The following is a 144,179-nucleotide window of genomic DNA, read 5'->3' as shown; positions in this document are numbered from 1 at the left end:
TAGCCACTGGCGTCACATCCGAAGGCAGGATGAGCGGGATGCTCTTTAACAGCAAGTCTTAGCTCGACCATATGGTGGGAGCCAGATCATGAGGCCTCCTATCTTCGAGGTCAAACGCGCATTAAGCTTTTAACAGGCCACCGTGACTTGTCAAGGGTTCACTGTGAACACCTCGATTTGGGGTAAAACACTGCCAAGAATCGGATGTTGTGGGCAACAAGGTGTCGATGAAAGGAGTCGTCAGCTCCATCGATGTGTAAACGAGCTACGGTGCAGTAAATCGCACGCCAATTCATTGCTGGACAACTACTGGTGAGGAGTCACATCGTACAGAATCCCTTCCTCACACTACTGGATACAAAAGGTACCAACACAAATGCGTACCTTGGCTTATCACTTATATCTCACAGCACTGAGTTTAGCACGGGCACAGGGAAACCACCACTCAACGCTAAAAACATGATAAAAAGTCGCCTAGAATGGTCAGTTGCCCTACACTTAGGTACACACTCTTGTCAGGGTATGTAAAAAACCACATGACATGATGAATCACACTTGTCATCAGGGCATCATTTAGGTAGGTGGTAGAGGTCATGTCGTACGTGCAAGTGGAACTGCCTTGAACTGGTTATGGTTGAGTTACAGAAAACAATTTAGCATTTATTGTCATTATGGCAGTTTCTATAAGCAATGTCCCACCTACGTCATTTCACGGATTTCAGCATTTCTGCAGCGCCCATCAGTGCTTTCAATACATAGAAACTTGATTTTTTTCAAACTTTTCTTCTTTCACTCTTTTCTTAGTTAAGAATACTTCCTATCTCTTTCTATGGTTGTTCTTCATATCCTCATCTTTACTGCCATTAGCTTTTCCTGTTCTATGCGTTGAAAACGGTGAAGGGGGAGCGCTGGTGTAGTGTGTGTGTATTAGAGAACATGTTCAATGCTGACGTAAGCGTCAGACACGTTCGTAAATGTTTTTCTTGGTAACAATGTATTTCCTCTTTTGTTGCAATTGTTAGACGCATAACATCGAGTTAGAGGAAGGCGTTCACAAATAAAAACTTCGCGAAGAAACAGACAGACAGTGAGAAAAGTCTGGGTCAACAGATAGAAGGACATACTCAGGCGCAGAAGCTGAGGTAGACGAGTTTCAGATAGTGCGTAAGTTGCATGGGCACTTCTAATAATGTGTAAATATCCTACTTTTGGACCCTCAGTTTTACAATACCCCTAGGCTCAATCTTCCTAATATCTTCATTCTGCCTAATTGCGACCATCTACAGTCACAGCGCATTTTGTAACGCTTAACCTTCGAGCAGGCTCGCCAAATTTCCATTAGTCGAGCATACGTGGGGGTATATTATACCCCACAACATAATTTACATAACACGATCTCAGACTTTGGAAAAATAGTGTTTATTTTGAGAATACTTACAGAGCATTTTAACTGTATATTTTTGTGAACATTTTGATTATTTGAACTTTTTGTAGGATAAACTTAAAATGTTTCAGCAAATCTTAATACAAAGTGTTTCACCTGAGGTTTACTTTATTTTTTTCCGTGTAGTGCGCTACATGTCTGCTACATGGTAAGGCTCATGAACACACAGAACTGATCCACACTGTCAACACCCCATCTTGTCATGTTATAGTCTGTTATTATTTCAGGCTGCTTGTTTTATCGTCGCCGGCCGCGGTGGCCGAGCGTTTCTAGACCTGTAAGTCCGCAACCGCGCTGCTGCTACGGTAGCAGGTTCGAATGCTGCCTCGGGCGTGGATGTGTGTGATGTCCTTAGGTTAGTTAGGTTTAAGTAGTTCTAAGTCTACGGGACTGATGACCTCATATGTTTAGTCTCATAGTACTCAGAGCCATTTGAACCATTTTTTTGTTTGTTTTATCGTCAAATATTTTTAGTCCACGCACAACCTTGGAGCTGGCCACAATGAAGCAAAGAGGCACGTGTTTCCTCAGTTTAATTTTTATCTGCTGGACACCATTGAGGACGTGGTAGGTTCTGAATGATTTCCATGCTTCAGTAACGTGACTGACGATGTTGCTCTAAGGTTTAAGGATGGACACCACAACGTCTGATGGCACCTCAAATGGGAATTCTGAAACCCTCAACGTTTAGAGACCAAAATCACTGTGATCAACCACAGCAGTCCCTACATACCTTCAGAGTATTGAAACTTGAGATCATTATCGTGGCGCCGCACAACGTCAGCTCTTCATTCACCATTTTTATCTACACGATAATACTGAGGATTGAAAAATGAATTCCGAGAACATCATGTGTCGGGAGACGCCTTTCGTTCCATATAAACCTTCCACTTCATATGCATTTGGTCGTTCATGATCCAAAAGAAAAGTGAAGAATATGACATTAATGAGAGGATCCAGCAGCGCTGCCATACACAGGGCTATTGACAAGATCTAGATCCAGGGTGCTATTGTTGACTCCAGTGAGAACTTTCGAAATGGAGGGTCGCTGTCTTTCAAAGACAATGAGCAATAGCGCGAATTGTGCTGCAAATAATATCGTATAGCGAATAACGTTGCTGGGTGGTGTCCTGCAGGTCGCCAGTTCAAACCAGTCATCTTTCAGTAGTGGTGAGGCGAGTACGCCTTGTTTGGGTCTTGCATGTTGTGCTATTTGCGAGCTAGCGTGCGGTTCTATACTTCCATGTAGCAGCTTCTCTTAGGGTCCAACTTCATGGCATTTTCCTACGCCCCTCCCGTTACAGCTTTTGCAGTCATCTGGCAGGTCTTCTGCTTCCTTGGACAAGAAGCTCCCATCGTCGATCTGTACCGCAGGACTGCAGTAGGGTTTCATACGGAGGATACAGATGATGCCTTTGTGCTTTTGTCTTCCTGATGAAGGGCTATAATCCTCGATTTCATATGTGATGTCCGACAAGCGACAAAGGATATGATATGGCACAAAGTAGCGCTTTTGTAACTTGTCTGATAGTACCACTTTCTGCACAGGCCTAAAAATTCATATCAAGTCCCCATGAATATCTCACAGGGCAGTGCTTTGCGTTATAGCCCTTTCGTTCCTTTTCCTGTGTATGCAGAGTCCATATGTGAGCCAGATGCTTCTTTGATACCGACGATATGGCGTTACAAATATTCTACATGCAAATCGTCTGGTTGAAGCAGGAACAGTGTATCCTCTGAAGTTTAAGTTTCAGTCTCTTGAGTGTAGAGCTGTTGTGTTTTGCTTTGCTTAGTTGTATGTGAATGTCACGACTGGAAGTATTGTATCCCAATGTGCTTGTTCAACATCGAGTGGATATTTGCTATGTCTTACTGAAACGTTCTGTGCGTTCAGTTGTCTATGGGTGGTAGACAGTTGTCATCCTGCGGGTCATGTTGTTACATAACGTTACTTCTGATACTAGACTAGACTGAGGATCCTTTCTACACTCACACGTCATCACATAAGGTCCTCTGTGCCTTATAATGGTTTTATCTACAATGATCTTAGTAATTTCTGGAGCTTTGGCAGTTGACACTACCCTAGTGACAACGGTGATGAGGTATTCGGTGCAGACAGAAATCCATCGATTCCAGGTTATTGACTTTAGGAACCTCCCCAGGAGGTCGATTCGAATTTGCTGCAATGGCACTGCTGCAAGTGAAATTGGTACCCCAAATGCAATTGTGGCAAGGGCGTCCATCACTGGCTTTCCTTACAGTGAGTCACATAGTGTCTAAGTGATTGATACAGACCTGACCAGTGATGTCTGTGTCTGATTCTGTCTAGAGTTTTATCGAACACCAGACAACCAGATTCTCGAGCATCATGGCTATACTTCAGCACAGCTGGCCATAGATGAGATGGGATGATGTGTAACCATTTCTGCAACATTGGATCATAGTTCCCCCTACATAATGTTCAGTTTATTAATTGGAATCTTTCTTTGGTTGGTGCCTGCTGAAGAAGCCTCCTATCATGGGGTAGCGCTCGTCCTAAAGGTGAAGAGGGCCGTGGACCATCAAAAATTTTGTGATATGTTAATTTCAGTTTTATATTAAATGGTTTAAGTTTGACATGATTGTGGCGTAGTGCAACTGACAGAAACCCGATGTAATTAGGCCCAGTTCTCTGTGCTGCAGACACACATTAGTCACATCATTCCGAAGTGATGAACCAGTTTTTCTTTCCCCATTCCACTTATCGAAAGCCGAGAGCCAGTGGCAAGTACCCCTTAGCCCTGTACTCCTTCTGCATTCCCTGCCCTCAACCGTACCTCACCCTAAACGTGCTGTGGGGCCACTGACAGACGGCCCTTACTATTCCCCACACCCCCAGCTCCTAAAACTGCAGTTGCAGTGATGTGACCAAGCTGTATCCTTTCCTCTGCCTTGGCCCTCGCCCTAGTGCAGACTACGACCAGTTCGAATGGACCCAGTGGATGGCCCACCTCACCCATACCCCTCTTACCCCGCAGCCCTGTGAACCCCCCGGTCCCTGCCACGTTCCCGCTCTCCTCCCCTTGCCCACCTGCCCACAAGTCTTTACAGTGTTTGGGGTCAGCCACCTCGGATCCACAGCCCCTAACTCTACTTGCCGTCACATGCCTTACTGCATTCCTTTCCCCTGCTACTGCCATTCATCAACGGAGAACGCAAAAAACAGTGAATGGGGCCATCTTTTAGTAGTGTCGTTTATTAAGGTGATGTGTGGTTCAAACTCGAGTGTTCGTATAGTGATTTTAAAATGAATAAAGTAGAAACTTTGCTTAAAACGTCCTTTCATTTATTATGTATGGAAGAGAAGCTTGAAATCAAGCAGTTGGAGAGAACTTTCTGCCAAAGGTTCTTTAAAACGTCTTGATTAACAATGAGTTAAGAGAAACAAATATTATTTGGATTCTATTGTGTGTTATTTGATGGTGAAGGATTATGGATAACAGGCGGCTGTAAGGATCTAAAGTGTGTAAGTGAACCAATTAAGAAACATAAAGAAAGTAGACTACATTTACAAAATGCATGTGAATACAAAATGTTTTTCACAGTTAATATTGCTGCCCAGACTGAGTTGTCATATAAAATGTCAGTTCAGAAACGTAATGAATTAGTTACGAACAATAGACACATATAAAAAAGAATAATAGAGTGCTTAATGTTTTGTGGAACTCACGAGTTAGCTCTAAGGTTTCACAATGAAGAATGAGAGTCAACAAACCGTTGGAGTGTCTTAGATTTGTTTTATCTTGAGGAAATCTTGACAGCGTGTTAGATGACCACTTAAGCTGTTCAAGTAGCTCTGTATGTAAATATATGTCACACATGGTGCAGAATGAACTTTCAGACTGTATATACCAAGTTTACACTGAAGAAATGATTAAAGGCGTTAATATTGGCACTTTCGTGTCTGTGCAGGCAGATGAAACAACAGATATTACGTGCAGAAGACAGTTTGTTATTATAGAGTAGATCGGGGGAAGATGCCATACTTAAGGTTCGGAGGATCAAAAGGCGAGTTAAAATTGAAGATTTAGGATCAACACTGAAATATTGTTCACTGATGAGATTTTTCTGTGTAAAGGTCAGTTGGTGTTTGGAAACCATTAGTAATTAATGCGTATTTAATTTTTTTTTAATGAACAGTGTCGTGCAGGCATCTCACCCCAGGCATCAGGGTGAGATGACAATTATATTGCAAGGAGATTTCAGCACTAATTTTGTGCATTTATGATACAACATAGCTACATAAGTAATTCAGAAAGCTAATTTATTGCGTTTGTAAGGAATATAATACAAAGCAAATATATAAATACAGTTAAGAATCAGCAAATGACAAGAAAGCATCCAAATGAAATCAGTATTTATTTCACAGTTATTGCACATGTTCTCTTCCTCTGTACAGGTTTCATGCAACCATCTATTGCAAATGACACACTGAATCCAATCCACCTTAGGTCCATTTTTATCACAGTAATTCTTGGCACACTCAGCACAATAATCACTGTCATTTGCAGAGTTACTTGGTTTGCTAAACTTAGACCGACCTGGAATTGATTTTTTGCTTGTAATTCGCTGTGACCTAGCTCTTGCTGCTTCTTTTCGACTCCCTCCTGTGAGAACTTCAGCTGTTTTCTTTCTGCCCTTGGATGGTAATGCATACTAGATAGGCATACGAGGAATTTCTTCAAACGATGTACTGGAATCGGCCTATTATCAACCTGTGTTTCAAGTCTTCTATTGCCTTTCTGTGGGGGAACAACCTGAGCACATCCTCTACAGTCAGTGTTATATGCTTCAATTTTGTCTGCCCACACTAGTAGCAACCAGATCAGAAATTTAAAATGCCTCCTCTGGAATTCTTTCCGGGTTGCATGGGTACAAGCCACAAGCTTCAAATCCAGATTGAACATTGGATGGAACTGAAGCTTTCTTCCAGGCTTCGCTGAGGAAGACTGGGAACTGGACTTTATGTCCAGGATGACACAATGTCCAGTTTCGCATTGTCCTGTAAAAAGCTTGTTTCAGTGATTTGAAAACACACCTGTCAAGAGGCTGAAGGTAGTGTGTTGATTGCGGAGGTAAATAAATCATGATCACATCATTTTCTGTTGCAAGATTAAGCATATCTGGATCAGTAGAATGTGAGATACGCCCATCGAGAAGCAGAACTACTTTCCCTTGTTGTTTTATGGGAATAAAGTGGTCTTTCATCCAACTCATGAACATATCAGAGTTGACATACCTTGATCTCTCATTCATTAATACAATCGAATCATTCGGAAGTCCATCCTCCCATTGAGACTTCTTTCTTTTACCATTTAAAATGTGCGCTGGAGGAATGAAGTTGCCTTCAGCATTGCAGCAAGTGATTACCGTTATGGATTCCCCTTTTTTGGGGGGACTTACTTGATACAGAGGAGAGAATCTTTTTCTGTTATCACTTTGTCTGGCCTAGGATTCATCTGAAATCCAGTTTCGTGCATGTTGTACAGGCTCCCAGGCTTATCCAGTAAATAATTTGCTGTTAAGACATCCAGAACTAAAGAAAAATATGCTGCAATAGCTTCTCTATTCATTCCCACAGGCCTATCAATAGAGAGACCTTGTAGCTTCTTCATACCTAGCTGTGGGTTTCGTTCCAGAAAGGGCTGTAGCCACTCCCAACCTGCCATTTAATTTTCTGTAGAAAATCTATGGGGAATTCCATTTCTTTCCGCAAACTGGAATACCAGCCTACGAAGAGTTTCTCCAGTTGGTGGAAATCCACACATTTTCAACTGTCTTATGTAAGTGAGCAATTGTTTCTCATTCTCTTCACCAAGGCTACCTATAAATAATAACAATAATTAAAATGTGATAGTTATTCATCACTGAGAATAGTTTGAGGAATTAAAAAAGCGAAGTCAATCATTAATTTTTAGGTGAATTAATATTTCAGTTAGAAATTATTCTCATTTTGCTCCATAATCAAATAAAACATTATAATTAATAGAATACTGATTACTTTTTGGGCCAGTGCCATGCTTCCTTTCATCTTTCTTCACCAGATGTAGTTTCAGAGTTCTATATGGGATCCCACATTCTTGGGAAGCTCTGAAACAATTCATTCCTCCAGTTCTTACACGTTCCATAGCTATTTGTAGCGATTCTTCAGACCACTGACCCCTGTTTGATGTTCTAACATACGTTCGAGGCATTTCCTACGAAAAGAAAGTCGGTGTACCTGAGGGATACGAGTCGCCATCTTCCCCTGAGAAAACAGTGGCGTCTCTTCCGAGGATCGGGCAGAGATGCCACTTACCGTGTCTGGCACAACATGGCCGTTGTGAGGCAACGGCGGATGGAAACTTGAACTACAAAGTATCTTCTACGCTCAACAGCATTTGGCTCTACTACATTATTCAGACGCTCGTCCGCTCTTGAAAATAGTTGCGCACTATTAAGAAGGCGTCAGTTTTCGCTCTTACCTTGTATTTGTTGCTTCCAAAGCGAAGAAACAACGATACATGGAGCTGCTTTCCCCCCATACTGCAGCTAGCGATTGCCGTGCAGGTTGGTGTCGCGATCTGTTGAGAGCCGGCGGAAATGACAGCTTAAGGCATCTCACCCCGATACGCATCTCCCCCCGATCTACTCTACTGCATTATATTAAGGGGAAGAAACCCGTTGAAAGCTATTTTCCTTTAAAAATGTCACTGATAGGATAGCATGTGGGTTTAGTGAGGTCCTAAAAAGAAGTTTGGAACCAAAACATGTTTAAAAAAAAATTCATTGCTCAGGCATACGATGGCGTCCCAGTAATGAGCGGCAGTCATAATGGTGTACAGACAGATGCAGAGTACTTTTCCATATGGCAAATGTGTCCACTGTTATGCACACCAAATGAATTTGGTTATTCAGAATGACTGTAGTAAAAACATAAAGTCTGTTGTGTTGCTCTTCGCAAATATTTTTATATTTATAACGTCTTTCTCTTCATCGTTTAAGAGAATTAATTGATTATGGGCACTCTGCAACAAGAGAATTTTTTCACTAAATTCAACTAGATGGAACTTCCAATCTCACATGGTAACTAATGTTCAAGACAACAAATTACACGTATTGAAATGTTTGATAAGACTGAGGAAGAAGATTCTTCGGATGATATTACAATAAGAAAAGCACTTGCTTTAAGAAATTCATGTCCCAATCCAGACGTTTTGTTCCTTCTAAATTTTTTCTACGACATTATGAAACAAATTGCTACTTTGTTAAAACAGTTCATATGCAGAGTGCAGATTCTGTTACTGTATATAATGCATTATGTCATTTGCAGTCAGCTGTTTCTGAAATAAGAAACAACATTGGAACGTATCAAGTTTTTGAAGATGAATGTTTCGCTCTTTCAACAAAACGTTCCATATATAACACTGAACCTAATGACAGCAGATGCCAAAGAAGTGTGTGACATTGTGAGCAATCAACTGAAAGGAAGATTTCAAAACTGTCATGTACTCAGCAGTTTCGAAATTATTGATCCAAAAAAGTTTGCTTCTTTCAAAGAACATTTCCCAACCACTTTAGTCAATAAATCTTATTAAATTACGTTCCCTTCATTTTCCATGATAAACTGAAAAATGAACCTGTTGTGTTGGCAGAAGAGCCAACACAGTGTTACTAGTGGAGGCCGAAATGCACGCGTTTTAGCTCACGCAGGGTGGCGTGTGGAGGGAAGAACTATACTGAACGTGAGGTCTGGAACATGACAAGGAATTAGAATTCAGAAAGCGGACGTAAATTAGTTTGATACTTAACTTTAATCCATTAATGATGAACGTCGCTCTTGACGGTACATGATTCACAATATCAATATCAATAGTAACAGAATATGGCGCCTTGCTAGGTCGTAGCAAATGACGTAGCTGAAGGCTATGCTAAACTGTCATCTCGGCAAATGAGTGCGTCTGTAGACAGTGAACCATCACTAGCAAACGTCGGCTGTACAACTGGGGCGAGTGCTAGGGAGTCTCTCTAGACTAGACCTGCCGTGTGGCGGCGCTCGGTCTGCAATCACTGACAGTGGCGACACGCGGGTCCGACGTATACTAACGGAACGCGGCCGATTTAAAGGCTACCACCTAGCAAGTGTGGTGTCTGGCGGTGACACCACAGAACCGTCAGTTATTTATCGCAAGACACAATTAAAAGGATTACATCGGTTAGTGAGCTGTTCACATTTCTTGTGAGACATTCCTATGAAGAATCGTTCACTGAAATGCACAAACCATTGTAAATTGCGCTAACAACACCTGTTTCAACAGCAGAAGCAGCAGGTCGCAATTTCAGCTCTTTAAAATGAATAAAATCTTCCTCGGGAACAGTTTGGGTCAGTAAAGGCGGAACTCACTGGCTGTTTGTTCCATTCATAAGGAGGAAATCAGTGAAATTTGAAACTTCAGCAAGAGAGTAAGTCACATGTAACCAGGCAGAAGAATAGTAGAGCACATCTACTGTATAAGTAACCTGCCAAGAAGAGACCTCATTACTTAACGTTCTAGTTGGGTAAAATACTCGTGAAACCACATCTATCCAACATTTCTCCCAGCATTTTTGCCTCTGACCATAAGGAAAATCCAGAACGATCCCTATATTGGCTCTCTGGTGCATTCCCGGTGGGGAAGAAGTTACATACTTCTTCCCAGAGTTAGACCATTTTTCTTTTTATTCCACAATCAGACTACAGAAACACAACTAGAGTAAGTATGAACATCAGCAGAAGGAGAACTTGCGAACTTCGGTTTGAACACAAACAGCTCCAAACCCCCAGTGATGAAACTGTTTCACCACTGCATCGTAAACCAAGACCAGACCGACTAAAAATTACACACACACACACACACACACACACACACACACACACACACACACACACACACAAACAAATGGTAAGTTTACATCTGTATATATTTTATATTTTATTATTAGCTGCAGTATTTCGTGGATTATCTTTATAACCACATATTTACCATATTTTCGAATATGTTTAAGCAGTATGGCGTAAATGAAGGTTATATATAATGAACACTTCAGAACAAATCCATTATACAGTTTACTAACATTTTATCTGGCCCCCACCAACGAAAATGAGTAAGAGCCGCCACTGGCTTCTATGGTTTTCAGCAGTGATGGATGTTCCCTTTATACACCAGTAACGTCATTTCATGGAGCGATGACTAAGATCTTGTACTCGCTGCTGTATTCGGCAAAAGGATCCTTCAAAGTCAGTCAATGTCCTCCTATTGACATCATTTTTGCATGCCACTGTGACATTGCACTCCTAAAGCGACAGTGCCTATCTTGACAGTCGACATGATGGATACTTCAGGTTAGTCAGCCAACAAAGAAAATCGTGGGACGTGACAATAGTGAACGATTCGCTAAATAAATATGGCGTGAATTTGTTGATGGCCCAAATAACTGCGAGGCACACTTTCTCAGTTGCAGACTAGTTTATCTTGGATTTTAAGAGTACTCTTGAAGCATACACTATAACCTTTTCAGCATCTTTCTGAATTTGTACTAGAGCTGCACTTGTTACATAACCACCACCATCATCATGAAGTTCTGTTCCAGCATTCTTGTCGTACAATGCTAGAAATGAATGAGATTTAAGCGCCTCCGTAAGGACAACGAAAGTATTTCTTGCGCAGTGTCCCAGGAAAATTTGGTATCTCCTTGTAGTAGTTCTTGCAACGGAAGTGCTTTGATACAGAAGTCTATTATGAATCGCCAGAAATACGAGTACATTCTGAGAAATCTTCTCAAGTCACGAATCACCTGAAGAGTCGGAAAACCTGTGAGAGCTCTTATTTTCCTCTGGATTGAGACGGACGCCATCGCCATTATTAGGTGGCCCAAAACTTTTTTATTTCTTGGGTGACGAAGAAACACTTTTTCGGTTTCACTCAGAGCTGTAGTCTGAAAATATTTCTACATGTTTGTCAGTTTGGCTTAGATGATTTTTTTAATGTTTTCGAAAAAATGAAAGTGTCATGCAGATACCAAAGACATGTTGTCCATTTAAATTTTTGAAGCAGGTTATCCACTGTACATTCAAACGTGGCTAGAGCGTAACTTGGTCCGTCTTTCCTCCAATCCGTACTTGGAAGCACCCGAAAATTCGCCGCAGAGTGACTAACACCCACCAACGTGTTCCTCAGGCCAGATCCTACTACTGGTTCGATAGTAGCTTTCACCGCCCAGTCGTCTGTAATAGCAGCCGAGTACGATTCTTTATCGATGACACTAAGCTGGCCTTCCTATACTGGTCGTATCTTTAGGGACGAGTTGTGGGCGCTTATGACAATTAGTAATCCGAAGTTCTCCTTAACCACCTACAGTGGCCATCGTTGTCGCATGAATATGGATTTCTTTCGTGTGCCGGAGTAGCTCTCTACAATCGGCAAAAGTTTCACTTTTTAACAGAGAATCTCGACTGACGTGTGCAACCCGTCTCGCTAATGATGCTGGGGTAACAGCGTCTCCTTTCTCAAACAACCATACAGAGCATTCTTTAATATGTGTGTCTGTAGGAACAGCATCTTCAGTGTGTAGCAATGATTTTGCACAGTTTGTGACTGCTTATGACTCCTGGTAGAAGAAATTCCATCCGAGGATAACATTATGACTGCCATTTGCTAACATGTCCTTTTTGAAGGGCTGTAGTCTGTCATTGATAATAATTCTTGCAATACAGGTCCCAGTCGTCTGCACACATATTCCATTTGTGACCTTTAGCATATCACTTTCGTATCACAGAACACATTCTTCTTGAGCTGGCGATCATAAACATTCGACATTAGGGAAAAAAAAGTCCCTGAGTCGACTAGCAATCAGACAGGCTAGGCACCGGTGAGACTGCCTGACATTTTTGTAACTATCGTCCATGGAGGATGGCGGCCTCGCTTGTGTAGATGATTGTCTTTTTTAGTTTTGCTGAAGTCGGAGGTTAGGCGAGAGCTTTTTACCTCTGTAGAGCGAAAGACTCTAGTGTGTTGGCGATCAACCTTGTCCAGGGTACAGGTCGGCTACAATCTTCTGCAGTTGACTGGTGTGAATAGTACGAAGTGTTGTGATGGATGACAACTTCAGGCGAAATAGTCGTCAAACATATGTGTTATTTCTCTCCAGTAGCGTATGACACGCTCAGGTGGTCCACAGTGAAAACATACCGGTGTGATATCCCCTGTCTTCCAAATGTCTATTCTCCGCCGGCAGGTGTGGCCGTGTGGTTCTAGGCGCTTCAGTCTGGAACCGCTACGGTCGCAGGTTCGAATCCTGCCTCGGCCATGGATGTGTGTGGTGTCCTTAGGTTAGTTAGGTTTAAGTAGTTCTAAGTTCTAGGGGACTGATGACCACAGATGTTAAGTCCCATAGTACTCAGAGCCATTTGAACAATTTGTCTATTCTCCTATTGGCTGTTATATTGAGCGAGGGGGGTGGTTGTACCTGCGTTCGTCGGATGCCTATCGTCGTTTCACGGCTCTGGCATCAGTGCGAGTTGGCTGAGTTCATTCTTCATGACTTGCTCGACTGGTAACAGAGATTGGTGCAAAGGACTAAAACATTGTTCTTCATCCTTCCTTGTTACGTCCTGACGTATGTGTTCAACATTCATGGTTGCTATCTCTTGTATACACGGTCTGACATTTCTGGCGGCTATGAAATTTTGCATCTCTCGTCTTCCAACCTTTCCGTTCCATTTACTTGACTTACTGGAACTTCTTGAAGAATTCCTCTGTTGTTTTGATATATTTTACTGGAAGAGCTTGGTACATGTTTTCTGCGACTCCTTTCATCGTGTGTGAGACTTTTTTCAACTTCTCTCACATTAAGATTCACAAAGTAGCGTAGGACCAAACATTACGTATGTATGACTGTGTAGTTTAAAATGTATGTGTGTGTGAGTTCCTAAGGAGTGTAGTTTCGTGACGATGTTGGGCCATGTTCTTCTGCTAAACGGATTTTCTGATGATTGTCATCAAATTCTTTCTTCAGTTTTGTCTGGGATTTGTCCCAGCTATTGGTATTCTCTTCATTGTTGTTGAACCACTGATGGGCTGTGCCATACAAGTAAAAGTATGCTTTTGCCATGAACATGATGTCAACCCACCTGTTGTATTTGGCGACTCGGTCGAATACTCTTGGCCATTTCATCGGGTACTGGCCATTTCCCGGAAAACATTGATGGATGTTTGATGAGCAGCCAATTGACTGATGTTTTGAAATTCACTGGTCTCCAGAATATACGAACTGTGGGAATGATGCACTGTTTGTATTCTGCTTCTTTCCTTCGTAGGCGGAGGTCTTTATGTCGCATAAATGGAGCCACGTATCCAGCGTCTCCACCAGACAATGTCACGCCGTAACCACAACCAAGTCAAAATCCTAAAGCAGGGTCCTCAGTGAAGTACAACACCCGAAAGCGCGTGTATTACTGACACAAACGCACAGAATGAATAGAACTTAACTCCTGGTCGGAGGGTATTGCCATTTATACGAATATTGAATATATCAACATACACATGCATAAGAAATTTCTAGAACCTTTTAGAGACGATAAATACAAAATTAGAGGTGGCCGGATTTGAACCGCCGACCCCTTAAACGCAAATTAGCATAGCTAATCGCTACAGTCCACTGGATGCTATACAGATCGTGGCAAAAACTCGGCACAATTTTTTAAGACTCTCTATCCTTGTGTTAATCTTCTTTCAAATTTCTTCGTTGCATATACTACTTCAATAATTTTTTTCTATTCTGTACAGGGTCTCCCTCTTTTTCTCTACTTTGGAAGTTTCTAACATAGTATTTTTTCGGCCATACTTCGCCCTCAAATCTCATCTCATACACATACCATTTTAACACTATGTTTCGAACTCTTCAGTGATGTACACGGGAGTTTTCTTTCGCTTTCTGATTGCTTTAGTTGGGATCCTCTTTCACTCTGAAACACTGCATATTCTTCCCTAAGAGTCGTTGTCTAGTCTTCTTCTGTCTTGTTTTGTCATTTCCTACGAGACCACACCATATAAACAAACACTTTGTATTATTGATTCTTGTAGCTTTTTGCCGGCCGTTGTGGCCGAACGGTTCTAGGCCCTTCAGTCTGGAACCGCACGACCGTTACGATCGCAGGTTTGAATCCTGCCTCGGGCATGGATGTGTGATGTCCTTAGGTTAGTTAGGTTTACGTTGTTCTAAGTTTTAGGGGACTGATGATCTCAGATGTTAAGTCCCATAGTGCTGAGACCCATTTGAACCAGTTTTGTAGGTTTTTTTATGTATTCAATACGTTTTTATTAGGTCGCTTTCTTGTTTGTCCGTTAGGTACAAATTTTGCAAATGATATGTAAGTAACTTCTCGATAAGCTGGAGACCAGAAACTTGCAACTTAGCTCAGCAGTGGATGACAATGCTACATTAACTCGCTTTCTTGTCCGGTGCGTGCCGGAGCGTGCTTTGTGTACCACCGCTGTTTCCTCCTTTTCCTGTTCCAGTCGTGAATATTTTGCTGTAAGAGCGATTCCTAGCAAGCCTCTGTGTGAGCTCGATTCTCTCTTTTACCTTCACGGTGTTTTCGTAAGATATACGTGGGAGGAAGTGGTTGATTCACGTTAAGAGAAACTGAAATAAAACTGGAATTAGCACATGTCTCTGTCGTAACCTCATCAGATCGTCTGAAATCGATTGAAAAATTTCAGACATATAAGTCTTAAAAGCAGATATAATTGTTTCAATATTTTTTTTAATATAACACGTTTTTAAACGCACTGTAAAGTATAAGATAATTCCTCCTAGCCCCACAAAGATTCCTAACCCCATACAGATACTCCTGACAATTTGCGATTGTGAAATTTTAGGAGCTATCACAGTACTGACAAAATCTGAAACGAAAACCCTGGAGAATATGCAGTAGATAGTGGTAAGGAGTGTAGAGAGTAGCTATCGTTGAGAAAAGTGAAATGCAATCCCCATTTTTTCGTTTCAAGTTTTACAAGTATTGTCACATCTATTAAAAATTCACCAGCAAAAATTTTCAGGAATATCAGTATGGTGTTAGGAATCTGTATGGGGCTAGGAGAAAATATTTGAAACTTTTTAGTCAGTTTTATAAACGGATTACGCTAAAAAGTTCTTTTTCCGAAATAATTTCTTAATTAGGACTATATCTGACCAAAGGTTGGAATTCGGCTTACAGGTTGCTTACTTAACATGTGTTACTTTCTGCATCATCTCTTGTTTACTGCAACCCTCGACAGAGACTATAAGTCCTAGATATTTATACTATAAGTCTAAGATATTCTACTTAGTAGAATATAGCCAAATTTAAACAGTGCAACTACAAACTGTTGTGGAATACGGTTTAAAAATTCACAGTAATTACGTTTTTATCTCTGCGTGGTTCCAGCTTACGTTGATATAAAAATTTCAGTCACATACATACAAACCTGTCACACTCTCCTTTTAACGAACTCATTAAGTTATAACGAAATAAAGAACGTTGTAACTATTTCTTCCTCGTAGACTAGGAAGAAAAACAGCTTTCGACAGACAAGCACGATTTTTAAACGACTGAGTTTCAGATTCAAATAACAAGCCGTATTTACTCTCTTCCGAACATTGTGAAACAGACCTTAGATGCAGACAGTGTCGAATTTGGGACACATTCACTGCAAGACACGAAACATGAAATGCTTCCAGTATCCAATAATGCATTTCCTTCCATTCAAAGGAAATCTAAATTCGTGTGTGGTTTTCATTTGCATCAGATCCTTGCTTCCGGTTTCTAAAACTCGATAAAAGCAAGAAAGTCGCTGGTGGCAGCTAGTACGATCTTTGGCGCATCAAGTGTAACTGTATCTTATTGTTTGTGTAATTACTCGAGTGAGGTAGGCGGAACTTACAGCAGGAGAGATTTAACTTCAATAGATTTACTTTATTGCGTCTCATTATGGCTGGAAACAATGACGATTCTGTATGAAACCTGTTCAATTTATTAATATACCGTAAACGTTTTAGTTTTTCCAGTTGATAACTACTTCTTTTCTTTGTAGGTTGACCGCTTCGTAAGAGAATACATCAGTATGCTGGAGAAATGCTTTAAGAAATGCATTCACAGTACTAATGTATCGGAACTGACTCACATGGAGGTAAGGATTAGTGATTTACCGATAATAAACGGGCTTCTTAGACAACAAAACTAACTTCCGCACTCTTTTCGATGAGCACAATGAATTATACTGTTTAAAGCGACATAATGCCATACGCTATCTCAGGAAGATTACTACAGCACTGTTTTTAATGTTCACAACTTTTGTTAACCAACTTCGTTACTCCATCGCTTCAATAATCTGCAATGCGCAACCTAACATATATGCAGCGTAGCTTATTCCGACGTCTTAGACGCCTCGGTTTCATCAAGATAATATTCTGACTAGCGAATATTCCTTGCAGTAAAGGGAAGAGTTGCGAAATTTGCATTAGTTGTATATCTCATAATTATGACTGCAAGTAAGCTGTTTCGTTTAAATGGCTAAAGGAAAAATATCATACATAATCTTCGAAGTGTGCGGAACTGCGAATTGGGAAAAGAGAAAAAAACTAATCTACAAAATATGTGTACCGATAGTACGACTCACAAATATCGATCTCGTTTAAAATGGAACTGCAAACATGTCAGACTTGAATCTGCATTCGTATGCCACCATACAAAGTAGCTGAGATAATTAATGATGATAGCTTTCAATTATTTTTTGTATGGTATTTCCTTTACTAAGTTTAGAGGACAGGCGTATTCAGTGATGCAGTGATGGTTGCGGTTCTGTAGTACATTGTATCGTGAATCGACAGTTACCTTCCTCTTCCTCCTTTCAGAAACGTTTGACATAACAAATACCTGTAATCACAGCTGAATGCCTTAGAAATTTGGGTGTTAACTGTAATTATCACACTGATTACATATTAATGAAATATAACATCAGTGTGTGTACAGGAGTATTGATATAAATAAATTGCTGCATGAAAAATGACATCCAGGAAATGGGCAATCAAATGCTTAGTTTCTCCTCTGAATCATCATTCACCTATGGGTTTCTGAATCATCATTCACCTATGGGTTGATTTCTTGGATCACTGAAGCTTGTACTTGCAATGGTAAATACATGTAATACCCTTTATGCAACTCATATACTGGCAATGTTTTTAATGAGAAAATCGACTGCTGTTGCAGCAAATATTTTATTAATCCTCAGGTAAATGATCATTTGTTTGTAAACGATCATTTGTTTGTAAATGAGTGATGAAATTGTGTCCAATACATAAGACATTACACAACACAATGAAGTAAATACAGTGCCCAAGCCTTTGTAACAGCTGGTCATATCCTTTTTCATTTTCATGTAAAAGGGAAATACACAAAATAAGTAAGTGGGTCTATATATGAATGCCTGAAGTCTCTGTAGTGATATAAAGTGAAGAAAAACATTTTAAACAATAATAGTTTATTACCACTGAGTACATTACAAATGGAGTACAGATAAACAAAGTTGAGGAAGGAAATTAGCTATACATTCGTTAGAGGAACCATCCTAGCACTACCATCAAGTGATCTGAGCAAGCAATGGCTACATCAATTAAGATATAAAATAGTGATTTGGAGGCCCTCAAACCCTGAAATGGAATTCTATTTTCCTAATAAATACACCACTTCAGTCCCTCTTGTGGTAAGACTATTTTTTCACCCATGTGCAAAAGAAGATATTGAAATGTATCTTTTTGTTTGTGATTTGTGCCACAGCTGCTGATCAAGAATGAAGTGGAGAAAAAATTGATCTATCTTCAGGAATATTTTGTTCTAGAACTTACCCATTACACTCTTGCAGTAGCCTAATAGTTGCAATAGACAATGGCAGGTGTCACTGGGTAACGTCAAAATGTAGAGTATTAGTTTAATGGCCATGAATCTTAGCCCTTACTGAGGCAGGATGGTTTGAGTGCCTCAGTGATACAGACAGCCATACCATGGGTGCAACCACAGTGAAGAGGCATCTGAGTGGAGACTAGACAAATATATGGCTGCTGAAGAGGGCAGCAGTCTTTTCAGTAGTTGCAAGGGCAACAGACTGGATGACTGACTGATCTTTCGTTGTAATGGTAGCCAACATGGCCTTGCTGTGCCGGTACTGTGAACAACTAAATGAAAGAGGAAACTGTAGTTGTCATTTTCCTCTAGCACATTCAGCTTTTATATACAGTTAAATGATGATGACATCCTATTGGGTAAAATATTCCAGAGGTAAAACAGTCCCCCATTAGTGTCTCCATGTGAGAACTACTCAAGAGGGTATCACCAGGAAAAACAAAATTGGTCACCTATGGATCAAAGTGCAGAATGATCCCTTAATAAAGTAGGTAGGCAAGATAATTTTAAAATCGAAATACACTACTGCTCATTAATTTCAATATACACAATAAATGGAATCTAGTTCTCTGCAGATAAGATTTAACACTATGGGTGCAGTTGAGGAAGCAAAGGAATAGTACAACAGTTGTACACATGTCTTGATTTTTGTTTGTGACCATCGAGATACAACAGTATTTAACAAACAATGTTGTGTACATAAATTTTATGTACCTCTCGGATATGTTTGTTTACCTATTTGCTGACAGATGCTGCATTTGGTGCACCTATGTTGTTCCCTGTACTGATGTGATGTCTGCAGTGAATGGCAAGCATTGCTACGGTACATAACATGTGGTTCCTGCATGTCAGTTCGTTCGTGACAGTGAAGTGTGCACATCGCTAGTATGGCTCCACTAGTGGAGATGTCCATAGAAAAATGTGCTGCAATTCTAGCACTTAGCCAAGTAGTTTAATCTATTCGTCAAGTTGCGAAACAGTGTACTGTGTCTATAGGGGGAGTGCAATACACCCTTCACTTCCAGGAGACAACAGGTAGCAATAATGGCATACCACGACCAGGATAACCTCGTAACCCAGCAGTGTGTTCTACCTACAGTTAAACAGGGTGGAGGTTCTATTATGGTTTGAGGATGTTTTGAAGGAGATAGAGTTAGCGACACTGTGAAAATAGAAGGATGTATGGATCAGAAGCAGTATCACTGCATACTTCAGTATCATGCAATACAAAGTGGATTGTTCTTAACAGGGAAAGGGTTCACCTTACAACAGGATAATGACCCAAACTGGCATACTGTACTAACTACAATGCATCAAAAGAAGAACAGAAAGTACTGAATGATATGGTATGGCCATCCCAATGCCCCAATTGTAATCCCATTGAAATGGTCTGGGATGAAGTGGGCAGACATATTGGGGAAGTTAATATATCTAGCAAAGAACATCTCTGGAATATTGTTAAGGATGCGTGAAATCATATAGATTCATGATACCTACAAAAACTGATTGACCGCATGCCTCGAGTTTTTGAGGCAGTCATTAAATCCATAGGAGGATACTCTGATGAAAGAATAGGACTTACAGTAAGGTGAGGATAGGTCTATAAATATGAAATCATACAGGGGTATTGCAGGAGTAGGACTAATCATCAATAAGAAAATGCAGATGCACGTAAGCTACTATGAACAGCTTTGTGAATGCATTGTCATAACCAAGTCAGACACAAAGCCATAGCCTGCCACAGCAGTACAATTTTATATGCGAACAAAATATAAAGAGATGATGATGTGTGATGAGATAAAAGGTGTTATTCAGGTAGTTAGGGGTAATGAAAATTTAATTGTGATGGGCACTGGGCCAGCCACTGTGGTTGAACGGTTCTAGGTGCTTCAGTCTGGAACCGTGTTGCTGCTACAGTCACAGGTTTGAATCCTGCCTCAGGCATGGATGTGTATGATGTCCTTAGGTTAGTTAGGTTTATGTAGTTCTCATTTGATGGGCACTGGTATTTGATAGCAGGAAATGGAGGAGGAGAAAAACCAAGAAGTGTACTTCAACCAGGGGAAAGGTAGAATTTTGCACAGAGAATAATTTAATCACTGCCAACACTTTGTTTAAGAATCGTGGAAGGATGTTATATAAATGTAACAGACATCAGGACACTGAAAGGTTTCAGTGTCATTATACAGGGTGTTTCCATAAGAGTGTGCAAAAATGTAATAGAACATGGAGAATGCTCCACTGAACAATTTTAGGTTAGAAACCTGGGTTCGGAGAAGCCAACTTAAGGAGATAAGGAAGTAAACTTGTCTATCGCTTTGTCTAGCATTATATTTACAACTAACCTGCATACAAATTTACATGTACTGTAATCTTTATCTACATGTACATTCTTTATTTCTTGCAAGGAAACAAGGATGATAAGCCTGATGAATAGAAAGTCATGATGCAGGATTTATTTACTTCACTTGTTCATAAGGTGGCTCTGTTGTATCGTATTTACGTTGTCCCACGACAGGATGTGCTATGAATCAATGACAGACCCATTCATTACTCAGTGCTATCCAGAGATGTACAGTACAATTTGATAGAGCAGTACTGCTACAGTTTTGCAGAACTCACTGACATGCACATTGTGTATGGGGAAGTACGTTGCAATGCTCTCACTGCTGAAAAGCTGTACAGGGAATGATTTACTAATATGCATCATCTGTCATGAGGAGCGTTTATTTCTCGTGATCAATGAATGTGGGAGACTAGTTAATTCAAGAGAAGAAACGAGGGACCTGGCAACACGAGGAACACACACACAAAATATTTGAAGAAGAGTTGCTGGAACATGTTGCAGCAGACCCCACTACAATTACTCATTGTATTGCACATGAAATTAACACTGCACATACTAGTATGTGGCGAGTACTCCACGAACCACAATTACACCAGTATCACCCACAACAAATCCTGCAATGCTTGTGACTGACTTTGCACCAAGGGTTGCATCGTGTCAGTGATTGATCCAGCAATGGATTGATCGACCAGATTTCCTCCGAATCATGTGTTTACTGATGAGGCCTCATCTGGTTGTGATGGTATTTTGAACAGCAGGAATAGTCATGTGTGGGATGAGGAAACCCTCATGCTGTAGTAGAATCACACGATAAAGTATATTTTGCTGTGCATATCTGTGCCGGCATTGCAGGCGACAATCTCATTGGGCCATATCTTCTATCTGACCATCTGAATGGGCATCTGTACTTGAGGTTCATGCAAAGAGTTCTATCTGAGTTATTGAAGAACATACCCTTGTCTGTTTGTGAGAGGATATGAATACAACATGACAGTGTACCTCTTCACTTCAGTGTGGATGTCCGCAACAATCTCAGTGCTGTATTTTCTGGTCACTGGACTGGAAGGGGAGTTCATATCCCATGACCTGCAAGGTCACGTGACCTGAATCCTCTTGATTATTTCCTAAAGGGATACCTAAAGACACTAGTGTTTGAGACCCTAGTGGATACGGAGCTGGAATTAACTGCCAGAGTTGTAGCTGCCTGTGATGTGGTTCGAAACACACCAGGGATATTTGTCAGGGTATATCAGAATCTTGTTTGCTGATGTCATGCTTGCATTGAGGTTGATGGCTGTCAGTTTCAGCATACTTTGTAAGATGCAGTTCAAATGGTACATTCACTGTGTCAGTGATGGTATTTGCACTTAACTGTAACTAATGTAAATAAATAGGACACAATAATGTGATTTTATTCCTAATATTTCCTTAAGCTGGCTTCTCCAACCCCAAGTTCCCTACCTCAAATTGTTCAATGGAACATCATTCATGTCCTGTTAAATTTTTGCACTCCTTACAGAAATACACTACATAATGATAAGGCATAGCTTTCTAAGTGAAATTTTAAGATGTTTGACATTTGTAGGGGCACATGTAGTCTCTAACCAAAATTGACTGGTTAGCTTCTTAAAACTTAAGAAATTGCAAAAAGGTAGGACATTACGAAGATGCCTCATGGATGAGTTGAAAGAAACAGAGTATAGAGATTTTCAGATTGTACATTAGGTGACATTTGACAGAAACAGCTGAAGGGAATTTAGTAGAAGATGAATGTGCAGCTTTGAGGGGTGGAATATTGAATGCAGCAGAGGATCAGATAGATAAAAAGACAAGACCTCACAGAAATCTTTGGTTAACACAGGAGATACATATATAAACATAGTGACTGAAGCTGACAAAATGGGGTACAGACACCTAAAAAATGAGACTGACAGATAGCGCAAAATGACAAAGCACGAATGGCTAGAGGACAAATACAAGTCTGTATAAGCATGTATAAATAGGGGAAAAACAGACACCAGCTATTGGAAGATTAAAGATACCTTTGTAGAAAAGAAAAGTAACTGTATGATTATCAAAAGTTCAGATTGCAAGCAAGTACTAAGCAAAAATGAAGAATTTTACAGAGCACTGAAATATCCAAGTCTCCTAGATTAGACAAAATTTCCTGAGAAGTACTGGGACCTTGAGGAAGCCAGCCATAGCCATAATAAAACTTCCACCTGGTATCCTAAATATACGAGATAAGTGAAATACCCTCATACTTCTAGAAGGATGTATTAATTCCACTTCCAAAGAAAGCAGGTCCCATCACATATTAATATTACTGTACTATCAGTTTAATAAGTCATAGTGCCCAAATACTGACTTGAATTATTTACAGAAAAATGGATAAACTGGTAGAAGCTGACCTTAGAGAGATCAGTTTGGGATCCAGAGATACGTTGGAACACTACACTCTCTGAAATTCTGATGGTACCATGCATAAAATACAAAGAGTGAAGGTTATATACGGCTTGTACAGAAACGAAACTGCAGTTATAAGAGTTGAAGAACATGAAAGAGAAGCCATAGTTCAGAAAGGAATCAGACAGAGTTGTAACATACCCCTTACATTATTCAGTGAGTACATTGAGTAAACCAGAAAGGAAACCAAAGAAAAATTTAGAGAAGGAATTAAAGCTCAGGAAGAAGGAATAAAAAACTTGAATATAACTGCATAGACTTCTGCAACCAGTCAGTTGACATAAGAGTTTACTGAGTATTGTACTGCATCATAATGTAAAAAAACTACAGTGGGGAGACCCAGAAGGCCACTGCAACCATTGCAGAACCAGTGTTCTCTCTACTATAATTTTTTACATTATGATGAGTTACAATATTCAGAAAACAGTTATGTCAAAAACCTTGAGGTTTTTTGAGGTCATTGTAGTTCTATCAGAGAAAACAGTGGACTTGGAGAAACAGTTGAAATGAATGGATAGTGTTTTGAGAAGATGTTACAAAATAAGCATCAGAAAAAGTAAAACAAGGGAATGTAGTTGGATTAAATCAGGGCTAAGGAAATTAGATTAGGAGATGAGGCACTAAAAGTAGTAGATGGGTTTTGCTACTTGGGCAGTAAAGTAACTGATTATGAGGAAAAATAGACAGCAAATAAAATGGAGCAAAGGAAAAAATTCTGAAAAAGAGGAATTTGTTAACAATGAATTTTATCTTATGGTTTAGGAAACTTTTCCTTAAGGTATTTACCGGAAGTGTAGACTTGTATGGAAGTGAAATGTGGGTTATAAGCTGTTCACATGAGAACAGAGACCTCTGAAATGTGGTGCTGCAGAAGAAAGCTGAAGATTAGATTTGTAGAACATGTTTCTATCGGGGAGATACTGAATCGGACCTTGAAGAGAAGATTTTTATGGCATAAATTAACTAAAAGATGGGGTTGGTTGATAGGGCACAGCCTGGGGCATCAAGGAATAGCCAGTTTAGTAGTAGAGGGACGTTTTGGAGGTAAAAAAGTATAGAGGGAGACCAATGCCTGAATACAGTAAGCAGGTTCAAATAGATGTTGGTTGCAGTAGTTACACAGATATGAAGAAGCTATCTCAAGATAACCTAGCCTGAAGAGCTGCATCAAACCAGTCTTCAGTCTGAAGATCACAACATCCAAATTTTTACTCATGAAATAGAAATCTCCTGTCTTTTCGCTCCAAACTTTTCTTTGCATATTTTCTTAACTTTTCCTGGTTTCAGCACAACCTTCCACTCCAATGAAGAAACTGCTTTCAAACATCTGAAATCTTCAAAACTGACTGTTGTTACTTTACCTAAGCAATTTGTTTCAATTGGTAATTGTTCAGTAGTTGATAAGACCTTAATTTGTTGGTAGGTCTGCTATATCAAGTGGTCTGAGGTTGGGCTCATCACCTAGAACAAGAATGATACAGAAATGAAACTGAAATTTGGGAAGGAAGAAGTTAATCAGATATTGGCTGTGGATAGTGTTTTTAGTGCCACCTGAGAAGGCTAGATGTAGGATGTAGATTAACTATTCACAAGGTATCATCTGTGCTCGTATGTCTAAAGTAAAATGTGGAGTAGATGAAAACAATTGACACATGATTCAGTGTAAATCATGTTGTAAAAACTTTTGATGGTGCTGAGCAACAGTGATACAGTAGTTTTTGAAAGAATACACTGCTATTAGATTACATATTATATTTTTCTGCTGTAAAATCTAGATTCCCACTTTAATGCCAATATTGAGTACAACATTCTGAGACCATGTACATCATTTTGCTGTGTAGTGTGCATGATGTCAGATACACACTTCAGTGTTAAAAAAAATGTGTTGAACTGTTCATTTGACATCCTACACAGCAAGATAATGTTAATGGTCTAAGAACTTGGTCCTCAATAATGGCATAAAACCCAAAATCTAGATTGTAGAGAAGAAAAAAACGCTGTAATATACAGATGGCAGTGTATTCATTCAAAAATAATTTGTGTTGATGTTCATCTGCAAAAGATGGCCTATCTTATATTGCTCACTTTGAGAGATGGTGGCAGTAGGGAAAAAATTTTTTTTTCATTCAGATGAGAGCCGTTGTTAATTTTTCTGACTTAACAATAATATTGATGATGATACTAATAGCAATGATAGCATTAATTAAAATATTCTACATGAATATTTCACAATTTCATTTTAATGTTTAGTACTCCCCTGTACTTCAATCAATAATTATTTGCTCTGTTAAAGCTGGACAGGTGAACCATTAAAGCTTCCTCTGTATTCATTCCTCTCCCATTGGCCCCTTTGAATACTTTAACTACTGTCTAATGACCCATCTCTTTGAATTTTGTTTGACATATTATCTATATTTCATAATATCTTTATTATTTTTCTTTGAATTTAGTTGTTCCTCTTTCTCTCACTATTTATTTTTACATGAAAAAGTTGTCATTTATTATTCATGTTGATTCTTCATGATGAGTTTGCTATTTCTTGCCACATTCCTGTTCATATTTGTTCTGTATTTCGCAGAAAATTCAGTCCAGGTTATAAATGATTTGCCATTAAATTCCTATGTTCCACCAGAAAGCCTTACTGGCTGTGAAGTGACATACAGCTGTGCTTCAATTTTTTTTTATCAAATTATAAATTGTTGTATTCCTTATTAGCACAATCATATATTCTGCATGCAAACAAAGTATAACTTTTTCAAAACAGCATAATTCACTTATATTGTGATACATGTTTGAAATGTGCTTCAAAGGTGCCAACAAAATTCTTCTGTGGGTTACAAAAGCATGGTACCCTGTGACATCACCCTAGTGTTCAACAACACATCAAATAGCAAAGTGTTGACCTATGTGGAAAAAAAAAGAAAGAAACCACAACTCATAAGTTATTGCAATGTGTAGCGTAGGTTAACATTGTTACTTTGACATTAAATGTCACCATAATTGTGGCCAATACCATTGTGGATGTCTCAAATGATGGGATAAGTGCAATACTCCCTCTTAACTAACTAACTAAGTGTTGAACTAACTAATTTACCCACATTTCAGCACTTCTTTTGATGTCCGTGTGGTGAAGGTCAGAACCATGACCCTAAACACTGAAATCACACAGTTTCACTATGTGTAGTCAAGGGAAACATTTCAGACACACCACAGCTCAGAATCTGTACAAAAATTCCTTGGTAGGTGTCATAAAGGGTGTGAAACCACCCCTGTCCCTAGGCTGTTAATACTATACATTTAGCAGTCAAAACTTACAATTCACAGTGTGATGAGGAACAGGACAACATTCTTGACTATGTTCAACACTACTAACACTCCCCTAGATAATTCAGTCCTACCCTAAGGACATCATCTGGCATCAAGCTTGTTCGACACCCCTTGGTGCAGTCGCCTGCCCTCAGGTGCTAGAGCAGCCATGAGACACCATTGTCCGGAAAGGGTTTCAAAGTCTCTGACAGGTACATTTTTAATGTGCTTAACAATGATGTGTGGGTGGCACCAAGCGTGTTGTCAAACTGGGGTGTCCTAAAGGGACCCTTTCACATTTTATTGATGCACATGTCAATGTTGCATCGCTCCACGATCACACCACAGGAGGGCATGAAACAGGAAGGCTGAAAACACATAAACACACTTTACTGCTTTGGATCACATTCAAATTTTGTTGAATGGTTTTGAACAGTTTCTGGTAGCTCCACCCTGTACAGCAGAGTGAATATTGTTGTCACACAACACACCAAAAGTGTCAGATTATGACTAGTCATGTTGCAGCCCCACAATGTCCTTAGAATTGGGTTGAATCTTTTGGGGGTGAGGAGAGACTCAGCAGTGTTGAACATTGTCAAGAACATTTTCCTGTTGCTCATTGCACTGTGAACTGCCATTTTTGACTGTGAAATACATTGGAATCAATGCCTCAAGGACACGGAAAGTTTCATTGACACTGTTTATACCTTCTCCTGATGGCTTTTCATGTCAGTTTTCAATGATGGTGTGTCTAATATGTTTCCCTCAGCCACCCATATTAAAACCAAGTGATTTGAACACTGAGTGTCATGTCTGCCATCACAGAAGTGTCAAAAGGAGTTAAACGTAAGTAAGAGGAGGTGTGATGAACCTCCCATTGTATATTCACAATGGTGTTGACACAGTTGTGGGGAAATTTGGTGCTAAGTGACATAAATAAACCACCTTTTTTCTCATGTGAACTTCTGAACTGTGGCCTTTTTTCTCATGTGTCGTAACTTAGCTGTCTGAAGTATCGCTGAAGCTGAGGGTGACATCACAGGGTGCCATGCTTTTGGACCATTACAGAGGAGGCTTGTAGCACATTTCAGCCAAATTTCAAATTTTGGGAGAATTTTGGGAGACAGTTATGTGGTTTCAAAAACTTTTTTGTGCAGAGAGAGAGAGAGAGAGAGAGAGAGAGAGAGAGTGTGTGTGTGTGTGTGTGTGTGTGTGTGTGTGTGTGTGTGTGTGTTGTATATATATATATACAAGTGTGATGATATTTACAAATATCATCACACTTATTCCAATGAGACTTTTGTGTAGTTTGCAATTATTGTTTAGAGTGGTAAAAGGAAGGTGTCGGAGGTTAAAAAGTCTGTGGGTTGTAGGGGTTATGGACAAGGAGAAAGTTTTGACAGTATAGACTGTAAAGAGATCATCATGATGAGTCCATCTGGAGAAAAATGTAAAGAAGATAAATTAGGATTCTGAGATTTTAAATTGCTTTATAGATCTATTTTTCTCCAGTCCAGTACTGAACATCAGATGCTGCCTGAAATTTCCATTAGCTAAGTGTGTGGTGGTGGTGAAGTGATCTAATGAACTGTTGAAATAATTACCTCTGTGCTGTGCAACCTCTACAGCTCCCAGATTGATCACATTTAACCTGGATTTTCATTTGTATGTTCTGATTAATATAAATGGACAGAGTATTTGTAATAAGACTAAAACGTAACTTGGCTGCTTTTTCAGATGACTCTACAATTCATCTCGTCTTCAATGGTTTAATCTCTCATTTATATGTTTCTTTCCATGCTCCTCTTGTTGCTTTTCTATTATCTTCATTTATTACTTTGTCCAAGACAGAATGAGGGTAGAGGTAGTGGGAGGGTGTGTGTTGCAGATGTCTTGACCCAAAGTGATTATCATGTATGTAACTTATATACCAGGTCTGTTGGAATTCAGTATAGTTGATTTGTGCTTATACCTATTCTGTTGGTAGCAGGAGTATTTTATGCAGCATAATTGTTACTTTTAATAATGAAAGTGATAAAATAAGTTCTATGGAGAAATTCCTAATTACTGAAATGGTGCTGTGTGGGGTCAGGCATGTGTATCTGTGACTGACTGAAAGTTGTCTTAGAGTGCACTGAGTATCAGGGTTATGTTTGCACATGGCCCAGGAGAGTTCTCCATGAATCAGATCACCAGCTACTGACTTTTAATGAAAAACATGGCTAGTTCATCAAGTACTGTACATAGACCTTTGTTTATCATTCAAAATATCAAAAGTCCAGTCACCATGAGAAATGAAGATGGACATTTTGTATGAAAGGTGTAATAAGTATGATGCAGACAGATGGTTTTTCAGTGCATGAGAGATTACATCATGGTAGGAGAGCTTCTAGGTGTAGCTCCAGGTGTATTTCATCAGAAAAAAAGATGCTGAAATTTTGATTTTATATTCATTTTATTTTACTTCACCTGTACTTCAGTTATTTTTTCTCTCCTCTGTTTGTTCCTTTCCATGTTCATCCTTGGTATTCTTCTATTCTCTTCATTTCTATTTAATTCACTACCAGCTATTTCAGTAAAGTATACCAACAATAAATTATGATTAGTACATAATTAGACCTACTGATAGAGGATTTACTTATGAATTGCTATATGTGTGAATATTGCGAGAAAACAGCTGCTCTGGAAAAAAAAGACACTGCACCTCCTCTAACAGATTCATAGCACCGAGAACATAAGTTGGCTCTGAGGCATACGTATATGTTCATTTATGATGTATCGAGATCACCAAATCAAAAACCAAACATTTCCATAACAACAAAGTCATCTGAGTCTCAGGGGTACCTTTTGCAGCAGTCCTCAGCAATGTCAGTATGCGATGGAACATCCTCTTGCTTGGATAAAGGCTTGAATCGGTAATGGCATACCATAAATGAGATAATCAAGCCAGCCTTGGTTCAAATTGTCCTACTTTTCAATGGCAATTCCTAAGTCTCACAGATATGTGGCCATTGTTGACATCCAAAAACACTTCATTTCAATCAGTCCTACACATGGTTGATTGGGTTCTTGTCTCGGGAACAAGTAGGCTACTCGATTTTGATGATCGAAGGATTATGAAGAAATGTATTCATGAGAATGGTATGATGAGCTCACACGTTATCATTCATGTAGATGAAACTGCTACCAAAATGTTGGTGATATGGTCCTACTTCTGGTTATAGGATCTCGTCCCTGTACTTTAGAGCAGTGAGGTTGGCCTCGACAACCATGAGAGATGTACAGTGGCCCCATGCAATGCCACTTGAGAACATCACTCCACAAACATCTTATTTCAGATGTAGGACACTGTGTTCAAGGTGTTCAGTACTAAGGGGTTGTTTCCAAACACATTTAAAATTATCATGGTACAAACAAATCGGTTATTTCTCCTTAAACAACATCAGACACAAGTACTGGGGCATCCAGATTGCATGATTTCTTGTCACTCTGCAAGTGAGTACATGGTTTTGTGGTGTGCAACATGTTGCTCATCATCGTCATTGGGAATGGATATTCAAATCGTGCAATTGTCTCCTAACAGTATCACGCATAGATAACATCCTGTAGCCTCTTCAAATGCTGAATTCACTTCTGGAGCACTCCACCTGCAGCTCCTTTGACTCAAAAGTTGTAGATATTGATCATTCTGTACATCTGTCAAATGTGGATGGCTTATGTGGTGTAAGACCTTAAGGCAGCCTGTCAATTGGTACCAATTCCAGGTTTGTGCCACTTCACTTTGACTCCGGTGGAACTGTCAAGTAACTTCCCTTGTTGAAAAGTCTATGGACCTGAGATTCTATGGACCTGATTGTAGGTCATGACTGTTCTTTGTGCCATGATGGATATTCATAATACTGTTCTACAGTTGTCTTTAATGTATCCCTACTAGCGCTTTACTTTAACTGAAAAGGAGCAATCAATTTGAATGTGTCATTCTGCTTATGGGTAGTGCTCATAATAACTGTGTGTATGTTTCTAAACAACAACAGAAATGCCTTTTCGGTCAGTACAGGAACAATCACAGTAGCAACAAACCTGCAAAATTTTATTGAGATAATGGAAAACTGTTGTTGGTGTATATGTTCAGTTATATCAGACAGTCATGATTTGTGTCTTTGATATGTACACGAATCCTGTTATACAATGACTGGTTTATAAGACCAAATGAATGTTATTTTGACAATGATGTGTTATTTAGACAGTTCAGACATTTTGTGACATTTGAATGTACACCTGAGAATGGCGATAAAACCAAAATCAGATGCTGCTACTTCCCGTGGTCTGGCCTTGGTGGTATAGACAGTGTTCCTTTGTGTGTGAATTGTCTTTGTGTGAATTTGTGTGTGTATGTTGCCTAAGTCAGAAGGACTTGTGGCTGTATGCTTATTGTTTAGCAGTCTTTTTGTTGTTCCTGTCTGTGACTCAACATCTCCACAATGTGGTGAATAGCAATCTATCCTTTTCATATTATTGTCATTATTCCATCGTGGATTTTCCATTGCTTTATTATGATTAACTGGTAGATGTGTGGCCAATCACTGGCAAAGCTGATATATAAGGAAGCATACTGTCACTATAGGCATAGGAATTGATTTACTTACCCAATAAAAGATATGATCACCAGCTTTTGCACCAAGAACATTAATTTACATGAAATGGTAAACTTCATTCATTGTTCACGAGCTACTCTGATGAAAGCATATATATGTGTGATGTAGTTTAGTCTTCACTGATGAATCACATTTTGCACTTTATATGCTACATCTCATGGAAGAATAAAATGTTGATGTGTCATTTTCTAGATCCAATGAAGAACACTCAGCTCAATTAATTGGAAACATATCCATCACATTCATTTATCTACAGTGGTTCTATTCCATGGGGTGCGTGGGGGTACGGTCTCAAATTAGGATAAGGCACATATCCCCATTGCTAGAAGTATTGAAAGGTAGAAGAACACCACCAGGCTTTCAAAACAACATATCACATCCCCAAATCTCCTGTCACAACTTACTTCAGCACCTGCGAAACCACACGACAAGTGGGCTTACTGTGTAATTGAACATATATCAGTCCACCTCAGTATATGTAACTAATTACAGGCCAGAATACTTGTTCAGTACATTTATAAAAGTAGTTGAGATATTGTTTCATAGGAGCGTGTAAAGCTTAATTACAAAATTGTCATTAATATCAACACTATGAAATGAAATGATCATATAGTAATGTTGGTCGGGAGGCGCCAACCGGGGAAGCTTGGCTGCCAAGTGCAAATCTTATTTCAGTCAATGCCACATTGGGCGACTTGTGTGCCAATGATGAGGATGAAACGATGATGAGGACAACACAACACCCAGGCCACGAGTGGAGAAAATCTCCAACCCGGCAGGGAATCAAACCTGGGCCCGCTGCATGGGAGGCAAGCATGGTAACACTTAGCTAAACAAGCAAACATCAACACACTAACATGGTTTCATAAGACAAAATAACCAAAACCACACCAATAAATGAACATATCAACAAATCAAAGCTCATATCTGATCATGCAATATTGTCAGTTGTTGATATAAATCTAGCTAAAAAAGTTAACAAGTTCTTTCAACACTAAATGGATGATTCATTGAGAAGAATCCCATTTTAAATAAACAGAAATGAATTCACATCAGTTAGTTTCACCCTATCTGTAAAACAACTACTATTAAAAATTTGGCTTTTATTTGAAAAATTTTATTGCGTGATTTCTTAAGTTCTAAAATAAAATAGGTTAAAGTTACATCCTCTGCACTACACTGACTAAAACAACTGCAACACCTGTACATGCTCTTTAAGAGCTGCTCTTTATATGGACTTGTTACCAACTTAAGTCTATCAGTATTCTCATCATTGGTAACAGTATGTTATTGTAACATGGACTGCAGTATTAATGACATACATTTATGGTGACCTATTTAAAAATGCATATATAAGGATAATTTTTGTGCAGCCTGCACTTAATGATAGTTGCATCATTTAGAAATGATACATGATACTGGGTATATCAGTCAGATGCCCTCTGCACACACATACCAATGTAAGACGTATTTTAAAATTTTACAGTATGCAATATATGAATGCATTGTTTCATGGTGATATATACTGGTAAAATTCTCTCAAACTTGCAGATGCATCAAGTGGTGTAAAATCCATGAACTTTCAACTGAGTACTCCTTGGCCATTGTTAAGTGGTGACTGTTATATTGTTGCTGCTGCAGATCCTCATATAGCTGCCCTGCCTTCTGAATGGAAGCCATCTCAGATGCTGAAAACTTGCTGAAGGAACTTAGCCGCTTACAGAAAGTATTCAAGGGAAATGGTTACAACCACCACATTTCGCAAGCCATCTTTCCAAAGACACATAAGCAAAAAGCCACATAGGAGGACATGAAGAACCTTGTGTTTTTGCCATTCTGCTGCTCAGTAACTGGAAATCAATTCAATCTTCAGAGCTTCAGTAAAAGTTTGGCAACTCAGGAGGCCCATGAAAAATGATGTAGGCCTCTGGATGCCAACAGTACATAAAATATTACATGAGTGTGGATGTCAGACACACTGTGTGTACTATTGAAGAACACTGTGGTACCCTGAGAAATCAGCGGTAGGAGAGCACATTCTAAAAACATGGCACTGTATTGCATTTTATGAGACACATTTTATTACACAGGCTAATAGCATTATAAAAAAAGTGATCAAGATATAAACTTTTGAAAACATCCTCGATAAGGATGACAGACTGCATTTAAGCATAGCAAGGGCTCAGCCATAAGAAGGTTGTAGATTGCACCAGACATCACAAAAGGCACCATGCCTTTATAAAGACACCAGCAACAATCAAAACTGATAATGACTGACTGCTGTAAGCTCATGGATTTTAAACCACTTGATGTGTCTGGAAGCTTGAGAGAATTAGTCTAGAATTTAAGTGTATTTGTGTTCTGTGTGAGATTGTCTGCTGATAATGTTCATTCTGTGTTTGGAAACAAGGTTTTGACTAATGTAATACTGCTGGTTATATATGTTTTCCAGATCAATTGTGTTAAAAAATGCATTGCAAACCAACTGAAAGAATCAGAGAAATCAACAAGCAAGAAATCATGGGGGCCTAAGAAGAACTCTACATGTTGTGTGTCTTAGAAAGTGTGGCGTTAAATAAATAACTTTCTACATTTTATTCTACTTCAAAAGGAAGAAAAATGCAGCCTGAGAAGATATAATGATCTATATGTGAATATATTTTCTCATTAGTTAGTAAAATAAAATGGTTTATGAACTAATAATGCACTTGTAAATGTAATACTTACAATAAATATTAATGTTGTACATCTTACTTTCATCCCAAAATCTATAACAGCAGTTATCCATTGTTAGTAATTCTGATAAATTAAAAATGAAGCTAAACGTGATGATATGCATTTTGAGATAGCACCACAAATTTATCTGAATATACTTTTTCCATTTCTAAAGTACTTTTGTTGCTCTGGCTTAGTGAAGAATGATACTTTTTCTTTTGCAGTTCAGCTACCCACCTATCACATATGTTTCTCCATACAGTTGGAGGAGATTATCTGCAAAGTATTTGCAAATTATTGTTTTGTGTGCTGCCTAATCACTTAGAAAAATCTATTCTGCATCCAGCAAAGCATCAGCTATATTATTTCCTGCAGTTGGAGACAATTTCATCTTTTTTACAGGGCAGTTGCTTCCAGCCACTGCTTTGATTGGTGTCTCATTTCAGACAGTATTGAGAGTGAACAAAGGTAACTTAAAGCAAATGTCTCATAACTGAGAAGTCCATTAGAAATGAAGAAACAAAGAAACAAATTCAACATAACAAGGGTAGGAATTCAAATTTTGTGTGTTTTTGTCAAAGGAACCTTCCTGATGTTAGCAGTAATGGAATAAGAAGAATCATGGGTTACCGAAATCTGAGTGCTAAATGTGGGGTTTAACTTCAGTTCTCCTTATAACGAATCCACTGCCTTAGCCACAGCAACACCTCTCTCAGCATCATATTATGGCCAACACACATTACATCTTAAAGTAAGGATTTAGTATAAACAATCTGTGTGGAGGTATTGGAAATTGTTCAATTTTTTTTCATTTACTTTTGGGCGGCATACACTGCATTTACACCTACATCTATATCCATACTCTGCAAACCACTGTAAAGTCCATTGTAGAGCATTTATCCCACTGGACCAGTTATTAGGGCTTTTTACTGTTCAATTCACATATGGAGAAGGAAGAATGGCTATTTAAATGCAGATGGTATCAGTCAACACATACATATTGGTGGATGTAATGCTTTGGAAGGCCATAAAATGGAATAATCACATAGGCTTACTTGTGGGTCAAGAAGCTAGCAGACGCCGATTTATTGGAAGACTACTAGGGAAATGCAATCAGTCTATATACTGCTCACAGATCACTCATGTGACCCAACTTAGAATATTGCTCAACTCTGTCAGACTCATACTTATGTGGACTAATAGGTGATACTGAACGTATAAAGATAAGGCCAGCACGAATGGCCACAGATTTGTTTTGTTAGCAAACGAGTGTTACAAAGATGTGGGAAGTACTGAACTGGTAGTCTCTTGATGAGGTATGTGAACTATCCCAAGAAAACCTACTTACAAAGATACTGCACACATCTTGCATAAGGCTACCTTGTAGTTAATTTGTAATGTTAAACATACCATACTCATTCTTCTGGTGTACCTATTTCTAGCTTATTTGCCTGAATCAATGGTTTTCATGTCCAGTAGATGAACTGCTAAGTGCTTAAACAATTTTACATGATTAAGTCAATATATCAAAGTTAGTATTTATTCCAACAGAATACTTTAATGATGTTCATCTTGGAAACAAGAAGGTCCACTGAAGTAGAAAGACTTTCACATCTTTCTAAAATACGGTACTATTAAATATCTAATAACAACCTAATATATACAAATAATAAACATTATGTTTACACATTACGTAATTAAAGTATTTTAATTAGCCAATATGTGCATAGTATTCAAATGGCTTTCATACTTTGCTCTATTTTAATTACCAAGTTTTTGTGTTCACACTTTTCTCCCCAGTTTTCATAAAAACCTACCAATAAATTTCCAGAAACCCAAATTTCAGCACCTGTTTGAATTATTTCTGTAATTAGTATGTATTCATAAGAGACATATACAATTTTGAGTGCTGGTAGGGAGAGATTGAGTCTCTAGGATGGTAACATTGAATTTTGGAAAGATTTTAATTATTGTTGTTGTTGGGATCTTCAGTCCAGAGACTGGTTTGATGCAGCTCTCCATGCAACTCTATCCTGTGCAAGCTTCTTGATCTCTCAGTACCAACTGCAACCTACATCCTTCTGAATCTGTTTAGTGTATTCATCTCTTGGTCTACTACTACAATTTTTACCCTCCCTGATTCCCTCCAATAGTATATTGGTAATCCCTTGGTGCCTCGGAACGTGTCCTATGAACCTGACCCTTCTTTTAGTCAGGTTGTGCCACAATTTCTTCTTCTCTCCAATTCTATTCAGCACCTCCTCATTATTTACAGGATCTGCCCATCTAATCTTCAGCATTCTTCTGTAGCACTACATTTTGAAAGCTTCTATTCTCTTTTTGCCTAAACTATTTATCATCCATGTTTCACTTCCATACATGGCTACACTCCATACAAATACTTTCAGAAAAGACTTCCTGACACTTAAATCTATACTCGATGTTAACAAATTCCTTTTCTTGAGAAATGTTTTCCTTGCCATAGCCAGTCTACATTTTATATTCTCTCTACTTCGACCATCATCAGTTATTTTGCTCCCTAAATAGCAAAACTCCTTTACTACTTTAAGTGTCTCATTTCCTAATCTAATTCCCTCAGCATCACCTGACTTCATTCAACCACATTCCATTATCCTCGTTTTGCTTTTATTGATATTCATCTTATATCCTCCTTTGAGGACACTGTCCATTCCATTCAACTGCTCTTCCAGGTCCTTTGCTGTCTCTGACAGACTTACAATGTCATTGGCAAACCTCAGCATTTTTATTTCTTATCCATGGATTGTAATTCCTACTCCAAATTTTTCTTTTGTTTCCTTTACTGCTTGCTCAATATACAGATTGAATAACATTGGGGATAGACTACAACCCTGTCTCACTCCCTTCCCAAACACTGCTTCCATTTCATGCCCCTCTACTCTTATAACTGCCATCTGGTTTCTATAAAAATTATAAATAGCCTTTTGCTCCCAGTATTTTACCCCTGCAACCTTCAGAATTTTATAGAGAGTATTTCAGTCAACATTGTCAAAAGCTTTCTTCAAGTCTACAAATGCTAGAAATCTAGGTTTGCCTTTCTTAATCTATCCTGTAAGGTAAGTCGTAGGGTCAGTACTGCCTCACGTGTTCGTACATTTCTATGGAATCCAATATGATCTTCCTGAAGTTCGGCTTCTACCAATTTTCCCAGTCATCTGGAAAGAATTCGTGTTAGTATTTTCTAGCCGTGACTTATTAAACTGATAGTTGGGTAATTTTCACACCTGTCAACATCTGCATTCTTTGGGATTGGAATTATTATATTCTTCTTGAAGTCTGAGGGTATTTCGCCTGTCTCATACATCTAGCTCACCAGATGGTAGAGTTTTGTCATGGCTGGCTCTCCCAAGGCTATCAGTAGCTCTAATGGAATGTTGTCTATTCCTGGGGCCTTTTTTTGACTTAGGTCTTTCAGCACTCTGTCAAATTCTTCACATAGTATCATATCTCCCATCTCATCTTCAACTACGTCCTCTTCCATTTCCATAATGTTGCCCTCAAGTATGTCACCTTTGTATGGATCCTTTATGTACTGCTTCCATCCTTCCGCTTTCCTTTGTTTGCTCAGGATTGGTTTTCCATCTGAGCTTTTGATATTTGTACAGGTGATTCTCTGTTCTCCAAAGGTCTTTTTAATTTTCCTGTATGGACTATCTTTCTAAGCCCTAGTGATAGGCATTACTATAACATAACATTTTTGAAAATTACAAAATTTAAGAAAGACATAGCAACTTGGATGCTTCTAACACCAATTTCAGAAAATTTTAGCTTAGAAATGACAAAGTTAGAGATATGCGAATTAGTCTAGTTACTGATATGCCAATTAGTCATGTAAGATATGGATTGAAGAACATCAAGGTACACAAAATGCAGTTATAATTAAAATTTATTTGTTAATTGAAATTTGTTGCACACTTATTAATATTAGCTAATGATGAATACTTATTTTACTACAAGAAAAGTAATTACTAAAGTAGCTTGCCCAAATGATTCAGTGAGACATCATGCACTTCTGACAAAAAAAAAAAAAAAAAAAAAAAAATTACCGCTAACATACAGTGTTGTTAGGACTTCAGGACTATTACAAAAATGTGTCAATATGGTCATGAGAGTATGTGTATTAATTAAATTACCAAATTATCCAATGTTATACAGTGATCAATCAAATTTCACATTCACAAAGACATAAATGAAAAACTCTGGTGTCTGATAAAGACACACATAATGTAAAATTCTGTGCTTTCATCATGTTTTGCTCCCAGTTATACTACAGTGAAATGATACTAAGCAGTCAGTTCTTTTATTCTATCATTTATTCCCTATTGTTTGGTTTTTAAATGATAAATAAAGTTGAAATTTGTGTCATCAACCTGGTGGATTACATAATATAATTATGATACATAACAAGATGAGTTTCTTGCAAATAATATACAGGTGGCTACCAGCACACATAGCAAGACCCATGTAGTTACTTGTATCAGAGGGGGCACCTGTTTTAGGTTAGGATCAGGATTTCAAAGTAGTAAAAATAACAGAACAGCCCTACAAAATGTTTGACCTTTTCTAGAACTGGTCCTCAGAGGGCCCTCTGTGAGGTTTAATATCTTTCCTGTATGTAAGAGGTGAGAGACTTAATATATATGTAACATAGCACACGGAATGAAGAAATGTTGACCATAATTTTACAGGCATATCAAGAGAATGCTGGACATCTGACAAATTAAACAGATGTTGAAGTACATAGAGGGTATTAAGAACATTAAGTAGACAATCAAAATCAGAAAAGATCTGAAGGATGCTGGTATAAGAGACTCAGGTATACAAGACCAAGAATCATTCAGTCACAAAGTACTGGAGATGAAATGTGAGTAATGAGATGAGGGGAGTAAGGACTGGAACAGCCTGGTTGGAAGAAAGGAAGAAAATATATAGTGAGAAGATGAAAGAAGTGTGGTACCTGAGAAAATCTCACACTTCATGTGGTCCTCTAGCAGTTTATAGTAATCAGAAAGGTACGCAATACCTCTCACCTGATGCCAGACGAAGACTTACAAAGACTACAGCATGTTCTTACTCCTGCTTGCATAATTCTAAATGGGCAGCATTGTAGGAAACATTTTGCAACTGTGTGACTACTGACTTATTTACAGTATAAAATTATGCTGCTAAATTCACTTAATAATCCTTGTCATCTCACTGAAAAACTATGAATACTTCAAATGTTATGTGTGATGTTAAGGTAACAATTTTAGTTTTTTTCAATAATTTCCTATATCCAAGCTAGAGACTGTTATTAACTTTAGCATTATAAACGATATGCCTTAGTCACCATTTTAGCAATGACAAAGTTCTCTGGGCATATGTCTTATCGTTGTACTGGTACTACTCCCATCACTGCATGAAAAGGTTGTGTCTTCTGTCAGTTCAAAACTCATTGAAGGACTTTTTCTTCTTTTATGTGTGAACCACTATGGACTACAGTTATTTCAACTGTTTTTCCTTTTTTTTTTTTTTTGCACATTTATTTCATCACTTTTTAGTGTTTCTCTGTTCTTTCCTCCATTCAAGTAGCTCCAGTGTTCTAGGGTCCTTCATGCAAACGTTTGGATTCCAGTGATTTCATTCTAAGTAGTGGCCATTCCTAACTATCTTGTGAAGTAATGTGGAGTTCGCCCATATCCCTTCCAACACCTTTGCACCATACGTTGTACATCTTTAATTTAGTAAAGTAAATGAACAGTCTTTTTGTCTGTCTGTTGGTATTCATCCTTCAGATCTGGCCATATAAAGTTATTCTTCTTTTTATATTTTCAATATGTATACAAAATTCACTGTTATGTCATGTTTTCCATTTTATTTTTTTCCTTAATTGGTCCCAAAATATTTTTTTAGTATTTCTTTTTGTGTGATTTCCAAGGCTTCCATCATTGCTTTTTTGTTCAGAGTTACTGTAAATTACTGCTGAAAGTAAAACTACTACTGACAAAATTTTTACAAGACTATGCAATCTTAACTGTAACACTAACCCTGTAAATATGTGTTATAGTGGTCATGAAGCTCAGCTCCAGTCTATCAGACTAAACACCAACTGTATAACTGAACAAAGAGAGTTCAGTGATGACAACATTGGAGGAAACTGAAATAGATAGCATATTTGACAGTTTCTGGTCACTGATAAGTTCAATGCATATTTTACTAATATAGCAAATCATTTTCTCCAAAATCAGTATGAAGACAGACGCGCTTGCCTACCAAATTATTTAAATGCTAGTCTGAAGTCTATGTTCCTTCAAGCATTCACAGAGACAGGGATAAGGCAAATAATAAGGTACTCAAAAACAAACATTGATGTGGGCTTGACAGCGTGCCAGATTATGTATTTAAAAAGTCCTCTGATTATGTAATAAAACCACTAATGCATTTAGCAAACACATCCTTATCAAATGGAACCTTTTCCAACAGCTGACATGAGTCCTATATTCAAAACTGGTGCACTGAAAATGTAAATAACTATTGGCCAGCTTCACAGCTCAGTCTTTTCTCCAAAATATTTCAAAGCCTTTTCCACAGCAGGCTTCAAAGCTACATATAGTCATCTTCTTAACACCCTGACAACAAATAAAATATTATCCAAATCACAATTCGGATTTCTAAAGGGTTCTGATATTGAAAAGCCTTTCTACACATACAGTAAGAATGTGCTTAATTCATTAGACTATAAATTACAGGCTGTTGGTACATTTTGTGATGGGTCAAAGGCATTTGACTATGTAAATCACAATATTCTTTTAAGTAAATGAGAATATTACAGTGTAACAGGATTTACTGCAAAATAGTTCAAATCCTATATCTCTGACTGAAAACAAAGGGTATCTATGGGACAGAGAGGTGTATTAAGCTATCAGGCAACATCCAACTGGAAAGCAATAACATGTGATGTCCTCCAAAGTTCCATCTCAGGGCCATTACTTTTTCTTCTGCATATCAGTGACCTCTCATCAGTAACATTACCAGTTGCCAAGTTTGTTTCAATTACAGATGACACAAACATTGTAATAAATAGTAAATCAAGTATAGCCTTAGAAACGTTTACTAATTAAATTTTAAATGACATTAATAAATAGTTCCTAGCCAATTATTTGTCACTAAAACTTGAAAAAACATACTACATGCAGTTCAGTGTGAACTTGTACATGTGAAGAGTGCAAATTGTTCACTGTTGAACAACTCCTACTACTCCATCTATTAATTTCTTAACCAACTGATTGATGCCTGTATGTTATTAATATTATCACATAATATAAATTGCTTACAATCTGACTTCTGAACAAATTTTGTGCAGCAATGTGATCATTATAAATAAGTACTGTAAAATGCATTTTTTTAATTTGATGGTGTGTGGCTACAACAGCAATTTAATATTTGCTTAGACGTTTTATACCTACTTAATGTAAATAGGATTAAGGCAATTTGATTTGGGATCTGTGGAAGGTACATTAGCATATCTGATCATATTTTGTAAATACTTATCATGTATTCTTGTTTAGTGTCATGTTCCACATCCCAGAAACTTCCTCACTATGGATCAATTGGAAAGAAAAGCACATCTAATATAATCGAATCTCTACTTTACAGAACTCCTTTATTCATCACCGATAATATGAGCACACTCTGAGAAATCTTCTCAAATCACGAATCTGTTGAGAAGTCTGAAAATCTGTGACTGCTCTTATTTTATTAGGGTTGGGACGGTCTCCATTGTTATTCACCATGTGCCCCAAGGTTTTCTATTTCTTGGGCGACAAACATATTCTTTCTAAGCCAGGCATAGACCTGTAGTCTTTACACATTTTAACAGATGGTCAATCAGCTTAGGGGCTTTCTTTTATCTTTTTTTAAATGTCATCCAGATAGTAAAGATATGTTGCCCATTTAATGTGTTGAAGAAGGTTTTCCATCCCTCATTAATAGATGACTGGTGTGTTGAATAGTCCAAATGGCATGACTTTGAACTCCCATAGACCATAATGAGATATAAAGGCAATCTTTCCCTTGTCAACATCATCAACTGTGATTTGCCTCTAGAGAGACTGGCTGTCCATAACAGAGAAATACTTCACTCTTATCAAGCAGTCTATAGTGTTATTAATATTTGACAGTGGGTAGACCCATTCCTTCATGATTTTTCTCCAGTTGGCAGTAGCTGACACCAAAACGCCATGTGCCGTACTTCTTCACAAAAACTTCAGAGGAGTACCGTGGACTCTCTGAATGCTCAGTGTTGTCATCCTGCTGCATCTTCTCCACCTCATCCCTAATCACTCATCGTTCAGCCGGTGACACCCTCTATGAGTGCTGGCTAATTAGTGTATGATCCCCACTGTTGTTACGGTGATTTACCTTTTGCCATTTGGTCTCCGTACATGGAAACACCTGAAGTCTGCTGCAGAACAGGTAACACCTGCCAATGTTATTCCTTGGTCTGGCCAGATCCTATTTGCAGTTCGATAGTAGTTTCCACCTCTCGGTGCCTTGTAATAGTAGTGGGGAGTAGTGGGACAAGGTCAGCATGAGCACATTTTTTTAGTGTGGGTTGCTACATCAGGGGCAGGTATGCGATCAGGGACAAATCTATTGTTCTCCTTTGACTGACACGTCATTAACCTATTGTTCCCCTTTGATTGACAGGTCTTTAACCTATTGTTCTACTAAAAGGATCCTTCCTTTTGATTGATAGGTCCTTAACCTATCGTTCCCCCCCCTCCTCTCACTCCTCCCCCCCACACACCTCAGGAATCCAACAACCCACCCCCTCCCCCTCGCTGCTACAGATACACTTTCAGGTCTACATTATTCAAATAGCTCCATGTCACTCTTATCAATCTGAATGACTACTTAATTAAATTGATCAATTACTTAACCCCTCCTCCTCCGGTAACCCCTTGATCTCCTCCTCCCGTCTCTCCCTCCCCTTCCCTACCTGGTTGTGGATTGACCTCTGAAGGTGATTGATGACCTCTACATTTAAACTCAATGGTCACAGTGATGGGATAACTGAAGACTCTGTGTTCCATTTCAACTGATGCCTCTTATTGCAGTCATGTACGTTTTGGTGCTAGCCATACCCAGAAGGTGGTGCCCCTCCACCAAGACGCTTTGTCCATCTCAAACAAGCGATGTCAGTGAATCATTACGTGGTAGCCAACAGCATATCAGTGGACAGATAGGATGGAAAAGACACTATTGGTGTACTGTAATAATAAACATCACAGTTGATAGTGTAAACAATTTTAGCAATTTTACAGTAATTTCAACACTGACCAATGATATGACAGCATGCTTCCCAATTTCAGTATCATTGCTAAACTGCCCGTCCTCTACTTTGTGAGCACCATTGCGAATGTAGATAGATGACTGTGCAGTATGTCCATTCATTGTTAATTCTCCGAACATATACATCATGAAAGTATACCAGACAGTGATCTACACATTTCTAACACCTCGAGCGTAATGTGTAATTTACAATCTGTCTCTATACGGATGGGAGTCATAGGTCATTCTAGCAGTCGTAGCATAATGTTAGAGACTGAAAATCCCCTTGCATAATCTTTGACCAACCTGCCCTGCAGCACAGTTACCGACTTAATGTGCCGGTGACCAGAAGTAGACCACTACATTCCATGTCTCGTGAGATTGCCGAGTCCACATTCATCCAAGTGCACAAGATTTCTCCGGATGTGCCCATGTCGATGAGGTTAACACACCTTATAAGTTTATAGTAGTAGATTTGAAAGTTTTCTAATGAAATAGGAGATGGTTAAGAAGAACAAGAAATGGGTGGCTTTTATGAATGATGGAACTCCAGACAGATGGAGTTCAAAGTATTTTACATAAATCAACTACACTATCAATTCTAAAGTATTGTTCTAATGTCTGGGTCCAGTACTGGGAGTGTATTGGTAAGAGAGAACATAAACACATGCACTCCTAAGGCAACACAGTTCTGCACTTATAACAGGCTATAATGTTAAATCACTTCAGTTTCTGACCTATTGGCCATGTGGAATACAGTGCTGTTAATATTACAATGTAAGAAATATATATTTCCAGTGCATGACATACATCCTTCTTGCATTTTTCTCTACAATAAACTATGGTTACAAACTGTAAAATATAAAAACTACTTCCTTAAAGTATCGGCTCTGTGTAATACATGCACAATATAGGTTTCCAGAGATGTATAGCTTCCACTGTTCATATCCAATCACGGTTCAGAAATTATACTGTGCCTGCAACAGTCCTATAGAAAATGATCATTAGTAATGGAGCGTACCTCTTATAAGGTAATAGATAAACACATAGCAGTGGTGTCCAACATGTGAAATTACATGTCATGCCGCCACTAACTCTGTAAACAGCACATCTGTCAAGCAGACATATACACAGGGATTGCAGTGTCTCACAAACACCTGTTGCTAACTTAGAATCATCTTAGTTATGAAACTGAAGTCTCGGTTTTATACTGAAGATGCGACAGGAGTACATCGCATAAATCTTCATTCATTTAGAGGAATGTGTTGAAACAGGATGGTCACATTTCATCACACATGAGATGGAATTCCTCTGATGACTGAGAGGTCTCCCATTAACAATCACAAGTAGACAGTGCCCTAAGTAACATACAGAACATGTGGTTGTATATGAGTCGAATTCAGGCTATGTTATGCAACTGATGCATCCTGATGGAACAGTGGAGAAAATGGTCAAATAACCTGCAGCAACATCTCCCTCTTCAGAATGCATCATGAGTCTGCCATTAAATCGTCCCTCTTTACAGCTCCATCTCAATCTATCCTTCTCTATTAACCTTTAACGCAGATGCATGTAAGATTAGAGGCAGATGCTTCTCTATTTTCCTGGAAAGTGTCAAATACAGTAATATAGTCAACTTGCATGTTACTTCAATAGACACACAGTAGAATGATGGCCCAAAGGGGGAAAAAAATGACTGTTTCCCTGGTTCCCTTCGCTTCCATGTCAACGTTTTCTCTGATTTCTTCTACTGTCACTCACTTGTTCCCATGTACAAATTGTTCTGCGCCAACCAGAAGACATGCAAGTACTTCCTCATTTTCTCTGCATTTCGGTGTATATTCCCTCAATTTATACGTATTTTCCGTCATCTTTCGCAATTCTATCGATTTTATGTCACTTATACCCATGCAATCTGCACAACACCTCTCGTTCTGTGTTCTAAAATTGCTTGTAAATGTAGTACAGCTGCCAACACCTAGCGCAAATGCACTATTTTTCTGATCAGGAGGCATAGTATAGCACTGTTCTCGATTGCATGCAGTCGCCTCCACCCACATATTCCACATTTGCAGTGCGTTTGCTCTGTTTTCTGTATGTCTGTGTATGTGCTTGTGTCGCAGATGTAATCTGTTACATCACCGAAATCGGTATTCGCGAGTGGAAATATCAATTTCTTCTATTTTTTTCCAATTTTCACGTAAATATCTTCGCAGACGGGATAAGTTCCTAGTTAGTGGTTTACAGTACGCTGCACCTCGCTTAAGTTTCGGGTTTCTAGAGAAATAATTTCCTGTCTATATCTTCGGAATTATGCTGTGCAAGTGATACTGCTGTGCAACCAATGTTTCTGTATGCTTGATATCGAGAAGTATTGCGTAAATAGTATAATATTCTCGCAAACCATGTGAAAATACATGTGTTCTTGTAAGTCCAGTTTCTGGAGATGGGTGTAGAAAGCAAGCGAGCAGGCAGGCAAGTTGGGGCCAGAAACAGCGACGCTTTTGGGCTTAGAGGAACCGAACCAGCCTTTGTACAACAGTCTTTGCGGTATATGTACGAGAGTCTGGTGATCACTGCTCAGTGTCCTATCATGAGGGAGGTATAGATTCATCACATCGATAGTTGTTAAGGGGAATGAAAGATTTTTTTTACGTGTAAAATTATGTGAGCTATAGATACTGAGATTCGTTCCAGAACCACGGCCGTCAAGAGGAGACATTTCCAGTACATTGCTCAGTGTCAGACTGCAACAGCAATCCTAATATTTAATTGTAGTTACACTGATAAATATGTGCTTGGTTCCCAATACTTTTGTGCGTCTGGCGATGGCAGTAGAAAGCACAGTAGCAAGCTAGCAGGTGGGGGCCGGAAAAAGCATCTCAGCGGACGCCTTTGTTCTGAACTTTGAACACCAGTTCAGAGAGTCTGAGAATGCTTCCGACTTATGACAATTTGGCTCATGGCTCCCCATGGATGGGTAAATAGTGAACTAAACCCAGTTTGTTCAATATGATGTGTGTTTGCACTGGGAGTATTGACAGCATTCAAACTCCTACCACTCAGATCCTACTGCGGTGGGGGCTCGTCCACAACTGGCTAGCCTCTCTGTGACTGATACGCACTTCCGCCGCTGTGGTCATGGGCAACGTTTATGTCCTCTGTCGGCGCTGCACTGTGTCACGGTGAGTATGTGGGATGTTCAAAATGGCTCTGAGCACTATGGGACTTAACATCTGTGGTCATCAGTCCCCTAGTACTTAGAACTACTTAAACCTAACTAACCTAAGGACATCACACACATCCATGCCCGAGGCAGGATTCGAACCTGCGACCGTAGCAGTCGCGCGGTTCCGGACTGAGCGCCTTAACCGCGAGACCACCGCGGCCGGCAGTGGGATGTATTTGATGATCTGTAGACCACTTTTTCGGGATTTAACTGTCTGTGCAATATAGCGATCTGTACAAAATAGCTTTGCCACTGAAAGTCTTGCCGGCCGCGGTGGCCGTGCGGTTCTGGCGCTGCAGTCCGGAACCGCGGGACTGCTACGGTCGCAGGTTCGAATCCTGCCTCGGGCATAGGTGTGTGTGATGTCCTTAGGTTAGTTAGGTTTAAGTAGTTCTAAGTTCTCGGGGACTTATGACCTAAGATGTTGGGTCCCATAGTGGTCAGAGCCATTTGAACCATTTGAACTGAAAGTCTTGTCTGCAGAAAACAATGGTGGATGGTGCTCCCACACCAGCAGCAGCAACAGTTTGATGGTTAAATTCAGTGATGGACAGGTTGTCCCATTAGGATCATCAGGAAGAATGCATTTGGTGTTATTCAGGACTATTTTCGTATACAAGTCTTGTTAGGATAAAAATTTCCATGCAAACCAGCTGAGACATCACGAAAGCTCCTACAATAACAACAAAAGAGACCATTAACTATTTCTGCGACACTTCACAAAATCCGAGAAGGGGCAGATAAGTAATGGACTGGCTGCCCTGTTAGGATCGCTAGGAAGAGTGCATCCTGTGTTCTTCTGGGAAGAATTGCAAAAGATTTCAATAGCGGGTCCAGAGGGAGACTTGGCTGTTATTTACATAGACATGAGACATCAGTATAACATCCAGAACCTTTTAGTGCGTGGGTGAGTCGCTATGCTGACATCTCTCGCTTGGTAATTAGGCCTGCACTGGTCTGGCAGGTAAGTGTGGTGGCTGGGTAAACACGCGTATGCAGCCAGAGGCACCTCGCATATGAGATGGCTGTCCCATTAGGATCGCTAGGGAGAATGCACCCTGTATTATTCTGGGAAGAATTGCAAGAGATTTATATAGTGCATTCAGAGAGAGACTTCTCTGTTATTTACATAGACATGTGACGCCAGTATAACATGGAGAACCTTTTAGCTGCGTCTGCGAGGGTGAGCCGCTATGCAAACATCTCTCATGGCGCTGGACTCTAAGTGTTATCATACCAGCAACAGTGCCTAAGTGAATGTATGTTTGAACAGGTATTTCTCAGGTGTTATGTATGAAAGAGATGCTGCCGCCTCTTCCTTGCGGGATTCGAAGTGACACCTGCACATGATTCGGCAACTGACGGCCACGTCGTCACTCCAAGGGGGGCCGCTGGTGCATCCCGACTCCTGGCAGCGTGTGCAGTGGCATTCCGTGCACTCCTGTGGACAGGGGATGGCGGGCGGTGCGTACTTCACGATTAAAAGACTTTTAACTGTGAATTACATGTGAGTGTGTTTCATGATGGTATTCCTTGAAAACTGGAGTAAAAAGAAGGGCGATCGATTTAATTACTTTTTACAAGACCTGCATCTTTCCAAACATCAGAGAATGATGAGTAAGAGAAATCCAACCTCTGCAAACTGATTTTTTTATAAATAAACAATATATCCTTGAATTTCCCTTTGTGAGATCCTTCCTCTCCACCACAGTCACCAATTTCCAGGTTGGGGAGGGGAGGGAGAGAGGGGTGGGATGACGGGTTTACCAGAGGGGAGGGGTTAATTAATTGATCAATTTAATTAAATAGTCATTCAAATTCATATGAGTGAGAGGGGGCTATTCGAGTAACTCAGACCTGAAAGTGTAGCTGTAGCAGGGAGGGCGAGGGGGTGGGTTGTAGGTTTTCCGAGGGGTGGGGGTGGGGGATTGGGAGAGGGCGGGGAAACAATAGGTTAAAGACCTGTCAATCAAAGGAGAACAATAGGTTTGTCCCTGAGTGCATACCTGCCCCTGATGTAGGCAACCCGCACCAAAAAAACGTGCTTGTGCCGCACTTACCCACTACTGTAGGGTACGATTCTTCATCAATGACAATAAGCTGCACTTCCTATACGCATTGTCTGTTCCTATGCACATACCTTCAGTGCTAAGTTGTGGGTAGTCTCGACACTTAGTGACCCAAAGTTCTCCATAACCACCTACAATGGTTATCATTGTTGCTTTTGTGTGCCTAAGTAGCTTTTTGCAATAGACAAAAGTTTCGCCGATCAACACTGCATCTCAGTTGACATCTGGAATTTGTCTCATTGATAATGGTGGGGTATCAATGTCTTCTATAGTTAACTAATTTCCAGAGCATTGTTTGATATGTATGTTTTTTGGAATAGCTTCTTCAGTCTGTAGCTCTGATTTTCCAGTTTGTGACTGGTTATGATGCCTCCTAGAAAAAGTCCCATCCAAGAATAATATTATGACTACATTCCAGTAAAATTATCTATTCAAAGAGCTATAGGCTATCATTGACAGTTATTCTTGCAATACAAGTTCGAGTTGTCTGTACATATTTCCCATTTTTGACATTCAGCACATCGCGTTGTATCACAAAACATAGTATTCTTGAGCTGCCAATGGTAAGCATTCGACATTATGGGAAAAAAATGTCCCAGAGTCGACTTGAGTTTCGACAGGCTTGTCATCGATGAGATGGCTAGATGAGTGACTTTTACCTCTGTAGAGAAAATGGCTCTGATGTGTTGGGGAGCAACCTCCTCCAGGATACAGGTCGACCCTATAATCATCTGCAGTTGACTAGCATGAACGGTAGGGTTGTGATGGATGAAATCTTCCAGGAAAGCAGTCGTCAAACATTTGTGTACTTTTCCTGCAATAGTGTATGATGGCACAGGGCAATCCACAGTGAAGACATACTGGTATGTTGTCCTCCATCCACCAAATATCTGTTCTTGTGATGGATGTTATACTAGATGGAGGAGATTGTTTTACCTGTGTTTGTCAGTTGCTGTGCTGTCGTTTGACGGCTCCGGCATAAATCCGAGTCAGCTGAGTCCATTTGTCATGGTGTGCTCGACCAGTGGCGAAGAGTGACGCTAAGGATTGGTACACCTGTTCTTCAGTGTTCTGTATTACGTTCTGATGTACGCGGTCGGCAGTCTTGGCTGCTATCCTTTGTGTACACAGTGCAATATTTCTGGTTGCCATAAAATTTTGCGTCTCTCTCCTTGTAACTTGATGTATGAGAGAGGAGAGGTCACGGTGCTGGCACCACTTGATGAATTCCTCTTTTGTTGTGACATGTTTCACGAAAAGAAGCTGCTACATGCGACTGCTTTCATCATGTGTGACATTTGGTCTACTCCTCTCAGTATTAGGATTCACAAAGCAGGATGTACCAAAACATTCTGTATGTATGGATTGCCAAGACATTGGGCCCTGTTCTTGAAATTTTCTTCTGCTAAGCGGACTTGCTGCTGATTGTCACAAATTTTCTTCTTCAGTTTTGCCTGGAATGTGTCCCAGCTACTGACTTTCTCTGTGTTGTTGTTGAACCACTGTTGGGCTGTACTGTCCAAGTAGAAGTATGCGTTTGCCAAACATATGATGTCATTCTACCTGTTTTATTTGCCGACACGAACGTATACTTTTTGCCATTGCATTGAGTTGTGAGTAGTGTCTGTCTCCAGAATACATGGATTGCAGGAATGATGTACTGCTTGTATTCGGGTTCCTGCCTCTGTTGACTACGGTCTTTACATTGCGTGATTGGAGACACAGTAATGTTGATGTACTATAATATCCAGTGTCTCCACCAAATAATGTTACTCCATAACCACTATCAAGTACAAATCCGAAGGGAACGTATTCAACAAGTTACGACACCCTAAAGTGTGCGTTTTACTGACACCAATGCACAGACAGAATAGTTCTGAATTCCTGGACGGAACATGGTTCTCTTTATACAAACGTTGAATATTCCAGTATATACAGACATAAGCAATTTTGAGAATCTTCCAGAGATGATAAATACTAATTAACAAATCTGGTAGTCGGGTTTCAACTTGTGGCCAATGCACGCATATAGGCCTAAGCATGGTTAATCTCTATAGTCCATTGAATGCAGCAGAATTCATTGCAAAATTTTATGTAACTCCTGTTAAGCATTTCGATCCTTGTATAAATCTTCTTCATTGCATATCCTCTTCCAATAAATTTTTTTTCTCTGCTCTGCTCGGTATCTCCCTCCTTTTCATGTTTTGGGCCATCGTTCATCCTCCAGTCTCATCACATACACAAGCCATTTAAACGCCGTATTTCCAACTCTTCGCTGATGTACATGGGAGTTTTCATTCTCTTCGTGATTTCTTTAGCTGGGATCTTCTTTCACTTTGAAACTCTACTACTTCTTCTCTAAAAATCGATTTCCAGGGCTTCAAGTCTTCTTCTGTCTTGTTTTGTCATTTCCTACAATTCCGCTCCATAATGCTTTGTATTATTTATTCATATAAGTTTTTTTATGTTTTTAACACGTTTTTATTAGATCACTTTCTTGTCTGTTTGTCCGTTAGGTACAAATTTTGCAAATGATTTGAAACTAAATTCCAGATGAGCTGGAGGCTTGAAAATTTCAACATAGCTCAGAATTGTATGACAGTGCAATATTAATTCGCTTTGTTGTCTGCTGTGTGGTGGGGTGGACTTCGTGTACCACTGCTCTTTCCCGCTTTTCTTGTTCCAATCGGTAATGTTTCGTGGTAAAAGCAATTGCCGGTTAGCCGCCGTGTGAGCTCAATTGGGTCTTTCCATTTCATGGTGATATACGTAGGAGGAAGCAGTATATTGGCTGACTAATGTGAAGAGAAATTGAAATAAACCTGAAATGTACCACATGTACCTGTTGTAATCTGATCAGATTGTTTGAAATCGAATGAAAAATTTCACACATACAAGACTTAAAGCGGAAAATAATTGTTTAAATAGAAAACATTTTAGTGTGACACGTTTTTAAAACGACCTATAAAGTAGAAGACAATTTCTCCTAGCCCCATAGAGGTTCCTAACCCCATAAGATAATCCTGAATATTTGTGCTTGTAAATTTGAAGAGCTATCACGATATTTGTGAAATTTAAAAAGAAAAACGTGGAATTCACATAGAACGTAATGATAAGTAGTGCAAAGGCAGCTCTCGTCGAAGACAGTCAAATGCGTCTCACGATTTTCGGTAAAATTTTACAATTACTGTCACAACTACAAAAAAGTCAGAAGTAAAAATTTTCAAGAATATCTGTATGGTGTTAAGAAACTGCATGGTGCTAGGAGAAAATATTTTAACTTTTTTGTCAGTTTTAAAAAACGTGTTACATTAAAAAGAATTTATCTGTAACTAATTCCTTAATTAGGACTATACCTGATCGAAGATTGGAATTCGGCTTACAGGTTGCTTGCTTAGATTGTTTACTGCAACCCTGATCTGAGACTGAATATGGCCAAATTTAAACAATGGAACAAAAACTGTTGCAGAATACGGTTTACAAATTGACAGTAATTAAATTTTTATCTTACGATGTCTCCAGTTTTCCTTTCTATGCTAATTTCATTAGTGTGTGTGCAAATCTGTCAAACTCTCCTTTTCAAGAAATCACTAAGTTATAACGAAATGAAGTATGTAGTAGCTCTTTCTTTTCGTGTATAGTAGGAAGACAATCGGCTTTCCACAGATAAGCAAAATTTTTAAACGATTTCGCTTCAAATTCAAATAACACCACATTTTTTCTGTCTTTCGAATATTGTGGGACACCTGAGACTCCGACAATGTCGAATCTGGCACACATTTACTTCCATTGAAAAGAGATGTAGACCTAAACTTCATGTGTCCTTGTGATTTGCATCAAGTCCCTTCTTCCTGGCACTCGAAAAATGTAAACAGCATGTGGCACCTAGTACAGTCTTTGGCGCAACAAGTGTAACTGTCTCTTATTGTTTGAGTAATTACTTGGGTGAGGTTGGTGCAACTCACAGTAGCGGAAATGTAACTCCAATTCATTTCTTCATTGCATCTTATTACGGCTGGAAACAATGATGATTCTGTATGAAACCTGTGCAATTTATTAGTATATCGTAACCGTTTTAGTTTTTCCAGTTCATAACTACTTTGTTTCTTTGTAGGTTAAATTCTTCACAAAAGAGTAAATCAGTATGCTGGAGAAATGCTTCAGGGAATACATTCACAGTGCGAATATAACTGACTCACATAGAGGTAAGGATTAATGACCTGTCTATAATAAACAGACTTCTTTCCCAACAAAAATAACTAAAGCGCCCTTCTTGATGGGTACGAAGAATGATCATGTTTAAAATACCATACAGTACCCCAGAAAAATTACTGCAGCACTGTTCTTAATGTTCTCAGCTTTTGTTAACCGACCTCATTACCCCATCACTTCAATAATGTGCAATGCGAAACTAAATATATAATTATATGCATCATATTCTCAAATTCTAGACGCCTTGGTTTCATGAAGAATGTATCAGGGGCAGCGAATTTCCCTTCCGATAAAAGGAAGAGTGTGGAAATTTGCATTTTGTCAGCAGTTATATTGCACTTCTGTCTTTCAAACATCACTGGTTTAACAAATACTTGTAGTCGTAACTGAATGTTTTAGGGATTCAGTGTTACTGTAGTAATTAAATATAACGTCGCTGACTGTAAAGGAGTGCTGACTTTAATTAATTACTGACTGCAAAATGACAGCTGGAAAATATCCTATCAAATATTTATGTAATTTCTGCTGTGAATCATCCTTCACCTATGGTTTGGTTTCTTGGATAACTGAAGCTTGCACTTGCAATGATAAATACATGTAATAACCCTTATACAACTGATGTACTGATAATGTTTTTCACGACATCATCGACTGACATCGCAGCAAATATGTTATTAATTCTCAGGTAAATGAGCATTTGTTTGCAAATGATTAGTGATTAAATTATGTCCGATACAGAATACATTATATAACATACTGAAGTAAATAAAAGCCCAAAGCTTTTGTAATTGCTGATCATACTCTTTCTCATTTTCATGCATAAGCCAAATGCACAAAATATTTAAGTGGGCCTATATGTGAATGCCTGAAGTCTCTGAAATAATCACAAATGAAGAAAAACATTTTAAGCGGTAGTGTTTTATTTTGTCTGAGTACATTACAGACTGAATACAGTTTCAGATAACACAAAGCTGGGGAAGAAAATTCACTATTATGTTTTTTAGGGGAATCATCCTAAAAATATCAAGTAATTTGAGCACACAGCGACCGCATCAGTCATAATCTGAGATAGTGATTTGGAGTTCCTCAGACCCTGAAATGGAATTGCATTTTCCTAATAATTATGCCACCTCAGTTCCTCTTGTGATATGACCATTTCTTTATGTGTGTGCAAAACACGATATTGAGAAATATTTTATGTTTGTGATGTGTGCAACAACAGTCGATCAGGACTGCTGTGGAGACACAAGTGATGTATTTTCAGAAACATTTTACACTGACCCATTAGAACTTTGCAGTAGCCTAATAGTTGAGAATAGAAAAATCTTCATTATGACAAATGTCACCAGGTGAAGTTAAAATGTGATGTATTAATTTACTGGCCATGAGTCTTAGACATTACTGAGATGAGATGATTTGAGTGCCTCAGTGATACAGACGGCCTTACCATGGGTGCAACCACAGTGAAGAGTCATACAAGTGGAGGCTAGACAAACATGAGGTTCCTGAAGTGGGACAGCAGCCTTTTCAGCAGCTGCAGGGGAACAGTCGGATTAACTGATCGGTCAGGGCTTGTACTGTTAGCCAACATGGCCTTGCTGTGCTGGTACTGTGAACAGCTAAAAGAAAGGGGAAAGTGAAACTATAGCTGTTATTTTTCCTGAGGGCATGTGGCTCTTCTGTATGGTTAAGTGATGATGGCATCCTCTTGGGTAAAATATTCCAGAGAGAAAACTTCCCCCATTTGTATCCCCAGGTGAGGACTACTCAGGAGGATATCACAGTGGAAAAAAAAAGACTGGGATTCTCCAGATCGGATTGCAGAATGATCACTTAATGAAGTAGGGAGGCTAGAGCATTTAAAAAGGGAATAGATAGTTTGAACTTTGTTATAGTGAGGATTCGTGAAGTGCACTGGTAGGAAGAATAGGATTTCTGGTAAGGTGTGTACAGGGTTATAAATAGAAAATCAAACAGGAGTAATGCAGGAGTAGGACTAATAATCAAAAAGAAAATAAGAGTGTGGTAAACTACTATGAACAGCTTAGTGAATGCATTACCATAGCCAAGGCAGACGCAAGACCAGTGCCTACCACAGAAGTGCAATTTTATATGCCAACTATTACTACAGATGATGAAGAGACTGACAAAATGTAGGATGAGATGAAAGAAGTTTTTGAGATTCTTAAAGGAAATAAAAAATTAATTTTGATTAAAAGCTGGAATTCTACATAGGAAAAAGAAGAAAAGGGAAAATGGTAAAATAATATGATTTGGGGGAAAGGCAAAATTTATTACATAGAATAATTTAATCATCACTAACATTTGGTTTAAGAGTCATGAAACAACGTTGTATACATGTATGATACCTCGGGACACTGAAAAGTTTCAGATTGATTATATAATTATAAGATAGAGATGAAATATTAAACTGTTAGACATTTGTAGGGGCAGATGTGGACTGTAACCAAAATTAATTGGTTAATTTTTTTTTAAACTTAAGAAAATGCAAAAAGGAAGGACATTATGGAGATGGGTCATGGTTATGTTGAGAGAAACAGAGATTGTAGACAGTTTTAGAGGGTACATAAGGCAACATTTGACCAAAACAGTGGCAAGGAATATGGTAGAGGATGAATGTAAGGCTTTGAGAGATGAAATATTGTCTGCAGCTGAGGATCTAAAACATAAAAAGGCAAGAACTCACAGGAATCTCTGGTTAGCACAGGAGATTCTCCATTTAACTCATGAAAGAAGAAAATATAAAAATGCATAGACTGAAGCTGGCAAAATGTAATTCAGATGTCTAAAAATGAGATTGACAGAAAATGCGAAATGGCAAAGTAGGAATGACTAGAGGACAAATGCAGGACTGTATAAGCATGTGTAAATAGGAGAGAAAATAGATACCACTTATAGTATGATTAAGAGATCTTCCTGGAAAAGAGACATAACTCTATGATAATTAAAATTGAGACTGCAGCAGAGTACTAAGTAAAGAAGGAAACTTAGGAAGGAATACACTGAGGCATTCAACAAGGGAAATGAACTTGAAAACAGTATTATAGAAAGGGAAGATGGATTAGATAAGATGAGAGATATGGTACAGCAAGAAGAATTTGACAGAACTCTGAAATATCTAAGTTGAAACAAGGCTCCTAGAGTATATGACATTTCTTGAGAATTATTGAGATCTCTGGGAAAGTCAGAAATGACAAAACTATTCCATGTGGTGTGTAAGCTATATGAGACAGATGAAATACCCACATACTTCTAGAAGATATTAATTTCAATTCCACAGATATCAGGTACTAGCACATTTGAATGTTACTGATCTATAAGTTTAATAACTAATAGTCATAAATAACTGACGTGAAATATTTACAGAAGGATGGATAAACTGGTAGATGGTAACCATAGGGAAGATCAGTCTGGAATCCAGTGTTACCTTGGACATATGAGCCAGTACCAAACCTATCACTTATTTTAGGAAATAGTTTAAAGAAAGCAAACCTATGTTTATTTCTTCTGTAGACCTGATAGAATTTTTGATGGTGTTGACTGGACTACAATCTTTGAAATTCTGGAGGATACATGTATAAAATACAAGAACTGAATGTTATACACAATTTTTGCAGAAATCAAACAACAGCTATAAAAGTTGAAGAACATGAAAGAAAACTAGTAGTTCAGAAAGGAGTGAACAAAGCTGTAGACTATTCTTGATGTTTTTCAAGTACCCTATTCCTGATGTTTTTCAGTCTGTACATTGAGCAAGCAGGAAAGGAAACCAGACAAAAATTTGAAAAAGGTGTTAAAGTTTGGGGAGAAAAACTAAAAACATTGATCCAATTGTACATGTTTCCACAGTCAGTGTGTTGACATTAAAGCTTTCCAACAATCGTACCTCATCAGACTGTAAAAAATTATACTGTGTAGACCCAGAAGAAGACCACTGTAACCATGGCTGAAATGTTGTTTTCTCCATCATAGTTTTTTTACATTATGATGTGGTACTCAGAAAACAGTTATGTCAAAAACCTTGAGATTTTCTGAGGACATTGTAATTCTCTCAGAGACAGCAATGTAATTGAAAGAACAGGTGAACAGAACGGACCGTCAAAAGTAAAACAAGTGTTGTGGGATGTAGACGAATTAAATCAGTGAGTGCTAAGGAAATTAGATTAGGAAATGAGATGCTAAAAGTAGTAGATGATATCTGCTACTTGAGCAGCAATGTAACTGATGATGGTTGAAAGTAGAGAGGATATAAAATCGAGCAAGGATAGAATTTCTCAAAAAGAGGAATTTGTTAACTCTGAATGCACTGAAGTGCCAAAGAAACTGCTACACCTGCCTAATATCGTGTAGAGCCCATGTGAGCAAGCAGAAGTGCTGCAACACAACATGGCATGGACTCGACTAATGTCTGAAGTAGTGCTGGAGGGAATTGACACCTGTCCATAAATCTGTAAGAGTATGAGGGGGTGGAGGTCTCTTCTGAACAGCACATTGCTAGGCATCCCAGATAGGCTCAATACCGTTGATGTCTGGGGAGTCCGTAGGCCAGCAGGCTTGTTTAAATTCAGAAGAGTGTTCCTGGAGCCACTCTGTAGCAGTTATGGACGTGCGTAATTTAAGTTTCAAAGTGAGTAACTCATGGCCATTATTCTACTCTGACATATATATCTATCTCACCATGGAATCTGATGCTTCTAGTGCATTTTCTCTTTAGTAGATAGTCTGTATTGCAGTGTGTATTTGTTGAAGATACAAAGTTTTAAATGATATGATCCACAGTATCATATTGACCTAATTTCATTCATACATGAAAATAGACCACATGTGATGCTTCATAAAATTTACCTTCATCAGCCATTCGGCACCCACTGCTTGATCAAAGGATCCTCGAGTCCTCTCCATACATTAGAGTTTTAAGGATGTGTGTGCCACCCATGCAGGTTTGAGCATCTTTCAAAAATCTTACTTGAACTACTGTTATGGTCTGATACATCACAATTATATAACATAAAAGTACATTATGGAATGAGATCTGGATAGAATATTGACTAACGTGAGAACCCATATGTATTGGATGAGAGTGACATATTATAAGTTTATCCACAGTTCACTTTATTATTGTTATTATTATTATTATTATTATTATTATTATTTTGATCACCAGTCTTCTGACTGCACTAACTTCTTCGTATCAGAGTAGTGCGTACATCCAGGATCCTGTCATGTTAAATCATCTCATTTTGTAAGGGCCTCTATTTATTTCCCCTAGTAGTTCTCGTTGGGCATTTCCTCTATCCCTATCAATTTGCCACACTGCTTTATGAGTGTAATTCTATTCTACAACAGTAAGAATCACAAAATTGACAACTACAATCCTGATCACCATATCCCACAAGTTAAATTGATGCCAAATTCCCCTGTGCCATGACCTTGGAAGCAAGTGTATAATGGTCATTAACACCATCTGCTCATAATGTAGAACTGGGATAAAAAGAAGCTATTCAACTTAGCTTCTCCTTGTGGTATGGCTACATTTGATCATAATGCTACCATTGAAGTAAGGATTACTATTATTATGCAGCTAATTTTTTTTTCAATGTTTTGGCGATGCAGCCAGATATTCAGCTAAGGAACAGAGATAATGTAACATGACCTATTAAATATGAGAAAAATTTGTGATTTGTACTGTAAAAATGGGTAGTCTTAACACCATGTCTTCAATGTTATTGTGTACTGTATAAATCAACCTAGTTAATACATAGGTATTGTGAAACTGAATGTACTGCTTCCTTCAAAGTTGATGATATGCTTAGAGTGGACATAAATACAAAGAGTTACTATGCAGTCTTCAAAGACGCTATACAACAACAACAAAATTATGTAATGTCCCAATGTGGATGGAATACCACATCACAGATGCATTTCAAGGCACTGTGATCCATTTACCATCCCCGAAGGCATGGTGGCTGCCAACACACTCAACTTTCTAACAGCCCTGGAATTATGTCAATATGTGGCAAGACTCTTGTAACACAGCATTGCATCAATTGGATGGCATGCTCTCACCACCAAGCAGCAAAATCAGTCAGCATGGAGACACTATAAATATGCAGATTTGGTGACCTACCAGCAGTGAAGAGACCAGCAACAGATCTCAGTGGACTTGCGTATTGGGTCTGTATCATGCCAGACAGCCTTGGCTTGCCATGCTCATTGGGGTGCAAAGTTCAATGCCGCCAGACTGTGAAGGTGGTGGGGCTATGCCAAGTTGCCACTGATTCCACTAACTTCAGGCAAGCCAACCTGCAAGGATGCAGCATAGGCAGACTACATTCACAGCACACTGTCTGTACCCAGTCTCTCAGCAGCTTATGTGGTCATGGACTCCCTCACACCAGTTACAAAGAAAGCATGGGTCAACACCACGCGGAAGCACCAGACAAATACATGATTCTGTGTCTGCTCCAGCTTAATGCAACCAGAAAGAGTTTTACTGTAGTCCATCTGTCTTGCTGTGGTGGCCCCCACCTTTGATAGACTCCTAACTACCCTGCTATTTACAATTTGTACAGAAACCAGATGGCAGTTATAAGAGTCGAGGGGTATGAAAGGGAAGCAGTGGTTGGGAAGGGAGTGAGACAGGGTTGTAGCCTATCCCCAATGTTATTCAATCTGTATATTGAGCAAGCAATAAAGGAAACAAAAGAAAAGTATTGAGTAGGAATTAAAATCCATGGAGAAGAAATAATAACTTTGAGGTTCGCCGATGACATTGTAATTCTGTCAGAGACAGCAAAGGACTTGGAAGAGCAGCTGAACGGAATGGATAGTGTCTCGAAAGGAGGGTATAAGATGAACATCAACAAAAGCAAAACGAGGGTAATGGAATGTACTCTAATTAAGTCGGGTGATGCTGAGGGAATTAGATTAGGAAATGAGACACTTAAAGTAGTAAAGGAGTTTTGCTATTTGGGGAGCAAAATAACTGATGATGGTTGAAGTAGAGAGGATATAAAATGTAGACTGGCAATGGCAAGGAAAGCGTTTCTGATGAAGAAAAATTTGTTAACATCGAGTGTAGATTTAAGTGTCAGGAAGTCGTTTCTGAAAGTATTTGTATGGAGTGTAGCCATGTATGGAAGTGAAACGTGGACGATAAATAGTTTAGACAAGAAGAGAATAGAAGCTTTCGAAATGTGGTGCTACAGAAGAATGCTGAAGATTAGATGGGTGGATCACATAACTAATGAGGAGGTATTGAATAGAATTGGGGAGAAGAGGAGCTTGTGGCACAACTTGACTAGGAGAAGGGATCGGTTGGTAGGACATGTTCTGAGACATCGAGGGATCACCAATTTAGTATTGGAGGGCAGCGTGGAGGGTAAAAATTGTAGAGGGAGACCAAGAGATGAATACACTAAGCAGATTCAGAAGGATGTAGGCTGCAGTAGGTACTGGGAGATGAATAAGGTTGCACAGGATAGAGTAGCATTGAGAGCTGCATCAAACCAGTCTCAGGACTGAAGACGAAAACAACAACCCTGCCTGCTGATTAAACTGAAACGTACATGTGGGAGAGCAGCTATGCTATCCTGCCCAACCAAAGCAACGCTCCCCCACCTATCAACAGAAGACCATGAGAAGAATCTATTGCAATTATTACAAATTAGTAATGGAATCTAATAATAGAAGAAAAGACATTTGATAAGTTTAAAATATATGTAACTAATTAGAGGTCAGTATTCTAGTTCAGTGCATTTTGAAAAGCAGTTAAGATATTGTTTCATAACATAATGTAAAGATTTATTACAAAATTTTAGTTAATATCAAAACATTAGCATGGTTTCATAAGAGTAAGTAACAAAATGATAGCAATAAAGAAATATCTCAACAAAACATAAAAATCTTTAGACAAAAAGGAAAGTACCATTGATATATATTTTTTTAGGTTTCTGAAGATAATTTGGTGTTATAGTTCACATAATATATGTTAGAAAGGTGTGTATAAAAAAGGAATAGCAAACCTATAAATGGAGACATATATTCCAAACAGACTGCAAAAAGTTGAAAGAAAATGCAAAAAAAAAAAAAAAAAAAAAAAAATGCTAACATTCATCATTACGTTGTACACTTTACTAGGATGATGCAAGTTCAGTACAGAATTCCATTAAAGGCAGTGCTGGATGCCATGTTGTTTTCTTTATTAAACTCACGACATACGCAAATCCCATACCCAACCATACCATATTGTTTCTTGTTGATAGAAGTATTTTGTTAACAGCACTGCCAAAACTGGCCGTAGTCAAAAAATTTAACAACTTTTTTCAATACTAAATGTATTGTTCAATGATAAGAACCTCATTTCAAATGTGGAAAAAGCAGTTCACATCAATTAGTTTTGTGTTATTTCTAAACCATTTACTATTAAAAATTGATCTTTGATTTAACTGATTTTATGGTGTGATTTCTTTTTTTATAAAATAAAATACTTTGCAGTTACATGCTCTGCATTATTCTGAGTAAAACAGCAGCAACACCTGTACATGCTCTTTAGGAGCCAACAGCAAAGTTTATATGGACTTGTATCAGCTTAAGCCTATCAGTATCCTCACTATTGTTAGCTGCATATTATTATATCATGTACTGTAATATTAATTCTCTTGGTTTATGGTGACCTATTTAAAAATGTAAATATAAGGAAAAATTTATTTTTATAATCTATGCTTAATGATAGTTGTGTTATTTAGAAATGATATATGGTATTGGGTATATCTGTCAGATGTCCTTTGCACACATGCCAATGTAAAATATATTTTAAAATTTTACACTATGTAATATAAAAATGCATATTTTCGTGGAGATATGTACTAATAAAATTATCATGAGCTGCAGCTGTTTTAAGTCATTTAAAATCCACGAGCTTTCATCTGAATACTCCTTGGTCATTGTCAAGTGGTGACTATCTTATTGTGGCTGTTGCCATCCTTATGTAGCAATACTGCCTTCAGAGTAGAAGCCATCTCAGATGCTGAAAATATGCTGAAGAAACTGAGCCATTCACAGAAAGTATTCAAAGTAAATGGCTACAAGAGCTGCCAGATCTCACAAGCCATCTTTCCAAAGACACATAGGCAGAAGGCTTTAAAGGCAGACACAAAGAACCTTACATTTTTGCCATTCTGTGGCCCAGTAATTGGAAAGATAAGCCAGCTCCTAAACATGCATAAATAAATTGCATATTCAGTACTACAGCAAAGATTAGACAACTCATCAGGCCTGTGAAAGATGATGTAGGTCTCAAAACACCAGGAGTATATAAAATGCTAAGTGGGTGAGGACAGATGGTGCATACTATTGAACAGCACTGTGGTACCCTGAGAAATCAATGGTAGAAAGGCATGTTCTAAAAACAGGATGCTGTATTGTATTCAGTGAGACATCTGTTATTACACAGACTAATAGCATCTTGATAGCATTATAAAATAAGCGTTTGAGATAAAAATTAATGACAGCACTCTCAGTAAAGGTGGTGCCCTGCTGTTAAGCACAGCTACGGCCCAACCATTAGGAGGTTGAAGTGGACACTTCAAGTGCACAACAAGAATATTACTATATATGGTGCCAGAGCCAGCATCTGTGACATTGCAAAAGGCAGTGTGCCATTATAAAGACAGCAGCGGCAAACAAAACTGACAATGGCTGAAAGCTGTAAGCTCATGGAATTTAAACCACTTGATGAGGATGGAGGCTTGAGAGAATTTTATAATTATAGTACAGAGTTTACTGTTTATTTGTGTTCTATATGAGACTGTCTGGTGATCATGTTTGTGTTGTGTTAAGAAACAAGGTTTTGACTAATGTGATACCACTTGTTATATGTTTTCCAGATCAAGCATGTTTAAAACTGCATTGCAAATCAACTGCAAGAATCAGAGAACTCAGAAATCAACAAAACATGGGAGTCTGAGAAGAAATCTACATGTTGTGTGTTGTAATCACAAAGTGTAGCTATAAATTAATAACTTTCTAGACTTCATACTACTTCATTCTGTCACATTTCTACATGGAAGTTTGAGAAGACTGTATGCTATATATTTTTCCAAAAGAGTCACATGCTATTACTGTGGTAAGACTTGTTTTTTGTGTTCTGCATCTGCACTGCAGATCTGAGGAACTTCGTGCTCAGGACATTATTTATTTAGCCATGCATGGACATTTTAAAATGTATGGATGTTGTCAGTTTGTGTACATTCATATATTTATACAGTTTGCTGTTACATGTAGTTAAACATTGTGGCATATAAGTTATTTACAATCCTTAGCAAAATGTTACATATAGTTAAATATTGTGAAACAAGAGTTATTTACAATCATTTTATACTAAGGAATTAACTTATAGTGTAAAACCAGTGTTCCTGCAAAAACGATTTAAGATTTTTCCTAAAGCAGTACATGTCATCTGCTTCTTTTATTTTCTGTGGCAGTTTATAATATAGTGTTACACCTTCATACAGGAAGCTATTTTGAGTCTTATGTTTATACTTCCTGTCTAGGTGAAGACAGTGACTTGTTCTTGTACTATAGCATTTCTGCTATAATTTTCTATGGTTCAAATGGCTCTGAGCACTATGGGACTTAACTTCTGAGGTCATCAGTCCCCTAGAACTTAGAACTACTTAAACCTAACTAACCTAAGGACATCACACACATCCACGCCTGAGGCAGGATTCGAACCTGTGACCGTAGCGGTCGCGCGGTTCCAGACTGTAGCGGCTAGAACCACTCGTCCACCCAGCCAGCATAATTTTCTATGTTTTTCTTGATGTACACTATGGTTTGGAATATAAATTCACTAGGAACAGTTAGAATTTCTAACATTTTGAAAAGTTCTCTGCAGTGTGTCCACTTACTGCTTTTTGTTATAATTCTTACTGCTCTCCTTTGCATTTTAAATACTGTTTGTAAACTCTGAGCACTGTTTCCCCAGAAAATAATACCATAATTGATTACTGAATGAACATAACTAAAGTATACAGTTCTCAAACATTCATTACTGCATTCGGCTACAAGGACTCAAGTGCATAACATGTTGTGGATATGTTTTTCGCGAGTTTCATAGCATGTTCATTCCACTTCATGTGGCTGTCAATGTGCAACCCTAAGAATTTTGTTGTAGGTACATCATCTATGGAGATGTTATCTAGTTTTAAATTTAAGGGACTCTGTTTTCTGTTCATTCTAAAGCATATTGTATTTGTTTGCTTTATGTTGTGAGTTACTTTGTTTTCCTGAGACCATTTGTGAACATCCCTCAGCACTTCAGTTGAATTTTCCAGCATTTGTGCTGGTGTCTTACTGGTGATTATTACGTTGATGTCATCAGCAAACAATATCTTCTCTCCATGGCTGATATGTTGTGGGAAATCATTTATATACATCAGGATCAATACTGGGGCCAGTACACTTCCTTGAGGAACGCCAATATTGATATATTGTGGATCAGATATATGTTTCTCAATGTACTTTGATTCACTGGTGACATGTGTGGTCTCTACTGACTGTACTCTGTTTTCTAGGTATGAACAAAACCATTTGAGAACCACTCCAATTACTCCTAGTGCCTCTAACTTATGCAACAGCTTCTGGTGGTCAACTGTATCAGATGTCTAGGAAAAGGCAAGTTACATAGCTGTTCTCATCTAGTGCTTCTAAATCTGTTTTTGTAAATTGTGCTATTGCAGATTCTGTATCTCTACCAGGCCTGCAACCATGGTGGTCATTGCAGAGGAGGTTTAATTTACTTAGATAGCTCATAAGCCTGTTTGTCTTCATTGTTTCTATCATTTTGGAAAAGCATGACAGTAGGGTCTGTAGTTCTCAGCATTTTCTATGTCACCTTTCTTGTGAACTGGTAAAATTTTGGTGTGCTTCAGATAGTCAGGGAAGCAACCAGCTTTGGAGGATTCATTTATGATTTCTGTTAGTGGAGCTTTGATACAATTTCTGCATTTTTTTCTGCACACATATTGGGATTTCATCTAAACCTGCCGACTTTTAGTTCTTTAATTGCCTTACAACATTGCATACTTCCTCCTCAGTAGTTGGAGGCAATACCATTGACTTTGCTACATGCTTCTGTATTGGTTGATTAGCACTTTTTGGAAAATTTTTCTGTAACTTCGTTGCAATTTTGCTATAGTAGGTATTCACATAATAATGAAAGTCTGAGAAGATCTAATGATCTACATGTAAATATATTTTCTCATTAGTTAGTGAAATAAAATGGCCTTTCCTTAATAATACACTTGTAAATGTAATATTCATCAATAAATATCATTAAGATTGTAGGGCTTACTTTCATCACAGAATATATGGCACCACTTATTCTTTTAAGGTACTTCTTATAAACAGTTATTCAAAATGGAGCTAAATGTGATGATATGCATTTTGAGACAGCACAATAAATTTATTTGCATGTACTTTTTTCATTTCTGAAGCATTTTTTTTCCTCTGGTTTCTTGAAAAATGATAGCTTTTCTTTTGCAGTTCAACCTTCTTACCACAAATGTTTTTACATACAGTTTGTTGAGAAGACTTGCAACTTTGATTGTTGTCTTAGCTCAGAAATTGTGGAGAATGAATGAAGGGAAATTAAAACAAATGTCTTATCAGTGGAAAGTTGATGAGAAATAAAGCAACAGATTCAATCAAACAAGGGTAAGGACTGAAATTAGGAGTGTATTTCTCAAAAAAATTCTTCTAACATTTGCAGTAATTGATTAAGAAGAATCATGGGTTGCATGAATTTGAATGCTAAATGTGGAGTTTAACTTCAGTTCTCCTTACAATGAATGCACTGCCTTAGCCACAGTAACACCGCTCAGTATCATATCCTGATCAACACAAATTACATCTAAAGTAAGAATTTGGTCCACAAGAACCATGTGAAATTATTAAAAATGCTCCAAATTCTTTTCCATTTCCTTTTGCCCAGTGGATACTATATCTACATCTACATATATATCCATACACTGGAAACCACTGTGAAGGCCATAGCAGAGTGTACATCCCACTGTACCAATTATTTGGGCAGCTATCTGTTCCATTGATGTATGGAAAGAAGGTAGAATAGCTAATTAAATTCAGCTGGTATCAATCAACACATACATGTAGGTGGATGTAATGCTTTTTAGGGTCATGGAATAATCACACAGGCTCACTTGTGGGTAAAGCAGGTAGCAGTCTTTGCTTTATTGGTCGAATACTAGGAAAATGCAATCAGTCGATAGATTGCTTACAAATATCTCATGTGGCCAATTGTGGAATATTGCTCAACTGTGTGGGACACATATCTAGTTAGACCAATAGATGATATTGAACATATACAGATAAGAAAAGCACAAATGGTCACAGGTTTGGCTGACTGTTGGAAGAGTGTCTCACATATGTGGAAGGTACGGAACTGGTATTCTCTTGAAGAGATGCAGTAACTATCCTGAGAAAGCCTACTTAAAAAAGATATCTTGCCTAAGGCTTTCTAATAGTTAATTCACCATGTTAAACAAACAATGCTCTTTCTTCTGGTATACATGTCTAATTTTTTGATGTTATTTGCCTGAATCAATATTTTTCTCATGTCCAGTAGATGAACTGTTAAGTGCTTATACTATTTTACAGGATCAAGCCAACAGTACCAAAGTAAGCTTTCAGCTAAAGAATATTGACTCACAAAGATGACCTTAATGATGATCATCTTGCAAATATGTACCTCCATAATTATCAGAAAATAAGTGACTTTCTTAAATATGTGGATGAATATGACCATTTATTTGAATGCTGGTGAATGCTCTCAATGAGCTTTAATCATTGCCTCATGAATGTCAGCTCATTGTAACATTGTTCATTGCAGCTATTTAAAGACTAGAATAGGAAGATTTTCACAGAATTCTAAAATAAAGAGCTATTAAATATCCAATTACAATGTAAAATGTACAAATCATAAGTATTATGTTTTGTAAAGTACTGTAATTTGCAATACAAGTATAGTATTTGAATGGCGTCTATTTTAATTACCAGGCTTTTGCATCCACACTTTTATCCACTGTTTTCATAAAAACGTACCATAAAATTTCCAGAAACCCAAATTTCAGAACCTATTTAATTATTTCTGTATTTAGTATGTTTTCATAATAGACATATACATTTTTGAGTGCTGGCAAAGAAAAATTGAGTCTTTAAAACGTTGTTAGATGACCTTTTGATTGTCTGCCATGGAGACTAAAATGGGATGTCAGGATGGCAGTGGATTTGTTAAGTTAACTTCTTTATTATAGTCAATTGCCATAGTACATCAGGAATAGCTTGGTGGAGGCATCCAGTTGCCTATCATGCAAAACAATAAATGTCTGTAATTGCAGACAGCACAAAGAGCAGGGCTGAGCATGGTGTCAGACTATGTTCATTTTGGGTTTAAGGAAAATACGATATACACCTTCTTGGTGGAAAACGAAGAAAGGCCTCCATCCCTCTGCTAGTATACTGCAGAATCAGCTGTTGTCATACCACACCAAGCTGGCTCTGCTTCACAATGCCTGTTGGCCAAGTTTTGCTTTGCAATACATAACCATCTTGCAACACATAACACATAACACTCTGTTGCAACTCATTTCCACTTCAGCATACTATTCTCACTGAATATGATCAATGTGCTACATTTGTCCTCGCCTTTATCAAGACCAAGACTCTCAGGTCAACCAAACTAAGTTATCCTTTAGACCGGCTGTTTTGGACCGATTTGCCTCTGAAGAATTATTCTAACATTTGATTTTCTTAACCCTATCTCTTATTCTTACACATTCCTACACAGCCCCTTGCCTTGCTTCTTAACTCAAACACCATGGAACTTATTTCATTACTTGGTTTATTGTAAAATAACTTCTAACTCTCTATTCACAAGTTACAAGCTAGAATGAACAAATTATCTTTAATACTAGTCATTTGAGCTTTCATCCTCATTCTACTGCATCTAGACTCAAGGTATCCAATCCACTGGAATCCAAACAATGGCTGGGTCTGCAGTCAGTCTTGTGCCTCATCTTCTATGTACCAAAACAAGGACTACGTTCAGTGGAACAAGTGTTGTTGCAGCGGTTGGTTTGACAATAGTCAATGTTGTCTCTTCCCAGCAACTGTTTTCCTCATATAAATTTATATGCTGCAAGTTTTGAGGGAGACTCACCCCCTCCCCCCTCCCCTCTGCTGGTTCAGAACCATGTTTATAGATTGCATTAATTCATCCCTAGAGTGTGATTTTAGTCGGTTAGATTGTCAGCAAGTATCACTTCCATAGGCTCCTATAGCCAATAAAAATGCAGCTACGAGATAGTCAGGTGAGTTATCCCTAAATTGTGGTGAGTACATGGAAAGTAGATACCATTATCTCACATGCTGTTCCATTTAATAACAAACCACTACCATTTAATTCTCTCCTTCTTGCTGATGCAAGCTTCCCCTGCTCAAAGCAACTAGCCACTACTACAAATTTCTCAAAGGTAGAGTATGAACAATGTACCTTGACCTGCTAGAGGTACAATTATGGTTTGATCTTTTGATTATTGCATTCTCTTACCTCCTTTTGTCCCATTAGCAATTTCACCAAAAACCTGCCCCTCTCTTATTACCATGTTTGAACAGACTGTGATTCCCCTTGGAGGCATTTTTGTAACTTTGCTTCCTCCATTTTCACATATCTTACCTTGTCTTTCACAACTAATAATAGACCCTTCATTTTTACTCTTACAAATTATTTCAATATCCCCCACTTGGCAGGATATACATGAACTATGTGCTGATTCTGTAATGCTTCCACCCCAATGAAAATGAGCAGTCCCACTATGAACTGTATCATGCCTTTTCTGCACCTCACCTATGAACAGGAATAACTGTTATTTTCCTCCTCATTAAATTCACTGCCACTCTGAAGCTGCTTATATTAATTACTCTAAATCTATACCTAATCTAAAAAAATATTAAATGACTATCTTCTAGGCCTTAATCCATACAGGTTCCTTGTTACCGTTACATTCACAACCTCTAGCTTATCTTCCTATACCTTTCTCCTCACTCTCCTTATCTCTGGAGTAACTTCTGGAGTCCCTTGAAAGGGTTTCAGCTGCCCTACATGGCCAAGTGTCATTCTTGTCAGAAATTGAATCTTGACATTTACTGGCTGCATAGACTCTACCACTTGGTATGGCCCCTGATACTTTGCAAAAAACTTCTATTGTCCTAGGTATGCTACCTCATCCATCACAAAATTACATTTTTCTGTACTCATTGTTAACTTTGCTACTTTTAACCTTAGGAATACTTCCCTTAATCATTGCAAATGCTGTTCCATATCACACCTATATACAATTATGTCATTGAGATACACTAAGCATTGCTGTGGTTTTAAATCTCTGAGTACTGTGTCCAACAATCTTTGAAACATTGCAGATGTTTTTATAATTCAAATGGCATTTCTCTGAATTGGTAGTGTCCCCAAAGTGCCAAAAACACTGTTCTGTATTGATCCTGCAGTGCAACCTCTGTTTGGTGATAGCCACTCTTTAAATCCATTGTTGAAAAATGTTTGCATTGCCCTAAATGTTCCAAGGTTTCTGTGATGTATGGCAAAGGGTAGTCATAACTATGGTTTTTGCATTTAGGTGTCTGTAATTACAACAAAATATATATTTTCGTGTTGCAGCCACTGATTTTTTGGGCATGATGACTACTCCTGCCCCCCCCCCCCCCCCCCTTCCCATTGGATTATTACTTTCTTCAGTTTTCATCTTTCAGCTATTGATCAATAAGTTACTCCAAAATTGATTGTAAGTACTTAAGTAGTCTGTATAATTTGTGGTAGACTGCTAATTCTTCTCCTGTTGGTATGTGGTGCTGTGTAATATACATAGCTGGCAATTACCCTTTTGTAAAAAATAAATCCTTAAATTCCAAAAGAAGCTTTTCCATCCATTCCCTACTGCTTCCCATTAGATGCTTCACTTTTTCTCATAATGCAGTTTACAACCCCATAGTTACTCCTATGGCCTCTGTGCTAAAATTAACACATAGAAATAGGTATGTTCTTTTCACCCTTTATTTCTTGTATGCGTATTATGGCTCTTTTAACTAAACCACACGCCTGAACTAATACTTCATTCTCTTCTGATGGTTCTACCATGCACAAAAGTGTTACCAGAAAGCTAGATTTTACACTGACCCAAAGTGATTTCCCAGTACCCATAGGTACATTATCTTGTGAATTGAGTGTTAGTATGATGGTCTGCAGTGTAATAGATTTGTCTTTCCTGACAGACTCCCCTTGCAGCATCGCTGCTGTGGTGATGGCTTCACCTGACTGAAATGTTTTTCCATCAAGTTCCACCCTATGTTGCAGAAGATCAATTATGGCACAATACTGAATTAAGAAATCTGATCCTAGAATCATGATGTTCCCCTTACTCATGTGTGGCACAATATCTAGCGATTGTTTAAATTGAACCGTATCCAGGCAAAAGTGTGTCCGTTGTTCATAATGATGTGCAATCTTTATCCCTCACTCCATGCGATCTGTACCCTGGTGGGCCCATTGCTTATGCTCATCCAGATCATTACTGTGCCTCCATGTCCAATGATATCCTGCAACCCTTGTCTCCTACTATTCGTATTATCACACAATCCACCTCTGTATACAATTTCGTAGCACCCATTTTTGCTTGGAATGACCATAGGTACGCCAAGGGTTCCTTTTAGTATTTAACACCTTATCCTTCTCCAGTCCTGCACTTCTAAAACTATTATTTCCTCTTACTTTATCCGCATGTCAACACAGCCTCCTCACATGTCCTGTTTGTCCACACTTGATTAATTTTATATTACTTGCACTGTGCATTTATCCTGCATTCCTATTGACAAATAGATCTCCTCACACTCTACAGCAAATTCCGATTCCAATAGGGGAAATTTTCTTATTTATTGACTAAAATTTCATTTGTGATAGAAAAAATAGCCTGCTCCGTTGATCTACCTTTTTGGAAACCAAACTGGTTTCTGTTGAGTATATTGTTGTTGTTAGAGTGTTCTACAATTCTTTTATACATTAGTTTCTCCAATACTTTTGAGAAACTACTTAGTAGTGATATTGGATGGTAGTTAGGTAAACTGGTGTTTTCACCCTTCTTGAAAAGTGGTTTCACAACGGCAAGCTTTAATCTCTCTGGGACAACATCTTGCTGCATAGACTCATATAAAATGTGACACAGGACGTGACATATGTGGTCACTACAATGCTTTAGAAGTTTAGGTGAAATGTTGTCAAAACCTCCCTGTGGAATTTTTACTTTTTGAGGCCTTGATGTTATTTTTAACTTCAGTGATAGTGACACGGGCAATAAAAATTGGGTCACATGTGTTGGGATTAGCTCTTTGTAATAGACACATAGCAGCGTTTAAGGAACCCTTACAACCTACATTTTCTGCTGCATTTAAAAAGTGATTGTTGAATATGTTGGATACTGTTACAGGTTATGAATAACCTCATCATTACAGCTTATCTCTACGGTATTAACATTCTTGTTGCTCTTGCCACACTCTCTTTATAACATTCCAAACCATTTTTATTTTGTTCTGGGATTTATCAATTTCAGACTTAATATACAAGCTCCTGGATTTGTTTATGACCCGTTTTTAAAACTTTACAATGTAGTTTATAATGAGACATTTCTAGGGGATCATTTGATACTCCTAGTGAGGCATGTAGCTCCCTCTTAGTCCTACAAAAGATATTAATACCTTCAGTAATCCAAGTTTTGTTGGAAGAAACCTCTTTGTTCTTTCTGACAGGTTTTTTTGCGAAGGCCATTTCAAATATAGAAGTAAATTCATTTAAAAAAGGTTAAATTTAACAGTAGCATCTTATGTACTATACAATGGATCCCAATCTATCTGTGCCAAATGGTAATTGAAGGCAGACATAGTTTCAGTGTTTATAAGCCTATAGGACCTATAGGTGTGGGAGACTTTGTTGCACAAACTAATGTTATTGACTTTAAGAAGTTGTCCATCACAGTCAGACAGGCCACAAATTACTTTGCTTACACTAGCACTGTTGACTCTACTCTTGTCAATGAAAATATTATCTTAAAGGCTCTCACAGTTTTGTGTAACTCTAGTGGGTCAGTTAACCATAGCAACCAAGTTGTAAGAACTCATTAAATGGTCCAGCTCAGTCATAAGGTGGTTATCAGTTAAGAAGTTGACTATTATAGTCACCTGAAACTACTAAATTTCTGGTTTTAGAGAACAGTTTGGCCAAAAGAGATTCTAAATTATTCATAAAAATGCAAAACTTCCCTTCTGGAGCTCTGTAAATTGCAAGCACAGCAAGTAACATGTTATTTGCAGTAATTTCAGTCCCAAAAAGTTCAAAATGTCCATCCACACAATACGTACTAAACTCCAAAGGTTTATAAATGATTTTAGTCTCTATATAAATTCCAGCACCATGTTTCTCTTTACTTGTCCTGCAATAATGAGTAGCTAGATCATACCCATCAAGCTGCAGCCCATCTATTCCAACTATCACATGTTCTTGCAGAGCTGGTTGTAAGTGTCTTTACTACTTCACACTGTTTCCATGGGTTTGATACTGATGAATCAATGTTTCTGCACAGCCTGAGTTTTCCTGTTTTGATCAAGTGTAGACCATGATTAGTGTAATCACACCTTTGCATGAATAAAATGACCCCAATTAGTTTCACATTAACAAACTTAGATAAGAAGTTCATTGTATATTCATTAAATCCATACACTGTTTTGTTAACTTCTGGCTTGTCATAGTGAATGGTACATAACAATAGGTTCGAATGATCAAGTGCTGCAGTCCACTTTTCTAAGTCTGGAATAAAGTTGTCTTTGTTACAAACGTCATTTGTTCCAGCATGGATAACAACTACATTATCCCAACTGAAATCACTAGTAAGTTCTGATGCCCCTTCAACTACTTCACTGGGGCATGCATTTGCTTTAAGAACTGATGTGGCGTAGTACTTGGGCTTCAAAAAGTTATTTAGCAAAGATGCACAGTTTCGGCCATGACTGTGTGATAGTAATGAGTTTTTTTTTCATTGGCTGACACTCAGGTGGTCTTTTTGACGGATTTTTAGAAACATTGTCTCTTTGTACCACTCAGGAAGATTTCTCTGTTTCATCAATTTTATCACCTAAGGAACTGAAAGGTTCCTTGTATTCAGATGATATAACTGCTAAGAGCTGAGCTGTTTCACTGTCTTACTGGGCTGGTACCACATTGTCCTGTGGTTTTGGGTTTCACATTTACTCTGTTGACTTTTGGTAGACAGTTTGACATTTTCAGCTTACAGTATTCGCGGCTCTGCTAACAACACGGAAATTATTTCTTCCTTGCTGTCTTTAGTGGCCACTGTTATGAAGTTATCACATATCTAGCTATTTTGTCTTGAGTCTGCACTTGCACAATTGTAATGGTAAAAAGTTTTAAACTCAAAACACATGATACCTTTAATGATTTAGCCGGCCGCGGTGGTCTCGCGGTTCTAGGCGCGCAGTCCGGAACCGCGCGACTGCTACGGTCGCAGGTTCGAATCCTGCCTCGGGCATGGATGTGTGTGATGTCCTTAGGTTAGTTAGGTTTAAGTAGTTCTAAGTTCTAGGGGACTGATGACCACAGCTGTTAAGTCCCATAGTGCTCAGAGCCATTTGAACCATTTGAACCTTTAATGATTTTCTTCCTGCATGAGCATAATTTACTGTTTGTTTCTTCTTGAAGCGCAGTTTCATGGCTGTATGATGAAGTTGATGTTATACAAGCACTGTGTTTCATACTTAAGTATTCTGTCTGATTTGTGTAGATTGGTGAATCCTTTCCTGTTGGTATGTGGTGCTGTGTAAGATACATAGCTGGTAATGGCCCTTCTGGAAGAAATGAATCCCTAAATTCCAAAAGTAGCTGTTCCATCCATTCCCTACTACTTCGCTCTACGTGCTTCACTTTTTCTCACAATGCAGTTTCAACAACTTTTGGAGATTGTCTGTGGCTGACCCCTCTGGGTTCCTTTCTTCGTCCTTCAGGATATCCATATTAGTGATTAATAACCCCATTGTTATTCCTATATCCTCTTCACTAAAATTATGTGTAGAAACAGGTATCTTCTTTTCACCCTTTATTTCTTGTATGCATACAGTGGCTCTTTTAACTAAACCACATGCCTGAACTAATACTTCATTCTCTTCTGATGGTTCCACAACACACAAAATTGTTACCAGAAACCTAGACTTTACACTGACCCAAAATGATTTCCCAGTACCCATAGGTACATTACCATGTGAATCAAGTGTTAGTGTGATGGTCAGCGGTGTAATAGGTCAGTCTTTCCAGACAGACTCCCCTTGCAACATTGCTTCAGTGGCAATGGCTTCATCTAACTAAAACATTTTTCCATCAAGTTCCACGCTATGTTGCAGAAGATCAATTACGTCACAATGCTGAATTAAGAAATCTGATCCTAGAATCATGTTGTTTCCCTTACTCATGTGTGGCACAATATCTAGCAATTGTTTAAATTGAACCGTATCCAGCCGAAAGTGTGTCCATTGATCCTAATGATGTGACATCTTTATCCCTCACTCTATGCTATCTGCACCATGGTGGGCCCATTGCGTATGCTTATCCAGATCACTAATGTGCCCCTATGTCCAATAATATCCTGCAACCCTTTTCTCCTACTACTCCTCTTATCACACAATCCAGCTCTGGATACGATTTTGTACCACCCATTCTAGCTGGGAATGACTGTAGATAGGCCAAGGGTTCCTTTTGGTATTTAACACCTTATCCTTCCCCAGTCCTCCACTTCTAAAACTATTATTGCCTCTTACTTTATCCACATGACCCTGAGGCTGGCAACACTGCCTCCTCACATGTCCTGTTTGTCCACACTTGATTCATTTTATATGACTTGCACTGTCCATTTATATTGCATTCCTGTTAACAAATAGATCTCCTCACACACTACAGTGAATTGTACTGCTGTGGGCAAATCCATCAAATCCCCTGTTCATACATCTCTTCACATTTCCACATGCTTCTCTCTTAAAAAAGCATTGGATGCCCTCTGCTCAGCTTCTTGCCAAATAATTTCATTGACTGCAGCATCCTATCCTAATTCATACGTATATCCACAAATTTTTCCCCGGTTTACATGTTTTTCTTAGTTATTATACCTCATTGTTCCCTATAGCGTCTGTCACTATTTCATTTCATATGTCTCTGAATTAATCCTTCTTTAAATTCTTTGGATGTTGTGGCTCCCTTAAGAGCTTCTATATACGTTACATAAACTTTAGCTTCCCTTGTTAGTCTCAGTTTTGCAACACTCAATAATTCCTTTGAGACCAACCTTCCATCTGTGCCAGATTTCCAAGGTCTCCCACTAAGACCTTCACATCCTCGGTTGCCTTACTAGAAGAAGGACCAATTAAACTTGCCACTGACAAATCTAAACCCCCTTGTGATGAACACGATTCTACCAGCCCATGAAATTCTGTATTATCTGTTGGTACCTGTACTACCTTTTATAACAATATTCCAACTGCTTCCCGTTCTGACACATCTTGCATTTCTGGTTCTGTTGAACCTTTGTCCTTGACAACATTAACATTTACAAGACAAGAAAACAAAATACATTAACTTAATTAATGAAACATGAACCATCTTGACTTCTGGTATTGCCTAGTCATATGCCCCCAAAGTTTACATATATAACATTTTACTGGAACTGATTTCATACATAGCAGTGAATGATCCACAAAGTTACACTGTGCACAACTAACAGGCACTAACCAATTATGACTTCCCTTACCTCTAAGACTAGACAAATCCACTGATTCTCTACTCACAATAAAATATACTTTACGAAATGCACGAGAATCAAACCCTTATTCCATTACCAAAAAACGATCAAAATTTTTTTGGACTCACTATACGGCAGGCTCTAGGTTCAGACATTACTCTAAGAAGGCAATGTGAGTGTTTATTTATTTATTTATTGCAATACGTATTCCAGAGATCCAGTTCTGCGAGTTAACGCATTGATGTGGAAGGAGGCAAAAACATTTAGTTCATTATTACATTAGTTTCCATCAAGACCAAAAACAAAGATTAAAAAAAATGGTTCAGATGGCTCTGAGCACTATGGGACTTAACATCTATGGTCATCAGTCCCCTAGAACCTAGAACTACTTAAACCTAACTAACCTAAGGACATCACACAACACCCAGTCATCACGAGGTTGGGAATCGAACCCGGGAACCTGGGCATGGGAAGTGAGACTGCTACCGCATGACCATGAGTTGCAGACACAAAGATTAATAATACAAGTTGGAAACACAATCATTAGGATAAAATTGCACTCACAAGCAGAGTTCCAGATACAACATTCTGAGTTTGTCCAAACAATTTTTTACAGATCTCACCAATTAATCTGATTAATACAAGATATATTGAGACAGGAATATACAATAGTATATGGGAAATAAAATTAGTTATCTCTGATATAGAATTCTTGTAAAGGATAGAAACTTTTTTCAAGCAAGAACTCCTTTAGCTTATTTTCAAGCAGTATTTTTTTATCTTGTAGACACTTTATATTACTTGGAAGTGCATTGAAGATTTTTATGCTTGTGTATTTCACACCTTTGTGCACCAGGTATAGATTTTTCAAGTCACAGTGTATGTCACATTTCCTCCTTGTGTTATGGTGATGGTACATTTCATTCGTTTCACATTGAGAAGGATTGTGAAGCATAAATGTCATAATTGATAATATATATTGTGAAGTAGTGGTTATGATCCCTATTTGTTTAAAAAGATTGAGACATGAGATTCTTGGAGGCAACCCACACAAAATTCCGTCAACCTTTATCTGATTTGTAAGAACCTTTTTTGATAGTGGTGAATTGCCCCAGAAGATTATTTCATGACACATAAGTGAATGAAAGTAGCCAAAGTAAGCAGATTTTGAGACACTCATGTCTCCGATTTTGGCAAATATTCGAATGGCAAATGTTGCTGAGCTGAGACTTTTCAGGGTTTGGTTGATGTGCTGTTCCCAGTTAAGCCTGCTATCTATATATATATATATGCCCAAGAATTTCAAACAATTTGCTCTTTCTATCTGCTGGCTATCATGCATAAAGTTTATTTCCGGTGGACTTTTGTGACCAGAATGGAAATGAATATAATTAGTTTTGCTGAGGTTTATTGATAAAGAATTTACTGTAGACCAGTTCAGAACATCCTCAAGTAAATGGATGGCATTTAATTCTAGATCAGAGGGTATCTTACTGTCTATTACAATACTTGTGCCATCAGCAAACATTGTAAAATTGCTTGCTGTGTTTGACGACAATGGTAGGTCATTGATATATATGAGGCATAGCTGGGGACCAAGGACAGAACCTTGTGGAACTCCATATTTTACTGTTCCCCAGTCAGACTCTACCCCTACTATGTGACTATTGTTACCATCTAGCACTTTTTTCGGTTGTCTACCATGTAGGTATGATTTGAGCCAGTTGCCCATTTGTCCTCGGAGTCCATAGTGGCATGCTTTCTCTATAAGTATTCTATGACTAACACAGTCAAAGGCTTTAGACAGATTGCAAAATATGCCCACAGGCAATGTCTTTTTGTTGAGGCATTCCAAAACGTTATTCATAAATGAAAATATTGCTTTGGTTGTGGAGATACCTTCTCTGAATCCAAACTGGTTTTTACTAATTATTCAAGAGAAGAACATGATTGGAAGAAAGGAAGAAAATGGAAAATGAGAAGATGAAAGAACAGTAGTGCCTGAGAAAATCTCATATCAAGTAGACACTTTGTGTGGTCCCATAGCAGTTTATTGCAATCAGCATAGTACACAATATCTATGCCAGAACAAGATTGGCAAAGGCTACAGCTAAATAAACGTGATATTACCATTTTTACCGTGGTTCTCAATGGGAAACATAGTAGCAAACACTGGCCAACTGTGTGACTACTGACTTATTTACAGCTGTGGTATAAAATTATACTGCTAAATTCACTTAATAGTCCTTGTCATCTTGATGACCTAACTCCGTCTCCTTCTCAATGATCAGTCACCCTTCCACAAGACTTTCCTCCACTCCCTGCTCACTTACTCCATACACTTCACCAAACTTAACCCATCAAACCACCCCAATATACCCATACAGCTGTACATATGTGCATGTATACTGGCACTATATAGCCCTGAACAAGGGTTCACCCAAAAGGTACCTACATATGGCACTGCTGTTTATGTGCCTGTCAACAACTCTAGCCCTTAAAATATTTAGATTCTACCAAAGATTATCCATTATCATATGAAACAATGTATTCTAAATAGTTATATTTTTATATCAATAAGAGCTTAAACTGGAATTTACAAGTTACAAATCTTAAAACTCTAAATTTGTAGCATTACTAACCTTTTCAGTTTCTTGTATTATTTTTTCTTTCTACAGGGCTGTTATAATTAAACTTCTGGTAGTTGATCCATTGGAAATGGAAAACTATTTATCATAGGGTTATTCATTTTTACCTGAATTACATTCAGAATGTGTGCTGCAGGATTTGTTTTATTAGTAGTGATTGTGTCATGCCTTGCTACTAGGCACAGTAACTGGTACAGTGACCTAGGTCTGAAACACAAGAATCAGTGTGCTTTACTCTTGCTGACAATCAATGTGGGTCTTGTCAACATGAGCAGGGCTTTGCCTGTAAAGCAGTTTTGTCAAAACAAGAGTAATGGTACTGCTGCGCTTTGCAAGTGTCAATCCGTTGAAGGAATATAGAGTAGTACTCTTTCCACAACGACACTGAAGAACATGATTTGGAAATTCAAAATTAGCTGGTGATTTGGGATTGCTTCTGGGAGAGGCTCACTGACAATTGCATCACAAATTGTTGGAGAAGTCACTGTTGCCACAGCTGAGAATGTGCATTCTTCAAGCAGTGCACAGGCTGTGTCATGGCAGCTGAGATAGTCCCAAATTGTTTTAGGTAGCAGTAGAGAAATCTCTAGTGTACTTCCAGCCTGTCATGAATGCAGATGGTAATCACATTGGGCAAAATTTGTAACCTGCAAAATAAATATGATACACAGTTAATAAAAAGAACACTCTCATGTGGAAATTAAAATGTGTCTCTTTCCATGGTTTATTCATTATTTCTCTTCGACGTATGCTCACAAAATTTCCCACACCGTATTTGTATCTATATTTCTTTATTCATCCTATAAATTAGGACTTTGTACATAGTTTGTACAAACAATTTAGGATAAGTCAGGTTTGATGTAGTTCATACAAGTTTATACATACTGTGAATTAGGAAACAGCATTTGATACATGCTGAATGTTGGTAACATAATTATAAAAACAATTAGATGATTGAAATGATAGTATTTTTGAGAATATGTGGTCAATTACACTATATTGTCTTGGGGCTCCAAAAACTCAGCAACAGAACAGAAGCAGTGGTCAAGTAAGTACTCTTTCAGTTCCACTTTAAATGTAGGTAAATTTTATACCTATTTCAGATAGGACGCTTTCTGGTTATACAATATAATCTGAGTGTGATACACTCCCCCTCTAGAAATGTTTTAGTTACTGTATTGACATGCAGGTAATGCTTCTGTCTAGTATCATGTGAGTGGAAATTATAATTACACTTAAATATATTTTCTTCTTTTAATATACTTTGTAGATATATAAACAAGGAAGGGGCAGTATACTGAGACTTTTAAATATTGGTTTACTGGTGTCTTTGTATTTAGCATGTGTTATTATTCTATTTTTTTAGCTTAAATATTTTTCTACTACATATAGAGTTCCACCAAAAGATAATTCCATACATCATCAGTGAATGGATACCACTGTGGTACATTATGACCACTGATGCATGGCTTGTATTTTGTGAGAGGATTCTTTCAACGTATGTTAGTGTATTTAACTTTTCATTTACATTATTCAGGTGTATCTCCCATTTCAGGTTAGCCTGGATATGTATATCTAAAACAGATAAACAGTTTCTCCATCAATGATAAAAATGGGTGCTGCCAGGTGGAGTTCCTGTGAAGGGTGGAAACTGTTTTTTTCCGGAATTTATTATTAGCTTATCTGTTCTGAACCATTGTGTTAAATCTTGTATTACATCTGCAGCTGTTTTTTGGAGTCTTTCTTTATCATGTGGCTTAATTACAATATTTGCGTCATCTATAAAAAATTCTATTGTCCCTTTAGTTCACTTTTCTGATAGATCATTAACATAAAGAATGATAAGAATGGGCCCAAGGACTCAATCTTGATGGGCTCCATACCTGATTTTTTTCAATTTTTTGCATTACTATATAAATTAGAAATTTCATGTGTTTTTATATATTTATATTTGAGTGGCGTGTTGACAATCATGCTTGTATGAGTAAATCCACCTGTTTGGTAGGCCTTATACTTCACAATTACTTAGTTCCTGCAATAGGATGTCATATTCATTTACATCAAATCTTTACTAACGTCAACGAATATTCTGGAAACATGGTGCTTATTATCTGCTGCATATAGAATCTCATCTAGGAAAGTTAAAACAGTTGACTGCTGATTTGTCAATTCTGTGTACATGTTGTGAATCACTTATTATCATTTTTTTATTTAGGAAGGCTGTTAGTCTCTCAGTATCAGTTTTCCAAGAATTTTGCCAAAGTGTGACAATACTGATACAAGCTTGTAGTTTGCAGCTTCACATTGGTCTGTTTCTTGTAGGGGAAAGAAGATAAAATAATCAGGCTGGGAAAAGTGGCTATTGCTTATCTCATGTATTCAACAGTGCTGCTTCCTACTGAAAATTAGCCAAACTAGATCTAATCAACACAATTAGTGTTGTCAGAGATGTTGAGAAAGGAAATTGCTGTTATGTTTCTGTGAAAATGCTTAAGTTTTTCAATCATTTGATGTAAGGTAAGGCTCTCATATTACTTTAGTTACTTCACTTTTATGTAGTGCAATAGGTTTTGGCCATACCATGGCTCATGCAATGCTTTTTGGCTTACAAACATAAGTCATTGTCATTCCCTTGGGTTGTGCTGTTTTGCGTGTGAACCACTGATACAGACATAGTGTCCAGTCATGAGAATTGGCCACATGGCACAACTTTTTCCAGTGGGTGGCCACTATTCTCAATAGTTCATTTTCTACCTGATATGAAAATGAGAATTAGCTAATTCCACATTTTATTCACAGTATAACAGTTGATATTAAAACATTACAAATTGTTTTTCTGCTCTTCTGCAAGGATTTGAAAGAGCTTCAAATTCCAAGAAAATACATTGGACACAGGGGACCCTGCTACAATGCAAAAGTCATTTGAAAGAGTAAAGAATGATAATACGCTTTATTCAGCAGCAGCAAAACAATTCAATATTCCACTTAATATGCAGATACAAACATTTGTATGGATAAGTATAGATGGGATTGGCAGTAAAAAGAGTATGGGCAGCTTGGGGGCAGTATTCAGTGAAGAACAGGAGCAAGAAATCTCTAATTACATTTTTTTAATGGAAAAGCGATTTTATGGAATTACAACCTATGACCTGTGGCAATTAGAATTCCAGTTAGCAGAACATAACAAAATACCACATCATTTCAACAAAAAGTCTAGAATGACAGAAAAAGAATGGGTGGCATGCTTTAGAGAATGGCATCCTAACATTAGTCGTAGGAAGCCAGAAGCTACCACTATGGCTAGAGCATGTGGCGGCAATGAAATCGACACCAACATCGATATGCATTCATCTTTGGACTCTAAGCATTATCTTCGGCTGTTCTGCCATGTTCAGTTCAGTTCTTTTTGATCCTTGTATGTGTTAAGGTTAATAAATGAACTATTGCTAAATGGGTGTGATTATTGGTGCAACCAACGCAGTAATCCTCCTCACTGGTGACCCCGAGTTGTAACGTCTTCCGTTTTCGCTGTTTTACTGTGTCCGCAACCTCTGCATCTGGTTATTTTCATGTGTATTACATCGACACAGCATTCGAACGATGACTTCGGCCCAGCGGCTAATGCCAGATTTTGTGATTGACATGCATCGTGTTGCGGGTGATGTACACCTGCCAGGACTGCAACACGATGCCTCTCACTAGATGATTCCGCCAATTTCGCTGGACGTTTTCGAGCCTGCAACAGTAAGTGAGGTTAGGAGTGCGCATGACTCCGGCTATCAAATGCCTTTGTTCCCTCCACATGTGCCCTCCCTCATCGACTGTGCAGTTACCTCTTACAGATCTTCGTGCAGTGCGGGACCAACGGCAATTTCTGCAAATGCTTCGTCGGACAACCTACTACCGCCAAGAAAACGATTTGCCACGCCGCAATCCGTGCAGTACCACACGGATACCTGCCACGTGGTCGGAACTGCTTCGTTCACAGGTCTACCTCCTCAGCATCCGACCACGCCCGCACCTGCCTCGGTTCAGCATCAGCACATGCCTTCCTACTTCGATACCTCAGCCCCCAACAGGAACAATAACTTGTTATCTGTGCCTGACCTCAACCTCCGTCCCACTGCTATGCCTCAGTGTTTCGTGCCACGACATTCACCTCATCCGCACACCGTTTTCAGAGGAGTGACTATGAACAGTGAATATTCACACATTCCATCCCACGTTCGACATCATTTCCCACACTGTGCTTCTGGAGAGCTGGCACCTCCACAACCTCCCTGCAACACAGGTGACCCCGGCTCTGATCATACGTTGAGCTATCTGTGGATTAACACGTGTTCTCAAACTTTGAACTTTTTTTCACCTGTCGCCCCCTTGCCAGCTCCAGTCGAGCTTCCACTACCATTCTCGGCACATCTAGGTGCCTCATCCGTGTCAGTCTTCCGTGATGCATCAATCCGAACACACCCGCAATGTGTTGAGCTTCCGCAACCGCAATCAACACATTACGGTGTCTCACCAGCGTCGGCCTTCGGCCGGCCAGCGTCGCGACGGATCGTGCTCAACCACACATGTCACTTCTTGCTGCCACCCGAACAGCCATTGTTGCCACATCCCCTGGACGCACACTCTCCTGGAATACTACAGCAACAACAGCTCGATTCAGGCAGTGCCCCGACGAACTCAACTCAACCTGTTCTTCTGAACATTCTAACACGCTTACCGACGCTGCTGCCGTTTAATCGCGACAGAGCAATAACCTGGTTCAAAACTGTGGACGAAGTGTTCGACCATTACAAACTCTATGAGTCAACCATGTTACTGTGAATCATCACCCACCTCCACGACCAGGATGACTTGTTTGCTGACCTGGTCGACGCCCCGCACTCATCTACCCGGTACACTCTAGCCAAAAAGACAGTTCTACTTCGGCTTGCACGCTCAGCTGAGGCAGCAATACGGCAAGTTCTCCACATCAAGCAACTAGGCAACGATAAACCTTCCCAGCTCTGGAGACGGCTACGTGCCCTGGTCAACGCCGATCTACTCTCTGACACAGCTCTCCTCGCCATCTGGTCAGATAAACTATCTCCTCACATCCAATTTGCTCTGGCTGAAAGGTCTTTTGAACCTGTCGAGCAAAGAATTAGAATTGCTGACAAGCTACATGATGCACCACTGCTCTATTTCGCCAGACACTGCTTACCTGACAAGACTCAGGTTCAGGCTCATCGCCCTGCGTCCGGACGCGGCCTGGGCCATACTGTGCCAACCGTTCCGCTCGCTCTGGGAAGCAGTAAACAAGCAGCTGTGACGTCACCGGCTCCGCCCACAGTCACGCCCCCTCCTGCAATCGAACCTGCTGCGGCCACCGAACCTCGGCCACTGCCACTGGAAATGAACCTTCAGCAGGAAATGCAACCGCACTCCCTGTACTGTTACTTCCACACACGGTTTGGTGAGGTGGCATGGAACTGCAGACCACCCTGCTACTTCCCAAACGCTAATCGCAGGAAGCTCCAGGTGCCGCCCCCTGCACACAACATGACAGGCACCCCCCAGTGCTCCATTCTGTCCGGGAATGACCGGATATTTGCGGACGACTTTACATTAAAGACATTTCGTCAGGATACCTTTTCATAGTGGACACAGGCGCCGATGTTTCGCTGCTGCCTACATCCTTAGCATCGTCGAACATCCGCCCTCATCATACTTCACTGCAAGCCGTGAATTCAACTAAACTACAATGCTCGGGTTCAACTTCCCACATCGTCTCACTCTCCACAAACTGCAAACTCGAGTGGACTTTTTTTGAGTGCGAAATTGACGAACCTATACTAGTCATTGACTTCTTGCGACACCACAAACTTTCACCGGACCTAGTGAGAAACGTCGCGTTTCATCATCCGTCCAAGACTCACTTGCCTTGTGCTCCATCGAGTAACCGCCCTCGTGACACATCGGTCCAGGCTCATCTCATCCGTACATGCTCGTCTCTGTTGACAACGTTACAAGAAACCACGCACAAGTGCCTTATCGAGCTTGAACACATCACTCGCCTATGCAAGGAAAACTTCGAGCTCTCCATCCGGCTCCACGAAACACAGCTCCAGCTCTCCGCTGCAGCAAAGGAATTACAGACACTACAGCAAGGACAAAGCAAGGTCAGTAAGTACGCCGAATCTGCTTGCAATCCCAGCAATCATGCCTCTGTGTGTTTACCTCCCACTACCTCTCGCAAATGTGCTATCAAGACTGCCATAACATGCACTGACAGTTCCGCAGGGCCACACCCTCCTAACACGGCAGCATTTGTCACTCGGCCGGACACAAGTGTGCATGCGTGACGAGCGTCACGTGTTCCTGAACTGACGCCTCCTACCACACCCTCACGGACAGCACCTCAAACTATGCAACTTCGGCTCCTGCGCGCCGCTGGCAACCGCCACTGACAACACAAACAGTGCACTCGCGCCAAGCGTTTCACCCGCGACCGTGCTGCCACAGGCCACGCCCTCGGACAATGGACTCAGTAACGGCTCAGGAGCTCTACCGAGCTCACCCGACCACTGCGCCACTGCTTCGGGCCGGCGGCCATCTTGTCGCATTGACTCCTGGTACAGTTCACCGCCTCGGTTCCCGTCGGATCCCCCGAGTGGCTCCGAACACCACGACCATGCCTCGCCTGCCCAGCCCGCCACACATTGTAAACAAACAGCCTCCCGTGCCGCTGGCACGAGAAGACAGCAATCACCACCCCTATCGGGGTTATTTCCATTTTGATTCATGCCCTTCAGTCTGAAAAACGCAACCCAGACCTGGCAACACTTCATCAACAAAGTGCTATTCGATCTAAAATTCTGCTTTGCATATCTTGATGACATTCTTGTGTTCAGCTCCTCCATCGAGGACAACATTCGACATGTGCAAACTGTTGTGAACACTCTCGCGGCAGCAGGGATCGAGACCAACCAGGACAAATTGCAGCTACATCAACCAACTGTCACTTTTCTTGGTTTTCGGGTCTCTGCCGACGGCATTTCCCCACCCCCCGAGAAAGTACAAACAATACTAAACTTACCCAGACCTTCGTCATTCAAAGAGCTCCGGCGCTTTCTGTGGACGGTTAATTATTATCGCCGACATCTATCTCGGGCTGCGGAGATTCGGGCTCCACTGACAGACGCCTTGGTAGGCACCAACACTTCTGGATCTGGGCCCGTTCCATGGACCCCTGCTATGATTGACTCTTTCACTGCCCTCAAAATATCTTCTTGCTGAGGCCTGCACCATTGCGCATACTCATCCCAATGCATGACTTATCATCGCCATAGACGTGAGCGATACTGCCATCGACGCTGTCCTTAGCCAGACAATCGACAACCAAACTTCATCTCTGAAGTTCTTCTCGTGCAAGCTCACCAATGCACAACGAAAATATTCTGCGTTTGACAGGGAGTTGCTTGTGGTCTACGAAGTGATTAAATATTTTAACACTGATGTTGAGGGACGCCCTTTCTATGTTTTAATGGACCACAAACCCCTGGCTGCGGCCATTACAAACCTGTCAGCTGACCCGCCTCCTCGCCGCTTCAGATACATGGACTTCATATCTCAGTTCACCACTGATGTCAGACACATAAAGGGTGCTGACAATATAGTTGCTGATTTCCTTTCACAAGTCGACGTTGTCCAGTCGCTGTTAGACCTCTCTGAACTGCCTAACGTCCAACCTGCCGGCGAGGAAACACAAAACCTGATTGCAGATTCTACTTCTTCACTACACTTCATTCATTCCACCTTCCCTGGCATTTCTGGTGAGATCTGGTGCGACGACAGTATGGGCACATTACGCCCCCTCTTCCCAACCACGCTCCGTCGAGTTGTCTTCAACGCATTGCATAATTTAGCCCACCCCAGTGTTCGTGCGTCTGCCCACCTCGTAGCGGAGCACTTTGTGTGGAGAAATGTCAACAAGGACTGCCAGCAATGGGCACCCTCCTGCGTCATGTAACAACGCTGCAAAGTACACAAGCACACTTCACCCCCCCCCCCCCCCCCCTCGGCGCCTTTTCGATCCCTCCTGGGCGTTTCCAGCATATTCACATTGACATTGTCGGCCCTGTCTCCCCCTCTAATGGCTTTCGTTATGCTCTCTTGTCTATCGACCGAACAACTCGCTGGGTCGACGCTGTCCCCCTCCCCATTAATATGGCAGAAACTGTTGCTCCAGCTTTTGTCGAGTCATGGGTGTTGCGTTTTGGATGTCCAGCTATCGTCAGGACTGACCAGGGCAGACAATTTGATTCGGCCCTGTTCAACGGGATTTGTAACATTTGTCGCATCCAGTGCATCCATACCACAGCATATCACCCGCAAAGCAACGGGCTAGTCGAGCGCTGGCACCGCACTTTCAAGGCAGCTCTTTGGCGCCACGACTCTCTATGGACGGAGGCCCTTCCCCTTGTGCTACTCGGCATTCGTGTGATCTATAAAGAAGACCTCAAAGGCACAATAGCCAGGTTCGTATACGGCCAGAACATTGTTCTACCTGGCGAACTTGTGAGCCCTTCCGCTTCTCTTCCTCAGTCTGAAACGCCTTCCTTCGTGGACCGCATCAGATGCCACTTCATCAACCTCCATATCCCTCCGCCCGCCAGCCATTCCCGCCCTAAGTTTCTTGTCCCAAAATCTCTGGACAATTGCAAGTATGTCATGCTCTGAGATGACACTGTCCGTACTCCCCTCCAACCTCCATATACTGGCCCAAACCGAGTTCTCCAGGGCTCAGCCAACACCTATGACATCCGGATGAAATATTCAGCTGCTACAGTCTCTCTCAACAGCTTTAAGCCTGTTCATGTCGAGCCTTCTGCAGCAAAGGAATTACAGACACTACAGCAAGGACAAAGCAAGGTCAGTAAGTACGCCGAATCTGCTTGCAATCCCCCTTTCAGGCCACGATGACGCCACTCATGGTCGTAGCTCACGTCGCTCCGACCACTCCCTCCACGTCGGACTTACACACTTAATCGAGTGACTTCCAGCTCTAATCGTCGAGCTCTCCTCCGACCACTCCCTCTACTCCGGTCTCACGCACTCCGTCGAGTGACCACATGCTCCCCACGTCGAGCTTACCTACGATAACGCCCTCGCCGCCGGGCCCTTCGCCGGTCCCTTCGACCTCTTCCCCTTCACCTGCCTTGCCCTGTCGAGGTTTCTCACACCCCCCCCCCCCCCCCCTAATCTTGAACGTACCATCGCTCGAGGTGTTTGTGCCTGTCTCCCTGGACATAATCCACGACATCTCAATAATACAGTAGAGTGGGGCACTCTGAACCATGGGGCACAATGAATCAGGTAGCATAATTTCAGTATAAGGTGGTAAATTACTTTTTCCTTTGTGCATATGTTGTCAGTACTGCTCTACCAACTGCAACTTGTTTTCTGCAGGACCTAGTTCCCGCAATTAGTGTTGTACTGGTGATATGTTAGTTTCGTGACAGTGAAGTAATTTTTGGGGACATAGATAGTTTGAATTTTGTTCAATCCTTTGTCACCAAATTTTAGGGAAAGTAAGTCATTGTAACAATATCAATACTGTTTTTTTTAATGATATAGATCTTCAAATATTAACAATGTTAATACATAACCTCACATGAGCTTTGTTTGAAATATGTACTGTAGGGGCACATTGAACCAAGCTCTCCCAGGGCACAATGAGCCATTGTTCATTGTGCCCCAGGAGTCTTTTAATTGTCCAATACAAGCACTCTGTACCTTGTTTCTGTAGCATGGGTGAAACATATGTGTAGGAATTTAAGACTTTTAAATCACAGACGTTCAGCAGTCATGTTTTATATTATCAGGTTTGAAGATGGTTCTTTCATACCGCAGGAAGACGGACAGAGGTAAAACTGACCATTACGTTATGCAAGAAGCTGTACAGGATGTTCTTAATAAGGGCATGGCAGTTCGCCAAGCAGCCAAATCTCATTTAATACCTTACCCAACTCTTCATTGATATGTTCAAGACATTAAATGTGGTTCCAGAGAAAGATTGACACCAAACTATGACAATCGTAAGGTATTTTCTGTGGAGCTGGAGAAAGAATTAGGTAAAGGATGAAGCTTTTGTTCCAGATAGCAACATACTTTATGTGCTACCACGACCTGCTACTGATGGTGTGACAAAGAGACAAAAATCATATTTCAAATTTGGAAACAGCTTCGAGTCTATTGATGTTCGGTAATTCCAAAATAAGTAACATGATTGTGTGCCTACAGATTTAATTATATGATTCACACATGGAATATATGTACACATTATGTTTAAAGTATACTTACACTTACTTTGTATGCTAAATAGGTTCTTTCAATGAACATGTTTAAAGTGGTTCATTGTACCCCACATGTGGGGCACAATGAACCATTTACCAAATTTTCTTCAAAGGCCTGCAGCTAAAAAACAATTAATGACAATGCAATCATATAAGGCCATTTTATAGTTGAATGGTTAAACTGTAACATCTGTAAATCACAACTCTGTTATAAAATTATTGTATGAGTAACATGGAGAAATATTTTTTTATGGTTCAATGTGCCCCACTCTCCCCTAACGCACGCAAAAATTTCAACATTTTCAACTGGTGCAGATTACATTTAAAAAAAGAAATGAAATACTTCCCTTGTGAGTTTATAAGTTTGGAAAATTGCAAATTTTGTAATGAGATAAAAATACGAAAACGTGAAAATTTTTTTCCGTTCTAACTCCCCTTAACTGGGAGCACAGGGTGATACAAGCTTCTTGGTGCAAATACTTTACACTTGATAAGACCTAACCAGTTGTTGTCATATTTTTTTGGCTTCAATATTTTCTTTGGATGTCTGACTGCGTTACAGTCGGGTATAAGCTGCAAATATCTATGCACAGCAATTTTTGTCAGAGATTTGTAGGTTAGTAGTACATTTTCTCCCACTGCAAAATGCATCTGGCGGATTCAGTGGCTCAGTGACATCTGCAGCTTCTTTAATGCTTTCTTTATATGTCTTACGATATTTACATACACAAGACCACATTTCAACAGCGTTGTAGCCATTATCGCGTAATTGTTTTGTCCTTTCCACTGTTTTTATATACACAAGGGGCACTCCAAAAGAAATGCACGTTATTTTTTCCATCTTTTATTCTGCATGTTTGAAAGTTTTACAGTGTGTAGATACATCCTTTAGGAACAATATTTTCATTTCTCCCCATAATTTCCATTCCTCTCAACGGCCTTAGCCATCTTGGATGCAGCGCCTGTATACCCACACGGTAAAATTCTGGACCAACCTGTTGGAGCCACTGTTTGGCAGCATGCACAAGGAAGTCATCATGTTCAAACCCTGTTCCACAAAGAGAGTCTTTCAGTTTCCTAAAGAGATGATAGTCACATGGAGCCAGGTCAGGACTGTAAGGCGGGTGTCTCAGTGTTGTCCATCCAAGTTTTGTGATCGCTTCCATGGTTTTTTCCACGCCTGTTTTAACGCCAACACTTTCAGTATTACTGGGTGTTGTGTGATGTCCTTAGGTTTAAGTAGTTCTAAGTTCTAGGGGACTGATGACCATAGGTGTTAAGTCCCATAGTGCTCAGAACCATTTGAACTTTCAGTATTCTGCAAACACTTCCTTCCCCTATCCCAAAGTAGCGTGACAATTCGTTCACTGTGATGCATCTGTCAGCAGTCACCAATTCGTTAACTCTCTGCACATTGTCTGGAGTGTGTGCAGTATGAGGCCTGCCGCTACGAGGACAATCCTAAATATTGCCGAGCCCACTTGCATCATGTAACCTGCTTGCCCACCAACTAACTGTACTGCGATCGACAGCAGCATCTACATACACATTTTTCAACATCTTGTGGATGTTTCCCGCTGTCTCGCTTTCACAGAACAGGAATTCCATGACAGCACGTTGCTTATGACGAACATCAAGTGTAGCAGCCATCTTGAAGACATTCTGTGACGGTGCCACTCACGGGAACAGGTTGAACTAAGTGAGAAAACAAGCGGGAAGGATGTATCTACACACTGTAAAAATTCACACATGCAGAACGAAAACTGTATTTTTTCAAAAATAGTGTGCATTTCTTTTGGAGTGACCCTCATAGATCGTCCATGATTTCGTTGATCACATTGTTGATAGTGTCTGGTGAATATCACTCCTACAGAAACCTTGCCAAAAGCAGCCGTGATATTGATAAATGGTTTTAGTGCTTGCATCATATCCATAAACTTTTGCGCCACATATTTCAACTTCACCGCCATTTACTGCATGCTGTACATTATCAAAAGTATTTAGCCAAGTGATAAATTCTTTGATAAACATGTCGTATTTCTCGTCTTTAACCACAACAATTGAACTTTTTATTACGAATTTTGCTTTGTAAATGGCCATACAAACACTGGCAATTATTATGTATTGAAAGAGCTCAATGTTTTCGATTTCCAGAAAATGCCGTCTGAATTTAAGATAGCCTCGCCGCAATGTCTCGACATCAGAATGGCAATAATCAGCTAGTTCCTTCTGGAAGTCGAAAACGTAATTTTCACGCTCTTTTTGAGAGCCCCATTCTAAGAATGCTTTTCTAGCTTCAGGTTTCATTGTGTCGACGCCATACTATTTTGTCGGTGGAATTTCCCCTATGTACTTCTGATTTTCTTTTGTATTAAAGAAGTGGGGAAAATAGATTTTTTTCAACTCATTTAAGCCAAATGTATTTGGAAATGTTGCCATACTACCTTGAACAAAGTTGATATTATCAATTATTCTCAGCTTTAGCGTAAATATTTTAGCTGCAGAATTTTGGTATCTCAATAGATAGTTTTGACTTTAATAGCATTATCGCCGCAGCATTTCAAATTGAAATATTCATCAAAAGCTTTTGCTTTGTGTGGTATACATGTTTAGCTTTTGAATTGATATGTTTTACCACTGAAGTCATAAACTGATATAAAATTGCCTTATGTTTCCTGCTATCTTGCCTTGCTTCATAACAAAAAAAGTAGTATTTTTCCATGTATGTGCAAATTTTACGACGCTCTGCTGCTTGTTTATTACATGTACAAGGTTGAGTACAATATCCGCCGTCCCTTCTTTTTCTCAGCATGAAACATTCATGCTCTTTTTTATTTACAATTTGGTAGCAATTCATACATTTTACACTTATAAGTTACACCACATACTTTTTCATGATTTCTTTTCGAATTTCATAATCATTTTTTCCAGACCCTTGGCAGACATTGGTCCAACACATTTTTTCATATCCTTGGGTGTCCAGAACTCCTTCTGAGGTACTGGCGCACAGTCATCAGCAGCATCCAATCCTGCAGCGAGACAGTCATGCCGAGCACCTCAGACGTAACATCAGGAACATCCATGGAACGCCGGCCACGGTGGCCCAGCGGTTCTAGGGCCTTCAGTTTGGAACCGCACGACTACCATGGGATAGGAGATCCGAATCCTGCCTCGGGCATGGATGTGTGTGATGTCCTTAGGTTAGTTAGGTTCAAGTAGTTCTAAGTTCTAGGTGACTGATGATCTCAGATGTTAAGTCCCATAGTGCTCCGAGTCATTTGAACCATTTTGAACTATGCATGGATTCTACTTCTTTTATTTTGCGTATTCTGCCTCTTACAGCGGCATCTAGTGATGAAATTTTCATTAAATTTTGTTTGTTTCCATAATGTTTCCACATTCTTCGATAACATTCCGTTCAAATGTGACATCATTGTGAGCAGTAGTACTTTCTTACAGTATTTTGAAACTGGAACTTTAATCATAATCACCCTGTACTACGGACCCTACAAGTTACTTATGCTGAGTTTCCGGTAATGTAAGATTCTTGCTTTGACGAATATGTAGTGTAGCACCAATATATCTCATGATATACTGCATTAACCAGTTTAGAAATAGCAATACAAATAGCACTTGTATCACTGAACAAAATTAATTTGATGCTGCACCCATCATGTAGCATATCTTAGTGCTTCTTCAGTTAAAGAGGAGATTTACGTGTTAAGTTATCGTTTCAGTCAATGTGGAGAAAAACCTATCGATTTCCTAAACACTGGGACGAGAACAGTGAGTTCCTACTTTGAGAGCGACATTTTTTCCTTCAGTTATGATATGAGATTAAAAGCGAACAAACGAGCAAAATTTTTACATGTAGAGTTTGACGTCAGTTTGGTTAAGTGTCTGATCAATGAATTTCCACACTTTGGATCCAAACGTTGTTTTATTATACCTCAACACGAAAAGGTGACAAGCCATAACCTAATAATCTCCACCCAGTATCTCTTGTACCGATTCTTTCAGAAGAAGTAGACTGCTTCATACTTCTCCAAATCTGTGAATAACTGTCTGCAAATAACAGTCAGAGTTTGGTGGATTCAGAACCCGTTTATCAGTAGTGACCAGTTGAAAACATTGTTTTCATTTATATTTTTCTCATTGGAATCCAGGTTATCCGAAAACGGACGCCTTGTGGGTTTCTACAAGGCACTTAACTCTGTCAGTCACATAATTCTGCTCCAAAACTACAGCTATGGTTTTAATATCTCAGAGCTGTCTTTGATGAGAGCACACCTAAGTGAGAAAAACAAATTTTGCAGGTTATCAATATAAAATCAAGTGTTTTGGAAGACACACGGGTTGTGCCACTAGGTTTTGTATTTCGACATTTATTATTCGCATTATATGTAGATGATTTACCCACAGTTATAATTCGTGCTTTTACATTCTATGCAGGTTACAATACAGGAGCTACAGCAGCGACAATCGTAGGAGCTTTCAAGTAGCATAATAGGGATTGTCTCAGAGTAGCCAGTGTTATTTTTGGAGTCAATGAACTGCTTGTTAAACTATACATATGCTCTTAAATTGAACTATTAGGGATGATAACAATGACTTTGCTCTTACTACGTTTATTGGTATTCGTCTAGATTCAAAATTAATGTGGAAACCTCATTACGAATAACTAATACAGGGCTCAAAAACCTTTAAGGTGAAGCTTGTTTTCCTGTTACAAAGTGCACTAAAGTTAAGAATATTCATTACTTGTTAACTTAAAGAGATTCAGTACATCGTCTGTACTGAAAATCTGTTTTGCTTTCGTATGTTTAGAGGATATCTCTCGATTACATGTAATTCTGATTCACTGGCGTTTGAATCTTAGTGATACAGATTTATTCGCTCGGATTAAATTATGCACAAAGTTAAGACTATTGTACTTCACATAAGCAGTTAATAAACTTTGTAGCATATCGGAAACTTTAAAGACTAGGACTAGAAGCTGTTGCAATGTACTACTTAAAAATATAATCAACTACTTTTTCGTCTTAGCTTGGACCCTAGCAATTGATCCCTTCACCGTTCCCTCATACAAAACGTTCATTCATGTATAGACAACTCTGCCACACTTTCTTTTTCGTTACACCAATTTGTTATAATGAAATAAAGTAAACACTAACGTTAGATCTCTCTTTGTATGCATAGAACAATGAAAAACATCTTCCTCCTGCTATGGGACAGGTAATGTCCAAGGATGATTGCCTATCCAACATACAGGGACAATCACCTAAAACTAGCACCTCAGATATTGCGGAAATGGGAATTGCTTATGATGTGCAGTTTTCACACAAACATACTTTTTTTAAATGGAATAATGCCTACTGAGATTAACAAATTGGAATGTCAGTGGTGTTTGTTGCAAGATTCCAGTGTGAGTCACTTACTAGAAACTGTATTGTGAAAAGTTTCAACACCGACACCTCTATGCGCCATTCAACCTGGGTAGTTGCTAGGTACGGTATGGTTATCTTTCCTTACAGTGTGCTTATGTGTTGCTTGAGCGCGTTGCAACTTGCTGCTAGTCAGTTAATGCGTGACAGTCCAAGTAAAAAGTCGTGAGTGGACGATGGGATTTACCAATGCATAAAAAGTAGACATTCTCGTGGTGTGTGGAAAGTGCAGGAAGACTGCAGTTTGTTCTTGTGCTTTGTATGTAGCACGATATCCCGATAGACATCAACCATCTCGACAATCATTTATCAACCTCTTCAGTCAGTTATGTTAAAGTGATAGAGTAATTCTTAGACAACGTGACAGAAGGAAACAAGTGACGACATAGGAGGGGAAATTAATGTTGCAGCTGATCCACACGTTAGGTCCTGCTCAACCGAATGAGGAAGTGCTGTGAGTCAGGCAAGTGTCCTATGTGTTGTCCACTGACATAGGTTCCATCCCTATCACATCACTTTCCATCAGGAGCTGCATAAAAACGATTATGGAGATTTTGTTAACTTCTATACACAAGGATTAAGACAGGATACTCCAGATATAACATGTATCTTGTTTAGTGATGAAGCCAATTTGCCAATCATCAACAGGTAAACTGTCGAAACATGCACTATATGTCGGTTGACAATACCCGTTGGCTTCGTCAGGTGGAACCTCACCATCCATGCAGTGTGAGTGAGTGGTGTGAGTTAGTGAACCATGAGCTTATAGACCTGTTTTTCATAGACAGAGCAGTGAATACGCACAGTTATTGCAGTCTCCTAACAGACGCTCTTCCATCGATGCTAACAGATGTTCGTCTGCAGACTAGCAGGAACCCGTGGTATCAGCAATGATGGTCGTCCAGCCTATACCGCACGAAGTACTGTAACACGTCTTTATGAACCGTTTTCAACACACTACACTAGATGCAGAGAACCTGTCTCTTGGCTAGCCCATTCTCTAGATACGACCCCTGTACACGTCTTTCTGAGGGGAAAGCTGAAAGACGCTGCCTGCAAGGTCATACCAAGCTACACCCGACGATATGCAACGACGCATTACTGGAGCCTGCTCGCACATCTCCAGTGAAATGATAGCACGTGTGCTGCATTCATTCCATACCAGCCTGGAAGCATTTATTGCCGCTAGCGGTGATTATTTTGAACACAACTTGTGATGATCAATAATCTTGTTACTGGTCACACTCCACAAACTTATGTTGTTCTTTATTGTGTATTGCCATACGTATTGTACAAATGTCAGTGTGGGAACTTTACAGAATACGATAATTCGTAAAGGACCCGCACTTAAAACATATTACAAAAATCACTGACATTCTAATCGACGCCACTTTTAGTTTATTAACAGAAGGCATTGTTCCATTTAAAACAGTGTATGTCTGCACAAAAAATACACTTTCCAAGGACTATTACAATCTCTTCAATGGATAACAATACATGCCCCTGACTGCCAATTCATTGTCATAACCGTACATCAATATCACTTTTCATTCTCGCAACATTTGTGATGCAAGTGTTAGGTGATTTACCCTGTGTATCGAACGTGCGATTCGATGTCGACCACACGAGTCTGGTGGCGCGAATTATGGCAAGGGAACATACTTTATCATTTTCGGTTGTGGATAGAAATGAGTAAAAGCGTTGCAGTCCCGACTGTAGATCGTCTCACATGGTGAATCTAGTTCCTAGGCTATATATTAAGAAGAGCGTCATTTGGTTTCTTGTTGGATAAGAGACCATATGCTACAAGCGACAGCTTCCGAAAAACAGTCATCCACGAACATCATGTACGACAACTACGGTGTCTGTCGGGAAACCTGTTACGTCATAGTCACGAACAAGAGTGTTACAATTGGTGGATAAACCATGTTGTCGAAACAGACGTATCACGTATAGTAACAGAAAATGCCAGAGAGGAAGACTGCTGAAAAGCGATGCTGAACATATCTGAATATTTACCAGCATGGAAAGACAACCCCTCAAGTGCTTTATAGTTCGAGTTAACTGAAGGGCGATGAAAACTTTAGTATCTCTGATAGAGAACTTTATATTTCCAGGCACTAAAGTAATAACAGACGGCTTGAAGTCATAAAACACCGTAAAGAAAGAAGGATGTCAACATGAATTTCTGAATCAGTCTATTGAGTTTGTGTCATAGGACGATCCGCCTGTCCACACACAGCATCGAGCTGTAATGGAAATCTGTGAAATCGTCGACAAAAAAAGACATCGTCCTGAAGATAGGGACGAACTCTATTTCGTCCAACACCCGTGTTTCCACAACTTGAGGTTACGTGGAATAATTTATACTGCTGTTACTCTCCTGATATTTCTGACTGACATGGCAAGAGTGTACTCGTGTTAGTGCTGCCCCTGGCTTATAGAACATGATGAATAGTGCGTGAAGAAAATGTGGCTGACAAGGAAAGTTACTGTTTTCATTTGTTGTTAATTGTAACTTATAAAACGTTCATCTTTTGTCGTTGCTATAGTAAACGCTGTAAAGTGTATCTATAGCTCACGCCACCAAAGTCGTGTGGTCAACATATCTCATTAACGGCCCGTGCGTTCGATAGGCAGTCATCATCGGAAATGACCGTGGGTCTCGCCTGGGAACTCTAACTCAAATGAGGTGCAAAATGCATAGCTATATTTCATTTGCGTAAGTTACATTCTTATTAACACGGAATAAACAACATTGATTTCTTGCCAGATCCCAGAGACTATACAATTTATGCAATGTAATCGCAGATGACTGCTAGAACGATCTTTGGCGCAACAGTTGAAGTACTGCCTCTTATTTTTGTAACGTTGGAGTACAGAGGCGGGACTGACGAAGAAATTGAAGCATTGACCTATAAAGCCAGTACACGGAGCTTATCGCATCTCATTATGGCGACAAACAAGGATGATTTGGTGAGAAACATGTAGACTATAATTTTTAATTGTAACTGTTTCAGTTTTTACAGTTGATAATTGTCTCGTTTTTTGCAGCCTGATCGCTTCATGCAGGAGTACGCAAAAATACGAGATAGATGCTTCAGTGATTGCAAACACTCCACAAGATTGTATTCGGAGCTAACCCCCTTAGAGGTGAGTACAACTGAAGTAATTAATTAGTTTATGCGCAACAAAAGTTTTTAGTTTCAACTTCTTTTCTATGGACGTAATGACTGATACGATTGAAAGCCACAAAATTCCTTCTGCTGTCGTAAATAGACGTACTGCAGCACTGTTTTGATATTTACCAGTTTTTGTCAACTGAGTACGTTACTTCGTCACTTCAGTAATGTCCACTGCGAGTCGTAATGGTTAATTATATATAACATATTCGGAACTGTTAGACTCATTAACATCAGGATAATTAGGACTAGATAATTTCTAGCAATAAACAGAAGAGGTCGAGAAATGAGCGTCACTTGTATAGTACTGAAAGTAATCTATTTCGGTAAAATGGTTAATCAATCGAAAAATATAGGTAATTCATAACCTTTGAAATAGGCATAATTCAGCAATCGGAAAACATAAAATCAAACAGGGTAACGTATGTACTGCAACACAGTAATATCAATCTCGTTGGAAATGAAACCCAAACTTCCCAAATTTGCAATTGTGCTTCTATACCACCAGATAAAACACTGAGGCACTGTAAATAATTATCTTTGCTTCTGATCATTACTGGTACTTCCTCTGTTAACGACATAGGATAAACACATCCAGTACCAGAACGTTGTTTTCATGTATGAACAGCGATGTTGCACTTCTCTTAACGCAGGCATTCTGTACTACTTAGTTGTTTTCATGTACGAACAGCGAACTTGCAGTTCTGTTTTTCGGAAACATTTGCAAAACAAACTTACGTCAGGAATCTCAAAATCTCATGGGTTTGGGAGAAATTGTTGTTATTACACTGTCTACCCAGGAATTCAGCATACCTTATCATTGGCTGTAAGAGAATATGAAGGTAAATAGTTTCCTTAATGAGAAATCGCATTTCTAAAACTTACAAACACATATTTACTTAAATATATTCAGTGTTGTTGACCTTCACATACCGGTTGGTTTCTTGGAACACTATATTTTTTTTCATTCTCACAATGAATAATTCCTGTAATCCCATTTATGTAACTTACGTATAATTAATGTTCTTCATGACAGTATGGATAGCTACTGCAGCAAATAGGAAATTTTTCTTTTGGTAGAAATAGGGAGGGTAAATAACAATTATTTTGCAAATCATAGGGGATAGAATTGTGTCCTTCATGTAAAGATGTACCGTACTGTATATAACTTAGGCATCTCAGAGAAGTAAATAAGGGGGCCAATGGCTGTCGCTGGTCATGTCCTCACTTGTTCTTATAGAAAAGACGAATATACGGTATGAGAGATGTTAGCATATATGGGTGCCTGAAGTCAGTGAAGCCAACATAAGCGAGGGAAAGAATTTTAAGCATTCATGTGTCATCACCATCAAGTACATTAGGAGTAGAGTCCAGACGAGGACAGGGGTGAAACTTTCCTGTAAGTTTATGATTTATGCAAGTCATGGGGACATGTGACAGGATGGCAGATGGTAAATTTTATCTGTCATTCTCTGAAGTGCAGTTACATTATTTAAATAACTTCATCACCTCTCTTCTTCCCAGAAGTACCTGTTTGGTTGTGATGGATACAAGATTTGTTGGCCAAAAATTAAATTGAGTGGTGAAACTGTTGATGTATTTTCTTGAATACTTTGCACTAGAACAGAACCATTACTCCCCTGCAATAATAGTTTAGAGTAGAAAATACCTAATGAATGATATGGTGGGTGACACTGAGTGAACTTTGAGACACAGTATAGTAGTTAAATACCAGCTTTATACCTCTCTATCTAATAGTTTACTGACTTTTCATCCAAAACTTTCCTCTGCATGTTTTCCTAACGTTTATTGATTTAAAAACGACATTTTCCTCTAGTAAAGGAACTATTTTTAAACATCTGAAGTCTTAAAAAAAAGTCGTCTGGTTACTGTACCTACTACATATATATTTATTATGGCTATGTTTCAGAAGTTGTTACTGTTTCTACTTATTGGCAGGTGTTCTATGTCAAGTGGCCATAGGTTGGACCTCTCACCCAGTAATCGGTGGTGCGGAACTGGGGCTGAATTTTGGGGAGGTAGAAGCTAATCTCATATTTTGTTGAAGTTAATGTATTGGGAGAAATTATTACTGTAAATTTTCTCAGTAAATCAGAAGAGGTGTCAGTTTCGGCGGTTGACAGTTTTTCAATTCCACTTGAGAAGGCTATATGTAGGATGAAAGACCCTACAAGGTGATATCATTTTCTACTGAAATGTTGAGTATGTCAAATCCTTGACACAGGGATCAGTGGAATCTGTGTTCATATTAACGCTATACGAGATGGACTATTATGTGATGCTCACTTGGCACATTGGCACAAAGAAATGCAAATTCTACTTTCATTCAAATGACAGGAGTGGTGAATTTTTCTGACTTGAGAATGGATGATGATGCCAATAATATTAATATCAATCATTAATTAATGCATCCAATATGGGAATCTCATTAGACAGCAATTTTATCATTAGTAGTTCCACAGATGTCAAAAGGCAGTTATTCACTTTGAAGAAAATGGACAACTTAACGTTTAAATTGTTGTTACCCATTGTTTCATTGTACATTGCGACTTGCAATGCTTTCAGTTCTGCCTAACGCTGACTTCGAAATTTGTTTAACATATGAGTTACGATTTACTTACAAATGTGGTTCCTTTATGTGTTGTGCCCATGATACACTCTTGTTCCTCTGTCTCTTACTGCTAGTCGTTTAAGTATTGTGATGCTTTATTTTTATATGGGAAAACTGCAGTTTATTATTAACGAGCTTGCTGTTTACATGTCACTTTAATACAAATGTTTTTACTGGATGTTATAGTCCATCTGATCCAGGTTCTTACTGATCGATCATTAAGTCACTTTGTTCCTCTATAGAACCTAAATGCTTTTGAACTAACATACATTCATGCTTTAAGCAGAGTTTTTGAGGGATTTATTAAATGTGATATTTCTTATTAGTGCAATCAGATATTCAAGACATAACTTACATACATTCAGGAAATCACAATTCTGTACATCAGTTAGAATATCTGGCGATGATTGTTAAGTTAATAACGTTACAGGGAGTCAGGAAAAAGGGAAAAATATTTCCATTGAATATCATCAATAGTAATTCACAAAAAAGCAGAGGTTTACCATAGCTTCTAAACTGTTTCTATTTGTCTGAAAGTGGTCATGCTGAATGTCATCACACACTTTCCACAGATATTAGTCTGTAGCTTTTAATTATTGTTTGCAGGACAATGCTAACTGCACAATGATACAGGGTTTAAGGAAAATGATGAAGAGGAAAGTGGTAATTGAGACTTCAGAGTGGTTGCAGGCAGAAAGAAAATTTGTCCACATAACTGTAGACTGTAATTCTGCGAAAAATCATAGGATAATCACCAGTGAGATTATAGAAATTTTAAGTTGTTTAAAGAGATATTTTTCACCAGTTGAATTCTGAATGATAGATTCTGCATGGAAATTTCCTAGTCTAGAAAGGAGGAGTCGTCTAAAGGGGCAATGAATAAACTAATTTTTGTTCTGTGTGGTATTTACTGCCAGCTTTCAGATTTTGTCTAACCCATAGTTTAATTTGTGTGTTGTGAGACATTCAAATAGACAGCTGTATTGTGATTTATTGGAGTAAGAGTAATACATAATGTAATACATTAGTTGTCTGCTTTGACAATTGCACTACATTTAATGGTGTGTAACATATTCAAGAGAGGAATGGGTCAGGGGTAATGACAGTCTGTATGTTGTGTATGCCTTGACCCATCATTATGTATGTAGCAGGATTTTTGGAGTTCAGTATAGATTAAGTAAGCATGGACAGATTCGACTGGTGGTAGAATACAGCTAATGCAGCTAATTCTGTTAAGAATACAACACAAATTTTGACAAGTAGTGCTCTTCTCATAGTGATAATTACAAGAATTACTTCCAAAATTATTTTATGTGTGATTGAGTATATTAGGAGGAAAAATCCCAGTATTACTTCTCTTACAGTACTCAGCAGCCTTTTATGTCCACTACTTATTACAAGGGACCGATAGCCTTTGTAGTCTGGTCCCTTCAACCCCCATAAACCAAACAACTAACCAACCAACTTAATACAAAGTTTTAATGCAACTTTACTGGTGTCAGAGATCATTATACCAATTTATGTGCTGGAGAATTAAAAAAACTGTTGAACTGAACATTAGTGTTAGCTAATCATATCCAGTTCAAACTAGGTTCAGCTAGCTCAGTAGGTAATGACATGTTAATGTGCACCCGTATGTCCCCTTTTCAGCAGTCAGCCTTGTACTAAATGAGCTACTAAGTGAACGTCTTACATAAACAGTTCAGCTCTTTACCTCTCATCTGCTATGCACTGTACTGAACTTCACTGGATTCACACACACACACACACACTCTTATATATATCACCCCAAACTATCTGTAAGGTCACATTATATTCTTTATTACTTTCTTATTACTAGATCTGTGACATTTTTCATGAATGGAAAGACTGCTTCATGTCAAGAAAAATATTCATATATATAAAAGATGAAAAAGTGTTATTTCGTTCATTCACAATTGAGGAATGCTACAATGGAGCATTATGGGTACTCTTTCAGGTCCTGTGCAGTTTTCCATTTGAATAGCCCTGTTGTCAGGGATTGTACTTCTCAGGGCAATTAACTGAACATTTTTAAAGCAACAAAGCAACCATTGGAATACTATCAGACAGTCAACAGCTTAGTATATTAGTTTTCCTCCTGTTGTGAGTGTTATTGTGTATGTCCTCTTGCTTGAAACTCCTTGGTTTTCTTTTATAATGATGAAGCATAAAAACACTTACTGCCAGAAGATTTTCATTATACCCAACTGGGTGAATATAGGCTTCCAGTGCTTGACTCTTTTGCTCGGGTCAATGATTGTCATTGCTATATTTTGTTGCGTTAATGCGGTCTTGCAACCGGCAGAGTATCCCCTTAATAGTAGGCCATAATTGATTTGGCAATGAAATAATTCATAATACACTGTTTTAAAGTCAGTTAATACACCTCTAAATCTCCTCAGAAGGTATATTATGTGGGAGAGCTTGGAGTACACATACACTGTATGCTCATTCACTGATATTTTACCATCAATCATGAATCCCAGCAGTTCGACAGTCTCCATATTATCGTGGTATTCCTTCGCTGATATCTTGAAGCTTTGACTTTGAGTGTTTGCAAGAGATACATGTACTGAAAGTAGATCTGCTACTCATTTTTTTTTCAGGTATATCAAGCCAATCTGCCTGCAACTCTCCCTACAGTCATTGACTTGTGTGTAGCAGAGGACTCATACAGGAACAACATTGACTGAGTTGTGTTCAATTACCCATTAAACGCATTTGCACAAGTGGTTCCCATATGTTGAAGAGCGCTAAGACCTCGGAATCTGAGCATGCGAAAAGTCGTTTTGACATCCTGGTGGTCTTCTTCGGTCTGAAAACAGGTCTAGATATGTGGTTAGTCACATTATATTGTTTTAACGTCATATTCTCCCAAAGAATTGATCGACTGTCGACAAGTTAATGTTTTGGACAGATCTGCAATAAATTAAGTTCAGAGTATCTTTGGCATGTTCTGTAGAGCTATAAAGTGTCCCATTCACATTTTATTCTTTTGTCAGAGCCATCTTATAAAGCAGAAAATGTGGCTCCTAATTGGAGGCTATCCTACACCAAACACAAGTTCCGTTTTGATACAGCTGCTCAAATTCAAGCAGCAACAGTGTTGTATCAGTGTGTTTCAGAGCTTGCTGACATCTGTGATGGATTGCAGTATGGTCGTCTTCTGATTGATTTGGATGCAGAACTCTTTGACTGTACTTTGTTAATGGGCCTCATTCCCTACTGTAAGTGAAAGACAAGCAGAGTTTCACAAGTTCCCGTTAAAAATATTCGCATTTGTATGATAACACTACACTCGAAGTGCTCTCACTGCAGTGGCATGTGGACACAAAATGAAGTATACTGTTTCAAGTAAACCATTTTTCTTTGCACAAAAGCTGGTGATCATCTCTTTTCTATATTATTTAAATTACTTCCTTCAGCTGGGATTGCATAATGTCCGCTCTACTTGCTGCCACAGAGGGGTTGAAATGAAATGTGCACTCTGTTTGTATACCGGGGGCCGGGCTGTCATCCTAGATGTCGAATGGGTCCTTCCGGATGACATAAGGAGCACAGGTCACAGCTAACTGCAGATGATGGCTCATGCTGTTACAAACGCTGTTTGTCGCTTTGGAGTGGTAGAGATTCTGTCTAGTACCTGGTGGCTATGTTGACTGCAAGATAAAAGAAGAGGTTACCAAATGTTGCATCGTTGCCAGGGGCTAAGGCTCGGACTGTTCCATGACCACATAGGCTCAGATACCTTAACATGTGCCATGGGGTGGAGAGGTATTGGGATCAGTTTAATGTATCAGGATTCCATTACACAGAGAATATGGCTACATGGGTTGAGGGGGCTGTATGAAGTGGACTGGAGCTTAGAGGCTTTTGGAAAAATACAAACCGGTTTCAGTCTCTGAGGGTGCAGGTTAAACACAGAACGAGGGTAAACCCAGGAATCATTGATGTTATAATTGTAAAGTGCTGTAGTTATGTCAGGAAAGAATTGGAACGTCAACCTCTCATAGAAAGCACCGAAACAAAAATCTTCATAGGTGCTGAAAGCTGACTAAAGCTAGAGAGAAGTTCAACTGAATGTTTACCAACGACCTAACGATGTTCGGAAAGGATAGATTAAATTCAGTTGCTGGTGGTGTCTTTGTCGCTGTTAGAAGTAGTTTACCGTGCAGTGAAATTTAATTAGATAGTTCCTGTGACTTGGTATGAGTAGAGGTTATACAAGAAAACCGAAATAAACTAATAATTGGTTCCTCTTACCAATTGCACAGCTGAGATGATGTAATCTGTCTGACTAAAAAAGACCCTATACATGTACAAACCACTGTACCAGTATGTAATTCTCCGTGACAGGTACATCGACAACCAAAATATATTAGCATTGATTGTGTTTAGTATTGTTACCAGGCCTGATAGCATAAATAAGGGGTGTGGGCAGCATAAGATGTTAAGGGATCTCTGTGAAGGGCATGGGCTACCACATACTTGTGCTAGATCTGGTATCGGCACATGACAGAGTTTAAAAGGGCCTCGTTGTGGGTCTAATCATGCATGTGACCACCACAAGGGAGGATCGTCATTCTGTGCGCCAGGCATACCATAACCCTTTCCTATTTGTACCTGCCTTCTGAGAACAAGTAATGGACAGTCTGTCATCTCTCACCATCGGTTGGAGACTAGCAGCAACTGCATTAGGAGCTTAGTGAGAGATGTCACCCTGAACTGCCTATGTGATGTTGAGGTACTCCAATGGCCAGTAAAATTCTCAGATATGTCCTCGAGAAACACGTGTGGGACTGGCTAGGACATCAACTCTGTCTCGGTGCCAGTATCCAGAATATCAACGACCATTTACCACAATTGTAGATTATAGTTTTATGACACCCTTCCCAACGGATGCAGAGCATGCATCTAGACCAGACGGGGCGCAACGTCATACTGTTGAGTGAGTCCATAGTGCAAAGTTCTTTGTGAATTTGACATGATTTTGTAATCTCTGAAATAACATTATATATCCTCTTAATCCATAAAGTTCCAATTCGTTTCCTCCTCCATTTCTGCGTGCTTCACCAATGTAGTTTCTGAAGAGTTCAAGGAAACTTTGTGTCTCATTTAAAATAGTTACCCAACTCATACAGATATTGTAGTGGATGACTTCGTTCCACTCGTGATATTACGGTGAAAATACATTTCTAAAGTCGGTGGTAGTTACAAAACATGAGAAATTGTTGTAAACGCTTTGTCAGAAAATTATCTTGAACTATTAGTTGAGGTGCCCTCATAATGTATAAAATAATGGATATGCTAACATACTAGACCTCTTAGCCACAAATAATCCTGAGGAAATTCAGAGTGCCATCATAGATACAGGGGTTAGTGGCTACGAGGTCGTTGTAGGGAAACTAAATACTGTAATATACAAATGCAACAAAAATATATCTAAATTAGCACACAAAATTTGTTAGGCACCTTCGTAAGAGCCAATCTCCACTCCTTCCAAACTATGTAAATTAGAGCAGTTGTAGAAGGTCAAGCAGAATTCGAACACGATAAGGGTCAGCCTTCAGGATATAGGAACATATAGTGTGGTCGAACATTATGAAATATCTCGAACAAAACGGTCTATTGACGCACAGCTGTCATATTCCGAAAATATCATTCTTGTGAATCACAACTGGTTCTTTATTCACACAAAGTAGTGAGTACCATCGACAGAGAATCTCATGTTGATGTATATTTTTAAATTTCCAGATAGCCCTTGACATGGTTCCTCACAAGCATCTTCTATCAAACAGTGTCCCAATGGACTATCATCTCAGTTGTGCAACTTGATTTGCAATTTCCCGCCAGAAACATCATACTAGTAATTCACGAGATAAAAAATGAAATGTCGTGTGGCTAGGGCCTCCCGTCGGTCACTAACGGAAACAGAAGTGGTATATGGAGTTCCCAAGGAAGTGTTATAGCCCCTAGAAGTTCTTAATCTATGTAAACAGTTTGGAGACGAGCTGAGCAGCCCTTCTAAATTGTTTGCAAATGTTGCTGTCATTTGCCTTATAGTAAACTCGTCAAAACATCAATTCGAATTTCAAAATAGTTTACGCAAGATGTCTACATGCTGCGAGAAGTGGCATCTGCTGCCGAATATCATAAAGTGTGAGCTGCTAGTACGCATGATTTGTGCTAAAAAAATTCCTTTAAATTTCGGTTACTACACAATTAATATTAAATTTAAAGCTCGTCGTTTCATCTAAATACCTTAGTGATTGTAATTATGAGAAACTAAAATTGGAAGCATCACAGAAAATTTTGTGGGAAGCTGAACCAAAGACTGCGGCCGCGCCGTGTAGCCGCGTTGTCTGGGGCGCCTTGCCACGGTTCGCGGGGCTCTCCCCTTCGGAGATTCAAGTCCTCCCTCGGGCATGGATGTGTTTGTTGTCATTAGCGTAAGTTGGTTATAATTAGATTAAGTAGTGTGTAAGGCTAGAGGCCGACGACTTCTGCATTTGGGTCCCATATTAACTTACCACAAACTTCCAAATTTTCCAAAGACTGCATTTTAGTGACAGAACACTTTGAAGATGCAACAGATCTACTAAAGAGACTGCCTACACTATGCTTGCCCGTCCTGTTCTAGATTATTGATGTCTAGTATGCTATCCTTACCAAACTAGATTTAGGTAGGACATTGAAAAAGTTCAAAAAAGGGCAACTTGTTTCCTATTCATCGCGAGAACAGGGGCGACAGTGTCACATATATGGTAAGCGAAGTGTATTGGCAAACATTATAACAAAGGCGCCGTACGTCGAGATGTTCTCACGAAATTTCAATTACCATCTTTCTCTTCGAATACAAAAGTATTTTGTTGTCTCACAACTACTTAGGGAGAAATAACCTTATTGAAAAACTAAGAGAAATCAGAACCCGCACGGAGAGATTTAGGTGTTCATTTTTGCCGTCAGCTGTTCGAGATTGGAGCAGTAGAGAAGTAGCCTGAAAGTCTCTGTTACGCACTAAAGTGTGAACTGCAGAGTACTCATGTATCTCCAAGGTGTTTATAGTAACGTGATCTCTTATTTGAGTAATTTGATTGATGTTTGTAAAAACTAAATTAGGCGCTGTCGTTTCAATATCTTAAAAATATTCCTTCAATCTTTACTATATACTGTGGAATTTAAACTATAAAATGTGCAAAGAATTAGGTATAGGCCTATTTCTTTCTTCTGTTCTGACACAATCACCTGTCTGGTAATTACTCTCACCACAGAATCTGATGCCTCAAGTGTGTTTGCTCATTGGTATATAGCCCGAGTCTATCTTTGTAAAACAGGTAAAATTCATATAATAATACCTATCCTCCAGGGTATTAAATTGTGCCTATTTCATTCTTACATGATCATTTTGCAAAACTGACTAATCATAAAAATCACCTTATTCTCTCATTCGACATCCACTGCTTGATAAAAATTATTCTTTGGACCTTCCCATCGCTTAGAGTCTACATTATTCTTGTAGCCAACCACACAGTTTGGACCGTTTTCCGAAAGTAGTCTCTTAAGTAACTACTATGGCCTGATGCACCCAATTAAATAACAAAGTAGTAAGTACTCTGTAGACAAAAATCCGAAACAGATTATTTTTACATGTGACAACCAATACAAATCACCATGTATTAGATATGTTACATTTGTTCCCACTAGTCATTCTGCATACCTCTCAAACTGAGAAATTTTTTCTGACTCTAATTCTACCTCCTGCCCCCTCTCAAATAAGAAAAAACTCGACTAGTCCTAACCTCACCAGAATAGCAAACAAGTTGAATTTTTGCAAACAACATTTGCTTAATGATCCTGAAGGCCTGCATGCATTAGCTTTTAACACAATCTGCTTTTGTTGTGGAACCAAGATAAAGGAACAAACGAATGTCCACTTGGGTAATTTATCTTGTATCTGTGGTTACACTTGGCTCATGACGTGACCAGTAAAATAAGGGTGAATGTATCCCTTTCTTCACAACTATTCTGCATTTTGAGTTTGAAAAAAGTTAATGGTACAGGCAGACACTGAACTAAAGAACAGAGTCAATTTATCATGAACAATAAAATACGAAACAAACCAGAAAATGTAATAGTAAAACCATTATGCTCAGCACCACAATCTAATCATTATCGTGTGCTTTATATCCTAAACATTACTGTTTGTTTGAGATTGTTACTATGTTAGGATACTGGTAATGTGAACTTTGGTATACCACATCTCCAAAGGCGATGGTTTAATTGTGCAATCTCCAAAGAAGTTATACAGTAACAAAAATTATATAATGGTAAAGTAATAGAGAGGTCTAATAATTAAATGTAAGAAATGAGACTAAAAATAAGCGTCACAGTATAATAAAAGTTTCAAAAGCAAATTTATACAGTTGTTTCATTTTGTGGTATTTCGGTAAAATTACTGAGGACCTAGCAAACGGGAACTATCATAGGGTAGGTGTCAATGTACCTGCACCACATTCCAAGCACTGATGTCATCACAGCTAAAACAACATGACCAAATAAGTATCTACTTGATTTACTTGTAATGGAATGTGAGAAATATACTTAGGTATATTCATTCAAATAGTTAATTCATCTCTTTGAAATGAGATTTCCTCTATCTCTTAAGGGATGAGAAAGTTACAGGTCTATATGCTAACTCAACACATATCCAGAAATAGCCAAGAAATTGTTTTATTAGACTGAAACGCTTTATTGGTAAATTTTACTTAATGTCAAAGTAACAGCATGATTTCATAAAAGTAAAATACAAGAACACAGCAATACATGAAATCTCAGCACAACATTAAAGTTTTGCATTATAAGAATTGGCACCGATTCTGTTTTGGTCTGTCAATATTGTGGTGATTCTTCTGGAATAGCTGGAATTCTTGGGGGATTAGATTTTAGCTGGAAAAATCAGGAAAATCTCAGGAAATTTTGTACAATTTTTTACCTAGATTTAGAATTTAATTATATTGAGTTTTATAAACCACAAATTTAAAATACTTCAAATTTTAAAGTGAGTTAATTATGTGATTATTATTGCATAGAAATTATTTATGTTTAAAAACTGCAGTCAAACTATTGATGGTAATGTTGTTGCTTGCGGAAGTATTGGGCCTATAGGAAACTGACATCCAGTTTTTGACTATTTTAATCTTAGCATTATTGTTCACATATACATAGAAACCTTTTAAACACAGATCAATAAACTGAAAAAAAACTGCCCAGTGTATCTCAACTTTACTGTGAAATGACACCCCTTCCCCCCCCCCCCCTCCACTCAACGTTAATTTATCACAGACTTCTTATGATGCCCTGTTGCTTCACATACCTGGAATCCTCAGAAAAATTGTTTTTCAAGTTTTGAGTAGACACCCTGTTCAAAATGCTTTTATAACTGTGGTTCTTCTACTACTCCCGAATTAGTTCATGATGATATAGTCCAATGGTGAATGTATGGAAGCCAGTCTTCAACAGGCAAAATATTTTGACAAGCAACCACATTGCTATCATAAGGTCCACTGTGGAACTGAAGGTCTAGAAGCTGGTTTAGTGCTTATATATATGGCCTGTGTGAGCTCTTCGGTAATCAGTTCATTAGTGGACCTGTTGATGGTAATGTTGTTGCTTGCAGAAGTATAGGGCCTATTGGAAACTGGGGACTGATGACCACAGCAGTTGAGTCCCATAGTGCTCAGAGCCATTTGAACCATTTTTGAGCCTATTGGAAACTGACATCCACTTTTTGACTATTTTGGTCTTAGCATTATTGTTCACATATACAAAGAACCCTTTTAAACACAGATCAATAAGCTGAAAAAATTGAAGAAAAGTATACCAACATTCATTTTATGTTGCATACCTATCTGGAACAATGCTAGTTCAATACAATATGCCACTGAGCTCAATTGTGTGTATCACGTTTGTTTAATTATATACTCATGACATGAACACAGGGCTTGCTTCCCAGCATACTAAGCAATTTACTTATTCAGTTAACTGACACTGTCAAAACTGGCTACAGTCAAAAAATAAGCACATAAATAAAATAAACCATGATTGTCATCACTGACTGAATAAATCAGTGAGAAGAATGTCTGTTAAAATCTACAGAAAACAATTAACACCAGTTACTGTTATACCTTTTGTATTAATGCACAGGCCCCTCATGTGACACCTTTAGTAATAAAAATATGTCTTTCATTTCACAAATTTAATAAGTATGATTTATTGTCTCACTAAAATACAACATATTATATAAAAATGCTATTTATTCTTCTAAATAAAACAGCTTTAACATGTGTGAAAACTGTCAAAGACGTAGTCACAAAGTTTACCATGATTTTTATGAACATTATACCTATCAGTGTCATCATGAATGTTACCTAGCAGGAAATGACTGTCTGTTGGGCTGCAGTCATAATAACTTACAGATTTATGGTGACACATTACACAAAATTCAGTTATGTGTGTTTACTGTTCGTCAAATTAGGTAGAAACTATCTGTGGTACTGGGTATCTTTGTCAGATGTAACCTACACACCATCCAACACATCTGACATCTTGTTACATGTATTTTATAACATTGTAGGATAAAGTTTATAACATATTATTGTGTAGTATGAGATTGAGTGGTGCCTATGACTGTATTGTGTTTGAAAGAAAGATTTTTACATCTGTTACTACTGGTTATATTTGTTTTCCAGGTTTGGTGTATAAAATACTGCATAGTAAATCGATTCCGGGAAGTAGTGAAGGCAAAAACCAAAAAATCTGGAAAATTAGATAATTAACCCACATGTTGTGTGTCTTAATAAAAAAACAGTGTTTAAATAAAATATACTTCACAGTTATGTCACTATTCTGTGTTGAATAATGAGTAAACTCTATACTCTGTAATGTTTTCAAAAAGTGTACTACTAAAATGTGTTCAAAATATTTTTGTGTTCTATGTTTAAATATTATAGTGAATGTTTAAGTAAGTATCTACTCAGTAAATTACAGAAGTATGTAATGTAATTATCTGTAGGCATAGCTATTTTCTCATTCTCTTAGAGTAAAGAGAATTGCTCCTTTAAAGACTGACACCTTGCTAAATGTAATAATTATCAATAAATGTTACTTCATACATGTGTAAAGTTGAAGAGTTTATTTTCATATTTAAATCTATAACTACATTTTTGCATACTTTCGGAGGTAAGGTATAAAGTATCTGCTAAGGAAATTCTGGTAGTAATTATTAAAAATTAAGATAAGTGTGATGTCATGATAGCAAAATTTTAAGAAGTGTAGGACTGATTACCAAATTCGAAAAAAATACGAAGCTAATGAAGAGTGAATAACATTTTAATTGTTTTCAGTTAATTAGTGTCTTGTTATGTTTTGCTAGCACTGTGCCCTTGTGAGCACATACATTTTTATAATGCAAAAACAATGTTTCATTTTTATATTTCTTCACAATTTCAGAATAATCTTTATATTTCTAACTTGACTCAATCAGATAAATTCTTCACATGTTGTGATATGGTCTTTAATGTTTAACTCTAAATTTTAGGTAAGTATGTGAGAAAGAAGCAGTCAGTGGAAATCATATGAAAATGGATTCATTTCTTCATAGAGTCTTTTCCAATTTAATTAATACCATCAAATTTTTATAGGTGAAATGAATCCACCTGTGAAATACAATTCTTGAAAGTCTGCTCCTACAGTGCTTTCAATACACTCACATTTTGCAGGTACAAGCCTATTTTAGTGTTCATATAGGTGGAAGTCAGGAGGCAGTGGCTGTTTGAAAACTGTTTTCCTCTAAAAGTTACTCAAATTAAACAGAAGTCTATAATAAAACCACGGATTACACAAGGAATAAAGATTTCCTGTAAGACAAAAAGGAAAATGTATCTGTCGACCAAGAATAGCTTCTATACTGATGATTTAGTTAAATACAAGGAATACTGTAAAATATTAAAAAAAGTAGTTCAGACATCTAAGCAAATGCACCATGAGAAGAAGATAGCAATGTCAGGGAACAAAATAAAAACAATATGGGATATAGTGAAAGAGGAGACTGGTAGAACCAGAAAGGAACAGGAGCAAATAGCATTAAGGGTAGATGACACATTAGTAAGCGATGGGCATAGTGTGGCAAATCTATTTAACAAGTACTTTATATCCGTTACTGATAGAATAGGATTGTCAGGATCAGTAAATAATGCCCTTGAATATCTGAAACTAGCCTTTACAAATAGCTTCAGCTACATAAATATGTCACTCACTTCACCAAAAGAAATAACTTCCATAATAAAATCTTTGAAAACAAAGCATTCTAGTGGTTACGATGAAATATCAACAAAGTTAATTAAGGCATGTTCTTGTGAGTTTAGTACAATCCTAAGTTACTTGTGTAACCAGTCAATTATAACTGGGACATTTCCTGACTGGCTAAAATATGCAGATGTTAAGCCTCTATTCAAGAAAGGGGATAAAGAGATACCATCAAACTACAGACCGATATCACTTTTGCCGGCATTCTCAAAAATTTTAGAAAAAGTAATGTACAGGCAGCTTCTCAACCATCTGACCACAAACAACATATTATCAAGAACAAAGTTTGGATTTCTGAAGGGTTCTGATATCGAGAAGGCTATTTACACCTACAGTGAAAATGTACTTAATTCATTAAATAACAAATTACAAGCAGCAGGTATTTTCTTTGATTTGTAAAGGCATTTAATTGTGTGAACCACAACATCCTTTTAAACAAATTAGAATTCTATGGTGTCACGGGCAGTGCTGCAAAATGGTTCAAGTCATACCTAGCTAACAGGAAACAATAGGTGTCAGTACAAGGGACTAGTGAATTAAGTCATCAGTCATCATCAGAATGGGAAGAAATTACATGTGGTGTCGCACAAGGATCCATCTTCGGGCCATTGCTTTTTCTTGTGGTCATTAATGATCTCTCATCAGTTACAATGCCAGGAGCAGAGTTCGTTTTCTTTGCAGATGACACAAGTATTGCAATAAATAGTATGTCGAGTGTAGTTCTAGAACGATCTGCTAATGATATTTTCATGGATATTAATAAATGGTTTAAAGCCAACTCATTGACATTAAACTTTGAAAAGACTCTCTACATGCAATTCAGAACCTGTAAGAGGTTTCCACCCAGCATATGCATAAAGTATGAAGAAGAGCAGATAGAAGAGGTTGACAGTCTTAAATTCCTGGGATTACAACTTGATAATAAATTCAGTTGGGAGGAGCACACCACAGAACTGCAGAAATGCCTTGACAAATCTGTATTTGCAATTCGAGTGTTAGCAGACATAGGCTACATAAAAATGAAAAAACTTGCATACTTTGCCTACTTTCATTCCATAATGTCATAAGGTATAATATTTTGGGGTAACTCTTCAAGTCAAACAAAAGTTTTCAGAGTCCAAAAGCGTGTAATACGTATTATTTGTGGAGTAAATTCACGGACGTCATGTAGAAACCTCTTCAAAGAACTGGGTATACTAACCACTGCCTCTCAGTACATTAACTCCTTAATGAAATTTGTCCTAAATAATACATCTGTTTTTCCAACAAACAGCTCAGTTCATACATACATTACCAGGAACAAAAATGATCTGCACAAAGACTTAAAAGCACTTACTTTAGTTCAAAAAGGGGTCTATTACTCAGGAACACTCATCTTCAATAATTTGCCAGCAAACATAAAAAATTTAGTTACAAATAAAGATCAATATAAAAGGAGCCTGAAAGACTTACTAGTGGCCAACTCCTTCTACTCCATAGACGAATTTTTTAATAGAAACGAATGATGTATTGTATATATTCGTACTATTAGTACTGTTATTTCAGCTAAAAAAAAAAAAGTTGACATGTTCCACATCCACGAGGATCTCCTCAGCATGGATCTATGGAACAAAAAACTAATATAATCCAATCTAATCTCAGGAGAAGGGACGAAACAGTAAAGTCATCAGTCTCATCAGATTAGGGAAGGATGGGGAAGATATTTGCTGGGCCATTTCAAAGGAACCATTGTGGCATTTGGCTGAAGTGATTTAGGGAAATCATGGAAAATCTAAATCAGGGTGCCCAGACGCAGGTTTTAACTGTCGTCTCCCTGCCGAATGTAGGTCCAGTGTGCTAACCATTGTGCCACCCTGCTCAGTGAAGTCAGGATGAAGTAAATATGAATAACTTGGTATTCAAACAATGCATAGATAATAAATGAGTCAATATGTCCAACTATTGAAATGCAGATGAGTACCTTTACGGATCTGTAAACGTTGACTGGAGAATGAAGAATAACAGAGCCATTTATCAATGTATCTGCTCCAACTTTTGGTTAAGAGGGCTTTACAAAATCCTGAAATACAGAACTATTATCTATTCAATAACAACATAAAAGACAAGTATTGGAGTAGGTTACTTTGGACATTCTGCAAAGTAGTTATTTTGAATAAACAAGAGCAGTACATTCCTTGAACGGCTTTTACACCAGGCTCTGTTTTTAAGAGTTGATTTCTGGCTGTGTTCTTTCTCTCCATCTGTTATTAAAGCCTGTCAAAAATTTTCTGGAACCCAAATTTTATATTTCAAATATTTCACCAAGAACCACACTTTCATTCAGTATACAGTTCTGAACACAGTAAAATTAGGACCAGACACAGTAACACTGCATTGTGAGTTATCTGTATTCTGAAATCTGAATGATAATACCACTACATCAAACAGTAGTAATATTTCCTGAATTGCAAAAGTTTGAAAAAAGAGAAGAACTTACAGGTTAGGCTCTACTAAAGCTGCTTTTTGAAAATTTCAAACGTAATGTAGTTAGGGATCAGATCAAAGAAGGTACAGACCTATCAATAATAGCTATTCATAAGTACTGGTACTTATTTTTCCTTAAGAAATGTACTTGGAAAAACGCATTGCCTAAAAGTTGCACAATAAAACGCTACATACCTTGCACATAAAGAAGAAAACCCCTTTCAGTACTGTGAGAGTAATATTAATGAACATTTCATGAGGTCTTTCGAAATAGTAATGGCTGTGTTATCACAGTTCACACTTCTGAATCACTTTTCAACAAAACCTTTTAGTGGTGAAGGAAGCTGCAAAGTTGTAAAAAGTAACATTACAGCCACATCACTAAACTAGTGTTTTCCCCATGGTTTTGAAAAAGAATTGTCATGTGTAGAGCTTACTGACCAGAATTTGTATATAATATCAGATAACAGACCATCCTATACCAAGATGAACTTTTTCTACAAATATCTAGTGTTGGTTACAGAAAAATTAAATAAAGGAAATCTTATAGTAATTTAGTACGTGGTGACTTCAACATAAATTTTCTCTCTGAAGACACTAGCCATTTAAGCTTCAAAAGTTTTATGAATAGCTAAAACTGTGAGTAGATGTTCACATTTCCGACTAGGGTAACAAACCATAGTAATAGTAGTCAGGAGCAAGTTGTAAGTAATATCAGTTGCACACTATCCTCTATAAACTTAGGATTCTCAGGCTATAATGCATTAATTATTCAGGTTACTGCGCCATGAGCAGACCTCAACCCAAAAAAATTATTGTACAGATGAGAAACTTCAATAAAAACAATATGCACACTTCGCTCTCTTATATGCAGTTACAAAACTAGCAAACTGTAGAAGAGGTTCAAACTATATACAACAAATATGAAGCATTCCTAGACATTTTCTGCTAGTATCTTATCTATTACTTCTCCTTGCAAACAAAAAAAAAGTGAACAGGGGCGAAAAACCCTCCAACTGGATCACCATAGGAATTGTCAGATCATCTGAAAGGGAAAGAGAACTTGTGTCTGTTAGCCAAACTGAACTTGACAGTGGTGGAGAATTTAAGAAATACTTTACTTCATATAAACAGATATTTAGGAATGTAGTTAGTGATGCCTTAAAGCTACAAAATGGTAACCTCCTCAATCAATTGTCAACTAAAAGCAAATGCATGTGGCAAATCATTAATTCGAACATTGGTAGAAGAAAACAACAACCAAGTGACATTAATCTAAAAGTAAATTGAAAATCATTTTTCAGTAATAAAGTAATAGCAGATGTATTCAATCACTACTTCACAAAAACAGTTGAAAACCTGACTTGACCACATCAAGAATAATCCTCTTCTTCCATTGCCACTACATCCCGGGGTGGGACTTTGGCAGCCTCTATAATTTTCTGCCATTCCTCTCTGGAATTCGCCGTGGGCCACCGGTTACGGCAACCAACTCGGGTAGCGTCGTCTCCAACCTCGTCGCTCCATCTCAATCTAGGTCCTCCTCTAGCTCTTTTTCCTCCAGGTTCACTGCAGCAGGCTTTTCTTGTGGGATCTGCCTCATCGAGTCGCATTACGTGTCCAGCCCATCTAAGTCTACACAGCTTTATGAACTTGACCACATCATCCTCCTTATGACAGTCATAAAGTTTGTCATTTCTTTGCCTTCTCCAGGTCCCATTTTTCATATACAGGTCCTAAAATCCTCCTCAATATACTTCTTTCTTGTGATCTCAGTTTATTTTCACCCTGCTTTGTAATTGTCCATGTTTCTGAGCCATAAGTAAGTACTGGGCATGTCAGCGTTTTCTAAAGTCGGCACATAGTCCCTCGTGATAGAAGCTTGTATTTACAATGCAACCAAAGTAGCATTAGTTAGAAGCACTTATGCGAGACATAATTTCAGTAACGGTGGTGCCATTTGTTTCTACCTTTTAGCCCAGATAGGCGAAACATTCCACTCGCTCAAATGTCATTCCATCAAGGGGTATCGTGGGCTGTGAGGGTTGGTTAGTGCCATTATACATACACTTCGTCTTTTCTTCATTAATCCTCAGGCCCATCTTCTCTGCACTCAGTTTTAGAGCTGAAAATGCACTTTGTAGATCTCTAAGTGTTCTGCTGATTAAATCCAAATCATCTGCATATCCCAGGAATTGAACAGACTTATAGTAGATAGTACCTCTGAGTACCCAATTTGCGTACCACTTTTTCAAGTGCCAGGTTGAAAAGTAGGCAGGAAAACCCATCTCCTAGCCTTAGCCCAGTTCGAGTGGGAAACTGAGGTGATAGCCTTGACTGCACTCGCACGGTACACTGGGGGCTCTTTAGGGTGACCTCTATTAAACGCACCAGTTTTCCATGCCCTCGAAATTCCAGCATTGCCTCATAAAGTGTGGTCCAATTTATTGTGTCATATACAGATTTAAAGTCAATGAAAAGATGGTGCTCACCAACATTGAATTCATTGGTCTTTTCTACTGTTTGGCGGAGAGTAAATACCTGGTTTACAGTTGACTTTTCTGGTCGGAACCTGCATTGATAGCTTCCAATAATATCTTCTGCTATAGGTGAAAGTCTACTAAACAGGATATTTGATAGTACTTTACATATAATGTTTAAAAGCGTTATGCCTCTGTAGTTGCTGCATTCAAATAGATCTCCTTCCTTATGCTCCAGACACACTATCCCTACATTCCATTCTTCTAGGAACTCTTCCTTTCTCTAATCTTGTAAATCCTGTGAGGTAGCTCAACTCCTCCAGCTTTCAATAGTTCAGATCTTACAGTGTCAGTTCCTGGTGAATTACTGTTCTTCAATTTGGCAATTGCTTTGTTCACTTCTCCTTGGGAAGGGGGAGGTACAGTACTATGGCAGCATCTTCTGGAGCGACTGGGATATCTTCAATAGGGGACTCTGAAGATTCCAACAGTTCACTGAAATACTCTACCCATGCTCCAATGCCTCTTGATCATAGGTTAGCAGTGTCCCATTTTTACTTTTACACGGGTTGTTGAGCGGCTAAAATGCTCTTCTTTCACTATGTTTTATGATAAAATTTTATAACATCATTTGTTTTTCCAGCTGTCTCCAGTTCTTCAATTTTCTTTCTTTCTCACTCCCTTTTTCTTTTTCCGATGTAGTTTCTTCCCTTCTTTCCTTTTATCTTGATAATTTCTTACCGTTAGACGAGTATACGAATTCTCAAGCATTTTCCTGTATGCCAGATTTTTCTCCTGACTTATCCTCTTGCATTCTTCATCAAACCAGGAATTCCTCAGTTGTTTTCCTTCTTTCCCTAGCACTTCTTCTGCTACCTCAACGCCTGCATCCCTGCAAGCGTTCCATCCTGATCCAGGTTATCACTTACGCTAGGAGTATATAATGCAAGATTCTCAGCAACCTTCTCAGAGTACATTTTAGAGTTGTCTTCATATTGTAACTTCGATACCATATACTTACTTTTAGGTGTTCCTTTGAATATTTTTGCATTGGATATTCGAGCTCATAGTTTCGTAATTACAAGGTAGTGGTCTGAATCTACATTAACTCCTCTGTAAGTATGCACATCTACTAAGTTTGAGCAATGCCTGCCATCAATAATTACGTGATAAATTTGGTTGAAGTTAAGCTGATCAGGTCTCCACCATGTTGCTTTATGAATCTTTTTGTGTGGGAACGTAGTGCTATCTAAAGCCATGTTACGCAACAGTGCAAACTGAATGACTCTGTGGCCATTGTCATTTTTGTACTCGTGGAGGCTGTGTTTTCCTATTGTTGGGAGATAATCGTATTCTTTACCAATCTGTGCATTTTTAGTGTTATAGGCAGGGTATCTGTAATAAGTTCTCTCGAGGTTCTCAAAGAAGTTGTCTTTATACTGGTCATCTAATTCTTCTGTGGGTGCATGTACATTGATCAACGAGTGGTTTGAGAATCAGGTCTTCAATCTCATATGTGAGATTCTATATGTTATTCCAGTGATTCCACTCAGTAGGAGTTTAAACTTTTGTCTTACTGTGCACTCGGTACCAAATTCAAGGTGGTTCTCTGAACCATGGTAGAAAATTATCCAGCTTCCCATATCAAGCAATCAATGTCCAGCCCATCGTATTTCTTGTAGGGCAATTATACCTGCCTTTGTTTAATCAGTTGATCTAGCAGTAACCTCAGGGCCCCCACCCTATATAGTGTTTGTACATTCCAGGTTCCAATAAACAAATCATTTTTTCATTTTCATTTGCCTTTAACAGTGCCATGTCATCATCCATAAATCCATCTGGCTTCTTTATTCTGAGGTTTCTGAACAAGAATTTTTTACAGGGAGGGGTTGTTACCCGCTTGCTCAACCCCGAACTTGAAGGATCAGGATTTATACGAGATTTACTCATTTAGGGAAGCTGGCTTCACTATGCCTATAGAGCCCACCCTGCCCCACATAGTGTGCTACACCTTGTCTGTCTCCTTTTTCAAGACCCCTCTGGCTTTGGTGACCCTGCCAGTAGCTACGCTACCGCTGACACAGCTCTTGACTTCATCAAAGCACGCAAATTCTCCCGCCTGGCACTAAAGGTGCCTTCAATATGGCAGTGTACCATGGGAGGGACCTCAGGAATAACTATCTCCTAAAATTAGAACCAAATTTACGACCTGACACACTGTTCTTAATGTTGACATCAGAAACAGAAATAGACAAAATAATTCCAAGCAAAATAAAGAAAAAAGTCATCTACTGGATAAGAGCAAATCCCTCCTTCAGAACTGCAGTAACCTTATCAATAAACCATTTCCTCACATAATAAAACCTTCATTCCTGAATGGTACGTTTCCTAGAAAGCTCAAAATTACAAAAATTATACATGTTCATAAAAAGGAGAGTAAAGAAGATCCTAGCGAATACGATGGCAATCAGACTTAATTCATTTCCAAACAAAGCAAAAATCTTGTCACCTCCCCAGTTTAGATTCCAAGAAAAGAAAACTACTGCTGATGCAATACATGAATTATGAACTCTTACTCTGGAGCTCATCAACAAAAATCTTCCCGCTATATGTATTTCCCAGACCTCACATATGTCTTCGACATGCTTAATCAGAGCATCTTGCTGCAAAAGACAAATCATATTCCTATGGAATAAGAAAAATCACCCATGACTGGTTTGAAAGATCAAGAGCAATATGTTGAATGAAATGAAATCAATCCATCAAGAAGAGCCAGCTCTCCACATTCTTCCACACAAACCATAAAGCAAGGTATTTCCCACTATTCAGTATTAGGCATCACGTTGTTTTTATTTTATACATAACCTATCAGACGCCAAAACCATTGTGTTTGCTGATGACACCACTGTTCTCATATCCTGCTACAGAAGAATCTCTCCAGTCTGCTGTGGAGAGAATCGTAGATCAATTAAACTCATGGCTTAAAGTTAATGCGCTGATTCTTAATGTGACAAAGACAGTCAGACTAACCTTTCTCACTGCCAAAATGGAAATCTAATGGTACCAACTATATCACTGGACAACGATAATGTTGAATTTTAAATGAAACTAAATTCTTGGGGCGTTTCCAGAACTGATACCCTTACTTGGAAAAAGTACATTGATTTATCTATCAAAAAATCTATAAAGTACGTTTTATGATAAGATCAATAAGGAATGTATTATGCTCTTTTCCACTCGATACGTAATTATGTAATATTTGCTTCTTAAAGTTCTGAGTCAGTTAAGTTATTTAATCTTCAAAAGAAAGTAATCAAACAATTTTATTCAATCAGCAAAGAGAAAAATGCAAACCACTATTTAAAAAGTTGAATGTATTGACCCTTCCATGCCAGTAAGTACTAGAAATATTACATTCCACTAACAAAATATGAAGCCAACAATTTATATTATCTAGAGCAGCAGAATTCAGAATATTCAGTCGCTTTTGATTTAGAGAAGTTCAGAAGACACCCTGAATTGAAAGTTATTTTTTCGCCGATTCATAACATACGCTGTACTGAAAATTAATTTTTTCTTCTGTGTTTGAGGGAATAACTTTGATAACATTCATTTCTGACACTTTTGAGTGTGCATCTTAGTGATCTAAACATATTCAGCACCCTACACTATGTAATCAAAAGTATCCGGACACCGCGAAAAACATACGTTTTTCATATTAGGTGCACTGTGCTGCCACCTACTGCCAAGTACCCCATATCAGCGAACTCAGTAGTCATTAGACATCGTGAGAGAGCAGAATGGCCCGCATCTCGTGGTCGTGCGGTAGCGTTCTCGCTTCCCACGCCCGGGTTCCCGGGTTCGATTCCCGGCGGGTTCAGGGATTTTTCTCTGCCTCGTGATGGCTGGGTGTTGTGTGCTGTCCTTAGGTTAGTTAGGTTTAAGTAGTTCTAAGTTCTAGGGGACTGATGACCATAGATGTTAAGTCCCATAGTGCTCAGAGCCATTTTTTTTAGAGCAGAATGGGGCACTCCGCGGTACGCTGTACGCGAGATTTCTACACTCCTAAACATCCCTAGGTTCACTGTTTCCAATGTGATAATGAAGTGGAAACGTGAAGGGACACGTACAGCACAAAAGCGTACAGACCGACCTCGTCTGTTGACTGACAGAGACCGCCGACAGTTGAAGAGGGTTGTAATGTGTAATAGGCAGACATCTACCCAGGCCATCTCACAGGAATTCCAAATTGCATCAGTATCCACTGCAAGTGCTATGAGACTTAGGCGGGAGGCGAGAAATGTTGGATTTCATGGTCGAGCTTCTCATAAGCCACACATCACGCCGATAAGTGCCAAACGACGCCTCGCTTGGCGTAAGGAGCGTAAACATTGGACAATTGAACAGTGTAAAAACATTGTGTGGAGTGACGAATCACGGTACGCAATGTGGCGATCCAATGGCAGGGGGTGGGTATGGCGAATTCCCAGTGAATGTCATCTGCGAGCACGTGTAGTGCCAACAGTAAAATTCGGAGGCGGTGGTGTTATGGTGTGGTCGTGTTTTTCATGGAGGGGGCTTGCACGCCTTGTTGTTTTGCGTGGCACTGTCACAGCACAGGCCTACATTGATGATTTATTCACCTTCCTGCCTCCCCCCCCCCCCCCCCCCCCCGCCGAAGAATAATTCGGGGATGGCTATTGCATCTTTCGGCACATTCCACATTCGAGCACCTGTTCTCATAATGCACGGTCAGTGGTGGAGTTGTTTCACAACAATAACGTCCCTGTACTGGACTGGCCTGCACAGAGTCCTGACCTGAATTCTACAGAAGACCTGTGGCACGTTTGGGAACTTCGACTTCGTTACAGGCCTCACGGACCGACATCGGTACCTCTCCTCAGTGCAGCACTCCATGAAGAATGGGCAGCCATTCCCCAAGAAACCTTCCAGCACTGATTTAACGTATGCCTGCGAGAGTGGAAGCTGTCATAAAGGCTAAGGGTGGGTGAACACCATATTGAATTCCTGCATTACCGATGGAGGGCGCCACGAAATTGTAAGTCATTTTCAGCCAGGTGTCCGGATACCTTTGATCACATAATGTATATCACTATGGCGTATTCGTAATCAAGTCAAAATCGGACAGCAAGGTCGTCAATGAAGTATAATACTTAGAGCTAAAAGCGCTTATATTACTGACACCGACCAACAAACAGAACAGAACGGAACAGAGCTCCTGGTTGGAGAATGGTGCTATTCAGACAAACATCGAGTATTCCAGAATATACAAAAATTATAGGCATAAGAAATACGTAGAACCTTCCAAAAATGAAGAATACTAAATAGCAAATAAATTCTGCTGGTCGGTTTTTTTTCTTTCTTCCCAAAGGAACATTCCTGGTGCCCAAAGGAAGGATTGTGGCAAAGTGGACCACGGTCGCAGACTGTTCCGTTCCCTCCCCCCACAGGAATCGAGGAAACTGTAGGGAATATGGAGTAGAGACAAAAATAATATCAATGAGTTATTTGTTTATGCTTGCTTCTTTTCCCTTTTTTAAATTATTATTAATATTACCGAAAATAGTAGGAAATCGACAGTGCAGGGAGGAGGGAGCAGCAAGTCGCCAGACTCAGTGAGACTATCAACACATAGGTTTACAGAGAAGAACATTCTGATGACCACAGAATAACCGGTTCTAACAGTGCAAAAGGAATTCATCAATTCCTCACTGCAGTAAAACGTCAACTCTGCGGTGGGTTAAGAACGACACTACAAAGGAAATCGCAGAAAAATTGCCTGTATTTCGGATTGTGGATAACTGCACAATGGCGCTCATCAGAGAAATGCCAAAAATCAAAGACATTTTTCTTTTCATCACCAAACAAGTACTGAACTGTGTGTCCATTTGTGGGAAGTATCCCGAGTCCAGTAACAGGAGCAGGTGTGGAGGTGTGCAGGTATCTGACGAGAAGTCATATGGATAACTAGGACCAGCATCTGTTGCACCAAGAACCAAATACCTATTGCCGATCCACACATCAGGCGATGCTCGTCTGTGTCCAGAACATCACACACAGTGGAATGTCTGCAAGGTGAATCCCGTAAAGAAGTGGCCAGCATGCTTGATTTCCACTAACGATAAGTTATCATGCAGAATAGATGTTAGTGGCAAGATACGGAGTACACACCAATCGCCAAGTGGCACACTAGTCGATGTGGGATGCTTCCTCTCAGTCACATTCACTGACCAGTGCTACTGAAGAAAACCATAGATCCCTTTGTGGATGTCAAGAGTGTTGGAAATATTACAGTACAGACATAGCTCAGTTCGAGGGAAATAAGGCAGAAGTAAAAGAAGGGGAGCAGGACGTCTGAAAGCTGGATACGGCCTGAGACAGAACATGGTTCAAGGATTTCCAGCAGCAGGTTGCAAAGCCACATAGGACAACGGCAACACAGTACTGTCTGAGAGCTGACAAAAAGCGCTGTCGTTCCATCAAGGACATGATACTGAGCTAAACCGGCCCTACATAATGGGGCGGTGAATGTCTCCTACCTTATCTTGAACAGCAAGCCATGGCAAACATATGAATGTAGTGCCACTAGGATGTGGTGGGCCACGGACGGCGGAATAGGAAATGTCTCTGCCACGTGGGGGGTATGTGACGCCAAACAGACATTTACATGTGCTGTCCATTGCAAAAGATCGAGGACGTGTGAACGATGATCTAGGAGCCAAGCTCGTATATGGGCAGTTGGCGCCGGCAATTGAGGTCAATGGTGCACCACAGGTCACTTGCAAAATCGAGTACTAAGCTTTGGATAATAGCAGCTACACGCAATGGAGCAGCGCTGTCTGCAGGAAGGCCTGCACCTATAGTCATGGCGCTCAATTTATTGACGTTAAGGCACCTAACAGAAGCTCTGCCATAGGTGGTAGCCATGTCAGTGATTCCCTGACCTTAGAATCACAAGAAAGAACGATGACGAGATCATCCGTATAAGCAGTGCAATTGAACATATGACCACCAAGAGACATCTCAGACACGCGTTGATGGAGACCACAGAGCAATGGTTGCACGATGAAAGCACACAACAGTGCACAGAGCAGCCATCCTTGATGCCCCGAATGACAGATCAAGATGGGAGCAGTGAGTCGGCCAGTCTAGGGTACTCGGATATAGCACCACGAAGGAGACGCATTGCGATGTCGATGGTATTGTCAGAGTATCTTGTGTTGCTGAGCATCCCTCCCAGGTAGCTGATATCGACCAAATACGACACCTTGCTGGATTCAAGAGCTGTCAATAGTCCAGGCACATGACAAGCAGGTGCAGAAGTAATCAAGTCCCGATTGCGACAGAGTGCAGTGCAAATGTCATTGGCATCTTCCAAAGAAGTTTGATCAGGGGAAACAACATATCAGGCCATTCATTTAAGCCGTACAGGCACAGCTGGGTAAATATCTTTGTGTCGCTGTTGAGCAACGTCAGGGGCATAAGGAAGTAAACTTGTCTATGACATTGTCTAGCATTACTGTTTTCCATTTTATTTGCAAATAACATGCGTACAAGTTTACATGTACTGTGCTGTTTATTTACATGTGCATTCCTTGTTTCCTGCAAGGAAACAAGGAGGATGAGCCTGATTACTAGGAAGTCATGCTGCAGGATTTATTTACTTCACTTGTTCATAATGTGGCTCTATTGATCGTATTTACATTGTCACATGACAGGACGTGCTATGAACCAAAGACGGAGCCATTCATTACTCAGTGTTATCCAGAGATGTACAGTACAATACGCTGGAGCAGTACTGATACAGTGCAATTTACCTGTATTATTCTGCGACTGTTCTCTTGAGTGTAAATATAATATTACTAATTGGTTTTAGAAGAAGCTACTATTTCAGAAGTGTTTACCATTTTTAATTTCCCTACAACTAAGCCTTACACATCCGGGCGTCCCCTGCGCGTCTAGGTATACCTAGACGGCTGATTCTCTCACACCAGAAGCAAACAAACACGCGAGTAAATAAACGGTCCTTATCAGAGCCAACTTTAATTATCATATCTATAAATATTGAAGGCATATCATCAGCCAAAGAACATCTGTTATCCAACCTATGCCGTGACAAAAAATGCGACGTCCTGTGTATACAAGAGACGCATAGAGATGAGCGACAGAGACGACCAAAAATACCGGGCACGAAACTAGCTGCAGAAACACCGCACTCTCAGTATGGAAGTGCTATATTTGTAAGACCAGGCCTTCAGATAATCAGTGCTCACTGCACCGTAGAAAATAACATCGAAGTCATCTCAGTGGAGCTGAGTAACTGCGTGGTTACCTCTGTGTATAAGCCCCCTTCGGCTGCATTTTCCTTCACACCACCCAGGAACTTCCATAACAGCAAGACGTCTGTAGTAATCGGTGACTTTAACAGTCATAGTCATTTGTGGGGATACTCTGAAGATGACGAAAATGGGGAGGCAGTCCTCTCCTGGGCTGAATCCTGTCAGTTGTCTCTTATACATGACAGCAAGCTACCCCCTTCCTTCAACAGTGGCAGGTGGCAACGTGGATTTAACCCTGACCTCCTCTTTGTGAGTGAAGGCATCACACAGCTTTGCTCCAAATCAGTGTGCTCGCCCATACCAAAGACGCAACACAGGCCACTACTGTGTCAAGTTCTTCCAGAAATAAGGCCACAGGAGGTGAATTTCAAACGGAGATACAATTTCAAGAAATCTGATTGGAAAAAAATTGCTAAGATGCTGGACAAGGAGATTAAGTCTGTGCGACGTATTCCTGAAGAGTATGACAGCTTTGTTCAAACTGTCAAACATTGCTCCCGGGCATCAATTCGAAGAGGGTGTAGGACAATGTATCTGCAGGGTGTGACACCTGAAACAGCTGCTCTGCTGGACGGATACTATCGACTATATGAAGAAAACCCTTATAGCGAGGAGACTTGTCTGGCTGCGCAAAATACTCTCTCCTCAATCTCTGAGGCGAAGAGAGAACAGTGGATTAAACAGAATGTGAGATGAGTAGAAGTAGTCAAAAGGCCTGGAGATTGTTACGACACCTTAAAAATGATCCCTTCCAACCCAATACACATACAAATGTGAAGGCAGACCAGATCGCACACCAGCTTTTGAAAAATGGTAAACCTGACCATACCAGTAAAATCGGGGGACGAACCCTGGGAAGGGAGCCCGAACAAGAGGGAAACACTCTGTCTCGACCATTCAGTTTGAATGAGCTCGACTCAGCTCCAAATAAGTGCAAAGTCGGAAAAGCAGCAAGGGTAGATGACATAAAAAGTGAACAGATCAAGAACTTTGGTCCAGGCGCAATGAATAATTGTGTCAAGAGCGGCAAGATACCAAAATCTTGGCGGAAAGCAAAAATTATAGCTGTACATAAACCAGGGAAAGACCGGGATGACCCCAAAAGCTATAGGCCAATCTCCCTCCTATGCCACCTGTATAAGGTATTGGACAGGTTGATCCTCCAAAGAATTACAGATATGATAGAACCATTACTGATCCCTCAACAGGCAGGATTCAGACAAGGGAAGAGCTGCACAGCACAGGTGTTGAATTTGACACAGCATATAGAGGATGGCTTCCAAAGGCGGCAGATAACAGGAGCGGTGTTTATAGATCTTTCAACCGCCTACGACACTGTCAACCACAGACTCTTGTTGCTGAAGCTATACAACCTCACCAAGGACTACAAACTAACCTGTCTAATTAGAAATCTTCTGCAGAACCGAAGATATTTTGTGGAATATCAAGGACAAAGAAGCAGATGGAGGCAGCAGAAAAATGGGTTGCCACAGGGCAGTGTACTGGCACCCACCCTCTTCAATATATACACTAATGACCAGCCGTTACCAGAAGGAACACAAAGCTTCATATATGCAGATGACCGAGCAATCACAGCACAAGATCACAGCTTTGAGAGGGTGGAGCGGAAGCTAACTGATGCTCTGAAAGAATTAACTGCCTATTACAGGGACAATCAATTGAAACCAAATGCTTCTAAGACCCAGACCTGTGCTTTCCACCTCCGAAACAGACAGGCTAGTAGAACCTTGCAGATAGATTGGGAAGGAACCTCTTTAGAGCACCGTAAGACTCCAAAATACCTCGGAGTGACTCTGGACCGTGCTCTTACATATAAGGAACACTGCTTAAAAACAAAGCAAAAAGTGGCTGCCAGGAACAATGTGGTTAGGAAGCTGACTGGAACAACATGGGGAGCACAGCCAGACACAGTGCACACATCCGCATTAGCCCTCTGCTACTCTGCAGCTGAGTACGCTTGCCCAGTATGGTGCAGATCTACACATACAAAGAAAGTTGATGTTGCTCTGAATGAGACATGTTGTATCACTACGGGTTGTCTAAGAGGCACACCTGTGGAAAAGCTGTACTGCTTATCCGGCATAGCCCCCCCAGACATCCGAAGAGATACAGCAGCACAGAGTGAAATGAAGAAGGCATTAAAATCTGAAGCCCACCCACTACATGGCCACCAACCGGCACAGCAAAGACCTGTGTCTAGAAAGAGCTTCCTTCACAGTACAGAACCACTCGCTGACACTCCACATCAACACCGGGAGAAGAGATGGCAGGTCAGATGCCAGCATCTGGAGGAGTGGCTGATCCCGCAACATGTTCTTCCCCCAGGCCACACAGAGAAATGGCCACATGGAAATCATTCAACCGCCTGTGTTCTTCTGTCACAAGATCCAAGAGTAATCTGGAGAGGTGGGGCTTCCAGGTGGACTCTCTCCAGTGTGACTGTGGAGCTGCCGTGCAGACATCAACACATCTACTACAATGCACACTACCACCAACTGTGTGCACCATGGAGGACCTCGTAAACGCTACAAAAAGTGCACTGGAAGTTGCAAATTTTTGGGCATCCACTGTATAGATTAAAATTATCTTATGTTTGACAACACAATCTGTGTCTAATCATTTATTTCATTCTTGAGTAGTTTAATTTATAAACCATAATGTATGTATGTTTGTAGTAATGTATCTAATATTTTTTTTTAGTTTGCTTCTGGCATGATAAATAAATAAAATTTCCCTACTGCAGGCCATGTTGCTGTTTGTAGGCTCTAATAAAGTCTTGTTAATTACCAATACAAAGGACTTGAAACATATATCTAGCTTTACATGGAGGCTTCATATTAAATCCTAAAGTTGATTAAAACCTTTTGTAAGCATCTTTTGTGATAACTGTTGACTAAATGGATATAGATCTGTGGGTACCGTATTTGCAGCATCTTTTGCATGACACACTTCTTTCCAACAAAAGCTATACCTTAAGGGTACGTTTCGTACTAGATGAATGTAGCAATGACAATGGTGTGGCTATTGATTGAAATTGACTAGGATGCTACTATTCCCAAAGGTCTAAGTTTGCTTTGGGGTGTTACTTGATTCAGGTTTACACAGATTATGTTAGAGTAGCCTATAAGCCCTTGACATAGGAAGAATTGTTTACATTCTCCAGATCACTTTCGACCACACTCAGAAACAGCACTCTAATGCTTGAGTTGTGTTCATGAAACAACATAAATAAAGTGAAGTCTCCCTACAATGAGGCCACACAGTAAATATGCTGTGAGGATGATCAGATGAAGGCATGTGTAATATTTAGCAGCAGGTCAATGGACTAACTGCAAACTCAACTATTACCATTATTGTATTTTAGATAGAGTACGACATGAACTGACAGGCTTCCAAATAGGTTTCAGTACAAGCATTCTGCCTCTCAACAACACATGTTAAGTGTTACGGTATAAGCTCTTACTGTTAATGGTAAAGTATCAATAGTAATTAATCCAGATTGTTACTGTTAATGTAGGACAATATCTTAATATTCTTCTCATTATCCAGAATTGCCACAACAGAAAGTGAATTACAGGTAAATTGTATGATACTGAAGTGGCAGATAGGAAAGTTTATTTTCAGAAAAAAAGTTGTATAATATTTAATATTCCCAGGGGCTTTAGTGATTACACATATTAATTGCACTATTACTATCAGATGTGCGATACCTGTTGTTTTGAAACTGCTGCAAAACAGAGTTTGACATTTCATAGAAAAACTTAGCACATTAAATTAATTATGGTATGACATAGCTTTAAGTAGCGCAGATGTCCAACGAAAAAAAATAGTAAGTTATGTATCTTGCATAGTGGAAGCATGAGATGAATGGAAAAAAAATTTCGGCTTATTTCTGCATCTTTCTAAGGCATGAAACTTAGTATGCAATAGAAACTTTTTACAAAAACCTAATAAAGTGTCTGACATTAGAAAACTGTAAATGGAAAGTGGGGCCAGAGTTGCACAGATAATAAATATAATATTCCACAGGTATCAATTCTAGGATCACTTATATTCAATGAATATGCAAATAATATGCCTTCAGCAGTTAGTGTCAATGTTTTGATGTAAGATCAGTTGAGGGAATGGCCACAATTTTACAAAGTGAATGCACAATTCATAACTCGTAACTGTCTAATAACAACTATAAAGTTATATTAATATCTTAAATGTATTTTATTCCATAGCACAACATGCATTATTCAAATATAGAATAAATGAACTGAATTTTCATCATAGTTAAAGGAAGAAGTGAAAGCCTAGTGTCCCTAGTTACCACTGGAAATTGAGGTAACTGGCCTGTAGCTGCCTTGGTTTCTTACAAACTAATATTTTATGGAATGTGGATAAGTGATGCTGTTGGTAAACATCTAAACCACACAAAAATTACAGCAGATCATTTGAACCAAACTATATACAGGTTACTAGCATTGTAAGAGCACTCTTAGAGGACAGTAGGGTGTGAAAAATAATTCATATTTTGGAATAACACAGTTTTAATTATGGAACAAGAAGTAAAATTAGGGATAAAACAAAAATGTTAATAATCATTTGTTAATTCATTCAGTGCAGATGTAGAGAAAATCATTAGCAAAGTTAATTGTCTACCTCTCAATCAAGTAGAACTGTATTTAATGGACTTTGACTGCTTTCTTACTATTTATTTTTTGGCAGTGAAGAGTGTTTTTTTGTGTCCATAAACTTCATTGTTTGGGTGTGATGTTAAGAAAACATGACATCTTATCCAGATTCCATTTTATTTATCACTTTTGGTATGTAATGCCTGACATTTAAACTTAATTTTGATTACCTGTGAACTTTTAGTTAAAATACCATATTCACATATACACACACATGCACACACACACACGTATATTAGTGTGTATTTACGCTATATTTGAATTGTTCGAAGTTTGCCCATTTTGTGTTTATTTCTTATTTTGTATATATCTCCAACATCAGGCTGTTTACATTATCGTCATAAAGTAAGATTTTTTTACACAACAACTGGAACTTTTAAAGAGCAGTTGAGCTCAGATAATACTTGGTATACTTCCTCTGAAAACTATGTGGAACAGGCAGTTCAAAATCCCTTTAATAACTGAAATACGTTACTGGTAGATTGAATGACTACTAATACATCTGATCTCTTTGAGGATGTCCACATTGAAACTGGTATCAATGACTATGAGGCTGTAGCAGTGACATTGACTACCAAGTGTGTAGAGCAACTGAAACAAGGGCAAGGGCTTACATGTTTTGTGAACTACATACATTCAGTAGTGTTAAATTTCAAAGAGAAAGTGGAAAAGTTAAATTTGGGTAGTAGCTTGTAGAGGATCTATTGCTCACGTTTAGAAGAATAGTTGATCAAAAACTGTATAGATATGCAGCTAACAGAGCAGTTCTTTTTGAGAGGGTCTCTTGATATACCGGTACAGTCTTTGTAAATAAAATGCAAAAGAGCAAACAAGTACTGCACAAAATGTCTAATAGATAGGAAAGGACACCTGTGTCTAGCCTTGGTCATTAAGAGATGCCTATATGGTAGCACTCAAGGTGGAGATACCCAGTTTGAATCCTGGTGGTGGCAAAGTTTTCCTGATCACCAAACTTTGTACCAATACCCTGGCTCAAATTACAAACCTCTCCACAGTGTTTGATGGAGTGATTAACTGTGAAACTTCACTGTGGTCTTTCCATTGAGTGTAATCAAAAAGCTTTGTGGGTCCTTTGGTACTAGTCAAGAGGAGAAAGAAATTCTGGTCATAAATAAGACTACTTGTTGGTGGCTCCAAAGTTTATGCAGAGACAATCATGGATGAAATAAGAATCAGAATTTGGGGCAGAAAAACAAAAGTGTACCTAGTTTAATTCAAACACTGTTATAAAATGAGTAGTATAGATATTAGTGATAGTGGCATTGTGAAATAGCGGAAATCACTCAAATTTAACAAGTCCACAGTGCCTGATGGAATCTCTGTGAGATTTTATATTGATTGTACAAATAGATTACGCCCTGTCTTAACCATGATATACAATTGGTTCCTCTAACAAAAAATTATCTTCTATAGTTGGATGTAGGCAATAGGCCAGTTCTGTTTACATGAAAGGTAGCAGAAGTGACCTGCTACAGTACCTTCCAATATCATAACATATTCTGAACTCAAAAGTAATAGGCATTTTAGACAGAAAGAGTTGCGATTTTCTCACATAAGGTACAGAAATTCACTCATGAAGTCAATGTGGCAGATGTAGTATTTCATGACTTTCTAAAATCATTAGAAGTAAGACCTCACCAACACTGTTTAACGAATATGCAAGGACATGGGTTATCGAATGAAATTTGTAAATGGAAAGAACACTTCTAGGAGGGGGAAACGTAGTCTTTATATCGAATGGGACAGATGCCCCCGGGGAATACAGTGGTACCCTTTGCGTTCATGTTTATATTAATAAGATGACACTCAGTATTAACAGAAACACCAGAGGTTTTTGTAGATCCCGCCTTGTGATTAAACATTTCTTCTGCTGAACGAAGAGTAACAGTTACTCCTTTATGTAGTACGAGTGTTACTGGGACTTCCATTACATCTTTTCTCGTCTTTTCCATGGTAAGAATGAATCCAGATTTTTTAAACAGAACACCTCCAGGCACCATTGGAGTAGCTCATGAATCAGGGTGGATGGCGCCTAAAATTTTCTGAAGTTCTTTACCAGTCATGCTTACTCGAGCAAACAAAATACACTCCTTATTATAAAGGGCAATCACGCATCACATGTCACTCTGGAGTCATTTGACTTTTGTAGGAATAATAGGATATGCCTACTAGGACTTTCAGTTCATACAAGTCACAGTTTGCATCCATTCAATGTGTCTTTCTATTGTCCACTGAAGACGCCTGTGAAGATTATTTAGGCCTACTGACTAAACAGGAGCCATGATTACAATCCACGAGGTAGCTGGAATATTTGGTAAAGCATACCTCAGAGTGAGTAGTATACAGACTGCTGTGAACAGGTTCGGAGCTACTGGCAATGAGCCTCTAGACAGCAAAATTTTTATGGATGAAGATTTTCAAGCCTCATTCACCACTAATAATGTTGAAAACAATCAACAGGTTGCTCCTGCCACTGGTCAGCAGCTCATTCCCTCGGACTTTTCTTAAGACCGCACGATCTCAGGAACCCCACCGAAACAGCCTACCATTTCCTCAGCTGTTCCTCCACAGCCATCAAATTCCTCGGCACTCCCTCCACACTCAGCACTTTCTTCCGATGGCCAGCAAAAAAACAGCCAGGAAACTAAGGAAGAAACTGGCTCCTTACAACATTTCTGGAAACCCTGTGAAATGAATTCTTGAAAACAAGAAGGAAGAAAAAGATTTGCTAGAACTGAAAAGACAAGAAGGATTGAAAAGAAAATCTGAAACACTAGCTTCAAAGAAATGCAAGTGCCCAAACGACCGAAAATTAAAGGAAACTAGCAAGTAACTGGACTACTCATCATCTGATGAATCAACTCAACGAATTCTTTACATGGAGGAAGAAGGCTCTGATACTGAAACAATATTAGAAGAAGTTGTCGAAGACCGCATTATTTGCGGAGAACATGAAAAGGAAGGGTTGTGGTATCAGTGCTTCGTGGCAAATCTGGGGTACATGCTGCATGTTCTTGCTGTGATGATGGTGAAGCGAAAGACACGCCCTGGAAGTGTGATTCTTGTGTATGAATTGTATTGCCTGCCTAATTAATGTTATTCTAAATTTCTGTTGTGAATAATATTTCACAACTGAGTTTCAGTATGAGCAATCTGGTATTATATTTTTGGTGTTGCATCTTTGACTTTTATGCATTATTTCTCCGAATTTTTAAAAATTTTCCTTCTTAATGTAAACGTTTATATATTTGGCAAGTTACCCACCCCCATTCGTCATCTTACCGCTTAGGCGGAGTAAGTTGACGAAAATTAAACTTTTTCTTAAAAATATTTTTCATATTTGAAGAAGTGACAACAGCATTTAAATATTTTTTATTCAACATGAAAAATTAAAATAACTGTCCCTTTAAATTTCAGATTGTTAAACCATGTACGAAACCGTGGGAAAAATCTGAAGTTTAAGTTCGTCATCTTACCTCATCTTCCCCTGCACAAATATTCAGACTATTTTGAATAAAATTCAAAGTGGTTTAACGATTGAATAATTGCTTTAAATGTTCAGAAATGTAAAACTTTGCGCTTCATAAATCGCAAAAGCGTTGAATCCCGTGACGGCAACACAAATTATACATTACTGGAATCAGTGACCTAATAGAAATACCAGGGTGTAAAAAATTATGGATCAATATATGTTATAGGCTCAACTGGAGACTTGAGTTCAGTCATAGGAATTCTACGAAAATGCATCAGTCTAAAAAGGAGATTCCTTACAAAATACTCTTGCGACCCATTCTAAAATACTGTTCAAGTGTGTGGAACCCAACAGTGGGCCTAATAATGCGGAATGTGGAGCACATACAAAGAAGGGCAGCATGAATGAACACGGGTTTGCTTGACTAGCGGAAGCTCATCGCGGAAATACCTGTATTGATAAATCTGTTAACTCTCAAAATCCTACTTACAAACATTCAAGAATCAGTACCAAATGAGAAATATAGGAATATACTACAGCTACCAATGCATCAGTCCCGTATGGACTGCGAAGATAACGAAAACGCCCACAGAAGTACGTATTCAGGCAGTCAGTCTTTCCGCTCTCCATACGAGAATGGAACGAGAAGAAACCTTAATAGGTGGTACGATTGGAAGTACTCTCTACCGGGTACTCCACAGACTACATAATTAAGTAGATGTAAATGTCCTAGATTTCCCATAAAGTATACCGCTTATTTACCTTAGCAGCGTAGCATTCCTAGAGTAAATGAGTGCTTTCGTATTCATTTATTTAACAATTTCAGTATTCATTACATTCAAGTGTCTCGCATTGAACTTAATATCGATGATCAAGTTGTAATAACGTTAAGACATCGAGAGCTACAACGCCTCGTTTATAATTCATCTGTGACAATCACGTCACTCCACATGCCGGAGATACAGTATTCCTTTTTACGATTGAAACTGGTAAGCGTATTTATTGACATTTTAATGTATTTCCTCTTCGTATCACTCACGTAAAATTAATGTGTAACTTCATTACTGCGCGAAAGTATTACTTTTTACATTTCGTTAGGGTGGACAGTAGTCCTGTGTCAGCTAATGAAATCTTTGGCGCAACAGGTTAGGTATTGTCATTCGTTGATTGAGCGCGAAGAAGGGAATATTCTGTGTTATTGCGCCGAAATTGTTGAGGAAGTTGGAGACTTGTCTAAATATATGGCTGCTATTATTCTTCAGAAACGTAAATATATTTGATTCCATCTCGTCATGGCCGGAAAGATAGATGACGCAGTAAGTAAACTGAACGATTATAATTACGAGGACCGGCAACTTATTGTAATTTGTTAAAAATAATTTATTTGTTTGCAGTATGAGCTACTACTTAAAACGTACCGCAATATTTCGATGAAATGTCTTCTGTCTTGCGTACCAACGCAAACAGAAATGAAGCCGAGACGTGGAGAGGTAATTATTAAAGATAATTGATTGATTTATAGCTTAGAATTCAGGAACGGAATTACACAATTTTTAAAGGATTTTTCAACGTGAATGAAGGGTGATACTGTTTTATATGTCGTAAATCGCGCAGTTTCTGAGGAAGAAAGTGCTTCTGGATAATTTATTATGCTCACATAGTTAGACAGCAAAGTGCGTAATTTTCCCGCTGCCATTATAGGCAGTGTTTTATTTTAATATTTATGTCTGGGTATTATGGTTAATTAATTGGCTATCCTACTTTTTCATTCATTAAAGCCAAAGTTTGTAGAAAGAAATTTGCCCTTAGCGGCCAAAACAAATTTCCTAAATTAGTCTAACATGGAAATAAAACACTATAAATAAAATTGATTAATCAGGTAACTTCTTAATCTTAGAAATTTACTAAAGCCACAGTGACAGAATATAATTAAGATTTTATACTGTTCTGTTTATGAAGAGTAGGAGTTGCACATTCAGGGAGCTAATTTTTCAACCGTTTCTCTCACAGGTTTGGCATATAATTTTGTGCAAGGTGGTGATGTTTGTATCAGCAAAGACGGTTTTCGTATTTCTTTACTGCATCATTGGACGATATTGGATTTGACTTAAACCTAGTGTTTATAAAGAAAAATAATATTTATTTTTATGTAATACAAATTACAAGAAGTATGAAAAGAAAAACAATATGTTCAGATAATGCACAGCACAAAAGCCTGATACTGGTACTGACACTCTACATCCACATACTGATAAATTTCATACATTTTTACATCAATCAGGAATATTGGTCTCTTCATTTTCTGTCACAGCAAAATAATGTTCTGACACATATAACACTGAGATTAAGTTTAACTTTGCAGATTACAGATCTGAATTTGTCTATTTTAAATACAATGAAATGCACTAAAGGAATGCCATCTTTCAACTCTCAGAATATGCAAGCAGCAGGGGTTTCTTACATATTCCTTACTAGATACATTAAAATATCACATGTAGCTGTAGCTGTGTGTTAAAAATCATTTGCTGCAATAAGTATCTGCTACCAGAAACAGAAATCATTAATGTGGTGATCACACTATCCCCTCTGAGTGAAACAGTATGTACAGTTTTGGTGATTTCTGAGGTAAATTTGTATACAGTATGAACTGTCAAATTCACTAAATTGATTAACAGATATTTTATTGATTTTTTTCCTGTTTGGTGTGTGTAAACCTTGAATTCACTTTTTTTAATCAGCAGAGAAGTCAATATTAAAATAGTATAACACATTCAGTCTCACTCATTCAAGAGGACATAACATCAATATATTTTGTTGCCACATAAATTTCCATTGCCGGAGGTTTCTCATTCAGAAAATTCTTACGCACGTCACACTGTGAAGCACCTTTCTGTTCTTAGTTTGGTTTATTATTGCATTCTGATGCAGAAGTACAAAAATAAATCTTTCTCTTTGAAGTAATTATAAACAAAAACCTGCATTTGACACATAGCAAAATGGTTCAAATGGCTCTGAGCACTATGGGACTTAACTGCTGGGGTCAACAGTCCCCTAGAACCTAGAACTACTTAAACCTAACTAACCTAAGGACAACACACACATCCATGCCCGAGGCAGGATTCGAACCTGCGACCGTAGCGGTCGCGCGGCTCCAGACTGTCGCGCCTAGAACCGCTAGGCTACTCCGACCGGCCACACATAGCATCAAATGGACTATCTTTTTTGTAATGGACTTTAATAAATATAACCTTTTTTCTAATTTAAGACAGGTCTTTCCTGAAATTTGGAACAGAAAAGAAAATTTAAATTCAGATTAATTGAATATTGGAGCCAGAAGCAAAAATGAAGTAAACACTGTGGATATAGGGGAATGTTAAAGTGTAATATTTTATCAGTGTATGGTATTGTGAGTGGAAATATTGGTTCTGGTGGGCAAGGATAAAGAACAAAAGCAAAACATCTAAGCATTTTCCTGCTGTTGTTGAAGCAGACAGTTGAGATATTAATCACAGAAACCAGAGGGAAATTGGAACCCTCCTCCTGCCATCTGTGGCAGTTACTTGCTTCAGTAAAATTGTTCCAGTAGTTGTTAAATATAAACATACTTCCCCTTAATGACTGATCAAATTTTGATTATGGGACTGTTGTTTACTATTTCTCTTCCTGTGGTAAGTTACCTTATGTGTGACCTCACAGCTGAGAGGAGATTCTCTGAGAACTTTTGCTAAAAATGGGTCACATTAGGCGAATCTAATTTTTATAAGAAGTCCATCTGTTAATAAAATCTTATTATATTTATCACCAAATTACAGGATGTACACAGGAAACACTGTCAGTTTGGAGAATGTGAAACGTAAAGTTAAGAGTGCCACATGTAAAATTAAAGAGTGCCACACGGCTTCACCAGTAAATGAAGAGTTAATTTGTAGTAGATTGTACAATATGGTAAATAATGTGTGTTAATTTTCACGCACAGGTGATGAGCAATATTGTGCTACTTAATTCAAGGCACAACGATTGTGTGTATCTCAGAATAAGTGGAATATTTGTCTTTTCTGTCTTGAGCATAATGATAGTGAAGATAATGGTACTAATAACAGTAACAAGTAAATATATCCAGTATCAGGATTATTCAGCATACTATTAATACATTTTACATTCTCTATCATTTTCCTCAGTTGTTATTCATATTTTAGCAGGAGGAAAACTAATCCTTATTTTATATTTGTTTCTTTCCATATTCGTTGTTCACCCTTAATGTGTTTGAAGCTCTCTAGTATTCCATGATCTTTGAATTATTTTGAATCTGTTTATCATGTTCCATCACATTTTTTCACTTTATTTCATCTCAATTGATCAATACTTTAGAGGAAACCAATTTACATAATTTATCTGACAGAAACAATACCAGATGCCAACACTAGCATTCAGCTCAGAACAACTTTCAACTAGTTTTTTATTAGTGGTTTACAGGAAAGAATGGAATTTCTGAAGCTGTTAAAATTCATGGACGAGGCTGTGTCAAAGAGAAAGTATAAGAACAACTAAGAGTTGTAAGGTGTGAGGAAAAAGAAATGAGAAATACGAAGTGAATACTTGAGAAGAATTAAAAATTGTAGGTCCAGTAATGAAGATAACATCAGAAGAGAAAAAAACAGGGTCAAAATAATGATTGGAAAATTGAGAATATACAGTGAAAGCAAATAGTGATGAATGAAAAAACACAAGACGGTAGAAACTGGAAAGTATAATAAAGGAATGCATGATTGGGCAGGAAAGGGAAGAGGGATCTCCTTGGCAGTGGAAGTAAGAGTGACATAGATCACTGCCATGAAACGTATGGGACTGCAAGTTGTTCTAGAGAAATAATTGCAACCAGCACAGTCCTAAGGATTGAGTGGTGCTTGGAATACTAAATGCTTGGTGGCAGAAGCAACAGCTGAAATAATAATTTTTGGGCTGCCTGCCTGAGAATACAGGTCTACATCAGAGGCATAACACAGTCCTTCAACTCACATCTGGTAAGCTGTGGTGGTGACTCCTCCCTCTTATTTTATGAAAAAACCTTTGATGCATTATCATCAGTTGTAGCTACTGATCTGATGGAAGTGACGACATCCATACAATATTTATTATTCCACGGATGAATAAATAAATAAATAAATAAATAAAAACCACAAATTTTCTACATCAAGACCTACATATTAACTTAAGTAAATCTCAGCTGCTAACATTTAAAACAACCAGCTTTCATTAGGATGAAATGAACAATATGTTTGATCTTTCATCAAAAGACACAGATAACTTTAAATTTCTTTGTTCATCTGCTCAAAAATCTTTGTTGGATAAACCAAATTAATTCTGTATGTGACAAAACCAACAGTGGACTGTTTCTGATAAGCCAGTGGCCAAAAATAGTTCCCAGCCAAACCTTAAAAATTGTGTAATATGAAACAAATTATCCATTCATTAATTATGGTATAGAATTATGGGACTGTGCAGCAGACATATACCTGAATAGAATGTAGACATTAGGTTAAAGCATGGACAAAGGTCCAGAGAGTCCTGCTGTGAATCCTTTGCCAAATGTAAATATTTGACAGTATCTAACTTACACAATGCATGACAAAAAAAGTGAAGTACTCAGAAAGCATGGACAGACATCAGTGTAGCTTCATACATGTACACACTATCAATGGGTATATAAATGACTGGAGTTGGAATTCTCTGTAATGGGCAGAATTGCCACTAATGTTGTCAATACTTATTGTTGTTACCATCCTTGTCAGGGTATTCTAGGGACATGAACAAGGTCAGATGTTTAGTGGTCACTGTGAATGACATGTAAATGCTGTGTGCTTGCATGCAACAGTGTTATCAGCAGCAGACAGACTTTGAAAGAGGTCTCATTGAAGGTCTCCATTTCGCTGGCTAGTTGAATGGTGAAATGTCCAAATTTGTGGGGCATTCAAATATGGTATGGCCTGAAGCTGGACTACATTGGAATGTGTGGCAGGCATACTCATTTTTAAGGTCCTTGTAGATCATGTCTGATCACCTAGGCAGGATTGATGTATTGTGTACCAAGCACTTCACAACACTTTCACATTTAAGCCTGCCATCCGAGAAGAAATAATGAACTCCCTGCAATATTCTGTGTCATCCTGCACCACTGGTCAGAGACTAGCAGCAGCAGGAATAGGGAATTATCATCCATTGCATAGGCTGCCGTTAACACCACAACAAAACCACTGCATTTGGAGTGGTGCTTGCCCAGGAGAAATGGACTGCTGACGAGTAGTGTTGCAGTGTATTTCATGATGAAACACAGTTCTGCTCTGTGACAAATGAGTGTTGTTGGTGAGTGTGGTCACAACCCAGGTACAGGTTACATTCTTCTAGTGTGGTGGGAAGGCACAGTGGTATTACTCTTGGTGTCATTGTGTCTGAAGTCATCAGGTATGACTTCAGTTCATGGCTGGTAGTGATTGACAGAAATCTGACAGCACAATCGTGCTGCCATTTTTCATCAGGACAATGTTCACCCACACATGGACTATGCCACTGCAAAGTGTGTGCATGATGTTGAGCAACTTCAGTGGCCAGCAGTATCCTGAGTCTGTCCCCAATGGAACATGTGGCACCAGCTTGTTAGTCAACTCCGTCCCTGTCCAAGTATCCAGGATATCAAGAACCATTATAAAGGTTGTCCACCAGCTTTCTCCACGAAAGAATACAACAGCTTTATGACGTCCAATGGATTTCTTTCATAGATCATTTTACATCATAGATTATAATGATGTTGAAGGAGTCATTTTACATTCACATCACAAATTAATTTGTACATAGTGTTACATTCTGGACATTTCTAATAGGATTTTTTTCACAAAAAGAAGAAAGATATACAGATGTGAGTTAGTATTTCCTACCCACCATCTTTTGCATATTAAGGTAATAGGAATTATTCTACAGAATAGAAGGAGTTGTTAAGGAAAGACTTAGAAACTTCCTCAGTTTGTTATCAAATTTTATTTTGCTATCTGTCAGATATTTTACGTCACTGGATAAGTAGTCAAAAAATTTTGTTGCGGCATTGTGCATCACTTTTTCTGCTGAAGACAACTTTAATGTGGAGTAATGAATGTGATTTTTCCTTCTGGTGTTGTAATTATGTACCTCATTGTTCTCGTTGAACTGTAGTTGTTGATTTACAACAAATTTCATGAGGGCATAAATGTGCTATGGAGCAGTAGTCACAATGCCCAACTCCTTACACAGATGTCTACAAAATGATTGTGGGTGAGCACCACATATTTTAACAGCATCTTGTAGCACAATAAAGACATTCTTTCTTAAAGATGTGTTACCCCAGAACATTATTGCATATGACATTATTGAATGAAAATATGCAAAATAAGTCAACTCACTGATTTGTCTCTCCCCAAGATTTTCAATTATCCTAAGCACAAATGTGGCAGAACTAATTTTTTTTAAGAACTCCAAAATGTAATTTTCCAATTTAAATTCTCATCAACACGGACCGCTAAGAATTTTGAAGTTTCAACCATATTTATTATTTTCTTGCCCTGTGTTACTCTTATCATTGGTGTAGTGCCTCTAGATGTGTAGAACTGAATATGTTGTGCCTTCTAAAACTGAGGGTGTGACCATTCACAGAAAACCAGTCAATGCTACTTTTAAGAACTTTGTATACAATTTCTTCTGTTTTACCATTTCTTCTGTTTCTTTACGTATTCTAGACTGATTACAATACTAGTGTCATCTGAAAAAAGAATGACAGAAGATCATTTACATATATGAGGAACAGTAGTTGACGTAAGATTAGAACTTGGGGGGGGGGGGGGGGGCCCATACATGATTTCTTCCGTCAGAATTATGTGCGTGGACTATATTGCTTGAATTATTAAGTACAACTTTCTGGTTTCTTTTGGTTACATATGATATTATCCATTAGTTGGCTATACCATCAGTCCCCATAAAATATCAATTTATCTAGGAGAATACTGTGATCCACACAGTCAAATGCCTTAGAGAGGTTGCATAAAATACCACCCAGCACTATTTTGTTATTTAATGCTTTTAAAATCTGGTGAGTGAACATGTAAACTTTAGAACAATCCCTCTGAAACACAAATTGTGATTTGTTAGGAGTACTATCGATGTTAAGGTGAGATACTATTCTAGAATGCACCACCTTCTCACGAATTTTGGAAAATGATTTTAGCAGTGAAATGGGTCATTAGTTATTGACATCTCTCTTATTACCTTTCTCAAAGAGGGGTTTAAGTGTGACATAGTTCAGCCTCTCTGGAAAAATGCCTTGAGTTAGTGATATATCACATATTTTGGATAAGATTGGGCTTATTACATAGGAACAAACTTTTATTACTTTATTGGGAACATCATCAAATCAGATGACCTTTTATTTTTGAAAGAATGTATAATTTTCTTAATTTCAGAAAGAGAAGTTGGTGAAACATTCATATGATTGAATTTTATGAAAGTTCCATATTCAACTCACTGCTGTGGTTTTGCTCTTGAACTGTTTGTCCCTATGCTTTCTACTATACTTAAGAAATGGTTATTAAATGCATTTGCTATCTGTGACTCATCATTTATTGCACTTCCATTCAGTTCAATAGTAATTTCGTCTTCTTCTGTGGCTGGTTGTCTTGTGTCTCATTTCACTGCATTCAATATATTCTTGAGTCTGTTGTTGGAAGTATTGATTTGTGGCTTTGTGTGCATGTTCCTTGATTTTTAAAGACATTTTGAGTATTTTTTGTAGTGTGCAACTCCTGCAGGGTCCCTACTAACTCTTGCCAAAAGGTATGTTTCCCTTTTCCTTCCAAAAGATACTTTAATCCCTTAGTGGGCCATGGTTTTTTGTTACTGTTTAGTGTTCTTTCTGATTACCATGTGCGGAAAGCTGTTTTATATAATTATATGAATTTACCATGGAATAGATTAAATTTTATGTTAGAATTTAGTTCATTATTAATTTCGTCCCAGGTCATCTCCCGTAAACTGTTCTTAAAAACATTTCTCATACCATAAGGCACTATGTTATTTATCCTAACTAGCTGTGCATCATGATCAGAGAGAGCATTTGTTTCTGGATAAACAGTTATTTTTGTGATTTGAGCATCAAAGAAAACATCACCAATTAGGATTCTGATGCCTTTACCTACCTGTGCTGGAAAGTTAATTAATGAGATCAAATTTTACTATGCAAATAAGGTTTCCAGATTATTTGTCCTATCAGGATCCCTAAAAAAATCTACACTGAAGTCACCACAGACTATCAACTGCTTGCCGATGCCTGACAGATAGCGCAGCAAGGAATCCATATTCCTTATAAATAGTTCATAATTTTCCAGTGGGGACCTATATACAGTTACAATTAAAAGTGAACAATTTTTCAGCATTACTGCACAAGCTGATTGTTACAAAATTTACTTGTCTCAATGTTTTTGAACTTGTGTTCTGTCTTAATGTATGTAACAATTCCTCCTTTTCCCATGTTATTCCTGCATTATTAAGCTGCAATAATGCAAACTTTGATATTTTACTAAACTAATCCTGTGGTTATATGGTGCTCAGACAGGCACAGGATGTCTATCTTTTCAGAGCTCTCTAAATTTTCAAAATGGACAAGATGCTCTTCTGCCTTGCTACTCAGTCCTGTAATATTTTGATGAAATAAGCTTAACTTATTTTCTGTGTGTTATTAAGCAGGGCTCTCCTGTTATTTTCACTTCTTTCAGAACAGGGTACCTGAATCTTGATTCTAACCTAAAAGTGGTACCCCTCTGACTCCAGGAACCACAGGGATTTTGCTGTGAGTGATGGTGCCCCCCCCCCCCCTCCCCTTTCCGCTGTATATTATCAGCAAGAAGCTCAGTCAACCTATCTTTATCTCTCATATTCAGCGGTAGGACATGTCTAGTATATTCCCATCTCCCAATTGTAGCATCTGGCACTGCACTCATATGAGATTTTGTTTCAGTAAGAAGCAATCTGCTCAACTCAGTGTTCATACAGCTCACAGCATTATGTACCCAGGGCTGGTCATGGCATTGCAAGACCTCTATGAAACTCACATTTGTGTGTGTAGTTGCTACTCCTGCTTCACCAAGGTCACCCCTCATGCTGTAATTAGTGTTCTTAACCAGGTTACTCCCTGCTTGACTAACTATAATAACCAGAACCTTTTGCCAAAACCTTTGCACAAATTCTCTATGTCCTCTGTCATCTGGCTAAGGCTAGCACTTATCCTCACAA

The 144,179-nt window shown here is 38.8% G+C and overlaps 1 protein-coding gene across 1 annotated transcript; it reads left to right on the top strand.

Moving 5' to 3' along the window:
• Positions 1 to 52,346: 52,346 nt before the first annotated feature.
• LOC126249468 (uncharacterized) lies at positions 52,347 to 110,850 on the top strand. The gene is made up of 5 exons (XM_049951123.1): positions 52,347 to 52,613; positions 52,693 to 52,783; positions 96,954 to 97,156; positions 97,235 to 97,333; positions 110,764 to 110,850. The coding sequence occupies exons 3-5, from the start codon at positions 96,992 to 96,994 to the stop codon at positions 110,848 to 110,850; spliced, it is 351 nt and encodes a 116-aa protein (XP_049807080.1). The 5' UTR covers positions 52,347 to 52,613; positions 52,693 to 52,783; positions 96,954 to 96,991.
• Positions 110,851 to 144,179: the final 33,329 nt, after the last annotated feature.

Source organism: Schistocerca nitens, chromosome 3 (genome assembly GCF_023898315.1).
Source record: "Schistocerca nitens isolate TAMUIC-IGC-003100 chromosome 3, iqSchNite1.1, whole genome shotgun sequence".
Lineage (NCBI taxonomy): Eukaryota > Metazoa > Arthropoda > Insecta > Orthoptera > Acrididae > Schistocerca > Schistocerca nitens.
The sequence above is the reverse complement of the archived record's forward strand: the minus strand, read 5'-3'. Positions and strand labels throughout refer to the sequence as shown.

Excerpts from the sequence above, each read along its gene's own strand:
- LOC126249468 (XM_049951123.1), top strand. The coding sequence starts at position 96,992 with ATGACTGCTAGAACGATCTTTGGCGCAACAGTTGAAGTACTGCCTCTT. Across the intron at positions 97,157-97,234 it reads CGACAAACAAGGATGATTTG|CCTGATCGCTTCATGCAGGA; the intron begins GTGAGAAACATG and ends CGTTTTTTGCAG. Across the intron at positions 97,334-110,763 it reads CGGAGCTAACCCCCTTAGAG|GTTTGGTGTATAAAATACTG; the intron begins GTGAGTACAACT and ends TTTGTTTTCCAG.